The 144,179-nt window shown below is 41.3% G+C and overlaps 2 protein-coding genes across 2 annotated transcripts; both read right to left on the bottom strand.

Annotated features, from left to right (window-relative positions):
• Nucleotides 1-31,883: 31,883 nt before the first annotated feature.
• Nucleotides 31,884-120,721, bottom strand: MSH2 (mutS homolog 2). The gene is made up of 16 exons (XM_054986090.1): nucleotides 120,473-120,721; nucleotides 118,452-118,606; nucleotides 116,662-116,940; nucleotides 113,597-113,743; nucleotides 107,340-107,489; nucleotides 103,891-104,024; nucleotides 81,050-81,249; nucleotides 67,033-67,142; nucleotides 52,693-52,816; nucleotides 49,947-50,097; nucleotides 49,472-49,569; nucleotides 43,542-43,787; nucleotides 41,145-41,349; nucleotides 38,877-39,124; nucleotides 37,916-38,088; nucleotides 31,884-32,848 (listed from the first exon to the last, which is right to left on the bottom strand). Exons 1-16 carry the CDS (start codon nucleotides 120,678-120,680, stop codon nucleotides 32,678-32,680), a joined length of 2,799 nt encoding a protein of 932 aa, XP_054842065.1. The 5' UTR covers nucleotides 120,681-120,721; the 3' UTR covers nucleotides 31,884-32,677.
• Nucleotides 120,722-132,252: 11,531 nt separating this feature from the next.
• Nucleotides 132,253-142,708, bottom strand: EPCAM (epithelial cell adhesion molecule). The gene is made up of 9 exons (XM_054985564.1): nucleotides 142,379-142,708; nucleotides 138,231-138,335; nucleotides 137,859-138,096; nucleotides 136,951-137,010; nucleotides 136,311-136,371; nucleotides 134,766-134,867; nucleotides 134,318-134,512; nucleotides 133,328-133,369; nucleotides 132,253-132,709 (listed from the first exon to the last, which is right to left on the bottom strand). Exons 1-9 carry the CDS (start codon nucleotides 142,446-142,448, stop codon nucleotides 132,668-132,670), a joined length of 915 nt encoding a protein of 304 aa, XP_054841539.1. The 5' UTR covers nucleotides 142,449-142,708; the 3' UTR covers nucleotides 132,253-132,667.
• Between the last annotated feature and the right edge of the window lie 1,471 nt (nucleotides 142,709-144,179).

Below are 144,179 nucleotides of genomic sequence, written 5' to 3'. Positions count from 1 at the left end.
CTCGTGACAGGGGTGCCACCTGCCAGGAATCGTCCCAGGTGCCTGCAGATCACGCTACGCTGCTGGAATACCAGTCTGGAGACAAGACAATGATACTCGTTAGAAGGAAATGTGCTGTCCTCATATTCCTATTCAGGGGGTGCTGCCCCCTGAAGGGTCCTTTTTTCTTCTTTTGTACACCAGACATTGCTTCTGCCATCAGGCACAGTGGGGGTGGCAGTAATTCTAGGCCCTCATCCTGGATTTTTGCCCACAGGCTCAGAATCACTAAGGGGTTTTCCACACCATTATTTCCTTTCATTTTTTCCTTTCATTCTTCGACTTGTTCTCTGATTTTTGCAAGCTTTTTTTTTTTTGCTTTGGGTTTTCCTTTTGGGTTTTTTGTTTTGTTACTCAGTTTTTTTCTGGTTCTTTGAAACCACTTTTACCCAGATCTTTTTCTACAAGTCAATTTTGAGTTGATTTTTCTTCATGTATAATATCTCTTTCAATTTTGTTTGTCCACCCACCTTGAACCCACTTTTCAGTTATTGGACCTACATCATCGTTTATCATTGCCAAACCAATCCCTCTACCCGCCTTCCTCCCCCTCATTTTGTTTTTTTTTGTCAATTTTGTATCGCTATAGCAACCTATTATTGTGATATGTGCAACAGATCCTTTGAATTCTCAGCTTTCTTTTTAAAAAAACAACAGTAAGTTTCTTGCTTATTCCATTGCAGAGATATGCCTTATTCCTTATATCTCTGTAAGGGAAAGGGATAGAGACTATTGTTTCTGGTTTCATACTGCTTCGATTTATCCCCTGATTTCTACGTGCATTTTTTTTTTGCCTTAAGTTTTCACTTCAGGATTTTTTGCTTTTTGCCCATGTTTTTTCTGTTCTTTCAAACCACTTTCACCCCAATCTTTTTCTGGAAGCAGATTTTGAGTAGTTTTTCCCTTCGTGCTTGATGTTTCTTTTGGTTTTGTTTGTCACACCCACTCCCAGCCATGTCCAACCCACTTTTAAATGATTGGATGTTTGTCATCATCAAACCATCAAAAAAAGCAAATTTCTAACTCTTTCCATTGCAGAGATATTTTCACAAGGGGATAGAGATTTACTTTTTAAAAAATTGAAAGCTGGGAATTAAGATAAACTGCTGCACCTATTATTACAACAGTAGGTTGATATAGCAATATGACAATGGTTTTTAAAAAAATTGCAAAAGCCCTGATGACCTGGTGGGAGGTGGCCATTTATAGTGCCAGAGAAAGCAGCGCAGTTTGAAAAGCGCATAGCCACTGCTCCTCCTGGCTCCATCCCAACAGAGGTCAGTTTGCCACCAGGTGCCTCCTGGCTGTAGGCCAGTCCAGGAAGGGCTGTCCATTTTGGACTGTGGTGGGGGGAGGCTTCGGTATGGGTGGCAGAGCTGCTCCCCTTTTAGCCTTCCCCATGCAAAAACTTTCCCATGTGTTCATTTTCAATCTTTTTAAATATCAATATGGCAATATAAGCATGCACAAAACATTTTTAAAGAGGAGGTGCTGTGACATTACAAATGATGCCACTGATGACAACAGCATCCTCACTTGAAAAGCCTGATTATTTAAATCACATGCAGAACAAAATATACCAGCTCCACAACTAAAAATGCCAAAGGAAGGTAGACATGCAGAGGAACTGTACACAAACCAATTCCAATGTTTAGAGTTTGGCTACTAAGAAAATCAGGAGTAAGTTGAGTGTGTGGGAAAGCTTTAATACTGCCATACTGGGAGCCACTAAGCAGTAGACACCATGACCAAGTCTGCCACTTATACCCCACACGTGTTCTCCATCTACATCAACTGTCAGTGCTGCCACATCCAATAGCATTAATTATGTCTTTGGCAGAACCCAAACAGAGCCAAACTATCTCTTGAATTCTGGTTACAATAGGAGGAAGAGCCCTATGGCACCTTTTTGCATGGGTAAAAGGACAGATCCACGCATTAAAGCCTTACTCCATTTGCAAATTAATGTTGCTGAACCACTGGGGTGGTCATAGCAGCACAACTGATCCCCTGCAACCGAAACTGTGACTACAAATCCAGTGTGAATCCTCTGTGAATCAACAACCCAACAGTTCTAAATGGCAGAGCTGAACTTCTGCTGGTCCAGTTGCGCCATGTCACATTGCTTGATCCTGTACCAATGACTGATGGAGCACTACTAATGAGTCATTCTGTCCTTCATTGTTCCCAGTTAGCAAGAAGGGAATTTCTTGGCAGTCCCACTTTTTGCTTTATGCTGTTTCATGTGGTGATAACAGATGGCAATTTACCATGGTGGGAGGTATTTGCCAAAATGGGCAGATAATCATTTGGTGAGTCAACCATCTCTATTGTCTTCTTGAACAGTGAGGAAAGTCCTAATACAGTGCCCAAAAACCGGGGAAGCTGGGGAATGGTAACATTACCAACTTATATTTTGATGACATCCAAGTGTTGGCAACTTATTATCTGTAGCCAACTAGAGAAGAAAGAAGAAGAAATTAAACATTTATATTTGGCTTTCATATCTCCCATCTAAAGGTTGTGGAAATTTTTCTCTTTTTACCACTAGCTCATCTTCTACCTGCAATATCTGTCTGCAAGCCAGACGCCTCAAGGGGCATGTCAAAATTCTTCATATTCATAAAATATTCACAGTGCAATTTGCTCAGCCACTTTTTTGCAAGTTATTTATTTAATTTATACCCTGCCTTTCTCTCCAGTGGGGACTCACTGTTTATATCATTCCCTCTCCTCCATCAAAAAGAGTCCAGTAGCACCTTTAAGACTAACCAATTTTATTGTAGCATAAGCTTTCGAGAATCAAGTTCTCTTCGTCAGATGCATGGGACAGAAACTGGTCAAATATAGAAGAGGAGGGGGGAGGAGGGGAGGAGAGAGAAGATGCAGTTAGGGGGGGAGAGAGAGGGATGGAACCAAAACATTCCTCTGCATCTATGACCATGGAAAGCCTCTCCTCCATTTTATCCTCACAACAACCCTGTGAGGTAGGTTAGGCTGAGCGTACATGATTGGCTCAAGCCCACCCAGCAAGCTTCCATGGCAGAGTCGGGATTCAAACCTGGGTCTCCCAGATCCTACTCTGACACTCTAACAACCGACACCATACTGGTTCATACAAGCTGAGATAAAGAATCTGGAGATGTGTGTTGCTCTTCTTCAAGGGACGCTTTGTAAACTGATGTCAATACTTGGGTTGGAAATGCAACCTAAAGAGTGTTAGGTGAAGATACGGCCTGTGCGCTACTGGCCAGCAATGGCCAAAGAAAGCTAAGACAAGCCACAGCAGGAAAGGAGCCTCTTTGCACCAATCAGCCAGAGGGCAACTTATCAGTCTCTATAAAGGCTTCACATGTGTGCTAGTCTGAGCAATGAGAAAATTCTGTTCTTGATAGTGATGGATCGTTTTCACATCAGTAGGAGCCAGTTCTGATCCATTTAACTCACTTCTCAACACAATACTTTTCAGCTCTTTCATGCCCTAAGATTCACTTAGTAAGTTCCAGCAGCCAAGAGGGGCAAAGTCTGGGCTCCACTGAAGCCAACTTCTATAAAATTTAAGCCAGAATCAATCTTTCACTGTAGGAAATGTGCCCATTGATTTAAATTAGAGCAGATGGATGCATTGTGTATCCATGAAAGTCAGGCCGGATTTGGTCTTCAGAGGGATATATCCTGTGTTCTGCGCTATAAACCTACTACAATAACCTCAAGCAGCAGCTGCTGCTATTTTATTTGACTGAACATTAAGCTTTGCAAACAGGGCACCCAGCAACAGCACTGAAAACAGGCAAGTGATAACAGGCAAGCGGAAAAGATGAAAGCTGAGGCTGGCAGCACAGATAGCCGATAGGTATAAACAGACATTGTGCGACATAAGAGAAGCAGGTGGGGAGGCTGAATACAGTTTTTACAAAGTATTGATTGAAAATCACATCAACACTTGGATTTCAAAAAACAGCAACTTTGTACAAATGATCACAACTCAACAGGAAAAGGCTGAACGCTCAAGGGATGAGGGGGGTGAAATGGGCCAACACAATTTCAGTAGTGCAAGAGATTCTCAGCAACTGTTTCAAGCAGTTCTACACTAAATTTTTGCCTTTGTAAATTGGAGGGAAGCAAAAAGAAGGGTCTTGGGAGGCTTTTCATGTGCATCAGAGCTGTTCAAAGCTTCTTCCCCTTCTCTTCTGCTCCTCTGCTGCATGTCCTCCTCCTTCATGACATGATTCCCACCAATCAGGATTCATAGAATGAGATGATGTCAGATTGCTATGTGGCCAATCAGATTTGAGTAAATAGTGCCACCCCCTGAGGGGTGACACATTACCCTTGTGCAGGGAGGAAGGGGACTATGATCCTGTAATGACAGGGCAACCAGGTATGCACACACTTTTTCCCACACCACACTGTTCTTACAGCGCAGCAAGATAAGAAGCTTCGCCCTTTGGCTCAGCAATGTAGAGGCATGTTCCCTGTCTTGCTGTGCTGCAATAGGACAGCAGGCTACAAATCACCGTGACAGCATGGGAAGATAGGGGGCAATCACCTAGTTGCCTCAATCAGGACATGCTCCCTGTGCTCCTGGGCCAGCAATGAACCTGCCCTTGCTGTGCAAAAAGACAGAACATTGCTTGGCTGCCTTGACAATGCTCTGTCCCCACACCCCTACGCAATGAACACTTTCACCCCTGTTCACATGTCCCCTCACCAAATGATCCAAAGGAAATCTTTTTCATGATAGGTTGGTACGTTAAAAGTTTCATGAAAAACACCCTCCACTTGAGTTCATTTTAGGACTTTTACATTAAAAAATACTTAAGAACATTCACTGCGACTATATTGTTTATAATATGAGACAGCAATTTTATCACTGCAGGATAGGCATCTCTGATTTTTTTCTCCAGCAATGCTCGTCTCCCACTACCACTAACTTCCTGTAGTGACAGGGCACTAACGTTGCCACAGGAGGTGGTGGCAGCTACAAGCATTGCCAGCTTCAAGAGGGGACTGGACAAATATATGGAGCAGAGGTCCATCAGTGGCTATTAGCCACAGGAGATAGATGGTATTCTCTTTGTGGGGAGGTGGTGCTCTGTTGTCTTGGTGCTGGAAGGAAGGCAGTGGGAGGGCTTCTGGTGTCCTGGCCTCACTGACAGTCCTTTAGATGGCACTGGATTTCTAGCCACTGTGTGTGACAGAATGTTGGACTGGATGGGCCACTGGCCTGATCCAACATGGCTTTGCTTATGTTCTTATGTTCTTATGTTCCCTTAAGGAACCCCTCATATAGCCTCCTTTAGACTTTGACAGAAAGCCCCAGCTGATTCCTTTATACATTTCCACTTAAATTCGTAGGTATATACCTCAGAAACACAATGGGTTATACAGCCCTGGGAGACAGTAGTCACTAAGCAACTGACTGGCTTCTGTTTCCTCTGGGCCATTGCTGCTAACAAAATTATGATCATTTTGAGTTGCAGGCCAGAGAGCTAGGGGACTCAGGCTTACCTCAGAGCACACCTCTGTTCCCGAACCCGGTGTTCTCATTCTTTGTGGCAAACAAGCTTCAGATGAAAAGTTGTTGAAAGCCCTAACTGGTCACTGCTAGAATGACATGCTAAAAGTGGCTGAAGAAAAGATTAAATCCTGGAGACAGAACACTTCAGTCATTCACTGTTGACCTGTGAATATTGCTGGAAAAATGAAGAGTGGTAGAAGTGGGCTGGGTAGCACCATCCCTGACCCAAAAAGACCTGCACATTTTGTTCTGTCCTTGGAGGAGATCTGTAAAATCTGGTTTTCTGTTGTTCAGGCTGAACTGGAGAAGAGTTGGCAGTAGCTGGTGATGAGTGATTATATCATGAGCTTGGATCCTGCCTAAAATTTCCACATTCTGAAGGATTTCCATCCATGGGCTGAGACTTTCCTGCCTCCTCCTTGCCCCTTTGCACTGCAACCCAAAATGACCCCTGAAATGCTGCTCCCAGGGAATGGTGAATCCCCAGGAATAGTTTGGGGGGAATCAGAGTTCTGCTGCTGGAAGAAGAATCAGCAAAATACTCCCTCCTCCATCTCTAGAAACTTTAGGTGGGACCCAAGCTATTATAAATTAGTTTTCAAATACCCTTCCATTGTTCAGAGCAGTTATGCAACTTGTTTTTAAATGTTTTTATGTTATTTCATTTTAGTTTAGTTTAGTTTTTGGTAAGGAAAGGATATACATACATATACGCATGCCTCTTAAAACAACAACAACAAAAAACCTGGATTGCCTGACTGATGCATGAAGGATGACCAAGACTGAGTGCCAATATGTCTCTTTGACAAAGGAAGCAATTAACTAATCTAGCATTTAGCTGTGGGGAGAGGGGTACAGGGGGTGTGCCTTTGTAACCTCGGTTGTAAAGCTGGATTTGCATTATAAGTAAAGAACCCACTGTGACTGTGCTTAAAACATTACACCTGCTTCTACCTTTAGGTAATCAGAACTGTGACAGCCTTTGAAATCATTTCAAGCCTGCTGAAATGGCAAAAGTTTATCTTGAGGATCAAAAACAGAAAATGTGGGGAGGGGGGAAACAAACAAGATGGACCTGTAAGCTTGATGCCAGCCAGGCCATTTGCTATCACCACTCCCAATGGTCATTTTCCAGTTATCGGATGCAACCCTCTCTGTGCATAATCTGGAAGATTTCAGTGGAAGATTTACTAGCCGAATCTACACGTCTCAAGTTTTCCGCTTTTTTCCTGTCCATTATTTGCTTCTCAGAGGGCTGTTCACATACTCTTACCTCAATCCCTCCATTCTCTTGCGTCTTTCGCGTTGCACCTCAGAAGAATTTGTCATGCGTTCAAACGCTTCTCTTGCGCGGTTCTCACCGTGGATGTGGACAAATAGAAGCTTTTCACAAGGAGACCGCCCCATGTTTGCAGCCTTTCCGGAATACCATCCTTCTTTGCCGTGAAATTATCAAGCTTTTCCACTCTCTCTGCAGCATGCCTTCCTGCCCCGCCCTTTCCTTTTTTTAAAAAAAGGGGACTTTCCCAGCATTGTTGCACAATCCCGACCATAAATCTTAATCGGAGTGCTCCAAAATCCCTGCGGAGACATCAAGAGGTGGCATCATTTCCATTTCCGTGTCATTTTTTGGATGCCGAACAGTTGGAAATATCGGTGGCTGTTAAAATTAATTTTTTTTAACTGTTGAAATTACCGTGATAGCGGAAATCCGTCATTCTAACATTACATTCAAGCATCAAATAATTAGTCTGCCCATTTGGAGAGTTTGGATAACTCCCACCTTAAATATAAGTTTAAATTAGCCCACCAGAATAATGGCCCAATGGATTTCAAAGAAGAAGGCATAGAATAACATTGACCAATCACAGGCATTATAGGGGTGTGGCCTCGCCAAAGCAATTTAGCAAAAAAATGATATAGCGGAAATCTGATGAAAAAATGAAAAAAAAAAGGAACGTGATGTTGCCATCGGCGACGTCGGATCTAAACCCACCCCGTATTGCGCGATTCTACCAGGGATGTGGACGAAGTATAGCGCGAGGCAGCAGCAGTAAGAGAAGGGATGTGAACACAGACTGGGACACTGTGGGATAGAATCCAACGCAATTAATGCACATGAAAAGCTGAAGGTAGGGAAGTGTGGATTCGTCCACCGTGTAATCCCAAGCAAATTTATACTCTTTTAAATCAGTTGACTTCAATGGCTGTAGAAGGATGAAACTCTGCTGAGGACTGGTCCATTCATGTTTTCCACTACTGTGTCTTACCACATTTTCCAATATTATGCTTTAATGGCAACTTTACAGCCCGAAGAATCAGTGAGACAGCCTGATTTCCATTGTAATCAGTTTGCTGTTTTCATAAAACGGTCATGGGAGGAGGAAGAGACAAAAAGGACAAGCTAGAAAGAGAAAATATATATATACAGATCTTCCAGATAGTTTTTGTTAAACAGCTCCTAGTTAAACACAGCTGCATCTTAGTTTTTGTAATGCTCACATTATCCACCTTGGTTTCCTTCCACTTAAAGCAATAGGTAGGTATGGAAGATGCACAGTAGTTCCTCTACTTTCTTAGCATCAGGCAACGAATTTATTCAGTGAGTACTGAGTTTTATAGTCCCATGTTTGGAGGCTGAGTTCATGGGACTAAGCCCAGGAATTGGGGTGTGTGTGAGAGTCACATGTGTATATTTTGCGGTGCATATAACTTTGTGACTTGCGTTGCCTTGCCCAATGCTGTCAGCCACGTGTGGGAGCCCACCAGGGTACAACAAACTCATTTTTCCTGCAACCCAAAAGTTGCAAGGATGGGGCAAGCTAATACACTGTTAGTAGGATGCCATTCAGAATTGGTGAGCTGAGTTTGGGTTAATAAATCGTCAGCAGGGCAGGCCTGGAATTCATTCACTGACTGTAAACCTGCCCTGTCGATTCCATGCAAGACTTGTAAAGCATCTTATATACCAAAGAAGCTCTTTATAAATTATTCATATTCATAATAATTTCATGATATCCCTGTGTAGTTCAAATATTCTGAACAAAACTCAAATCTTCCCTGAAATATAGAATGACCTTGACTGGTCAAGAGCTTCTCTGCTCTCATTAATGCCAAAAACATATATCTGTTCCATGAGAAAGATTAAGAATTTGATTAAAGATCTTAGCAAAAATTGTACTTTTGGGATGAGGCAACACCATAATGGACAAAGAGCAATGACCTTCAAGATATCAGTAAAGCAGATAATTGTTTTATTAATCAGCCTTCTGCCAAGAAAATTGGGAGCCAGTTATTTAATATTTGTTTAATCTTTTATTGATTTAATTTTTTCCTGCCCCTTGTTTCCTCCACTTTGGTTCACAGAGCCCATAGGTGCCAGTTCATTGAGAACAAGCATCTGTAAGCCCCCTTGCATTAAGTAAGGAGAAGTACCACACATGTAATTCTACTACTGAAATAAATTAGTCTTGAAAGGGTAGAATTTTGGCAAAGCAATGTTCAGTCTCTTGGTGGGGGCGGTGGTAAAAAAGAAACAGAAGCAACTAGAAAAAACATATTTTCAATGGAATTGAAGGAGAATAAAGGTAGTCACCCACTTTGCTGAACAGGCTTACAGGAGGAATTTTAGAATAATTTTGATTAGATTAGACTAAGGGTACATACAGTCCTATACTGTTATCTACAGTAGCCAATCAAATGGAGGAGAGGGGGAACAGTATCGTAAGCTGCTTTGTGTCCCCACTGGGGCGAAAAGCAGGGTATAAGTAAATAAATGCTTCCTGGAAACTCACAAACTGAGCTTGAAGTCAATAGATTGTTTCTGACTCTGGACATTTTGAATCATACGCTGTAGCATAGTGGTTAAGTGGCTGAGCTGTGAATCAGCACTCTGCTAGTTTGACTCTCACTACTGCCATGAACTCTGCAGGTGGCCTTGGGTAATTCATTCCTCTTAGCCCCAGCTCCCCAGCAGTACGGTGAGAACAATAACACTAACTCTGTTCACCCCTCTGAGTGGGCACTAATCTGTCCACATGAACAGTATATAAGCACACTGTTGTTATTATTATTATCTTATATACGAATAGCCGAGTGTCCCTGATCTAAGGATACTTACATCTGGAGACTAGAGCCATGAATGGACAAGACAAGACAAGATATGTACAGGAGGGGGGTTAAAAACACCAAAGTGACAAAAGGAGCGCCTGTAGCTTTAACCAGATGCCCTCAGTGGCTGTTGCTAGGCAACCATTCCAAGCTTGGTTTCTGTCAGTAGAAGGCCTTTCCAGAGCTGTTTGGGCCTTTGAGAGAGGACTCATTGGGACCAAGCCCAGCAGCAAACACCTGACCACTTGATACCACATGACCTGCATGACTCACCCATGCCTTGCTGCTTGCTACTGTTCAACATCAAAAAGAAACAAGAGTTTCAATTTGTAGTTTTATTTGTTGCCAATAAGGGTCCCCCGGCCAAAATTCAACAAGACTTATTGCAAAAGGGAGTTTATTGGATTCATACTTGGATTGTTTACAAGTTTGAATAATGAAATTAACATGACATGTTTTTTGTAATGACTGCTTTTTGTAATGACTGTATATTGACATTATCTGTATTGGCATGCAGTTGTCCTCTAAAACCTTTAAACCTTGTCATTCACATCGAGCTATGTCTCTTTAATTTTTTGCAACTTGGAGCAGTGCATTTTGTTTAAATTGATTGTAGTGGGGTGCGCCATCTGCATACGGCCATTCTTCTGCAGTGCGCCAAGAGAGAATGCATTTGAATTTTGATTGTTCAGTAATTTGGTAAGCTTATATCCTTTTGAAAATGTGTATTTCTGATATGAGAAATGTATTGACAGAGGTTATTATGTTTTATTCTTAGAATTTTTATTCATTTTGGTGGACCGATCCATCTGGCCCCTGATGAAGTGTTTACAATGAAACAAGCGTAAACGTACAGCTTACCACTTGTTGCACAGGGGGGATCCTTCGGGTCCTTTACCCGTCCTTGCAGCTCCAGCTATGGGTAAATAAAAGAAATTATTAATGACTTTGGATGCCGGAGTACTTACCTGCTGACTTGAGGTCTTCTTCTGAGCATCCTTCTTCTGCATCACCATCTACAAAAAAAAGAAAAAACACATTTTGAGATTGTTATACCTGATGATTTAGTGATTTACTTCTATAGGCAGCCGACCCTATTCGCATCTGTATTTATCATTGATGTTTGTTATTTATTGTCCTCCTTTTATGAAATTTAGATTTGTATATATTTATAGATATTTATAAGTATTTATTCAGAGCACTAGTCACTTTGCACTTTGAAATATGTTTACAAGATATTCATAAAATATTTATTATAGTGATTATTGTATTGGATTATTACTCCTAACTCCAATTGTGGTTGTTCCACCCAGTTGTCTAGGTCTGCTACTGTTCAACAGCAGTTCTCCTTGACAGAAGTTAATATAGTGTAGTTGTTAGAGTTTCAGAGCAGGATATGGGAGATCCAGGTTGGAATCACTACTCTGTTATAGAAGCTTACTGAGAGACTTCGATCCAGTCACACAGCCTAATAAGGTTGCCATTCCCCCAGTGGGGCAGGGATTACCCGCTCCCACTCTGTGCCCCTTACCATCACTCACCTGGCCAATGGGAGGGAAAGGCAGGGGAACAGGCCTTCCGGATGTACTCCTGGAGTGGCATGATGACATCACTCCTGGGAATTACATCGTCACACTGTCCCAGGAGTGCTCCCATGCTTTGCACTGAGCTGATTTGGGCTCAAAATTGGCCCACTACAAAGCGCATGCATGCTCCCAAGCCTGCATGATGATGTCATTTCCCATAAGTGACATCATCACACAGGCCCAGGAGCATGCATTCACGTGAAGAAAAAACAAAAATGTGAGTGCTGGGTCCCCCCCCGCCTCCTCCCAGGATAGTAAGGGGACCTGGCAACTCTAAAGCCTAACATACCTCTCAGGGTTGCTGTAAGGATAATACAGAGGCAAGGAAAATGATGTCAGCTGCTTTGGGTCACCATTGTGGAGAAAGGCAGTATATAAATGAAGAAAATTAAAACTATAGATTATGATGGGGCAGATAAGAGTTAAGTTGTTTAATGGGTTTGAAGGAGAGAAGGACGTAGGGAAAGGTGAACATATGGAGGTTGCCAGGAGGGGATACAGGGGAAAGTGAAGTAACACCCCCCCCCAAAAAAATCCTTGCAGGTGCCTTACTATGCATCTGGGCCTGGCTTGGCCACCACCATGTAACTGGGCCACAGGGGAGAGGTTGTTGGGGAGGGGAAAGGTGAAGACAGAGGAGCAGACACAGGTGGGTGGGAAGGAGAGAAGGAAGCAGGAAAGGGGAAAGAGGCTATGAGAGACAAAGAAGAGAAAGAAAACATGGTGGGTGGGGAATGAGATGTCCCCTGCAAGTCCTTGTGTGTCCCCACTTGTTATATGTAATTCTGAACATGGTTACATCTGTGGATACTTAAATCCAGAGACTGGTGCCATGAACAAACAAGATATATCTTTCTACAACCCTGAGAAATCCCCCCATAGGGCTGCCAGTTCCCTGGTGGGAATAAACAAAAACTAACAAGCCGTGACATCTAACTAACAAAATAAACAAAGATGGTTGTTGTGGGTTTTCCGGGCTACACCTCTGAAGATGCCAGCCACAGCTGCTGGCGAAACGTCAGGAACTACAATGCCAAGACCACGGCAATACAGCCCGGAAAACCCACAACAACCATGGTTCTCTGGCCGTGAAAGCCTTCGACAATACAAAATAAACAAAAACTAACTAAATAAACAAAAACTAACAAGCCGGTGGGGACAGGGAATCCCTCACTCCCATCCTCTGCCCCCCCACTCTTGGCTGGCAGAGGGAAAAGGCCCAGGGAACAGGCCCAGGAGGCAAAAAAAACCTCCCAGGCCAGTGCACAGTGGGTGCACTCCCACTGGGCTCAATGACATCACTCCAGAAGTGACAACATCATGCCTGGCAGTGAACGTGCTTTGAACATGTGCAACAAGGACATCCCTAGTAAGTGCCAGAAGGGGATCTGGCAATCATAGGGCATTGGGCCAGTTACACACACTCAGCCATACCTAAAGAGTTGTTGTGAGGATAAAATTAAGAAAAAGAGAATTATGTAAACTGAGTTGGGTCCCCATTGTGGAGAAAGGCAGTTTTCCCTAGGAGAGACTACCAAGGGGTGGGGAGGAGGAACACCTGAAGACAGAGGGGCAGATAGAAGTAGATTGGCTGGTGATTGAGAAGGAGAGAAGGAAGCAGGGAAAGAGGAGAAGGTATAGGAGCTTGCATGGAATGGAAAGAGGAAATAGTGGGATAGGGGAAATGAGATGCTCCCTGCAAGCCCTTGTGAGTAGCACAAATTTTCATATCTAATAGTAATTGATAAATCTATTATCCATGAAATTGTTTAACTCTAGAATTATGAGAGAAGAAAAAGGAAATAAAACTAATGAAATGTAACTGGCCATGTTTCCATCCTAACTTTTTACTTGTTCCATACAAGCACAACACTATCATCATGGAATTTTTTTTTTTATTTCTATCAAAACTCAGCATTTTAAATATTTTAGTTTAATATATCAAAAATTAGCACAAAAATACATGCTTCTACCATCCCAAGTTTACTGATTTGCGGAATGGGTATATTCAGATACTTGCACATGATACTGATTTCTCTTTTTCTCAGCATTCTGGGTAGGATCTTACTAGCTTTCCCACTTTATCATAACTAATTTCCCTCTTTACTTCAGGCCCCAAACACACATGCCTTTTGTTTATGTAGGTCCCACGATCCTCAGTGTAACCATTTTGGTGATCAAAGAGAACCCCTGTCCTCCATTTTTCTACAGCAGAAAAAATGATTGGATCCAATCATCTGTGCTTCACATAAATTTACTATAACAATTTAAATTTCCAATGCAATGAATTAATTTATTACAAAACCCACTATGACTCTCACTTGCTTTTAATATTTGCACCCCTCCCCCCCAAAAAATGTTCAAAATGTGTGCCTGGTTTTCACTCATTTATATAAAGCAATTTATTGGCCCCATTTTTTTTTTGCACAGAACATACAATTTGCCCTGCTGATTGTGCTCAATAATTTCCATTACAGAGGTATTGTACGGCCTACCTGTAGTATTTCTTATTTATTGGATAACCAATCATGTTTGAGGTTCCTAATTACATCCTTGCTTACAACAATATCTGCCTTGTTTTAGGTACATACTTTTCCTGTATTTAAAACTGTAAATAGAAAAATGAAAGATAAGTCTAGCTGAAGAGAATCCTAATGCATAGTATAGTCTTTTCAAACAGAGCTCAATACAGATGAAAGTGCTTTAAAAAAATCTTCTTTTCATTACAGTTAAACATTGCCATGTGGGAACACTACTTTCAACCCCCACCCCCAGGAGAATCAGGTGACAGATCCTAGCATGAATTTTCTTCCCCCTGCTGTTCCGTGAATACAGTCATTGAAAGCGTAATATATTATTGATGGATACTTGGATTTGGAAAGTGGAAGGCGATGCAGGCTAGTCAAAATATAGATTAAAATAGCTGGTGCTTTACATAGAGAAGGGAGGGGGGATGGTGCACTAACTAGTTTTATTTAAGAATAAAATCTGAAAAAGTCATCTCTTCCAAGCAGTACACTTCCGTGAATGAATGTCCAATTAAGGACAAAAAAATAAACACAGAGAAAGCAATCAGTGATAATCATACCCCGAGCTTCTATGGCAACATCCTGCAAAGCTTCTTATGGTCCAATTATACAAAATTGGAAGTCTGATGCTACACAGGTTTACTTAGAAATAAGTTCCATTGATGGAAATGGGGCTTTTTCAGAGATACATGTAATGGATTTCAGCCTCAGGACCAACATGTTCGACATTTTTTTAATGACTCGGATCTGGGTTCCCCCCACCTAACGTGTGATCCCCATAGCCTGACAACAACCGTGGGGAATTAATTGCCCAAGCAGCACAGAGCAATATCATGTGCTAGAGTGACAAAGGGAAACAGGAAAGCTTTTGCCTTCATGTCCTGCTTCTGGACTTCTTTAAAGTAACAAGCGCCACTGGAAACAGAACACTAGGCTAAATGAACCCATGATCTGACCCAGCAGGATGCTTCTTTGATCTGAACCAGCTGATATTTGCTGCAGCAGATGTGGCTAGAACCACTGTACAGAAGCATTTTCAGATAGGATTGCTTCCCATTTTTCTTCAACGGACAGATGCTTTCAGTATGACAAGTGAAAATCGTCCTAACAGATTTCTTAGTCCATGGTGGGGAAAGCATCTGGGTAATTTCCACCTGTTTTGCAACTGCTGAAGGCCTAGAGAGCACCTCCCCATAAATAAGGTGGTTCTTTGGTAACAAAGTCTTCTGAGGACAATGTCGGGCATCCTTTGGGTACAGCCCATGGGTCATTCCTTTGAGATGACTACAGAGATGACAATCCACACTGTAAATGTGTGTTATTTTTTAATACCTAAAAGTGCAGTGCTGCATGATGGGATGAGAACAAGAGGGGGGAAAGTCAGTCAGAGAAGGCACTGAAGAGAGGACAAGACAGCGACTAGACATCAAACTGGAAAAACTGGCACATAACAGAAATCCCAGACTGAAGGTACTGTTTCACAATTACCATTCGACAGCTGATACTGAGATTAGGGATGTTTGGGGAATTGGGATTCATTTGCATTTTTGTTTCTACGTGGTTATAATTGTTAATTTGGCTTTATCTATTTAAATCCATAGTAAAAATTAGCATAGTTAGCATGCATAAGAGTGGTTGCCAAGTTGCCTCCCTTCCTTTGTAATCAACAGAGAACCTCAATCATTATATGTTTGTGTTTATTTGGCACCACCGCTAAATTCACTGGGGCTTATTTCCAAGCAACCATACACAGGACTGCAGCCTTAAACTGGGTTCACTGTCATATCTTCCCCCAAGGAACTCTGGGAATTATACTGTGATGATATCAGGGTTCACTAACAGAGATCTATCAACAACTTCAGGACAATTTCAAAAAGTCTTTGGGGGAGTCTTTCTCACATTTCATGGCCTCAATGCCTCCCCCTTTTAGGATGGTCTTAGCCATGGAGCAGTCAGGACAGCAGCCTTGGGGCCTGCACTGGGGGGAGAGAGGCATGCTGGATGGCTCCTAACTGCACAGCTGCGATGGAACACCACTGTCGGCCACTCTACTATCTCTAGAGTCCTGATGGGTGCTGGTGACTTCAGGGGCAGCAGCTGGCACGAACAGTAGAACAGTGCCTCCTAACATCCCTACAGCTGATTGCCATCCCATGCCATGATGCTGTCCTTCCCCCGTGATTGGTGCAGACTAGGAGGCAAAAATAGCCCTTGAAAGGGCTCCAGTTCCAACAGAGTGGGGAAGGAGGAATAGTAGGCTTCTGTGTGGCTGGGGCCACCGGATGGCAGTGGCAATTCCCCACACCCACCTGATTGTGATAGCTGGCTTGCTCTGTCTGGGGCTCAGGCCTCCTTTAAATGGCTGTGGCTGTTTGCACCCACCATGTCCCAAGCTTTGGTTGTCTGTGTGTGGTGGTAGCTGCTTGAGCCTGGCCCATGGGACTTGGGCTGCCTTGCTTGGGGTCAGGGTGGCCCTGGGAGGAGCAGTGATTCTGGGGCCCCATCCTGGATTTTTGCCCAGAGTTCCATAATCACAAAGACTGCCCCCGCCCCTTCTCTAACCATTATAGGCTGTACTGTTAAGGAACCTACCCCAGGTACAACATGGGAATCTGATACCATGAAATTAACTACCAAATTATGGTTTCTTTTTAGTGTGGAATGATCAAGCATGATTTCAGCAAGGCAGAAGAAAGGTCCAATAGCAGACGGTGCAGAGGCTTAGTGAAGACAAGTGGCAGAATGAAACTGCTGAAGCTCCCCATGTCTGTAGCCTAACAGAGTAAAGCACATTTAGTAAATATTAAATGTATTGAAAGACTAGAAGAATCACACACATGGTATTAGAGAGCAGGAGCAAGTAAACTGTTCTCTACAGCAGCTGAAACATGAGCAAGAAGAGTATCTTTAAAAAACATGCATTTTAAATGTATGCACTGTGTTTATTTTGGTAGTGGACTGTTATATTGTTTTGTCTGCTTTAGACATGGGCATGAATCAAAACATGAATCAAATTTCGTGACAAATTGGGCCAATTCATGTATTGCGAAAATGTGTTTTGTGGGGCTGTGTTTTTCATGAAATCCACAACTTTTGGGGCCAATCCGTTCAATTTGTGACTCCTTTGTGATGCCAGACAGGCTGGTGCCAATTCATTGATTCCCTAGGCAACATAGGCCCGGAATGTCTGCAGACCTTTTGTTGCCCTGGAAACCCCAAATCTTAGCTCACATAATTTTGATAGGCAGCTCTCCCTGCCAACCTAAGATCTCCCATTCTGTTCTATGAGAATAACGAGCTGGTGGCATATGAGTCTTCTGTAGCCATGGGAACACCAATCTCATCCCTCCAAACTCTGTTAGGCAGGTCTGTCTGCCAACCAGAGAGCTTCTGTTATGCTCTATATGAGCGTTTCTTATATAAGGCACACCTCTGTGCCTCCCTGCTTTCAGTTCCAGTAGACAGAGGGAGAGGGAGAAGCTGTCGCTGGGATTTGGAGCGAGAGCCAAGCTACAAGTGACTTTTTTCACGTGAAGAACACTTGATCGTTGACATGTCATGAACACTTGACATGTCATGAACACTTGACATGTCGGCTTTCTCCAGAGCAGCTCCCCGGGAGCAAGATGCCCAGGGGAAAAGTTGCAGCTGCCTGCCCCCAAAGATCGTTGAGAGCAGGCTTGTGACTGTAGGAAAGATTTGCAAAAGCTGCTCCTGCCGCCGGCTTTCTCTGGCTCTTCAAGCAGTGATTCTAACAGTGAGGGGAAGGACACTAGGACTTCAGTTCCCAGAAAAACTTGCGAAAACAATCAAGTGTTCTTCACATGAAAAAAGTCACTTGTAGCTTGGCTCTGAGAGAAAGTGGTTTTGGGAGCTTTTTGCTGGATTTGCTGCTGCTTCAAAAGAGACGGAGAAGACTCTTATTTTCTGCTCTTGTCCTTGCTGGGAAGGTTGTTGGGTGAGGGTGCCTTTGAAGTCTCCCTGCGAGTTTGGCATCTCTGGGTATGAACAGGGCCGTTGTAGGGCCCCGGGATCTGACGAATCACAAACCTAATGAATCGTTTCGAGAAACAGGACAATTTCGTGAAAGTTCAGGGTTCATGGAATGTGACGAACCATGAAACTCAGGGTTCATTTTTTTCCCCATTTCATGCCCATCTCTAGTCTGCTTGCAACCTGTAAGTCTAAGGAAGAGTGGGATATTGGGTCAGAGGGCAACAATGCAGCAAATGAAGTTTAAGGTAGGCACATGTAAGTTGATGCACACTGAAACATAAAAATCCAACTTCAAGTATATGCTAATAGGGTCTGAACTTGCTGAGACTAAGGGTCTCTCTAGACATGCAGGTTTTTAGAGTTTCGGCGTCCTGTAGCCAGGATACCCAACGCTGGTGTCCTGGCTGCAAAAGCTAAAAAGTAAATGGCTGTTAAAACATCACGGGGAGCCCAAACAGCCTCAGAATGCTCCTTCCTCAAGCTATTTCCCCATGTCACAATAGCACAGGGGAAGTTTTCCCCAATGTTTACTGCTCCACTTGTACAAAATACTCTAGAATACTCCCTCCCCTGCTATTTTGACATGGGGGAAACTGCCTGAAGGGGGGAGGGGCCCCCTCCTCCCCCTGCGGAGGCGTTCTGAGGCCATTTGGGCTCTATTTTCAGTTATTCCCCAAAGCTGCTGTGTAGCTGCAGGGTCCTCAGACCCAACCCTCTAAAGACCTGCATGTCTAGCTTGGCCCTAAGAGGGAAAGAGACCTTGGGGTCTTAGTGGCTAGCTCAATGAAAGTGTCAAAGCAGCAGTGAAAAAGGCAAACTCTATGCCGGAGATAATTAGGAAAGCCCTTGGGCCACCACGGCTTTTGCCATTAAAGTTCTACATCAAGGCTTGGACTTGAATGTTTAGTAAGGATAGACAAGCTGTCCAAGGCCAAAGTTCCTTCATGAGATGTGGCTTTGACTGCTACTTTTAACATCAGTAGCATATGGTAAAGCATATGCTTTGCACAAAAGTTCCCATCAGCACCTGTGGCTAAAGTATCTGAGGGAAGTGCAAATGCAAAGAGCAAATGCTTGAGACCCAGAAGAGTCACTACCAGACAAGCAATACTGAGCTACATGGAACAAAGAACCAAGTCTATATTAGATAGCTTCATGTATCTGTGAGCATTCTTGATCACTGAGGCCCAGTCTTCAGCCTCTATTGCAGCTAGTGTCACCTTCACCAAAGCTCAAAAGCTGAAGCACTTAACAGAGAGGTTTTTTAAAATTTAACCAAGTGTTTCACCTTTTAATATTAGAGAGCTTTCATTTATCTTTGCTCATAACAAAAAAAGCTGATTCAGTTACTGCAACCATTTTATTGCAGTTTTAAATTGCACTTTGGGGGGATTTCATTATTCTCAGCTTTGGGGTGGAGTATTTTTGAATTTGAAAGCAGATACAATTTCAAGTAAAAACAAACAAGAAAAATGACTCAATGGCCTGGCAGCCCTCGGCCAAATTCCTGCATGAAACAACCTGAATTAATTGGAGCCCAACAGGACAATCATATTTATAAGCTAGTATAATTTTTTGTAATAAAGTGGATAATAAATGCAACACTGTGCAAAAAAAATACTCTATCCTGTTCAGCATGCATGCAGGGTGACCTCAGAAGGCATCAATAGAGCATCTTTATCTCTGGTAGGCTGCGTAAGAGATACCATTCTCACCCAACCTTAAAAATAACACTATGCATTATATATGAGAGAAAAGGGTAAGAAGGATCAATTTATAATTGAATTAAGACCAAACCTCCAGGCTCCTTCCTTACAAGGTTAAAGCACAACTTAATTTGAGACTCTCCCGGCACACTCCCTGCCTCTGATTTCAATCCATAATAAAATAAATATTTGTGGTGTTACTTGAGGGACGCTAATTTTTCACCTGCCTCAGCAAGGTGCAAGAAAGTAAGTTTGAGATGAAAACTGCTGAATGGTGCGTTTCCATTACTTAGAAAAAATATAACTTCTTCAGTGTTCCTGGTAGCAGTCCAACTTTTCTCCTCTGGGGAAGACAAGGGTGTACAAAAAGGCTGGCAATTTGAAATAGATTGATACCAACTAAGCAGCAGGGTGAAGAAAGGCTGAACCGTTCATTGGCATAGCACACTTGTTGAAGCTTTTAATTAAATCCAAAGTCCTTGGGAACTGACGTGACGATATCTTTGTAGAAGCTAGAGTCTGAACAGCAGACATTAATGGTACTCTACCATCACTTCTGTTCCCACATCATTTTAGACTGTATGTATGCTAAAAACTGCACCCATGATGACTATTAAACCAAAACCAGCATGGCGTGAGCTCCCACTTCTTCAGTAAAACATCATCACTTCACACTGCTTGCATGGAAATGGACTTTCTCCCCATCCATTCTACCCATTTGCCAATCGCTAACTTCTGGCCTGTCCAATTAAGATAAGTTACAGGTCTTTTGAACAAGGGCATCACTTGTACACAGCACCTAACACTGTGGTGGTGCTTTTAAAAAGGCAAAAAGAATGATAGGAATGGTAGTAGGTGCAAGAAGAGCAACCTGGCAGTCTGGGTCCAATCATTGTCAGGATTTTAAAAAAAACTCCTGGGAACTTTATGTATGCTGAGTTCCACAACAGAACTATAAATATAATAGATTAAATATAATAGATTAAAATAAAATAGGCCAGACAGCATATACTCAGCACATTAAAAAGTTACATTTATGTAGCCAGGATAACCCAAATTCTGCACCTGAAAAGAGATGGATTCTGTAAAATTATGATTTCCGCCCCTGCTGGTTATGAGAAAGCAAAGAACTATGAGGGCTTCATTCTGGAGATACCGCTTAGCCTCTCCCTATTTGGCTTCTGAGACTTCACCAGCCATTGGCCCTATGCTTTTCAGCTTACCTTTATAACCTCAGTGAATAGAAAATAAGAGATCAAACCAAATTTTGTGAATACTTGATTTAAAAACCGTACTCCCCACAAGGATACCCTTCTCAAACACCTTCTCTCTGTTCCTGCCTGCAGAGATCAGTAGTGGGGAGTAACTGGTCTTTTTCACCTATGGATTCCCACCCCCCACCCCCAGGCTTGCCTGCTGCCTACTTTCCTTTCCTTTCGGTGCCAGGCCAAAGCATTTCTCTCTACCCAGACTCTTAATGGAGGGAATTGTACCGTTGTGCTGCTTTTACTTTGTGAGCATCCTAGAGCAGGTCTTTGGAGAGACAGCATATAAATAGATCTGAATACATAAATCCACGGCTTTATTTTCTCCTTGACCAGGCACTACTGAAGTTTGATAAAATGTTACCATTAAAATTATGCCTATGTTTGCATCAATGGCCAAAACCCATACATTCAGAATACCAGGAAAGACAATGAATTAAACAAAAAAAAAGCTTGTAATGACAAGTTGAAAACAAAAACAAACAAAATAGGAGGGTTCATAGATTTTTTTTTTATGTGAACAAAGACATTCAGTTTGTGCTCAATTTGTTACTGAGGGTAGAATAACCACAGACTGAGGACTATTTTAAATGCTATACTATCACGGACTTATCAGACAGAAAGCTGCCAAAGCTGGAGGGGGGGGGCGGAATTCAGCTGGGAAAAGATCGCCCCCCCAAAAAAAACTATTACACCACACAATGCTTATTAAAATTTGAATCAAACACCACCAAGCATTGGAAGCAGTTTGGATATGTTTCTTCCTCACGTATGCCCTCTCAGCATTTTTACAGTTGTGGAGTCCATATATTTTGTTCTGCACAGGCCTTAAATAATCAGCATTTTCAAGCAAGGGTGCTATTGTCATCAGTGGTATGATCCATGATGTAACGGCACACACATCCCACACATTTATTTTTTGCACATACTTATAGATCAGGGTTGCAGAGGCAGACAATGGCAAACCACTGTGCATCTCTTGCCTTGAAAACCTTCACCAGGGGTTGCCATAAGTTAGCTATGACTTGGTGGCACTTTCTACCATTACACATATTGCTATTTCAACATAAGGGCTAATTTTTTAAAAAAAGATTGAAAATGAGAAAGTCTTTGCATGGAGAAGCCTAAAAGGGAGCTGCTCCACCACCCATGCCTAAGCTCCCCCCCCCAGCCCAAACCAGAAAGCCCTACCCGGGCTGACCCAAAGCCTAGACGTGGAAGCTGACACCAGAGGGGCAAGGAGGGGCAGAGCAGCAGCTCCTATGTGATTTCCAAACAGCACTGCTTTTTTTGGCTCCAGAAGTGGCCATTCTCTGTCCCTTGGGCCGCCAAGGCTTTTGCCATTTAAAAAAAAAATCATTTTCATATAATTGTATCAACCTTCCTTTATAGTAATAGATGCAGCAGATTTGAATTCCCAGCTTTCATTTTTTTAAAAAGCAAGTCTCTAGCCTTTTCCTTTGTGGAAATATAATATCTCTGCAATGGAAAGAGCTAGAGACTTGCTTTTTAAAAAAATACAAGCTGAGAATTCAGAGAATCTACTGCATTTATTAGTACAACAGTAGGTTGGTACAGTGATATGAAAATGATTTAAAAAGACAAAACAAAACCAGGTTGCGGGAAGGTGGAGGAGGAGTGGTTTGAGGATGACAAACATCCAATCATTTAAAAGTGGGTTGGACATAGCTGGGAGTGGGTGGGACAAACAAAACCAAAAGGAACATCAAGCACGAATTAAAAAACTACTCAAAATCTGCTTCCAGAAAAAGTTTGGAGTGAAAGTGATTTGAAAGAACCAGAAAATTAAAAAAAAAACAGGGCAAAACCCCAAAAAACCTGAAGTGAAAATCAGGGGATAAACCGAAGTAGTATGGGACCGGAAACAATAGAAACAGCCATGCAGAAAACCCTTGGTAAGCTGCATCATTTAAACTTGGCCTAAGGTGGAAAGAAGAGGAGGAGGTGGTGGCATCAATGGAACTGGGGAAATAAGCAATAGTGAAGATTTGCTGGTGCTGGTTGTTAGAGACCTCCATCAAGGACAGAACCAAGGACAAATGTCACACTTGCCCAATTGATTGAATTGTTGTGCTCTCTGAAATAACTACATGGTTAGGAGATCCAAGCCTGAATGTAGAAAAAAGCTTCTTGCATCCAGAACTAAGGGGATTTTAATCACTTTTAAGAGCTAAATGCATTATTTGATGAGCATTATTCTTTCCCCAAGGATAAATTGTATGAGGCCTGATGACAACATTTTAATTTTCCTTCCTACATTATGCCAAAGGCTGGCCACATTTTATGTGTGGGAGACTACACATTTGCTGCGTTTGGGCACACTGCCTTATTAGTGACAAAATTATTTTTGTTTAGTTTTCCTTTGTAGAGCCGCCAAGAGGCATTCGTGCATGAGGGCCTCCCCACTCTATTTGTTATTGTAATTACTACCTTTGCCATTTTAAAAATTAAGTGAATAATAGGCAAGATTGGTGCATGGCATAATAGGGATTGGAACAATAGAATAGAGAGTCAGAAGATTTGGGAACATTACTTCCAGATCACCTGCTAGAACTGGAACAGAATATGGATAATCAAGCAAGAATAAAGATTGCACTTAAAGTGAGGAAAACAAGGATTTATTTCATCCTATAACTATTACAGGCTGCTGCTTCTAGCTGTTGATTTAGGACCAAACGACATGTGGCAGTTTGTGACTGGAACTCCAGGTGTATTATTTGGCTCTATAAAACAAGAGGAAAGCATAGGTAGGGATGGAGCAGCAGCACTGGGGAGAGGAGAGGGTTTAACTTTCTTCCCTCATGTCATTCCCTGATCAAAAATGGATTCCTGGCAGGCTTTAAGTCCTGACAGGGAGAAAGGACAAAACACAGGTACTTGACTTCCCCCCACTCCCAGGGCTTAAAGTAGTGCAGGGGGCCATTTCTGATCACATAAATGGTGCAGATGGAAGCTAATCTATCTTCTGTGGCCCAACATCCCCAATCCATATACCCTCTTCCTGAGCAGCTGCTTTACAAAAATAAAGAGTACATCTAAATGGGACTCCAAGCCACATGAAATTTAACCTTAGCTGAAAATATTCCAAGCAAATACGGCATATGGCACTATGCCAAGTCTTCCCATTTTTATGGATACCTCTCATTATGTTATGTATTTTGCCTCTGTTAACTCTTTACCATTGTCAAAATCAAACTTGGCACCTTCACCTGGAAATGTATTCAGAACCTCGAATCGTGCTACAAGAACAGAACATCCTCTTCAAAGCAAATTTCATCTCCAGAAGAAAATGATTTAAATGGTTTACATTGAAGAAGCATCCGGTGCTGATGAGTGAATGGGGGGATCATAACACAAATCCATGGCTTATTTCAGATGGCAAAATGCTGCCATTTCAGAGTCGTGGCAGTTCATGGTGATGGTAGATAAAAGCTACAACATTAAACTTTTTCTTCATTTTAAAGAAAATAAGAATATATTAACTGAGGGAAAGGGCTCCAATGAACACAGTGCGGAGGAAGGAGCTCCAAGTATGTGCAGAGATGTACATATAGATGTGTTCCCTCCACTGATTCCAATGGGGAAAGCACTGTGTGCCTCCTGAGCAACAGGCCAGAGAGTCAGGTGTATCCAATCATCTGTGAAATTTATGGGATGAGACTTTCCTAGTTCCACTGCCTGCTGCAGCCCAATGAATCCCCCACAATTTTCTAGGGGGGGAGGTCAGAGGACCCTCAAAAGAGCATAGGTGGGGGGTGCTGGAGGAAATCACTGCCATCTCTTCTGCACATGGAAATACTCTTCCGTCAGAAAAACTGCATGGGTTGGATACACACCCAGTGCCTTGACTTTAGGGCTGATCTACCCATTTAGTAAAATAAAACAGGAGAATCATTCCTAGATTGTACTTCAATCCTTTTATATAAAGATTTCCTACACAGTGAAAATTAGTACCAAAGCAGCAAGCATTCTCACAGTCTGAAGCAGCACAGTACAGGAAATGTTTACCATGTGATATTGCTGAACATATCTTAATTCTAGATCACTAACTCAGATATTGAGAGGAGTTAGCCGTGTTAGTCTGTAGTAGCAAAATAGTAAAAGTGCAGTAGCACCTTTAAGACTAACCAACTTTACTGTAGCATAAGCTTTCGAGAACCACCGTTCTCTTCGTCAGATGCATCAGATATTGAAATTCATCCAACTTTTCCCCATTGCTAGAAAGAACAGGAAGTCTAAAACAATGTGGGAGAAAGTCAATTCTGTGAAGCTGACAAGGAAATGTTAAATTCTAATGTTAGAAAGTTTGTTCCAGTTTTCTGAGATATTTGCTATGTTCCCTTTAATAAGCTCTTTTTTGTTGAGCATGAACGAATGAGGATTTTTCCTGTAAATGTCATTTATTTTCATCAGTGCGATGACTTGTCAGAACACACTTCTAAAACATCACACCATTCCAGAAATTGAAGATAAATGCCATTTTGAAACACCCAGATAGGAGAATAGATTTAGAAATCTGACGTTGAGCAATATAGTAAAAAGAAATGCTGTGCTGGGCGTAGGGAGGAATACACAAGAAAACCTAAGAGTGGGTTCTTTTATTGTTGTTTTTCAGAAGCAAAAATATGTTGTGGCTGTAGCATCCGGACTTGATCCAGAGGCTCCCCTGCAGGAGATATGCTGCTATGCTTCTAGAAAAAAATCTCCCACTCTGTTTATCAAATATTATTCAACAATGTACAAAGTGCAATCTGCATCTAATAAATAGTACAAAATACAAATAATAAATAGCAGAGCGTAATAAACATCAATGAACTATCGAACCATACACAATTTTTCAATTGCATAATAGCATGAGGTAGATAGTCAGTACAATCTGTGTAAATTTCAATAGTCATCCCTGGCTACTTCCTCCCGTGGCTCCCATATATTGGACCTAGTCCTTCAATAATCCAGGTCTTTCAACAATCACTGTCTGTAGTAGCAAATCCTTGTATCCTCGGGTTTCCAGATGGAAGTCAAGCCATGCGATGTCCCCCGGGGAAGGCTCTGCCCAACAAACTGCTAATCGCGTGTGTTTCGCTCGTGGAGCTTTTTTAAGGACAATTATCTACAAGCAAAATACCAGACTGACCTGATAACAATATTGTCTCTCATACCAAAATACAACAAACAATACACACAGTTTTACTTACATCACTGTCACATTCAATCACACACCGGATGTACCTCCTACTTCCAATGACGGATGCAGTTTCCATAACATGAAAGGCACATACTGGGTTATATACAATTACCATGTAACTTAAAGGGCCACACGCTAAGTTAAACCAACGCTCATCCTAAACAAAGCAGGACAAATCCCAGTCCTGATTTAGTCCACTAGGTGCTCTCAACCCTAACTCAAAAATCCACAACTCTTGTCGGAGCAGCTGACGTTGTGGGATCCTTCCTTCCCTATCACGAACCACTTCTAACACAGCAAATCTTAATTCTCGCTCACTGCAATGACACTGTAAATAATGTGAGGTTGAAGGTGCCTCTTCCACTTTCCTCCAGATTTTAGACTGGTGTTCCTGTATTCTTATCCTTACAGCCCGACTTGTACTACCTACGTAAATTTTCCTGCACAGGCATTCTATGAGATACACAGCTCCTTGTGTGTTACACGTTGAAAAAATCCCTGAGTTGGATCACTTTATTGGACTCCTCAACTGGCACAATCCAGACCACTGTGGGCTGTACTGAAAGAGGGTATCACCAAAGGCTGCAAATGATTCATATACACCATCAAAGCTACATGCTGCCAAGGAAGGCAAACATTAACTCACAGCCAAATTCATGTCACTAAACCAATCAGACCAAGACAAAACTTTGACTCAATCCCAGCAAGTCAGAACCAGAAATGTGAAGCCCCTCCTCAAATAGAGAAATTGATTCCCCCCCGCCCCCAATTTTATAAAAACTGAGTGGAGCAAAGGTGGTGAGCTTGCAATCTGTTTTCCTTGCTTCTCTAGCCTTCCCAGGGCCTTTATATTTTTAGTCAGAACCTGACTGAAACTCAATCAACTTTTAGATACAGAAACAAGCAAGGATTAAAAAAAAATACACCTACTGAAATACACAAGTGGGAGAGAAAAGCCAGATGTAATTCTCAATTGTTTTTTCCAGATCCAAAGCCATGCCATTAACTTTGCTCAAGACCTCTTCCCCCTCATACCACTCTACCAAAACGTAATGATTGCCAATACTAGATTGCATCTTTGTTTTACATACTGTCCGGTTTGCCAAACGTCTTGCCCATGTCAAAATTCTTGTTTCCCTTTCACTGATTTCCCTTCCTCTTTTATGGAAAACATAAAAGTTGCCCTTGTTCCATCTCATTACCTTCTTTTAGCCATACTTACTCAACACCAGTGATCCCCAACATAGTGCTGGTGGGTGCCAGGGTATCCACCGATGTGTAGCTTGGTGCCCATTTGCTTCTACCGCAAATCATTTCTCCTTCAAAGCAACTTTTCTCCAGTTCACTGAAAAATTAAAAGCCCTGGATGCATTATTCTTGTGTCTGCAGGAACAGTCCATTTGGAAAGTTGCTTTAATCACAGGAGAATGCATATCTTGGAACTTCACAACTTTTTGTAATTGAACCACACTCCCACAGCAGACATTATGTTATGGTGCCCACTACCACAGGGTTGGTATTCCAGACGTGCCCCCAAGGTTCAACAAGACTGAGGACTGCTGCAGTTTAGACTGTCACTCATATTCTCCAGAGCTCTCCTGCTGAACCTCTCCTGGTTGAGAAACGTCTGCAGAATACATTTCCTTTAGGTCACTTGTGTACATAGCTCTCAGCCAAGATACTCTGGCAGCAATTATGGACCAAGGAACCAGTGTGGTGTAGTGTTTAATGCGTTGGATCTGAGAGGCCCAAGTTTGAATCCCACTTTGGCATGGAAGCTAGTCTACTTACCTTGGGCCAGTCACACCCTCTCAGCCTAAACCTACCTCACAGGGTTGTTGTGAAAATAAAGTGGAGAACAGGAGAATAATGTAAGCTGCCTATAGTCCCGAATGGAGAGAAAGGCAGGGTATAAAAACAGTAAATAAACTTCCAAGTAAGGTAAGTCAACCAGTTAAATAAATTAATCAAGCCACAGTATTCAAGTTTGCATATAAATAAAATAGCTTGAAGAATAACTAAGATTGTTTAAAAGTTCACTAGCCAATTAACATTAACCAAGAAAGCTTTCTGCTCACTCCGCTAATCAATTCAAGTTCATAGTGTACTTCCACAGATAAGCCCAACATAGTATTTTTTTAAACTCTGTCCTAGCAAGCTAAGGAGTCAAGCAAGTAGTTTGAGAGTCCTTCTAGTTCAAGTAAAACAAACCCCAAATGACCTTGCTGGCAAATTGAAGGACATTGCTGGATATGCTTGCAACGAGCCAAGCCTCAACCATGCATCTCAAGTATTTGCCTTGGACTCAGGTGGCGGCTATGCAGATCTTGGAGGCAATGATTCGCAGAAGCCATGCCCACTCTCTCCTTTTGCAATGGAGTCAATCCTGATTGCTTGGGAAGAGATCTGGTCCTGGGTGCTAAGCAAAATTGACCGGTGCGCTGCTGTTGGTGTGCATGCTGGGTAGGTTTGCCAACTCCAGGTTGGGAAATTCCTGGAGATTTGAAGGCAGAGACTGAGAAGGGCAGTTTGAGAAGGGGAGGGAGCTCAGCAGCCATGTGATGCCATAGAGTCAACTCTCTAAAGCTGCCATTTTTTCCAGGGGAACTGAACTCTGTCCTTTGGAGATCAGCAACCCTAATGTTGGGGGTTGCCTACCCCTGGAGGAGCCAGTGCTGGGTTAAGATGATCTGTCTTCAAAGCTTATTATGATTTAGGGCTTTGGGACTTTCCCAATGACTGAAAGGGAAGGAGAAAACAAATGTGTAAGCCCAGGATGTGCTATAAAGTACTCAAACGGAGAAAGAAAAAAGGTGTTGAGGAGGGTTTTTTTTCCAAAACAGAAATACGGAATATTCATTTTCTTTCATATTATGCTCAACTCTAATATATAATATCTTCATTTCTTGTGCTGATTGAAAGTGGAAGTCACCATTCCCAAGGGTAACAGCAAAAGAAACTGAGATCATAAGAGTCTTCCTTTCTATTCTCTTTCCACTCCTAGTTGAAGAGACATTGTGCACATTACCAATACTGCATATACCATAAAGCACTCAATACATTCTTAGGATGAACACCAGTGCAAATAAGCAAAGAAAAAAGATTTCATCTCTTGCCAGAAGTGACAGTTAAGTGGCCCTCAATGCTCTCCCAACAGCAGCAGTTTAAAGCTCTTCAGTTTTCATAATCTTTGCATTCTTTCTGCAGCTCCTTTATCACTGAAAATTTGCACTCAAAAAGAGGGGGGAATTTAATTTTAAAGTCTAATTAAAATAGTGCTCTCTCTGCATCTACCCAGTGGAGGAAACATGACAAGATACAGCTTATAGAGTTTCATTTATCCTGTAGAAGGGGGTACTTTTTCCATTGTAGAAGAAATAATTTTATTTCTGAATAACAGACTGAAGCCAAACTCCTATAAACACTTCCTTCAGAATAAATCCCATGGAGTTCAGTGGGGCACAATTCCAGCAAACATAAGCAGAAACATTTCTGGCATGCAAAAATGAGACGAAGAAAGGAGAGAAAAGGGACTTACCTCCTTTCTACTAAAATTCTGGGTCACTCAGTTTAATTGACTGGCAATATGCCCCAACCAGTACTATTTCAAAATACTGCATAATTAACTCACGGAATTCACCACAAGATGAGACGATAGCCATATAACATATTGACTATAGCCAATTATTAAATACACTCAGTACAGACAGAGCTATAAAAGATGATTAGCTATGATAGCTATAAGGACCACAGCATTCATCAGCAGTAAACCAGATGAGCGGGGCACACGAGAGGGGGCTTTGCCTTCATCTCCCACTCAAAGGCCTCATTCAGGAGCGCTCTTATGTTCTTAAGACAATCCTTATGCACATTACAACCATTAAAAAGGTATGCTGGGATGTTATAATGTGCACATTTTTTCAGAGTGAGTCTGTATTTGAGTGACAAGTTATGATAGATGGTGATGATTAATAATTATTTTTTAAAAAATATGACAAACCTTATAGATAGTTAACAATCAGACTCTGACAGACATCATGATATTCTGCCCACAGTGGCTTCCGCTCATATGTACTGTGGAAAACATTAGGGCCTGTTTGGACCATGTAATCCATTCAATTTAATCCACAACATTAGCAGGGAATCAAGTCAGCAGACCAGGGAAACATCCCATGCTTCTAGCTTAGAAGGTGACAGTCAGTGTGGTATAGTGGTTAGAGAGGAACTGGGCAACTCAGATTCAAATCCCCATTCTGCCTTGAAGCTGGCCTCCCAGGTAGGTAACTCTGGGGGCCCGGGGCAAAAGTTAAGGATGCCCCCCCCGACACACACCACTATCACAATACTGCCTTTATTCCTGGCCTAACCCACTAATTTTAACCTACTTTACAGGGTTGTTTTGAGGATAAAATGGTTTAGGGAGAAATTTATAAGCCACTCTGAGTTCCCTCTAAGAAAACTGGGATAGAAATGAAGTAAATAAATATTTAAATCTTTAAAGACACAGACACCAAAGCAATCCCTCCCCCACCTCCATTCTTCACCCTCTTTGCCTCTGGAGTCACTGCAATGGAGGCATCAGGAAAGAGGCTGCTGCCACTGAGGAGAAAAGCAGTGGGAGAAATGTTAAAGACTAGGTTCTTGGGCGGGGTGTGTGTGTGTGTCTTCTGAAGTGATTTTAGGAACTACTGCACTGATTCTGGAGCACTGGCAACACCCTCTCTCCTGTCAACAAGGAGTATCACCATGGTTATAAGGCATATTAGGCATATTCATCATATCTTCTCCCAGCATTGTCTAGGACAGTGTTCTTATTACATATTTACTTTATTTATACCCCAGCCCTAGTTCCCAATGAGGACCCAAAGTGACATCATTCTTCTCACCGAGACTCAAGACAAAACAGTGTAAAAAGTAGTTTTTAGATTTTTCAGGGGGCCAACATGGTGATCTACAATCTTCTTAGCTACAGAATTTCTGTATTTAATAACCATTTTTAATCCATAGAATTTGTTTTTATTAATAATTATTTTGAATCAGTTGGCCAGTGTGATGCAGTAGGACCCTCATATTTCACCAAAGGGTTAATGTGAATATTAATTCCTAAGCTTCCTTGACTAAATGCACCTGGCCTGAGGCACTCTTGTTCCCTGTTATCTCCCAAGGCCTAACATCCAAGGGAGGGGGAGAGAGTTTGGAGGGGATGGGTGAAGTGGGGCAGACACTGCAGCTTCTGAGTAAGAAAGGGGAAGAAGAAAAAATAAGAAAAAGTTAACTCCCTCCCTTGCAACGCAGGGGAGGGCCAGGAAAACCATCCAGTCCTCCTCAGCACATGTACTATAAAAATCTAGCAGCTCTGCTTTTGTTTGTGCAGGTTGTGAGGGAAGAGGAGAAACCACTCTGTTGCTTGAAAAGGGGGAGATTTGTGTTCTCCTCCCATACCACTGCTAGCCTTGGCTGCAGCCTGCCTTCCACCAGCACCCCCCTTCCACTGGCACTCCTTTATTTTGTTTGCTTTCTATTTTAAAACCTTGATTCCCCACCCCACCACCCCACATTAACGTTGTCCCTTCAGAACTGTTTCCATCTTAGAACTCCCTGCTTCCCTGCCAAGCCCTTCCAGCCTCAGTACCTCTCATTATCTGCTTAATATCCCAGTGATGGCACTGGAATGGCAGCACTGGGATGCCCCTCAGCTTTCCCTCACCTAGCATGGTCCCAGGGCAGTTGCCTCAGATGCCCCACGGATAAGACTGGCCCTGCTCACAGGGTTGTTATGAGGATAAACTGGAGGAGAAAAATGATGCTCACATTATGCTGTGCTGCACCGGAATGAAGGAACACAAATATTTTAAACAAACAAAACACAAACCAAGAGTTCAGGGAAGAAAGTAGCATCCAAAGATTTTTTTCCCTTTAAATTCTGACTAAAGTTTTTTATTCACTTGAAGGTAACAATTTCAGAAATGGAACCATGTGTAGTAAGTTCAAAAATGATGTGAAGTCACAGTCATTGAATGAAGTTCAGACCTCTGAGAAATCAAAAAATTTTGTTGTGACCATCACGACAAATGAACTGCTTTACCACTGTGTTATGCACGAAGTGCCAAATCAGAGGCAATACTGGGAGATCTGTATCCAGAACTTTTCAACATTTCTAAAATGCACATAGCTCCAAACCCTAAGAACTTCTAACCACAGATGATGAAAATCCATTGCTGTTCTTGTTGTTGTGAAATTAGCATATTTCTGATGAGAAAAATAGCCCACAATTTTATTCAAAGTCATAAAACAGAAAACATTTTAATTGTGGAACAAATACCTCCATTTCAAAACTAAATGGAAGGGGAAAGTTATTTTAATAGTCAGAACAACACTTTACACTTTATCAGGGTGCCCACATCCTCTAGTCCAGGAAAAAAGACACCTGTTTCCATTGAGACAAGAACTACTGTTGGTACCTCTGTACCATCTCCTAACCTACTTGCGTTTCCTCTTCCCTCACACCTGTTCCACCATCAGCTGTTGCTGGAGAAGCAAGGAAATACACAACATGATGTTCCATCAGCATTTTTTCTTTCTGAGCGTAACAGGGGAAAGAAGCAGAGACGACGTGGGGGCGGGGGTTGCAACTTGTAGCATTGGCTATGTCAGTCTCCTGTGCCATGCATTTGGGGCCTGAAAGGCATGTTCGGTGTCATTTTGTCCAGCTCTCTTATCTCATGAACTAACTTTAGCTCGCGAAATGATTTCATTCACAAAGCTGTTGTTCTTTGCTATGACTTCATCTTTGAGCTGCTTCAGCTTGGCTCTGAAGTGTTCTTCAGAAATGTCTGTCAGTGGCATTGCATTCACTTTCGAAAGAAAATCCTGGATTATTTTTTCACCTTCCTGAAAGGATTAAAAGAAAACTCAGTCTTTGATTTGCTCCTCCCCACAATTTCCCTGATACTTTTACAGGATACCTCAACCACTTTTTAACACGTACAGGAAATATTTTATTGGAAGACGATACCACCTGAGGCAGCCCTGCCAAGCAGAGGAAATTTAGTTTATCGAATAAATGAGGACTTTTCATTCTGTGACCCATTCTGCTTTATGACAAAATCTCAGTCAATAAACGAAAGCTGTTAAATTAGCAACTGCCCAGGTAATGTCTTCCTCCTATTCAAGCAGTATTGGCTTCCAAGGCTCATCGCCAAAATGCATTTAATGTTTAATATTTTTCAGCCTGTTAACATGGTTTTTAAATTGTGCAATTAGGCTAAAAGCCCACTTCATCATTAGCTTCTAAAGTGAACTGGCCACACCATGCAGATTTTAAACACAGACAGAGAACACAATTAGACTACCCCATAGCCATAACTGAAATCTCCAGCATACAGAAAAACATAGGATATCGTATTAAGCCTACAAAATGGAGGAAAGGGGGTGCTCACAAAAGAGAGAGCATTCCCTGACATACAATCTTACAACACAGCAACTCCAGTCGAGATTCTGCCTGGTAGCAGTGAAGCTACAGGGAAGCAAGCTGTTTGTTTCTCTTCAGCCGTGTGAAGCCCATAGAATTAAGGTCATCCAGCCCTCCTCCTGCTTCCAAGGAAAAATGCTGACCAGCCCTCATCAAAATGCTGAACAGTGAAGAGAGAGAGGTTTGCAGAAGAAGCACAGCTCCCTGCCTAGATAGTCTCCCCACTGCTCTGCACAGTGTCAAACATGTTTCTTGACAATTCTCCTGCACAAGGAGAGACATAGAGAGGTAAATTTTGTGTTTAGCAGTTTTCTCCCAGTCTGCACAGATGTGCTGAAAATAGGTATAACATCCTCCAAATACAATTGATGATACTGTCAAATGACCAACACGAAACCAGACCATATGCATTTTGGCCCCAGGGTCTTCCTCAGTAGCCAATCATATAATTTTTGTAATAAGCAATCAAACCCACACATCCAGAAACCAATATGTAAAAAAATGCTCATGATGTTCTTATCTCTTATAACATGTGGTATGATACAGATTATTGCAGCAGGCCATGGTGGTGTAGTGGATAAGAGCATGGAACTCTAATCTGGAGAACCGGGTTTGAATCCCCACTCCCCCACTTGAAGCCAGCTGGGTGACCTTGGGTTAGTCACAGGTTCTAGGAACTGTCTCAGCCCCACCCACCTCACAGGGTGATTATTGTTGTGGGGATAATAATGGCACACTTTATAAACTGCTCTGAGTGGGCATTAAGACCTGAAGGGTGGTATATAAATCGAGTGTCATCATCATCATCATCATCATCATCACCACCATAACTTCACATGCTGACTGCACTCATACAGAGCTCTTCCTTTGGTGTTATAATCTGGTACTTGGTTTCCAATGTTTCTGGATGCGTATCATCAATCTATTGCAACTACATCCATGGCTGTATTTGGATGTTATACATGTTTTAAGCACAGCCTGCTATTCAGGGCCTATGTTTTTGAGTACTGTGAACACTGTATAATAAACACTTATTTTGAATATATTTTAAAGGTTTTTAACCTGACTTTCGTAATATCTACTGTTTGTTTGGGTTGAGTTTGTGGGGTTCCCCATCCCCCACCCCTTTCTTTCTTTGTTCAGAATGCAGCGACCCAATAACTGGCTGATCAACAGGAACACATCTCATTATATAAAACAGCCATACTAGCTGCCAGTGTTTTTCAAGTTCAATTCAGGGAGCTTTAAAGCCTAACATACACTTATCTGAAGGACCGTTTCTCTGCATATGTCTCTACGCATCTTCCACAGTCTTCTGACTGCTACATTCTAGCTGTCCCACTGGGCTTCTACTAAAGCCTGTTCCCTGTCTATATTGGTTCTCTTCTTGTGGACCAACATCTCTGGGGACAACAAAGAGATGCTGTCTTTAGACTATTTGTAACCAGTTTTATTAGGGAGGAGGGTTAACGTAGTTTTATTGTACTTTGGTATATATATTTAATTTTAGGATTATAAGTCTGAGCCATAAGGGAACGACAGAATATTTTTATATATAAAGTTTTATCAATTAACTTGCTTGCTTCTGCAATTTCTAATACCTTGACTAACTGCTGGAATTGACTGGAATTGCTGTTGACTTCCTTTTTTGCAAGTTTAATCTCTGCAGCTACTAAAATATTCAATCAAAGCCATCTACAAGCCTCTTGATCATTCTTGTCTAAATAACCCGGCAACAGTTATTGGATCAAGCTGCAAGATTATAACAGTTATTTGGGTGACAATACGTAATATACAAAACCAAGAGGTTTGTGCTATAGACGGAAGAAAATCTGCTTGATCTGCACCACATTCCCATCTGTTGATATTTTTAAAAATTCATTTAAATTTGTCTAGGGATAATTATGGAGCAGTACACTAATTTATATTATGTTTCTCTCAAGGACAAACATAATGAACAGCTCTATTAATTGAATCGTCAACCATGTTTTATCCATAATTAAGGTCTCCCATATGCATTTAAATAAGGAACAGAATGGAGGGACTTCACAGCACCTCAAGGAAAAGAGAAGTTTACCCTTTAAACAAACAAACACACACACACACACACACCACACGGGTATACAGTTAGATAAGCCAGTTCATTTATAAGAATGTTTCCCCTCCCCTTTGCTTTTGGACTACTAATGCTAACATATATGCCAGCATATATATATGTTAGCATATATACAGCATATAGCACCAGCATCAATTAACTAGGATATTCTATAATGTTTCATACTGTTACTGAATCCCTTCCTTCCCTATTTTCCCACCCTCTCCCACTAAAGAGGTTGTAAAGTCCAACAAATAAAATTCAGTTAAAACGTGTTATATTTAAATCTCCTCCTTTAAACCCCCCCCCCCACACACAGTTACTAACTAGAATTTTTCAATTGGATTCAACAATATACACAACCCTCCCACCCACTCCGCTATATTAAACACAAAGATATCATCTGTTACTTCCTTAGGTATATAGTATGCCCATTAGGTATATTGTACGCCCATGAGAAAAAAAAAGGGGGGGGGGTTCTAATGAAGTAATCTGATTAAACAGCCTTCTGGACCGTTGTGAGGTTTTATGTCTCACACAGGTCATTGGAACTAGTTCCAATACGGAAAGGCTGTTAATATTCTAGGAGGCAAGAGAAAATAAGCCTTCCCCTCCTTTCTCCTCCAACCTCAATCAGCTAGATGCATTGTATTTTAAAAGTCTAAGCCATAACTTCTTCGAGGAAATTCAAAAAGATCTTGTCGTAGGTAATAGTAGGTTTTTTACCATATACATAAGCAATAGCACAGCCAAGCATGTTGGACTGGTATTTTGCTGCCCTTTGGTGGAGTCTAGGCCTGCATCTTCTTTCTTTTCTGTGACGATTTATTAGGGTCTGTGAGTAGAGAAATGTGAATGTCTTGCAACAAGACTAGACCCGATTCTTGATCTTCTGCATAATAAACTTATCTTTATATCTTACTTGTAATTTTGTTAAGTTTGTCCATTTATAACTCACGTTTGCTTGCCTTAGTGCTTCCGTGATTGTTTTGAGATCTTGGTGTTTATTCAGTATTTCAGATGGAATATCAGAAAATATTAAGATCGTTTCACCCTGAAAGGAGAACGAGCCTCAGGATCTGGCTGTCTCTAATATTATCTTTCTTGTTCTTGGGTCAGGGAAAACTGCCAGAATGTCTCAGGGGCCCTTTTGTTTAGGGTGATTAAGTGATCCTAGACAAAATGCTCTAGAGACGAAAGAAGCCACTCCGTCTTCTAACTGTAGTTTTCTATTATTCTCTGTTCCATATTCGCAAGTAGAGAAGTTAACACAGAGTCATAGGGGGAGGGGCAGTCTGCAAGCTCACCCTGCTTCCCTCGGTTGCCATTTTGTCTGTGCTGTTGATTTGGAACGCTGTTGCTTTAAAAGCTGAAAAGGTTGTTTTGAAGCTTTTGTTTTTGTCGAGCCCTTGTTTACCCATAGTTTTCTGCTTTTAAAAGTAGCTATGGCATTGATTAAAGAGGTTTAGGGATCAAAGAGGGATGGAGCTCACTCCTCAGGCATCCTCCTTCTCCCCCTGCTGACGGCATGCCCCCCCTGGCCTGCCTATCTGAAGGATTAGCTTATAGTTGCTGTTTCTTGTAACTGGATTGTTTTATGGTTTTAATGTCTGTTGCTTATTTGGCTGACTTCTGTAAACCACCAAAATGGTGGGAAAGGCAGGATATAAGTGAAATAAAATGAATTTATTTACTTCATTAATAAACTACCTTCCTCATTAAGATGCAAGGCAAATTACAGAATCAGAAAACAATGCAATAATAAAATGCAATGGAGTTAATCTCTTTCTGGCTCAAGCCCGGCTTTCACTCTGAGGCTAGTAGCTCTAGAAGATCAGCAAGATGTGGGTGCAGAGTAGAATGATTATTGGAGATACACCAGAGCTTTGATGCTGTTGCAAAAGACAGCTATCAAGCTTTGTCTCTCAGCCCCAGAAAGCACACACTGGATGAAAGATTTCATTGCTGCAGTTTTACTTTCTTGGGTTATTTTAATTGCTATTTTTTTACATTAGCTGCCTCAGGCAGATTCTGGAGAGTCTGAGATATAAATCCATTAAGTAAATAAATAAGAGTATCAACCAGTGGAAAAGCAGCAGCAAAGCCAAACACAGAAGGAGCTTAGAGTGTTTTCCTGTCTCCACCACCACAACACTACACTGCAGTGGCCTGGCACAGCTTCCATGGCACATTCTAAAGAAGAACAAAGATGGCAGGGACTGAGGGAAGGTGAGGGGCAGAATAGCGGGAGTGAGGGTGGAAGAGACAAAGGAAGGATACATTTCAGGTAGTGAAGTAAGGGGGTGGGCAACCATCTTACAATCTTAGTGGCAACACTGATCCAAGCAACCTTTGTTCCCTTTTTCATTCATAAAGATGTTTGTTAACAAACCTGCTTTTCTCTGTAGCATTTCTTGGCTGCTGGTTCTTCATCCTCCTCCTGGGGCTTTCCAATATGCTGGAACTCCACTAATTCCACAGCTTTTACCTTTGCGTTCTCAATCACATGTTTTGGAAAGGCAGCAAGCTCTGCTACGTGGATTCCAAAACTCTGGTCACACGCCCCTGGGAAAAGCATCATTGGTTTTAATTCTCAAAAGGATGCATCTGAAAGGGATGTCAGTCAAATTTAGCGTCTCCTGAAGGACATTCCTTCTAATAGCCAAATGTAATTCCAGGGAGGCTGGAGACTGGCAAATTTGAAACTCAGATCTTATTCAGTGATTTTCAGGACACATCACATAACTTAAAAATAGTAATAAATTAGGAAATTGTGACTATAGCACACAAGGAAAATGGACCTTTGTTTGGCATGAACAAAAATATCCTATGTTATTCCTCAAAGGGAAGGATTTTGAAGGCAACTATCTATGACAACCAGTGCAGGCTAACTTGCTAAACCATAGTCAGTAAGCCTCCTCAATCCACTATGACACATTCTGGTTTGTGGCTGCCCCCAAATCATGCTGATAAAGCTCAGACTTAATGCATAACCATGGTTATGTTTTTCTTAACCATAAGATAGCATCACATCTATACCAAGAGGTGGAAGGAAAGAGTGGTCAGGGCATGGTTAAGCTAAGAGGGCTAAAATTTTGAAATATATAAAAAGCTGTCTTTGAGACAACTGGCTGTTGAACATTATGGAGAATCAAGGAATCACAAAGTTGGAAGGGGCCACACAGACCTTCTAGTCCAACCCCCTGCCCAACGCAGGATAAGCCTAAAACATCCTTGACAAATATTCATCCAGTCTCTTCTTGAAAACTGCCAGTGAAGGGGAAATCCTGTATCCTTGTAGTACAATAATCAAGATGGCTTTTTCTTCATTCTGTATCTGTGACATCTCTCACCTTTTTTCACACGGTACAACATTGTCAGGGTGTCCTCAGTGGTCAGTGCTGTGACATGCAAGTTATTTACAGAGGGAACCTGGTCAGCAAGGGCTGTCAACTCATGAAAATGAGATGCAAACATACAGAACGCTCCAATTTTGGTGGCAATATATTCTGAAATAGCCCACGCCAACCCAAAACCATCATATGTAGATGTTCCTCTCCCCAGTTCATCAATGATTATCAGCGAGTTTTCTGTAGCAGATCTGAAATTAAAAAGCAGTATACTATAAGGGGTATTATAAATTGGATAACTGCAACAGCAAATAGAATAGGAAACCCCAACCATGTAAAACATCAATTCAATTAAGTATGTTTTCACATTCAATATTTTTTCAATCAATGCTCCACTTTAAAGGAATCTCTGGATATTTAGCTGTACCTCCTTCTCTCTTACACAGGTCCCCCTTTTTCAGAAGGACAATGCCTAAAAGAGTCTGACAAGTGGGCAACTGAAGAGGATTTCTGCTCATTTGAATTCTGCAACTAACTCAAAGGAATGCCACCCCCAAGACTTTTATATGCGCAGAAATGGAAGACACAAGAAATACCAACTGTAGAAGACTGGATTTACAAATTGCTGTACATGGCAGAAATGGACAAAATGACAAGGAAACTTAAAGAGCTTGACCTAGGGCAATATATTGTTGATTGGGGGAAACTGAAACAATTTCTGGAAAAAAAATGGGATGTAAAAGGAGAACTGTGGCAGTTTGAAAATTTTTAAAGAATAGTGTTGTAATGACAAGAGAGAAGGGATTTTACCATTTAGGGGGAATGTAATTATAATCTAAGCTTATATAATGTTAAAGGGGATTTTACATTGAATATATGGGATAATGAGAAGGGGTAAACAGATATCTCGATGAGGTATACTATACATGATATATGACATAAAACAACGGGTTAGTAGATCAGACTCTATATATAATATGATATGTGGCTGTGTTGTGTGGTGATGTGTGCTGTGCTACATTGGTGGCATAGCATACAACATACATATAATATATTACTGTGATATATACTATATTGATAGTGTATTTGATGGAGTATATGTTGAAAAGAAAAGAAATAGAATAAGTTTAAAGTAAGAGATAGGGTGATCTTTGTTATATATTATATTATATTAGTATGTTATATTGAGTTGAGATATACTATATTGATAGTAGGTTTGATAGAGGTTATGTAAAAATAAGAATGTGCTTAGAATAAGAGATATTGAATTAGAGTTGGTAGGGAAATATAAATGAAATAGATTTAAGTAATAAGAAGGGTTAGGAGTTGGAAAGCTGTTGGAAGTCAATAGGGAGGGGGGAGGAAAAGGGTGGGGGTTAGAGCAGGGGGCAAAATGGGATAATTTGTGTCAAATTTGCAAAATTTTCTTTGTTTTACCACTCACTAATAAAAAATTTTATTAAAAAAAAAAGGAATGCCACCCCAAAGATGATTTTCCCTTAAAGAGCAGCCTGACATTTAAGTAATATAGTAACTGTTGAAGACAAAAGTTTGCATGTACCAGCAAAAGTCAGGAACAAGATGTCAGAACAGGCAAGATATCAATATAACATAGAAACTTACAATAACTGGGGAGGGGTAGTAGCCATGTTAGTTACTTAAAATGACATTACATTAAGTTCCCTCAGCAGGTACTTAGCAAAAACAGCAAGAGTGGAATAATGTGAGGTAACTGTGCATGAGCAATGGCAGAGCAGAAATCAGTGCTAAAAATATTATCTTCCTCCCTCAAAATAGTATCTATCTTGGAGGAATTGACTAGACCTCCACCAAATATCCTGTAATACTATAATTTGGCAGCACCAAATTGAATTGCTGGGGATTGGTTCAGGAGAGTCAAAATGAAATACTTCTTTAGTCAATTAGTAATTCAACTGAGGAATTCAGTCAGTGGAGGTAGTGATGGCCATGAGCATAGATAGCTTTAAAGGGGGGGGGGATAGACAGATTCAAGGAGAGGAGGTCCATCAATGGCTACTCGCCAAGGAGACTGAGGGAGCCTCCATTTACAGAGGCAGCCAACCTCTGAATACCAATGTTGAATACAAACCTCTATGCCCTGATGTTGGCCCTCCAGGGCTATTGGTTGGCCACTGTGAGACAAGATGTTGGACTAGATGGACCACTGGTCTGAACCAGCAGGCTCTTATGTTTTTAAATGCTTGCAAGACCTTACAGGACACATTCTATAAAGCCAAACACTGCTCTCACCTAAGGATGGATGACGTTTCCAGCATTTCTGCCATGAAGGTAGACACTCCTTTCAGTTGACTGTCTCCAGCTCCTACTCGAGCCAGTATAGAATCAACAATAGACACTTCTGCAGAGACGCAGGGCACAAAACACCCAATTTGAGCCATGAGAACTATCACTCCAGTCTGACGAATGTAGGTAGATTTTCCTCCCATGTTTGGTCCTGTGGAGATACTACCATTAGTATTAGCTTGAAGGAAATTTGTTATTAAGCATTAACTGGAAGGTCACAATTCTAAAAACTGCTGTTGAAAACACTCTCGTGTTTCGTGCACCCTCTTTAAAAATGTATTTCAACCATTATCATACTCTACACAGAAGGACTGTTGACAGCATTTTGCAACTCTTTCTGTGGCATTTATTTTGTCAGCATGACTTTATCAAGTTACATATTTTTTAAAAATGAAAATTCCTAATACCTTTTCACAAAATGAAAACCCTAGTTGGAACAGCAGTGATTCACAACAATTAGAAACTAGCCAACAACTAATTTTTAAACACAGTCTATGTTGTAAGAGCCAGTTTGGTGTGGTGGTTAAGAGTACGGGACTCTAACCTGGAGAACCGGGTTTGATTCCCTACTCCTCCACTTGAAGCCAGCTGGGAGACCTTGGGTCAGTCACAGCTTCGAGATGCTCTCTCAGTCCCACTCACCTCACAGTTTAAGCGGTCAGCCCTGGCCTTCGCCATATTTGATACACCTTTAATACAGGCCTGTGATACAAAAGGTCACAGGGCCCCATGGCGCAGAGTGGTAAGATGCAGTACTGCAGCCCAAGCTCTGCTCACAAACTAAGTTTGATCCTGGCGGAAGCCAGGTTCAGGTAACTGGCTCAAGGTTGACTCACCCTTCCATCCTTCCAAGGTCAGTAAAATGAGATTCCTGGGGGTAAAGTGTAGATGACTGGGGAAGGCAATGGCAAACCACCCTGTAAAAAAGTTGTGATGCGACATCCCCCATGGGTCAGTAATGACTTTGTGCTTGCACAGGGGACTACCTTTACCTTTTTAACCTAATACAGGCCTGTGATATAAAAGGTTACAGGGCCCCTGGATTAATGCAGCTTGGTCTGCATCAGGGGAATTCCAAGCTGGCTAGGCAGAATGTTGCTGGATCCAGCCCAAGAGAATCAGGTATGCCTGGAATGTGCATGCAAATGCAAAGGACCAAATGATTGGATTTACTATCTTCCCAGCAACTGGTATGAGACCACGACAATAGTGGGCTGCGCTGTGTCACCCATTAGCACATTCCAATGCCCTCTTCCCGTGATTACATTTCCTACCCCAAGCTTGGGAGCCATCAATCAGCAACAGAAAGTTAATTTCTTTCTCAGGGAACCTATATTTCTTCGTATCTAAATTCACCAACTCAGCTCCAGTAGATTCATTAGCTAATGAGTTAGAAACCATAAATTTCACCATTATGTTGCCTTATCAGTTGCTTTAAATATGTACTCCTATATCCCCTACCTGTGCTTTATGATGTTCAGTGTAAGTCCTAGAATTGATTATGTTCTGTTTCAGCAATTCCTCAACTGGATCCTTGCTAATACTATATCTTCGTAAACTTATATTCTTTTACCTCATGACACTGTTTATGGAAATGTTCTTGAAACTGTATTCATTTACCTCATGACACTGTTTATGGAAATGTTCTTGACACTGTATGGAAATGCCTGCCCTGGTCCTCACCACTAATTGTACTAATCTCACACTCTGAAATCCGCCTTGAGTCTCAGTGAGAAAGGCCGAATATAAATAACATAAATAAAATAAAATAAATTATAAACTCAAGCACTTTTTAAGCTATTTAAGTTGCAATCCTCCCTAACTGCAGCAATATTTTTCAACTGTGACATTAAAAAAAGCTGAAGATCTCCATAGTCAATGAAATTAAAAAGTGAAGGATCTTGAAAGTTTAAAAGGCACCCACAATTAGCCTGTGGGATGTTCTGTGCTGGGAAAAAAAGTCTGGGTCCCTGAAAGATATTATGAAGATGAATGAAAAAAGTAAGTAACAAGCTAGAGGAGCGGGTTTGCTCCCGCACAGCCACTCATGCAAGCACCAGCTACCCTGTATTTTGTTATTCTTCTGTGTGTCATGAAAATGACCTCCACAACTTTACATCCTAGATGAGTTGCACAGTGGACATCACATCTGGAACAGGTTTGAGTTATGAGCTCAAACCAAATACCCATTAAATGAAAATATTGATCTACAGAAATTATTTAAACTCCTCTATTCTTTTTTGAAGTTTGTAAACAGGTGTTTTGAAACCATCTTTTCCACCCACCCACCCACCACGCAAAAGACAGAGGAAAGAAAAATAAGTTGGCATAAAAGCACTTTACCAGTAATGATGTGGAACATCTCCTTGCCCTTCTCAAAAGTCACATCATTTGGAATGAAGGCAACATCATCTTGAACTTCAATACAGGGGTGCCTTGAGCCATTTAGTATAATCTTCCCTGCTCCCATTTCCAGAATCTCTGGACGTACGTAGGGCATAGGAGCAGCATTTGACGCATGAGCAAAACTGACAACTGCATCCAGTTGGGCTATAACTTCACTGAGAAACTGTATAGGGTCCTTGTATCCTGATGAACAGAGAATACATTTTATTGGGTTTTTCATCCACATAGAAATCCAAAATCTATTCCACATTGTTAATTCAGAAAACTCTTCTATGATCTTCCATATTTCAGGTGATAACTGGATAGGTTTATATGGGAACAGAGGCCACCTTTTGCCTAAAAGATTATCATTTGCAATGAAGCCCTGGGAGGAAGCAATTAGATTCTAAAAGCAGGTTCTAAGTGTGTTGAGTTCCTATTACATCTTCCACAATATGCTCTGAGAATAACTGTCAGTCCAACATGGAATTAGCCATACTTAAACTAATTGATTTTAATGAATTTAAGCATATGTCTCTTGGTGCTGGCTTAAAGAAAAGGCCTGATCTTTGCTGTTCTGCAGAACAGGCTGAAGCCTTAATGGAACACTTTCCCAGGGTTCCTGGCTAAGTACAACACAGTTCTCCATCCCCAGTAGGGCCATTCCGACATTCAGCAGGGAGAGGTTCTTCCTTGAGGGGTAAGTCCACGCTGACGCCATTTATAGGTAGTAGATCTGGCCTACAGATGCCAAATGCCAGGTTTACTTCCCCTAAAGGGCATGGGACTTTTACATTTTAAAAAGGCCATTATTTTCTATGGGACAGACCAAGCCTATGGTGTTTTGAGGTCAGGTCTACCCCACAGGAAATAATAAGCACACATTAGAGGAGGGAAGGGAGCTGTTCCTGTTGGCAACAGAGGACAAGACTCAAAACAATAGGTTTCAACTACAGGACAGAAGATGCCAACTGGACATCAGGAAAAACTTCTTCACGTTAAGAGTAATCAAGCAGTAAAATCACCTGCCTAGGGCTGCGGTAGGTTCCCGCAGTTCCCCCTTATTGGCGGTCTTCAAGGAGCAGCTGGATGAATTCTTACCTGTAGTGGAAACTTTAGGCTGTTTCTGCATGGGACAGAGGCTTGGACTCGATAAGACTATAAGGTCTCTTCCAACTCTATGATTCGATGAAATAATGGAAACAATTTTAAGGGTCCAAGCACTCTGAACCAGCTGGGGCTCTTCCTTATTCTCCCCCCCCCCCATTTTAATTCCACATGGGAGTCAGGAAGGGCATGCTTATCCTTAAACACTGGGAGTATTTGTGTCATTTCAGATATATCAGAATACTCCTGATATTTAAGGATAAGGATAAGCATGCTCTTCCCAATTTCCTGATATCGAATTAAAATGATAATTTTTCTAGGGCAAGCCCTTTTCACCACTTGTTAACTAGGAAAGAATCTAAACTGTAGCTGTTTGAATCTAGCTGTGATAATTCTTCTGCTATTCCGCTTGTCTTTTATGGATTAGCAGTCTTATTGACTGATTGAAAGTAGGATACAAATTTTAAAATGTATTTCTTGCTTTGTGTATTTTTCCCCCTAGTAGAAAGTGTGGTTTTCTATCTATTTTAAATAAAAAAGATACAACATAACTTGTTAATAAGATGTTCTAGGAAGGCTATGCTAATGAAACTGTTTTTTTGGAGGCTACCTATTGCCAATTACTGAAAACATAATTAATTTGGAGAACAGAAAGTATCTGTCTTGACAAGAGCAACTTATGGCTGCACCTTCCAAGCTCTTATTAAAAACTAAGAACTTGACTACATCTGACACTTTGGAGTACCGTGAATAGAACGACTAGCGTTTCATTTTCCTGAAAAATCAGGCAACCGTGGGCCCAATTCAGACTGTGACTGCAGTACTGGGAGCAGGTTAAGCCTTCTCACTGTGCTGTTCTGATTTGAAATGGTCCTAGCAAGCTACTATTTGCCCTTCTGGGGAAACATATAGGTCCTGATACAGGTATCTGTATGTTTACCCCAATGGGACAACAGGAATTTCCAGGGTCATTTTGAGGTAGGAAAAATGGCTCAAGTGGACAATTCAAATCTTTCCTCTTCTCAAGCCTCAGTTCTCATCTGAATCAGGGGGCTCATGTGCCTGACTTTTCTATTGATAAGAACTCCTAGTTTCATGAGCAATTGAACCTTCTAAGATGGCAGCTATAAAGAAGAAATGTATGCATCTTCTTTCTCCTTAGGAAGACCCAGATCACACTCCTAGATCCACAGACCTTAAGCAAATAAAGGAGTGCATAACAAAATAACACACAGTGCAATCCTATGGAGAGTTGTTCCAGTCTAAGGCCATTGATTTCAATGGCCTTAGACTGGAGTAACTCTGCATAGGATTGCACTGTTAGTCTACCTTTACCTGGCCTTTTCACCACAATGGCCCTCCAGGGAGCTAACAGTAATAGAGGATCCGTTAAAACCAGTAAAACCATTAAATGTAGAATGAAATATAGCCATTAAAGTACATTAAGCAGCACAGAGACAGAAATAAAGCTGATCTGCCTTCTGCAACGACAAATCCATGTAGAACCTTACTGAGTGCAGATTCCAAAGGGATATCCCAGATATTTCTATACATACAAATGGTACATGCAGAAATGCGCATTGTGGCAATACACTGTGAACAGGCAGCCTGCCTACCCAAACTGGTTACTTACATTGGGTACTGTAAGTGATTCCAGCTGTGCACAGCACTCTTTTGTATTAGATTGATCCAAATATTATTAAGCATGCTAAATCTATCATGGTGCTCAGGTTTCAGTGGTTTATTTGCAGAGACCCAAAAGTATGTAAGCTTGTTTGTTCATTCATTAAATACATTTAAAATAGGGACTTTATACAAGGTTTTCGATTAGAGTTGTCATCTGTGAAATTGCTTCTGTGCTGACTCAATTTTCTACATAGCTTGATTCATGGTCGCCATGGACGATTTTTCCCCACCACAAATAACTGGCCTACTCTGATTCATCATGCAGATCAGGGAATTCCCCACACCACTGCAAGCCTTCATGTGATCCACATGTGAAGTTGCAACGTGTGAAATGTCTTCCTGGAAGATGGCAGATGCCGCAAGGAAAAAAAAATAAGCTACTTCAGAATGGTGGCTGGGTCAAGAGTAACAGCTCTTAAACTGCATAATTTGCTCTTGTAAACTTTGGGATAAGTACATTTCCCCCTCACATAATACCTCCCTATTGATGTAAAAGGCTAATAACTGGGTCAAACTGATCCCAAGTAAGTTACACCTGTTTTTCAAGTAAGACCCCAATTTTCATCTAAAAAACTAAAATTATGAAAAGAAGATTAATAGATGAGCAAAAGCAGTGCTTTTTTGGTTTCAAAAAGGTGCCCGTACTCATATATAAGGCTGCACTGATTCCCACTGATTCCCCCTTCAGAACTTGGGAAAGCCTCCCAAAAAGATGCCCATACTCAGTACCAGTTGAGTACCACCATTAAAAGGTCCTAGGCAAAAGTATATAGATTTATTTATTTTATTTGGCTTATAACCCACCCTTCCCACAAGTGGGATATCCAGTATCTATTGTTCACTAGTGTTCTCCAGTGCAGATTTTTATGAGGTCTGTGAGATCCCAGATACCTTATACATGCACTTCTTCATCTCAAAACTGTCCAGCTGTGGAATTAAAAAAAAACCCTGAACAGCTAACACCTTATCTTAACAGCTGCATGAAGACAAAAAGAGCTGTGTAATAACTGAGATTTATCACCAGGTTGAGGGTCATTTGAATTTCCTACAATACCCTTGGGCATCCAGTACATAATTTCTTTCTATGTTGGCAGTTGACACAGCTGCCCTTACAATGAAACCCTTGAGTTAAATAACATTAATAATAATGGCACGGTGGGATTGTGAACAATCAATCTGCTTAAACTATAGACAAATACATGAAAAATATGGCTGAACGAGGGGCAGGGAATTTTTAAAATATTTATAGGTCCTTTGGGGTTTCTTATGAACCCAAATGCAGATGCCATAGCCCTGATATCCCTCTGGATCTAGCCTTAGAATTCTTACCTGCATACTAGACTGAAGTTGGGACACAGTAGCTTGCCTCAGCCATCCAGAAAATTCATAATTCGGTATTAGGTGACCTAAAGGGGCGGGAAGGCTTTTCCTACCTTATCACCTGGAAAGCAGCTCTTGCTCATCAGAGGCAACTAAGTGAAAGGCTATTTACAAGCCCCTTAAAATTCTTTTAATATTTTAAATCAAGAAACAAAGTCATTTAACCAGGACCATCTTATGCCCTATTTGTATCTGAAAAATGGAACTTTGACTCTCAAAGGCTTATACTCTACAAATCTTGTTAGTCCCTAAGATGCCACTAGACCCAAACCCTGCAGTTCCATGCTCTATGCCTGTCTTGATTTTTTTCTGAACAGCTGGAATCAAAAGGAATCAGGCTGATTGAAGGGGTCCAGGACTCATAGGACAAGCTGTGAAAATCCAGTATTGGCTGCCAAGACCATCACGAACAGAAGTGCTTCAGGGTCAGCCTACTTCCACCTGATCAAGCCAATAAAGAGGAGGAATTATGGCAAAACACAAGTGAAGAGGGGATGCAAGGTTGTACTTTTTTTAAAAAAAGCTGACAACATCTCTCAGTGGCTTAAGAAAATACAGATGGCAGGCAAAAAAAGAAGCACTCTTTTCATTTCATTCAAAGCAGTTGTATCTTCATGGATCATGCTTGCATTTACACAAGCCCATTCTATTGCATACTAGCCATGTTGCATTGCTTGAAATGTGTTCCAGAAGCTACAAGGCCCAAGTGTTTGGACAGCCACTAGATCTGAACACTTATGCTTATGCAATCTGGAACAGCATACACCAAGAGAACGCCAGGAAACATTTCTATTTGTTTATATTGCTGCCTTATTCATGCTTATGTTGCTTAGACTGAAATTTCTTGGATTAGTTTTTTGTGAACAAAAGGTCTCTGTGCGAACACTCTTTTAGGATAGTTATGGTTCCAGAGATGTGAATTGTCAAATTTGATTAAAAGTGTTTAATTATGCCAATGACAACAGCACAAGAACATACTAAAAGATACAAGATGTAGCGTAAGCACAAGTTGCTAATTCCTGTGTAATTAAAACCCTCTTCTTCAGTTACTGTTGAGCTGCTAGAATCTCACAAATGCCTGGAGGCCACAGCTGCAAGAACATTCACTTCAATATCCACCAATGAGACCTGCCATCTGCCTGAACTGCTATGTCACAGACAGTCTTCATCAATGGCATAGGGATATATGGCAAAGTGTGCTGTTGAGGTGATAGGGGCCGCAAAGGAATAAGGAAGGCAGAGTTCCTCCTGTGACCTCTACTGACATGTATGTCAACTTCTATAACCTCCAGTTTTATGAAGTTAACTTTGAGCTAGGTGTTGTGCACTCAGGAGGAAATCGATCTGGGAGTTTTCCTAAAGCTAATTCTCTGCTTGGGAGCATCTCTTAAAATCTCTGTTTGAGCTCCTTATGGAAGGAAGGCATTTAGGAGAAAACATAGCTTTCATAAATGTGTACAAAGGTCCACTAAAGACATTTAGACTATGCTTTTGTAGCCTATTATTTCCAACTAAGACGGTGTAAGACAAGCCTGTATCTGCAAAGGGCTTTTCAGTCTTTACTTTGTTTGGCTTCAAGACAGCCTTCTGACAGCTGATTACTTCCTTACTCCTCCGCTCCCAGCCCCACCTCCTCCACTGATGTGCATCAGCTTTACAAGGATGTTATTACATTCTAAGAACCTACCTTGTGATTTTGTGTACTAAACCCTTACCTGATGCAATGTTTATAATTTCTTTAACAATGACTTCCTGAGCTTCTTCATATTCTTGTCTGCTCTTTGTGTATTCTTCGTTGAGCTCTTTCAATTTACTGTACATAAACAACAAAAAGAGTTTGCAAGCTACCACAGCCTTGCTCCTCTCCCCTTTGATTTTCAAGGAATCAAAAAGATGGTAACAACAACAACATTCTTGACTTAACACCTACTCAGAGCGGTTTACAAAGTATGTTATCATTATCCCCACAACAACAATCACCATGTGAGGTGGGTGGGGCTGAGAGAGCTCCTAGAAGCTGAGACTGACCCAAGGTTGGCTTCAAGTGGCTTCAAGTGGAAGAATGGGGAATCAAACTCGGTTCTCCAGATTACAGTCCCACGCTCTTAACCACTATACTAAACAGGCTCCAGGAATCAAAAAGAGCCACTATTCTGAGGTAAAGGCCGGGCTGGTGCAAATTTTACAGACCTGTCGGAGAACTTTACCCCATTCTTCTGGGTATCCAAGACATTGTATTTCAGATTGTTCCGCAGAACTTTTTCCTCCCTGTAGGTAATTCGGAAAAAATGCCCGTATTGTGCATTACTTTCCAATTTGATGCTCTTGCCAGCTTCCAAGCCTGTTCCACAGAAAGAAATTGGGGAAGGGGGGCGGGGAGGAGGATAAAACACATGACTGATAACAGCATTATAAACAGACAAATCAGATTTTCATTATCCCCACTCAATGACTCAAATTTCTGTCTTGGCTGGGTTTTGATGCTTGATATTGTACCAGGCCACCTGCTGAGAAGTTGTCATAATCACAGGGTTTGGAATGAGTCCTAACACCTAGCTGGCTAGACAAGAGACAGAGAGTAGTGGTTTTCTTTATCACTGAGATTTCTAAAATAAAATGTTATACCAATTTCAGATTATCCAGCTGGGAAGGGAGAGAGGAGATACCTAAATAGCAAAACTGACAGGACCATTAGAGTGGATAAGTGAGTGAAGGTACCTACTATTCAATAGGCAACACGTGCTAGACAAGATTCACTGAACTGCTTCCCCTGCCTTCTCTCCCCCACCTCATGACTGCTAACTTACTTCCAGGTTTGCAGCAAACCATAGTTTGCCATTATGTCCAGCCCAGCAAGCTATAATTTGCACTTGTCCTGTGAATCAGGATTCTAAAACCAAGAGCAAACACTGTTTGGAATCTTGCTTCACAAGGCAAGCATAAATTGCTGGTTCGAATATAGTAGCCAACTATGATGTATCATAAGCCTGGAAATAACCAATTATTTCACCATGCACAAGTGGAGGAGGGAGCATACAATTCAGAGGAACTGCCAAGCTTGCTACTTAGCAGCAAATCATGGTTTGCAGTTACATTGGAAACAAGCCTAAGAGTCTTCTAACACTTTTAAGACTAACAGATGTATCGTGGCATAAACTTTCATGGACTAAAAAATTTAATCTGATGTATGAAATTTTACCCTCATTTGGCAGATAGACACCTACCTCCATATGAACAAACATGGATACAGGAGGAGGGAACTAAACAGTAGGGTCAAAACACCATGAAATATAAAATTCAGACATTTCTAAACAATGCAAAAATTGTATAGACAATTGTATAGACTGCTGTGGATTACTGCAATATGGTCTATTCTGGGATGCCTTTGGATACTGCCATTAGTGCAAAATGCTGCAGCTAGAGTGTTGATCAGAGTGGGTCATAGCGTCCATATCACTCCAGCCTTGTTCCCTACACTGGCTCTCAATTTGCTTCTCAACTCAATTCAAGGTGCTGGTATTGACCATTAAACTCTATAAAGCTTTAGGCCAATGTATCTTAAGGACCGCCTTCTTCTATATGAACCTACTCATTATCTTATGTTCAGGGGCCCTGCTTCAGGCACCCCTGTCATGTGAGGCTGGATTGGTTGCAATCTTCGAAAGGGCCTTCTCACTTGTGGCACCAAAACTTTGGAACTTCCTCCTAGGGAGACTTATCTTGTCTCCCGCTATTGGTGTCTTCCAACAGCAAGTGAAGATGTTTTTGTTTCATTTAGCCCCCTCCCCATGGTTCTTGTATGCTTTTATTGAATTATATTATGTATTATTTTAAATGTTGTTTTAATGTTCAAATGTACACTGCCTTGGGGACACTATTTTGGGTGGAAAGGTGACATAAAAATGTTTTAAATAAATAAACAAACTACTAATTGGGATTACACAAGGTCCTGGTTTTGTTGTGCTGATTTAACACCTCTACTAGGAAAAAAATGCTGGTCTTGATCAAGCCATAAATGCAAAGAATTAAGCCTGGTGATAAATTACAGCTCAACAAGAAAGTGCACAAGACTCTTGGTTGTTTCAGTCAAATAAAAGCATGGAACATCTCTCCCTTTCTTACTTTTTCAAATATTATGGTCAGTTTTGACCACATCTCAGCTGGAGTTTATCAGACTGATAGAGGTCACATAAAATGAATTCCCATCTGGTGTCTTGTTGGGGAGAGGGACAAGCTAAAAACCCCACAATATATGCAGATTTATGGTAATGCTGTATTCAAAATAGAAAAGAGTCCAGTAGCACTTTTAAGACTAACCAACTTTATTGTAGCATAAGCTTTCGAGAACCACAGTTCTCTTTACCAGATGCAAAAGAGAACTGTGGTTCTTGAAAGCTTATGCTACAATAAAGTTGGTTAGTCTTAAAGGTGCTACTGGACTCTTTTCTATTTTGCGACTACACACTAACACGGCTAATTCCTCTGGATCTATGGCTATAGTTTTCAAGTGTTCACTCTTCAGGGAACTTGTTCCACATTGACCTTTTTGCCAAAGAACCCCTGCCAAGGAACCTTTGCATTGCAGAGGATCTCAAGGAATATCATAATGTATTCAAGCAAGGTGTTGTCCAGGTCCACCAGGTCCCTTGTACTGCATTCATGAACCAAGAGTGGACCCTAGCACATAGCATGTTCTCCTGCAGCAATGCATTTCAGGAGAAGATCAGAAGAGATAAATAACTCTCTTTCAGAGAAGCCATTACTCATCTTTTCACTGAGGGAGGAACCTGATAAGCTCCTGAAGACTCATTTAAAAATTGCAGCATTATATTTTAAGTTACGGAGAACCATGAACACTGAATAAAATGACTTTCAAAGAGCCAACTCTACAATACTCCTCCATCGAAAAAACAATTTTGCCCCAATATCAACATACTTAGCTCTCTGGCTGCCACCTTCAGTGCATCTTGCATTTTTTCCTCTAGTTTATTCATCTTCTCTCTCAATTCTGTCAGGTTGGGATCAAAGGAAGCTTTCACAAGGTATTCGTGGCTTTCCACCTAGAATACAAGGTAGAGAAATGTCCACTAAAAAGCGATCTTCAAGATTCCATGGTCATATTTGCAAAAATTAAGCATTCAAAATTAGTCACAATCAGCTCCTCTTTATCAACTTCTGGAAATATATATGACTAGTAGATCCACAGATTAATTCATTAAGTATAAGTAAACAAATATTTGTGAAAGATTTACAAAATGTTCCAGTTTGAGGCCTTAAAGATGATTGAGGGGTTTAGCCAAAGTCAAAGGCTGGTGAAGGATGAGGACATGTTTGAATGCACCTTCACAAAGTCTCCCTGTAGATCAGAAATTGCAGTATCAAGGAGGGAGCTGCACCTACACTTCTCTTCCTCAATGTGCTAGTCAAAGCTGCAAGAGCCACACCAAATTTTAGGGACTCTAATCTGGAGAGCCGGGTTTGATTCCCCACTCCTCCACGAAGCCAGCTGGGTGACCTTGGGCGAGTCACAGTTCTCTGGAGCTCTCTCAGCCCCACCCACCTCACAGGGTGATTGTTGTGGGGTAATAATAACACTTTGTAAACCGCTCTGAGTGGGCATTAAGTTGTCCTGAAGGGCGGTATATAAATCGAATGTTATTATATGTTATTATGTGTATATAATAAATGTACTCATTAATAGTCTGTATATCCTGCTTTTTTCATTCCTAGCAGAAAGAGAACCAGTGTGAAGAGTTGGGAGACAGAGTCCTGATGGAGAGCAGTTTTAACACTGGCAGAAGAAGTGGGAAAAGTTGGCAAGGAGGTTTGGGAAGGGAGTGCAGACTCCCGAACGGGCCATAAAAAGGGGATAGATCATCTAAGGGAGATTTTCCCTACCCAGACAAACAGGGAGGCAGCTCTGGAGAATGAAGAGATCCCAGGTCGAGTGTGGTTGGAAACTGCCTGCGGAAACCTTCAGATTCAGTTAACGACTGAAGGAAAGTACTGGTGTGTGAAGAGAAGGGGGCTGGGGTACTAGAAAGTGGGTACCAGAATTCCTAACTCCAAAAGAAAAAGAGAATATTAAAAGAAAGTATACTGGCGTGCTTGGGAAAAAACAAGAGAACTAAAGCCTCAAAACATAAGCCTTTAAAGTATCTGTGAAGAGCATAAGAACTGAAGTCTGTGCATGTTCTGATTTTACCTCAGAGAAAGAGAGATGTGTGTGTGTGTTTATATACACATATGTATTATATATATATCATACACACGTACGTACGTACGTGTGCTGAATTACGTCAGAAATGTTCAACCCCTGATTTCACCTGACCGTTACCCTCTAAAGTAAATAAACAAATTAGTTATTTTGTTAAAAAAGTTAAAAATGCATCTGGTGCCATTCCTGTTGTTTAAGGACAATGGAACATCATAGCATCATTTCCACTCACTGATGTATCCTTGTTGCCATTTCTCTCCTTCTGAAAAAAAAAAACCTCTCTCATAATACATGCTCTGGTTTAGTCACCTCCATACTTCACTCTCCTTCTGAAAAAAATCCTCTCACAATGCATACTCTGGTCCAGTCACCTCCATACTTCAGCTCCAGGGCTACAAGTACATAACTAAAGTGTGTGTAGGAAGGTAATAAAACCCCAGCACTCCCCCACTCATGTTTTGAAGAGAAACATTTGGTTCTTAAAATAGGTTTTATGGAAGGCAGGGGCCAAGGTCTACTGGAGGGAGGAGCCACAGCTGGTAGAAGATGAAGTGGTAACAAGTGGCCACACACTCCTTCCTTGTTTCACAAGGAAGTTGGTTCTAAATGTTAATCCCGAGTAATAACAACTGTGAAGCTTCTTTGTGGAAACTGAGTTCACGCTCTTTTTACTAACATGCCGAAACAGATTGAAAACTAGATGGGCACCCTCCTGGGGGTTCCCTTCCAGCTGGAAGAATATTTGCAAAAAGATTCAACTGCTATTGTGACCACTTAAGAGTTTTGTTCTTACAATTTACTCATTAGGGACACCCTAAAAAATAGGAGGCTGAGATGGCAGCAATGATTTAACACATTTCCCAAATAGACGCAGACCCCTCCAGATAAAATACATAAGAGATATCAGCCAATTAAAAAGTGAACCAGCCTTCCTGGCTTTGCTAGAGGGCCGTACAAGATAGCACGAACAACAGCAGAGACAGGTTCCCTGACAGGAAAGAACTGTTGGTCTCCTCAGGTAGATGGCTGTCTATAGGCTATGCCAGATCTAATGGTGGAAAGACTAATGGAAGCAGAAGCAATAACCCCTTCCCTCTCCTCAGTGCAGACTTTTTGTCCACATGGGTCCACAAATCAAGGAAGAATCATCTTTCCAGGGGCTGAAAGGGGCTGGAAGGAGGACAGATACATGAGGAAAAAATGCAGGCCTTCATGTACTGATGGTCAAAATTCCCAATTCTTGTGATTGCCATGTTCGTATGACTTGCTGGAAGAGTCCAGGAATGGCTGGAAGATTCCAGTAAATCACAGAACATGTGTCAGGTTTAAAAAGAACATAAGAAAAACCCTGCTAGATAGACAAAAAGTCTACCTGGTTTCCTAATCAGATGTCCCTGGAAACTAATAAGCAATGTATAAAAGCTCTCTCTGTGTGTTGCACTTCAGCTACCAGCATTAGTAGCACTCTACCTCTGAATGATGTTCATTATAGCCACTGTAGCTAACAGCTGTTAATAGGCAGACCAGAAATTTGTCTAATCTCCTTCTAAAGCCATCTAAGCCAGAAGCTCTCATCACATTCTGTAGCACTGAATTCCATAAATGGATTAATCAGGCTTTCCAGCCTGAATTGCTCCTCAAATGTAGGTAGAGACGCAATTCACCTAGTGTATCATTCAGCACAGAGTATGAATTGCTGAACATCTTTCATGTTTCTTTTTTAAAAGTTTCTAGTTCTCAAAGGTGCCTCCCCCTCCTTTTCACAACCACCATTGTGAAGTCCAACTGTATGCTTGCTTTGGTTTCCGTGCGTTGGCTACCAAATAAGTTGGACTTCAACATCTGGTGATTGATCCCTGCTTCCTCCATTCTTATACAGTAACTCAGCTAAATATGTAAAAGGGCATTAACTAAAGGGGCTCCAAGTTAGAAAGAACAGCAGTGAACTTTAGGGAAGGCCACAGAATTATTTCTGAAAGAGTTCCAAAACCATCTTTGTTTTCTTTTCCTATCATTTCCCTTATTCTGACTTCATCCAAGTCAGTCCTTCTCTTGCTGACAAGTTCTGCGTCAAGGCAGTAACGTAAGGAGAACTGGGTTTCTTACATGTGAAATAATCTTATATTTCATTAAACATTTGCCCAGCACCACCAGTTACTTTCTTTTACTCTGAAGCCAAAGATTATAAATTATTATAACCTTTTCAGGATTTATGTGCTTTCTACACCTAGAATATATTGTTCCAAACCTATATGGCAGCAAAGAAAAGCATTCTCTAGAGCCCGCAGGAAAGGAATGAGGGATGAAACTGTAGGAATGCACTGCACTATCAATTCGTACACAGAAGTGCTTTGCTTGCTTGGGGACAGGAACATCTGAACACCATCATTCACATGTGAACATCATTCACATGTGAACATCATTCTTCTTGAAATAAACTGCAAAAAGCAAGAAATCTTTAAAAAGCACAAGGCAGACTTTCCTAAGGAGAAGGAACTGCCAAGGAAGGCAAAAGATCACCCCCCCAAACACACACACACACACACCAGAAAAGTTGGAAAGCTTATCCAAATAACCCGGGCATATCAAAAGCATGCCAAATCTCACAATTACAACTGGAGTGCAGATTAGGACTTTTCTGCTTTACACAGCCACATTAACCCATACTGTGGGGCATAAATGGTCACGCTTCCTTTCTCTCCCTGCTTCTGCTTGCCGCTACCCTGAAAATCACAGGACATAGTGTCAACTTAACTACCTGTTAAACTAGGGACTATATAAACCGAATGTTGTTATTATTATTACATGTCACAGTTCACAACTGGAGATGACTGTCACCCTGTTGAATATGTATGATTATTTAACATGTACATAGACCACCTCTCTACCACCAGCATTCAAGATGCTTCACAAAAACACAATCAATAACACAACCCCATCTAAAACCATAATCTAAAAGTAAACTAACACTAACCAAAAGGTAATCTAGAAAAGTAGCTACAATAAAACAGCAACAACAAAACACAAAGAACAATCATTTAAAATACTAAAAACAATCAAGGCACAAACATAAAGCTGAAAACAAGCTGAAATTAATATGTTTACTCGTCTATTTTTAAAACACACAAAGACATCAAACAAAGTCCCTATATCTCACAGCCAAACTTCACACGACAGAAGACAAGAGACATGAAGGAAAGCCAAAGAGTATGATTACACTCTGCAGGTAAAGCTACACTGACGCAGACAGCTCTTTAATTACCCCAGTCATAAGGCCTAGGGCTCTATAGGTCAACATCATCATCTTGAATTGGAGCCAGAAGTGAACAGGCAGCCTGTTAAGATCTTTCAAGGCAGAATTAACATGCTGCCTGTAGTCCACTCCAGCTAGCATTCTTAATTCTGCATTCTGGACTAATTAAAAATCCTGGATAGTCTTCAAGGTCTTCCCTACGTACAGCTTATGACAGTAATCAAGCCTGGAGGTAACAGCATGGAACCATACCACCTTCAACTTTCCAGGAAAAGCATCATCTAGTAGCACAGATTAGTGCATAAGAAACCGGGCAAAGAACCATGAAGCACCCCCTTTTCAGTCTCATATCTGCCATGAATTCATTAGGTGGCTTTAGTCAAGACAGTCTGTCAGGTTCAACATCATCATGAATGGGTAGTAAAACAAAGCAACTTTACAGTTTCATTAAAATGAGAAAGTACTTAGAACACCCTCAAAAGTGCTAGTTTTACTGCATTTATGATACATTAGGGTGTGATCTTCCATATGCTTGGTTAGGAAATTAGTTCCACTGAATTCAAATGAGCTAAGTATACTCATTTGGGGTTTCAAGATTTAAAATCAGTGCAAACTTCAACTAATTTATCAATGGGGGCTAATTTTAATCAATGAGAGAATTGCATACACATTTATTTTTGTGACTGTTTTGGCTTTGGTATGTTATAATAAAGAATGGAAAAACAGTAGTAAAGATAGTATTTCCTTGTAGCATTACTTACGAGCTTTGATTAATTTGATCTCATATCACCTATAATGAAGCTCTTATTATGCAAATGTATTTAAATGCAATCAGTTAAAATGTAACTAAATATTTTGCAATTGGTTGACAGACACAGCATTCAGGAATGAAGCATATGCCTTTTATTAGATTTTATTTCAAGTATGTAGGAATTGACTGTACGTAACTTAATTTCATAGGGGCAGCCATCAGTAAAATTAAACAGATTTTAGGTGCACCTTAAATTTAGAGCAACAAAATTAAAGGCCAAAAAGCTCTGACTTACAAAAATGTAAGCTGGAATAAATGTTGTGGATCTTTAAGGAACCACTGGGATAGGCAAATGAAATATGAGCTTGCAACAACAGTACTCTGAGTTCATATTGGTCATGAGGTAAAATGACCTTGCAAACCTTTGAAGTAATGAGGGGTTTACTCTGCTGACCTGGATCTCAAGGTGCTAGACAACAATATGGAGATCACCAGCTTTACCCTACTCACTCCTTTTAACAAATAGGGTTTACTTTCCACTGCTACTACTAGCAGGCCACTAACAGAAATACAGTCTGATGATCTGTAGTCAGACTATGTAAAAAAAGAAAAACAGAATTTCCTCCTTAATTCAGCCGCCCTGGAGACAGAGGGAAATTTGGGAAATCTCACTTGAAAGCAATATTCTCAACTAGGCAAGCTCTGCCTATTTCTCTGTTATTCTTTGATAAACACTAACCAAAATATGAGTCCATGCTGTAAAGACAGTAACTCCAATTTCAGGGGGGGAAATGGATACATGTAAAAGTATATAGTTGAGCAGCAAAAGACTACAAGCATATGAGCATGGGAAAATCAAATGAGTATAAATACAATCCTCTTCCCCCAAGTCTATAATGTTAAAGAGATAATGGTTTGCTGTTCAGGCTCTATCCGTCACAGTTTACCTTCTTCTCCATCTGGCCGGTCACCAACCATAGGCATGTATGTGTCATCTTCAGAGGCCCCAAAAATCCCTAGAATGTCTGTCTCCTTCTCCCCAAGACACTACCATGTATCCGTCTACTTCTCTCTTCAAGCGAGAACTTCTACCAACTACTCCCTACAGCAAATTCTCAAGGGAGGAAAGAGATAGCACCATTTGATTACTTTGAGGCTTCCCGCTGCCTACCAGTCATCACACACACTAATACCAAAGTTCACAGTAAAGGACTTAACAGCAGGGCTGCACAGTGAGGCCACCCACAGACACTTGGGGAACTCCTTGGTATGCAACAAACGATTACTCTGAACATTAAAAAGAGAAAAACCCAAATCCAGCCTCATGAGGACTGGATGCTCTTCATGTAGAGACCCAAATGAGAGTCAGTTTAAAGAAGAGGAAAACAAAAACAGAGAGAGGAAAATCAGCTTCCTTCAAGCCCTAAGACCTCTTAGGGCCAAACTACATAAGATGCCCAACACGTGTTGTGTACTCACAAGATTACCTGGGTATTGTACTTGGGCCAGCAGCAGAATGGGAGGGGAAGAGTCAGCAAGGGGAGCCTGAAGCTGCCAGGTGGCTAGCAGTCACAACAGAGAATCTCCCGTGTGGTATTATGTCTTCACAATTGTTTTAATAAAGGATATATTAATTGAGTACTGTTTCACAAATTTGTTTATACAGAGTAAGGGATGTAATAAACAATTTGTATATTCTTTTGTTTCTCTTGACACAACCATATACTACACCATATATTGCAACCTCCCTAGACCTCAATTATACAGGCATCTTATGCGTTCTAAAAACAATTCATTAAAGTGTCCCGTGCTCAAAGTGCTATCAATAAAAATATCAGATTTTTCCTAGTAGATGTGACTGTCTGATCCTCCCAGAGTCCTAGCAGGATTACTTCAGGGCACTTGGGAATTGCATAGTTTGTTATTGTTTTAATTTTTTGTATGGTTCGATCCCAGAACAACTGAATTTTAGGGCAAGACCACCATAGATGAATATAGTCTCCATTTTGTCCACATTGTTTCCAACATAGTGGCTTCGTTTCATGATTAATGTGGTGGAGAAGAGTGGGAGACAGGTACCACCTCGCCATTATTTTAAAGGATGTCATTCTGATGCTCACTGCTTTAGATTGCAAGCAGTTTCCTGACTAGATGGAAGACCACTGAGCATCAGATAAGATTGTATTACAGTCTCTGCTCCAGTTTGCTTGGTATTTCAATGTGAGCTGATCATTCCTTGAGTTTAAAATAGCATATATTTTAGCTATTAGATCTTTCCTATGAGATTGTGTTAATATAAGTAAATATTCAAAGTCAGTTAGTTCACGCTTTAATGAGGTTACAAGTGGCTGACTTTCTAGTAGGTGCCTGATTTGAAGGTATTGAAACCATGGGATTGTAGCATTGGTATCCTTTTCTATTTGAGCCTTGTTCAGGATAATCCCATGTTTGGTTATATCAATAATCCCGTTTTGTTTAATTACTTTCCATAATTTAAAAGAATTTAAGTCCATGCCAGGTGGGAACCAATTCTGATCTATAAAAGATGATAATGGCGAGATGGTTGGAGCAAGATGTTGCCTTAACTTGTCCCATATGTCTAAGGTGGTTCTTAGAAAGGGGTTAGTATAAATTTGAGGTGGTCTATTCTTAGGTTCAGCCCGTATCACATCCTGTAAGTCGTGTGGGTAGATGTGTGATGATTCAATTTGTGGCCAACCTGAACCTTCTACAGTATTTAATAGTATTACGATGTTTGCTAGTTGGGCAGCTATGTAGTATTGTTTTAAGTCTGGGACTGATAATCCACCTTTCTTAGCAGACCGTTTCATGGTTAAATAGTTTATCCTAGGGCGTTTGCCATCCCATATAAAACTGTTTATAATTTTTTGCCAATGTTGGAAATCTTGATCTGTAAGTTTAATTGGTAGCATGCGGAAATTAAATAAAAATTGTGGGAGAATCATAGATTTTACCAGATTAATCTTTTCTGCCCACGACTTCATTTCCGCCCACTCTTTAATTTTGTCTTTAATCTTTTTTTGTAACGGTTTAAAGTTAGCTTCTTTTATATCCAGCAAATCAACTGGTATCTTAATGCCTAAATAAGTCCATTGCTTATGGGTCCATTGATATGTAAAATTAGAAGCTATCTCTGACCTAATGATTGGAGTTAGGTGAATAGGGTAAATTTCTGATTTGGTTTTATTAATTTTAAGACCTGAAATGTAACCAAAATAGGCAGGGTTTTTTCCAGGGCTGGTAATGAGGTGCATGGATGTGCAAGGTAAAGGACCATGTCGTCTGCAAACAGGGAAATTTTATAAACATGTTTTCCAATAGTGATGCCACTAATGGCGTTGTTTTGCCGTATAGCCTCAGCCAGAGGTTCTATGGATAAGGCAAATAATAGGCATCCCTGTCTGGTTCCTCTTGTGAGCTCAAAGTCTTTTGATTTCAATCCATTGAGTTTTATTTGGGCCTTAGGAGAAGCATATAATAGTTTGATAATTTGAATAAAAGAATGGCCAAATCCCATCCTAGAGAGAAATCTTATTAAATAATTTGTTTCTAAGCTGTCAAAGGCTTTTTCAGAATCTAATGAGAGCAGGATTGACTCTATTTGATTGGTTTTACAGTGATTGATAATGTTTAGAGTCTTTCTTACATTATCTGTAATACTCCTGTTTGGTATGAAGCCAGTTTGATCAGATTGTATGTAATGACTTATGATTTTATTCAGACGATTAGCCAGTACTGCTGTAAATATCTTTGCATCCTGATTTAGTAATGATATGGGATGGTAAGAAGATGGGAGGGTGGCATCCTTACCTGGCTTAGGGATTACAATAATTGTAGCTTCATACCATGTTTTTGGGAAGTTGCCTTTTAAAAGGATTGTATTGCAAGTCTGGCGAAGGGGTTCTGACAGAATGTGTATAAACTTTTTATAAAATTCGGCAGGGAAGCCATCTCTGCCAGGAGTTTTATTTAGTTTGAGATTTTTGATGACTTCAGTGATTTCCTGAGAGGAGATCGGTAGATCTAGGAAAGCTTTATGCTCTGGAGTAATTTGTTTCCAGGTTGTAAGAGAGCTTAGGAAGTCCTCAATACCAGATGGTGTTGGATTCTTTGATTTATATAAAGTAGAATAAAAGTCACGAAATATATCTAGGATTTCCTTATTATTGGAAGTGTGAGACTTACCATTTCTTTTAATTAAAGAAATTTGGTTGGAAGAGGATTTCTTTTTAACTTTCCGAGCTAGGAGGCGTAACGTTTTAGGGGTTTTGTGCCAGTACCTCTGTTTTAAAAACAGTAGATTCTTTTGTATGGAAGATGTCTCAAGTGCCTCTAGCTTTTTCCTTTCTAAAGTCAATTGATTATAGTCTTTCTTATTGCAGTATTTTTTGTGTTTCTTTTCAAGAGCATGAATTTTGGATATAATTTCTGATCTAGTCCTCTCTCTCTTTTTAATAGAATGAGGCTAATGAGATGATTTTACCTCTGACTACAGCCTTCATGGCTTCCCAAATTATTGCTTGAGAGACTTCACCTTCTGTATTCTCTTTGAAATAATTTTCCAGTTCTAATTCAATTTCTTTTTTAATTGTTGGGTGTAATAAAAGAGATTTGTTCAGTATCCAGTGAGTGTCTTGTTTTATTTTTTCCGGAAAGGTCAAAGAACAGTCTACCCAGGCATGGTCCGTCCAGATTTTACTACCTATGGTGGAAGAGATTATATTATGATAAATTTTGGGGGAAGTCAATATGTAATCTATACTAGTATGGATTTGATGACGGGCGGAAAAATAGGTAAAGTCTTTCTCTAGGCCGTGCTGTGAACGCCACACATCCTTAAACTCAAATTTGTCATACCCCAGATTTTTCAAGGACAAAAGTCTTTTTAAGGACGGAAATTTAACCATCCCTTCTCATAGACTCCTTCCCCTCTCTGTGAGGAAGGTTGAGTCTAGTAGCGGCGGCAGCAGCGAGGGCCTCAGCAGCTCCTTCTGCCTCTGCCAGCCGCCTGGCAGCTTCAGTCTCCCCTTGCTGACTCTTTCCCTCCCATCCTGCTGCTCCTGCTGGCCCAACTGCACTACCCAGGTAAACTTGCGAGAACTTGACATGAGTTGGGTGTCTCATGTAGTTTAGCCCTCAGTCTCCTAGAAGGAGGCTTTGGTCTGGCCAGCAGATTTCCCAACAATTTATCCTCCCCCCTTGCAATCATGATTCCCCCCCACCTTGTAAATAGTAAACAAAGGCATTACAGAAGACAACATATTTGTGACCTTATAAGCCTCAGTCCTTAAGCAGGAAGTTTACTCAGCACAAGCAACCAAAACAATCCAGTTGCTATGACAACTTATAGATTTACCACACTAGTCTCAGTTAAAGAGAATGATTCTTACAGTTTTAACACAACTGAACGGGGACCTGTAAAAATCTCCAGTGCAAGATTCTAATTTTTTCCACTGTAGAAAGTTGACAGTGTGTTCCAGGACCCACAGCTGTAGCTCCATCACCAACTTTAATTAACTTTTATGGATTTGCAAATACTAACAAAATCTGGCACAGCATGTTTTATGAGGCTTCATTAAGGATGCCCACTTCAAAAAAAGAAACATTTACCTGAAGTAGGAAAGCGACTGGAAGGTTTGGAGTGACAAAAGAGAAAGGGGCCAGCTAGTAGATACAATAGTGGTCATGTCTTACAGCAAAGAACAGATGGGCCCTGGCTAGACGAAATTTATTACGCTTTTCATTAGTATCACACATTAAATTCTGGTGTTTCTCCTTTCAAGGTGTTTGCTTTTCTTTTTAAAAAGCAAGATGGGAAATTATGCAAGCAAACAGATAAATATTAATATTTACAACTAGGGGTGTGCACGGGGGGGGGGGAATTGGTTTTACCGCTTCAGGTTTTCCCAAAGCAGGAAAATGATTTGTAATATGTAAATTTAAATTGCTTCGGTATGCTCCGTAAAGATTCAGAGAATATCAAAGTGAGGGGGGAAGCTGTCTCCCAGCCCCTCCCACCCCCCAATTACTCCCCCCATCCTCCCCACCCCCACCCCACTTATCAGGCCGTGGAGCCAGCAAGAAGACCAGCTGGGCGGTGGGGAATGCCAGAGCTGACGCTTCCACAGGCCACACCTCCTCCTCTGCCGCTGCAGCAGCCAGCTGGACAGTGGGGAAGGCCAGAGGCAGCACTTCCACCACCCGAGCCACCTCCTCTGCCACTGCCAAGGCCAGCTGGGTGGCAGGGAAGGCCAGAACCGGCACTTCTGCAGCTTGCGCCACTTCCTCCACCACTGCAGTGGCCAGCTGTGCCTCCTCCATCGCCACCGGGAAGGCACAGGTAAGTGGGGTGGTGGGAGGAAGCCCTTTAAACTTCAACTGGCCCATGGGGGGCATTCCCCCACAGGCCAGTTGAAGCTCGGGAAAGGCCCTGAAGCTTCCCGAAGTGCCCCGAATTGCTTCAGGAACCTTTGATACGGAACCCCCAAATCTTTATGGATCGAGTCCAATTAGGGCATTTTCCCCAAATCAGATACCCGAAGCGCATGCCCCTATTTACAACTTCATGTGCACATTTTGGCTTGTCTCCCTTCCTTCTTTCTTACACAAACCTTCACTCTCTTACACAAACCTTCTATGAAACAAAGCAGTGCACATCCAACAGCTTGCCCTTCTACTTTTATTTATTTGAATTTTACACCACTTCTCTTCAATTAAGATTTTGAAGTGGTAGTGACAGGGGAAGCCTGAACTGCAAAAGTTCCATGGACACAGTGGACCATATATGAGCAAAATTCTCACAGCCTGGGTATTGCTGTTGGGGGGGGGAGGTGTCTCTATGCAGTTTCTGCATAGAATCTGCCCCTCATAAAATATATAGTGTCCAAAGAAGAGGCAACAATGGATTCTCTTTGCTACAGAGTTGGGACTGTACTTGGCCTGGCCCCTAAATAGAGAACAAAAGAATGGGTCTCAGCAACCATCAGCAGCCATTCACTAAAGAGGAATGGAAGAAAGGTGGGACAAAAGGCAAGGGAGATAAAGGGATCTCTTCTGTCCCTAGAGTTCAGCCCCTTTGTCCCTTAGCACAAGGATCAGCCTATTAGTCAGGGCTGTGTATATATCATTATTCTGTGTAAGGTCAGAATTTAGCAACCAGAAAATTTCAGATTTTTTTTAGAAAACAGGTTTCTATTTCACATGGTTTGAGATTATGCTGGTAGTATCTGAGGGAATGCCTCAGTCTTCAGTGCTCTGTATAGCTTACTATCCCCTTCCCAATACTAGGACAAGGACAACAAATGATGCAAAATCAGCAAGTGCTGGTTTTCTAAACTTGCATAACGGAAGCCACAAACTACTTGTGTTTGTAGCTCCCACCTAACCAGCTGGGACATGCTTAGTAAGGGTTGTTGTTCTCCGTTGGCTTTCACTGGAAGACTGCTGACACACGCAAGGATATGGAACACTGCAGAGCTGGCCAGACTCAAAATTATCTACAGGTCCACAAGAGAGCAAAGCAGTATGAAGGGGATGTCAACCCTAGACATAGTGAAGTGTCTGGAGAAAGTCAGTTCAAAGTATCAGATGTTGGACCTATGTTACACTAAACAAGTGTTCAGGTTTTCCATTAATATTCAAAGTGCTTTTTGCGGAACATTTATTTAAACACTTCATATAGCTCTTTGACACTGTTTATTCAAAAGGACAGAGGAGGGGTACACAATTCAAACGTTGCAAGGCCATAACACATCTTGATTGGTGCTAAGCAAGCTTCCCTGTGATGGCACCTGGCACCCTGGAGGGGTCCAGAAGGCCAGCTTTTTCCTCTGGGACTCCCACCTCCGGGAAATTTCTCCCTTGTATCTCAAAGGCTACTCATACTGCTTTTCTCTCAGTGAGATGAAGCTTTCTGAAACCCACCCACCACGCCCAGGAAGCTTCAATTGCTTCTCACAGCAGGGATGCAGCAGAAGCTTCCCAAGCCGTTTCTCTCAGAGAGAAGCAGAGTACTGATCCCCACACCCAGGAATGCACGAAAACTCCATGTGCTTTCTAAGCATGGACGTTGGGTACAAGTGATTCTTATTTCATCTAGCTTAAGGTACTAACTAAATGAATAAATTGCATGCCTTACTCTACCTATTGTATTTTTATCCCACCATTTCTTCAAGAGGCTCAGGTAATACACACAAAGTACTTTCTGCCCATTTCATCCTCATAACCAGGGCTCATTTCGAGGGGGAATGCGCAGGAACACAGTTCTGGCAGTTCCCCAAAGAGGTCACATGTCAGGTGGCCCCGCCCACCTGACTCTCTGCCATTTTGGGCCCGTTTCGTCCTGGATTGGGGCTGAAATGGCCCATATCGGGCCTCTGATGGGTGGTGGATCACTCTCCTGCTCAGCAGCAGCCTGATCCTGACCATTTTGAGTTCCTGTTCAGCCATTTACAGCCCCTTTTTGCCATTTTGGGCCCAATTCCAGCCTTGAATGGACAGGATTGGGTCCAAAACAGCCAAGATAGGTGATGTCTGAGGGTGTGGTATATGCCAATCAGTTACACCAATGACACATTTCCAGTGATGTCAAGGGCATTGCACATGCTAATGAGTTATGCTAATGAGTTATGCTAATGAGTTCCTCCAATTCTTTTTCTGCGAAATGACCCCTGCTCATAACTACCCTGAGATGCAGACTCAGATTGACCCAAGTTTGCCCAGTGATTCTCATGGCTGAACAAATATCTGAACTCATATCTCTACAACCAAGTACCATTCAAAGCACGACAGCATACTGGCTTATTCTGACTTTTCCATGGTTGCCTGTTTTTAAATTGTCTAAGTGGTTTGATTTTATTATGTAGTGTATATGACCATTTTCAGTATTTGTGGCTATGAACAGCCTTGAAAAATAGGTTCTTAGCATGCAGGTCAAAATTTTTAATTGCACATAGTAGAAACACAGTGATAAAACCTACCAGATACTTGACAGAAACAGGCCATTTCAGGTAATCATTATGTTTTTAAAGGTTACCTTATCCATGTCTAAAGTTGTTTCGATCATCTCTTGGAACTTGGAGAAATCAGAGAACAACTCATTAAGAGGAGATGTGAACACTGCTTGCAATAGAGTATCATGCTTTCCTGTCAAAAAACAAAGCACACACAAATGTAAGACATGCTGAGTATAGAACAAAGATGCACCTAACCTAGCATTCTCTCTAGTGGTCCACCACTCAGATGACTCAGGAAATTTGCAAGCAAATTAGCATTTATATAGCTTTTTTGAGTGTCATCCCTCCTCACTGGAGACTCCTAACACCTTCCTCCCGATATCCATTCCTGAGGGTCAAGGGACCCCTGGGAAAGCTTTTGGATATGGCATAAGAACACAACACTGGGTGGAGGATTTCAGATCTTCCTATTCAGTTGCAGCACCCAACAATGTATACTGTCTAGTTCATAAGGGTCCTATGACCCTCAGGAACGACTTTTATGGGAGCTCAGGATACTAGTGTGAAATGGAAAAGCAGCAAAGATCCCTATCAGGAACTTTGCATGAACACACAGAAACTCTCCAGGAACTCTGATCTGCTACACAAAGTTTGACTGTGATCATCATCCTATGAATGGCCACAGCAGCTGGAAAACAGAGGCAAACATCCTCCAAGTATAGAGATGAAGTTTTAAATTATGTGTATTAAGCTACTGGTAGGCTCCATGAATTTACCTTTCTGTATATGGACAAACACAAATGACAATTTACCAACTGGTAAATTGGAGTAATGTGTTCAAGTGACCATTTGGTAGGTCATCTGTAATCCTGCCAAGTCATGGAGCGAATTTAACCACTACCATGCTTGCTCAGTGTCCCAATTAGTTGTGGCATTTTTGCTTCTATCTAAATCATGATGTAATCACAGTTACAAATTAGCATGATGCAAGTCAAAAACCCATGCTAAATATATAATTATAGCTTGCATCACCAAAACACTTCAGATTACATTTTGTATTACTGAAAATAACAACCCTATCTCTAGTGTGCATATTTGCAGTTACATACAGCAAATTAAAATGCATTTACATGAACAAACAGAAATTACTGTTAACAGCTTCTCTGTTATTCAGGATTTCAGGAACAAGTACCTCACGTCTGGATATTCTTTACGCATCCCTTCTCTCTTTACATAGACAGCTATATATTCCCTATTTCTCACTCAAAAGGTAGGCAGGTTAAGTCACATCATGCAAAGCTAATCTAGAGCTATTCTATCATGCTTTCTAGGTTAGTAGTAATGAACACAGTAGGAACCCTAAAAACAGTTAATGGTGGAGGCTAGTAAATGTCTCATGAATAATTTGGCAGTAGGTTCATGACATCCTCCTGTAAGACCACAATATAGTCCTGGTCCCCTGCCACTTTTCTTTTTAAAGATTTCCATCGTTTTTAAATTTTAAAAAAATTCTGCCCAACTGCCAGAGAACATCACAAAATGTGCATATTCTATTGATATTCAAAGATACAAGCACAGACACAGATCCATAAAACCCTAAGAAATAGGTAATTAAGGAAACCCTTCATGCTGTACAGCAGAATTAGCCATTCAGTGGACTGACCATGCAAAATAATAATACACAAATATTAGCTAATTTAACTCACACCTACTTCAACCATTCTCTTCCATGACGTTAATTCTTTTAAAAATTCTTCTTCCTGAGTAGAAAATGTGTATGATCTCACCCTTGAGTCCTTGGAGAAAGGCATGCTAAAAGTGCCATAAATAAAGACAAAGGGCATGATCCTCTTTTCTACCTATGGGGATCCCAACAGCTGTTCTACTGAGCAATCACAGGGTTAAAGCTTTCCCTTTACTGAAAAACTCCCATTACCTGGAAAACCAGCGAATCAGGGAGCGACAGAACAAACCTAACCATCTCCCTGATAATCAGCTTCTCTTTCTGAAGGAAGGAAAGTGGGCAGGTGAGTTGGGAGAGTAGTCAAGCGTGCAACATACACAAACCCTCCACAGTGGTACAAGTGTAGGGAAGTTTACTGCTTGTCTTCCCAGTTACACCCATTTGGCTTCTGAAGCCTGTGGTAAAACCAAACCATTTGTTGAGGCGGACCAAAAATAAATTTGCTGTCGTGCACACAGAAGATCCTGCTCTAGTTTTTTTCAGGGACAGAAGCAGAAGGGGATGGGGTGGTGGTAGAGAGACAGACAGAACCTTCCTGAACACAATGGGCATAAACTAAGCCTAAGGGACCAATTGAAAAAAATAAGTGTTAGTTTTTAGATTATCAGACCAACGAGGCTCTTTGCTTCTTCAAAATAAATGTGTGCACGAGCATGCATGCGCACACACGTCTAGATCTTTAGCTCCAAAACTTTGTGTTTATTTTGTTTTAAGAAACTCCTCCTTAAAGTTTAATATGAATGTTCTGCTCTGCACTATCAAGGGGGATGAGGCGTATCCAGTCTTCAGGCAAGCATTGCAAACACTGTCTGTACAAATGATATAAAACACCAATGGATGTCTCAGTCTTTTCAAATTAAATATGGATTTTTAATAAAAGTCCCCAGTTTAATTTTCTCAACTAGTGGCAGATTTAGTTCAGAAGCGTGCATTTGCAGAGGGCAGTAAAGTTTGCCCTTTTTGTTAGCTTAATGAGCAAGGCAGATCTTGATGCTTAGCATTTGGTGGGAAATGACAGTCTTAAATGGCCCAGCCAGCAAAGACAGTCTTATTATTTTTAAAGGGGAGGGGAGATGTCCATTTTGCTCATGCCACCAGAGAAAAGGCTTCAAAAAATTGAAGAAGTTTAACAAGTGTGCCTCACAAATTAGTACTGCAAAAGCAACAATGCCTGTTTTTTAAAAAAATGTTAAAAAGTCATAGGAAATAAATCAGCCACTACCCACCCATCAAGACTAGACAGGCACAGCGAAAGAAAGCAGGGGGCATCAGGGCCATAGTAAGGACTTTGGGCATGATTTAGACACATCTTAACTAGGCTCATTATATTTCCAGAAGATGGCTACTAATTAGCAACAGGATAAATATATCCCTAATAGGAATCCAGCAACTGAGCAAACCCAGATGGACCACACAAGAAAGGAGATTTTGCTGACAGTCACCGTGTTGGTAGACAGATTTTAACCACAGTTCACTCAAGTTCAAATCCCTGCTCAGCCATGGAGCTCACGGGGAGGTTCTCCCCCCAGCCTCACCTACCTCGCAAGACTGTTGCAAGGGAAACAAGTTCCTCAGCAAGGGATGGAAGCACACTGGAAGAACTGACTTTTTGAACTGGGCATTCCTTGCTCTGTGTGGGGCCTGCCCAATCAACACAATTAAGGCCACAATTCCTTTCCAGGGCCATCCAGTTGTGGAGAATTTAATCAAATTGTAGTGGCAACTGAGATGAAGAAGGATGATTAGGGGAGAAACCAGGGGGGAAACAGAGAAACCATTCACGGGAATGCTGTGGCACCCTTAACACAGAAATACTGATATCATGATTCACTGTATCCTGGAATACTATATAAGGGGTCTACAAGTTACAGTTGATGGCTGCAACCAGAACAAGGGCAGAATGTCCACAGCAATCAACTGGTCTATCTCCAGATGACCAGATCCATCCCAGCTGTCTTGCCTGTCCCTACCTTTCACTCTACCCACACAACCTCTATTTTGAACTGCTTGAAACAGCCTCCTGTTGACTGCTTGGAAAACCCATCCCTGTAGCAAGCAACAAGTGAGGTAAGAGCAGCCACATGGATCACACACAACCTCCCCTAAATGTTTCCATTCTCAGAGTACAGGCACTGGAGAAGCTTTCCCCACCCTCTTACAGTTTCCCTTCCGCATGTTTTTACGGTGCTCTACATGCAGCCCTCATTTTGAACACATAAAGCTGCCTTATACGGAGTTAGACCGATACTTCCTACTCCGACTGGCAGAAGCTCTTTAGGATCTCAGGCAGAGGTCTTTTATGTCATCTACACGGTTTGATCCTTTTACCTGGAGTTGCTGGGATCTTCTGCACGCAAAGAACATGATCTATTAACAGAGTCATGACTCCTACCCATTGATAATCCACCCTGAGCCTGCTATAGCGGGGAGGGCGGAATATAAACCGAATTAAATAAATAATAAATAATAATAAAGCAACCTAAGCTCTGTCGGTTCTTCTTGCTCTTGTGTATACTTGTCTGGCAAGATCCAGGAGATCTCTGGGCTCATCCTTGATGGTGACGGAACACAGTATCCTCCAATCCGGATGCTGCCCATTCAACTCTTTCCCCACCACTTTCTCTGCCACTGTGATACCTAGCCATTGTTCAACTATTCTTCTTCTCCGCTCTATGATACTAAAAATAATGACAGAACTGCTACTGGGATGAGGGAGGGGAGAAGAGCAGCCCTGGTATAAGACTACTTCTCCCTACTTGTTTTCCTACTTGCTACTCTTGGTTTTGTTTTTTTATGTCTCTTTCAACTTTCCCAATTTTTCTTCTTTCATACAAACTTTCTCATTCCTCACTTTTTGAAATCACTCTGCTTTTTTTAAAAAAAACTTTCAAAATATATATAAATTCTCCCTCAAATAAAAATAAGAAACCTTTGGGGGGGAAATCTCTCTCTTAAAAACACTTCTCTTTCTCTCCGAAAATCCAAGGGTTTCAGAGCTCCCGAAAGCCTTAGGTGTTTCAGAATGTTAGGCTGTAATTCTATGTATGCTTTTCTTAGAGTACTTCTAAGTAAGCCAGCACAGGACTGCATTAAGTCTGAAGGTGTGTGAGAATCTTCCTCAAGTCCTATATTCAGCCTCAAGTGGTCCAATATAGATTTTAGCCACCCAGACCTTGGTGAGACCATCAGGCAGCTAAAATAATCACGTCACTAAGCCAAAAAGAGAAAGGAGGTAGAGAGTAGCCTCAGAATTGGGTTCACATGCACATGATTTGCAAGACATTGGCTCTGCTTAAAATTAAATATAGCAGAGTCTCATTTTTGAAACTTACTTGAGAGTAAGGCTCACTGAACTGACTGTCTTGTTTTTCAGTAACTATGCACAGAACTGGGCTCTAAATCTAATGGGCAAGAATCTTATTCCAGTTCTACATTCAGCCATAGTTTCCAGTATGAACCCAGATCTTCGTGAGACGCTCAGACAGCAAAAATAACGTAACTAAGTAAGTAAAGAAGAAAGAAGAAAAATAACTTCAAAACAAAAATCAAACATCTCCACAATCAGGAACTGCTGTAAAGTGCCATTGCTGGATCTGAGAGCTGTTCAAATCATACACTTTTGGAAATACTGATGTGGAAGGTACTGCATCCAAGACCGCATCTTTATTCTCAACAGACTTGTCTATTATTGAAAATTGCATTTTAGCTCTTTGGAATGACCTGAAATTAGTCTACATCATCTGAAGACACTTTCTAAAATTTAATGAATGACACTACAGGACTGAGAAAGTTGCTTTTTATTTAACATCTTTTTTTGGTTCAGCACATCTTTGTGAATCTGCATCTTCAGTAATGAACATCATCACACCCAAGTATCACAATTTTTTATTGGTTAGGTCAACATATATATACATTAATACATTCGAATTTTTTCGTTCCCTTAAATATTTGTTATCTGTCCCCACCCCCCTCCCCTTTCTTATATCGACTTCCAACAGCGCTAGAACCATTCTATTTCTTATCATTAACTCTAATTTTACTTCTCATCACTATCATCAAAGGTAAAGTCTCTACATATCTATCTTTTTTAACAATTATCAAAAATCAACAATTTTCCTTTTACATACAATTTATTTTCTAGATAATCTTTCAATTTCTGCCAGTCTTCTTGAAATTCTTTTAAGTTTTGCTCTCTCAATTTCACACCCAAGTATCATAGATAAACACTTGGATTCATGTTTGGGATTAGCTGGATTTTTTTTTTACAGCAAATCACGCAACCCTTGTACATGTAAACAGTGCAAGAGTTCTGTATCTACATTAATTTTGTTTACAACTTTCATTTTTAAAAGATTTTGAACTTTTTCACTCTTCTCTTTTCCTGAACTATAGGACTAGCATGGTGCAATAGGAAGAGAGGCAGGTACCTGAGTGGGACTGATAGGCACTGAAGTTATAACGTTCACATTGTTTTAAAATTCAAACATTTTAACATAATCCTATGTACATTTGTATAACACTAAGCCCTACTAACTACAATCTGACTTTCTTCCATGTAAAGCTGCTCAAATATATACTCTTAATCACAATTAACTGCTTCTCTGTGTAGTGTTTGTGATCTGATCTGCAGTACCTTAGATATACATTCATAAATCATCCCAATGCATGGCTCCTTGGATACAGCAAATGACTGTGACTGGCTGGCCTGCCATTTAGTGGCTGGCTCCACCTATCAGGGATGCCAAGGCTGTGGCAAAAAAAGAGTAGATACTGGTTTTGGTCGCATCTCAGTAGTGACTAGAACATAAGAGCTCTGCTGGCTCAGACCAATGGTCCACCCAGTCCACCATTCATCTCACACAGTGGCCAATCAGTTGCTACTGAGGGCCAACAACAGGGCATGGAGGCCGAGGTCATTCCCTGATGTTGCCTCCTGGCATTGGTATTGACAGGTCTACTGCCTCTGAATGTGGAGATTCCCCTATGAACCACTGATAGACCTATCCTCCATGAATCTGTCTAATTTCCTTTTAAAGCTGGCTATGCCTGTGACCATCACTACATCCTCTGGCAGTAAATTCCGCATCTTAATCACTCATTGTGTAAAGAAGTATTTCCTTTTGTCTGCCCTGAATCTGCTCCCCATCAGCTTCACTGGATGCCCTCAAACTCTAGTATTATAACTAACATGCCAAGCCCCTAGTTTGGCAAGCCCGCTTGACTCACATTTCTGTGTATAAAACCAGAACGAGATTCCAGAACAAGCCTGGTGCAAGGGTAAACAACTAGGTATTCGGATTTTTTTTTTATCTGAACAATAACCACCCACATTTTTCAAACTCTCCCTCTGCAACCATGAGATCTAAAAACTTGCGTTTACATTTTTGTTGTATTTCTAAAGCAAGCTGAGATTCTCAGGCTTCTGCAGAAACAATGAGATTGCAAATTACAGTACGAGCCATGGCTACTAATCACCAAAGCAGCTGTTTTTTAGATCTATCAAGTTCAAAAGCAAGTTATAAATAGCTTGAACAAAAACAAACAAATCAGAGTCCTGTACCTCCATGCACAGGCACTAATTAAATGCAATGTTTTGATCTACAGTTGGGAATTACAGAAAGACAAAACCCGAATTATTACTGATAGTTTCTGAAGCGCTTTACTGGACACAAAATATTTCTTAGAAAATTTGTTTCATACATCTCCTGAAGCCTGGACCCAAGGAATCACAGAAGGAATTATGTTTCCACAGTGGTGCTTTTCTGCCTCCCAAAGAGCCATTTTCAAGTGTTATGCAATGAATGACTATCATGGCAGCGGCGGGGGAGATAAGCCCTTGTAGATTATCAGACACTCCCCTATGTTTCTCTGCCACTTGCTAAAAGATCTTTGGATCCAAGTCACAATCTCATGAGACAGATCAGGCTGTGAAAGGACTGTATGACTTCAGTGAGGACTATATGACTTTAAGACACCCAGCTTCAAAGCATACATTCTGTCTACTGGACCACTCACATTTAATGTATGTTTTCCAGTTAATGCTGCAAAGTTCAGATTTCCTATTTTCTGAGTTTTAATTCTCGATCGCTGGTAAAAAAGTGGTACACCTTGAAATTGTCTTCAACGTGTTTCTACACTGCCTCTCTCGACAGATCACAGGTTCATTATGACAAGCTGCAGATACGTACTGACTGCCGCTGGTTAGGTTAGGAAAGCAAACATCTTGACAACATCAGAACACAGGATAAGCTGAAAACAGGGTTATGCTTACCTGTAACTGTTGTTCATTGAGGTCTTCTGTGCAAGCACAGATGGGACTGCGGGTGTGCAGGCCTGCCAATCAGAGATGTTTTGCAGCTTTTAATCCACTAAGGGGTGCCTCTCCCCCTCCCCCAGAGTGCCTGTTTGGCTGCTTCCTGCTGAAACAGTCCATGTTCTGGGAGAGGTGGTGTCCCCATCCCTCAGCTCCTCCTGAGCTGCTGGACTCTCCAGGTAAGTAATGAAGAACACACACAGAGACAAGAGGGAAGGTGTGTGTGTGCCTGCACAGATGACCTCAATGAACAACATTATCCCTGTTTTTACTGTTGGTCTTCTGTGCAGTCCCACATGGGAGATTAGCAAGATAGTTATGCAAGGAGGAGGGCTGGGCTCTTCACTGGAACAGCAATCGTAGGACTTATTGATTCACTGTTGCCTCTTTCCTGCTGAGCATATCCAGAGCATAATGCCTGATGAAGGTGTCACCAGAAGCCCATGTTGCGACTCTGCATATATCCTAGAAGTGTTGCTGAAGATGCCTGTGACCTGGTGGCATGAGCATGAACTTCCAAAGGACAAGGGAGGTTAGCCTGCTTGTAGCACAGTTTTAAGGCTTGGACTACCCACCTAGCAGTTGTTTGTGAGGTGGCTCTTTTCCCTTTATTCGGATTTGCGTAACAAATGAATAACTGGACAACTGATCTAAAGGAGGTTGTACGGTCCAGATAAAAGAGAATTGCCCTTCATACATCTAACATATGAAGTGTCATTTCAGCCTCAGAGACGAGGGATGGGAAAAAACCACTGGGAGTACGATCTCCTGAGAGATGTGAAGCTTGGAAACCACCTTCAAGAGAAATTCCAGACCATCGTCTCCATGGGGATTTTAAGGAAAGGTGGGCCCATGCATAATGCTGCCAGTTCGCTTACTCTTCTGGCAGAGGTCATTGCCACAAGAAGTGCCACTTTCATAGATAAGACCCTTAGGTGGTGAGTAGCTAAAGGTTTGAAGGGCCTCATTAACAGCTTTGCTAATGCCAGCTGTAATGGCCATTGAGGAATAATCTGGGATATGGGTGGAAACATGTTATGTAACCCTTTAAGGAAAGATTTAGAAATGTAATGGGAAAAAACTGTCTTCTTGTCTACAGAGGGATGAAACGCTGAGATGGCAGCTAAATACACTTTAATAGACAAGATGAACAGACCATCTTGTTTGAACATGAGTAAATAATCTAATCGCTGGACTAACAAACAATAATAAGGGTCCAAACCCTTATTCCTGGCCCAATCAACAAACTTTTCCCATTTGATGGCATAAGACTTTCTGGTGTTAGATTTCCTAGCATCGAGGATAACTTCAGCTACCCTCTCTGAGAGATTCCCTACTGAATAATCAACTAGGCTGACAGTTTGAGTCTGGGTATGTCATGATATTGGACCTCCCTGTAGATGAGTAGGTCTGGAGCTATGGCAAATGTTGAAATTTGCCTCCAGCCAGCTGCAATAGCTGGTGGAACCATGGCTAAAGAGGCCAGAATGGAGTCACTACTACGCCATTCATTTCCTTGGCCTGTATCTTGCTGACTATTCAGGCGATTGGAGGGATGGAAGGAAAAGTGTAAAATAGGTATCCTCATCAATTTACTTGAAATGTGACTCCTAAAGACGTCACATGAAGTCCCCCTCTGGAGCAAAATAAGAGTGTCTTTCGATTTTCCCTTGCGACAAACAGATCTACATCAGAGAAGCCCCACTCTTGGAACAGTGGTAGTATGCACAATTCTTTCAGCGACCACTCATGAATGGAGGAGACTAATTGTCGTGGGTGGGGCCAGGCACTCTTAGCTTTTGCAGAGTAGTCAAGGTACGGTCCAAAGTCTGTGCACAGAGTCCAAACAGCCAATAGCGGGGTTCAAGGGCAAGTCTGTACAACAAGGTCAGGAGGTCCAGACGTCAATTACCAGTAAGTTCCAAGGATCAGGCAAAGTCAACACAGTCCAGAAGTCACAGAAGTCAAGGCAAGGCTCAAGGTAACAACAACAACAACAGAAGATTTATTTACTGCCCTTCAGGACAACTGTCCACTGAGAGCAGTTTACAAAGTATGTTATTATTATCCCCACAACAAACACCCTGTGAAGTGGGTGGGGCCAAGAGAGCTCCTAGACGCTGTGACTGACCCAAGGTCACCCAGCTGGCTTCAAGCAGAGGAGCAGGGAATCAAACCCTGTTCTTCAGATTAGAGTCCTGTGCTCTTAACCACTACACCAAACTCGTCGCGACGCCAGAGATACTGACTCGTTGCTTCCACACCCCACAGTTCTCCTAGGCTCATCAGCCAACTGCTTGGGAGCTATCCTGACACTACTCACCATTGCTATCCGCAAGCAGCCGGCGTCTACCCAGGAGGCAAGGACTGCATCGCCTCTCCTGCAGCTCCATCTTTGCTTCAACTTGCAGCGCTCCCTGGGTGTAGGTGAGCCTGGAGAGTTGGAAGCCCCTGGCTGAGCATCATCTGTGGTGTTAGAGCTGGAGGATGTCAGTGGCTTTACCTCAGGTACTGGCTATAATCCCTGATCAACCAACAGCTGTTCTTCCTGATTACCAGATTCCACTGACTCAGGGCTCTCTGCCTGAGGTGTCCTTCTCCAGCCGAGTCCTCCTGGGCTACACTAGGCTCTTCTTCTCCTGAGGAGTCCTCATGTAGAACTAAGCCCTGGCTGGCCTGACTGGCCTATGACACTAATCTGCTCAATCTGTCTGCAATGAGGTTGGTCACTCCTGGGATGTGAACAGGATGAAGTGATGTGCCCTGTGTTGGCCCATTCCTGTTGTATGCTGCCATCTTGCTCCAGAGGAAACTCTGGTAAGCACCTGTAACTGCTATGTTATTTGCAATCTTTATATTAAGGACTGCCAAGGTATAGATTTCCCTTCCAAGCCTGTCAAGTTTCTTCCCCTCTCGATCAGTGGGTGTGGAATAAGGTCCCTATTTTAGGTTCTGTAGATGACACATAACTGACCCGTGATTTAGGGCATCTGTTCAGCATACAGGCGAAAGTTACTGGTGGATGAGACTGACGTTCCCTCACCCACTGCCTCATCAGGGGAAAGACGCAGATGGTAAGCTGGGGCTCCATTCACCTTGATAAGGTTCAGGGTTCAACTCAGACAACTGAAATGCCATGAAAGATTTAGAGATAGAACATTGGCATCAATGTGACTTAGTTTACTTGAAAACTTCAAAGGCAGATCCAACCGACTCTGCCCTGAATGGTTCTTCCACATCAATGTCATAAGCTAAAGGCATCTCCTGGTGAAACCAGGATGGGCATCTGTGAGTACAGCAAGACTGGTATAAGTCTTGCTTCTGAATCTGATGCCTCGGCACTGAGGTTGCTCTCAGTAGCTCTCCCTCTTCCTCCGAAGAGACCACCAATGGCGACTTAGAATGCACAGAAGATGCACACGGAGACTTAATGACTTCAACTTTGTGTGGTTCCACTGCAATATTAGTCGCCTTGCCAGAAGACTCCTTCCTTTGGGAGGAGTGACAGGATTTAGATTTGGCGTTCTTCTCAGTGGCTCTAAAAACTCCAAAGTCTGGGCCTTTATCCCCTCAGAACTCTGTGTTTAGATTTGAACGAGCAGCTGAAGCTACATGTGTTGCACTAGCTGGCACAATTGAGGATCCCCTCAACTTTGAGGGCTGTCGGATTGTAGGCATTCAAGTCAGATCCAAGTGGTTGAGAGAGCCTAAGGCAGAATGATGTTGTCAGCTCTGAGGATGTTCTGTTCGGCTCCCATTCTCCAGAGTTGAACGGAGTTGTCGGACCCAAAACAACAATGTCGGTTCCGAAGGACTCAGGGCCCTCAATGTTGGAGCAGATGTTGACATCAGGTCTGATCGCTCAGCTAGCTCTGCAAGAGCAGAAGATTTAACAGCTTTTGTGGAGGGACTGGCTGATACTGGCAATACGACTTTGAGCCTAGTGGCTTTTTCCACCTGAACCCTGGGAGTGAAGTTCTGGCAGTGTTTGCAAAAGCTCACACTATATTCCTCTCTCAGGCAGATGGGAGTGCCCATCAGTCATTATTTTGGTATTGCACTGAGCTTTTTCAGCCATTCCTACAAGATGACTGATGTCTCTGCTCAATTTTCTCTCACTCTCACCATTAGATATATCAAAAGAGATAAGGCCCAAGGAGAATGGAAGAGCATACTGCAGAAGAGCCTCTTAAGACTGGTGGTAAAAGAGGAACTGAGGGTCAGGGGTGCCACCTCTCCCAGAGAGCGGGCTGTTTTGGCAGGAAGTGGCTGCACATGTACTCGGGGGGGGGGGACGCCCCTAGTGGATTAAAAGCTGCAAAACATCTCTGATCGGCAGGCCTAGGTGTGCAGTCTTATGTGGGACTGCACAGAAGACCAATGATAAACCCTAAGTTACTAGTGTGGGGGGGGGAGAGGGGGGAGAGTGTTCAATACAGGTCTTGCAGGTTTGAATTCTTTGTAAAGTGTTATTCTGTCTTAAGATCCAACATTATAATGCACTTTAGCCACTGCTAAGGTCAGAATACCTTCTTGAATGCTTTATTTCAAATTAAAGTCAGCCATAAGATATCACAAAGATACTGCCAATGAACACAGCTTACCAAAAAATAAAGCACTTCCAACAGCATGCCCTATATCATCAGTTAAACCAGACTCTTAAAAAGGAAGCTCTCTACCTTTAATTATTGCCAGAGAAAGCTTTGTAGGAACTGTGACAGTTAGAAAGAACCAATCCAGAATGATGGGATGGAAGAGTTAACAGCTTTAGAAAAGATTTAACTGCAGCACTGGCAGAAAGCCTCGTCTTTCCAGCAGAGTTCTGAAGAAACAGCAGCAGGCTTTCCCAGAAGGCAACAGCCAGGGGGGGAAAGGAGGAGGATACAGGAAGCTCAAGCATGGATTGTCGCACTGGAGAGGTCTTGATCCCTGCCCCACCACAGCCCCTATTCTTACCACGCACCGAGGATACAGCCTCTTAGAGGGAGAGAAATAAGATCTGGATATATGCAGATTTTGATCTTTTTTGGCAAAGGAGGCAAGCCAAAACGAGGAGCAAGGCGTAAATGAAAGATTAGTTCCAAAAAGGCAGTCTACACAGGTAATGAGAAAGAAACGAGTAGCAGGACTACCAGGACCAAGGCACCAGGGGTCAGGCATGCAGAGCCTGGATGCGAAACAGGAACAGGGAGGGGCAAAGAAAGGGATGAAGAGCTACACACAGCCGCGCTCTGCTACACAGTCTGCTGCTGTCCACTTGGAGCTGCTGGGAAAAAGGCAGATCCTACAGCTTTCAGCTTTATGAAGGCCTCATACTCAGTTCAGTCAGGAAATTGTCAATTCTTGTTAAGCGTTTTTTTGTGTTGGCTTTTTTGCTGCCTTCATGTAAGAAAGCATATACCACTATTAACCATTTATACATTAACCTAGAATAGATCTATGCTCTACCAAGAAATCTGTTAATATTGAAAGTACTTGTTTCTTGATAAACCCAACTGGCCCGTGAAGACATTTCTCATTCCACAGTGACTGCCTAGGGCTAGTCAAAGTTACTAAGAAGATGGATGAATTTAGCAACAAGCAGGTGTAACCACCCAAGAGATCTTGAGAAAATGCTACTAATCACCACCTCTGGTATTCACCTTCAATTTCAACAAGTGAGGCCCATCAGGACACAAAAGCATCTTCCTGCACCCTCATGACTGTCCCAACCCCATGAGCCCAGGAGATCTGGCAGACATCCCACCGATCCAGAGATGAACTACCAGAACCTTTGTTTCCATATTCTTTAAAAATACAATTTCCTTCTTGTATTAGAAAATAAAAATTTTATATTGGGGAAACACCACACCCTGTTCTTGCCTGCCAAGCCCCACCCTAGGTGCTTAAATTAATAGTTGGGGAGAAGAAGAATCTGCTCTTGGAAGTGCAGAAATGAACCAAGCTACAAGAAGATGGATTCTAATGCATACAGACTCACAGGCTTAAGAAACTGGCCACCACTAGACTTAAAGCAGGGGGGTGGGAATGGTGACATTACCTTCATTTTTGTCCAATGCCTTCACCACGTTCGGAATCTGATTAACGGCCTGGTACATTTTGTAACAGTCCTGCAGAGTGGCTGTTTTCTTTTGAAATTTTTTTGCCAGCCGATTGAAGTCTGGGAAGCGACGGAGGAGGTCTTCTTGAAGAGACTGTCGTAGTTCCGCATCATCCACAAAGGCCTCCACCAAGTTTAGTCTACACAAGTTGAAAAACAGAAAATCAACTCAAGCATACAAGGCTTTAATAGCCTCAAGAAACACACACACACAAACACACACACGTGTGTGTGTGTTTTAAAGCAGCACTGGATTTTTATCTTATACCCACAGCCAACTCTGCAATAATAGCTGGGAAAAATCACAGCAAGAAAAAGCCAACATTACAGATCTTGGTAGATTGCAACCAGTTGCTCATTGGTTTGCTTTTCCATCATCTGTAAAGTTAATGATAATGGCAAGCATTACAGAAATAATCAAAAAGAGAATCACACAATTCAGTTATGCTGCCTTGAATATCAGATTCTAAAACAGGTTACATTCAATTTCCCCTATTAATAATACTTAACAATGAAAGGGGCATTTAGGGTACTCAAGGCACTTTTACTCAGTAATCTTTACATCTACCCTGGAACCTTTTTGCATGCTATGCATGTCTGACCACGGGGTATGACTGTGCTCAGCAACACCACCTCCCCTCTGAGAGACAAAGCATTGTCCTAAGCCCAAACAGCCACAACTTGCCAGTTTATTCTTACAGACTCAGGATTGTTAAAATAAAAAACATTTTCTGGTGCTGCTTTTCCTCAGTTTCTTTCAAAAGTAAGAGCTTTACAGTGCAATCCTATGGCGAGCTACTCCAGTCTAAGCCCATTGAAGTCAATGAGCTTAGATTGGAGTAACTCTCCATAGGATTGCACTGTTAGTCACCACTGAAGCATCCAATGCTGCACAATCAAGAAAAACTCAGGGAGAAAGAGCAGGACACCCTTTCCCTAGTATGGCATTTCATTTATTTATTTATATTTTATTCAAAACATTTATTAGCCACGTTTCCACCTTGCAGGAACTTACGATGACTTACAATATAAATAAAATAATAATAAAATGAATAAAAACCAAGTTTAAAAACAAAGTTTAGGACTGCCAATTAACATAAACACAAAGTTAATTAAAAGCAGTCCTAAAAAAACCCTTCCATTCTTGCTGCCATAAGGCACAATGTGTAGGTTTCATTATTTATTTCATTGGGATATTTCACTGCCTCTTTGCCCCACCTAATCTGTTTTTTAAAAATTGGAACGTCTGACAGCACCATTTAGAAGCTACAGGAGCAAAGGATGAGCTCAGTGACAAAAAGTAGATTTAACGTTCCATAGCATGTAGCATTGCTGATTACAGAACCAGTGTAGTGTAGCGCTTAGTCTGACACGACTAGGGTCCCCACTTTGCCAGGGCAACTCACTTGGTGACCTTGGGTCAATTACTCTCACTGAGCATAACCTACCTCACAGGATGGTTGTTGAGAAGATAAAATGGAGGGGATAATGATGCTGTAAGTGGGTCTGTATCCTCACTGCTGGGGGGGACAGGGACGCAGAGCAGCATATAAACATAAATAAACCATGCAGCATTCCAAACATGCCACCATACTCTGCTTGCTCTTGCAGGCTCCTCCTTTGTTTCTGGCTTTTGAGCTCTGCTGACGCATATGTACAAAGTGGCACCCTGTCTGCTGCATTGCTCAGTAGGTTGGTTCTCTGTGTGGAATCTCTACCTCTTCTCAGGAGTTCTTTCCTCTAGTATTAACAAGTACTTAATTGTAATGTTGATGGTGATAAAGAAGGAAGACACCCAGAGCTTTTCAGATCAAGCGCCAAAATGTGCTTCAGAAAACTGGTTGAATTATGCATCTAACAATCTTCCTTGGAAGCCAAAACCTGTGAAACAAGTACTAGAAGCACTCTTTAACTTTTTTTTACAATGTTTATCATTATGAAGCAATGACACGAAACATTCTTCAAAGGTTCATAAAGCAAGGAGACTTCTACCGCTGTATGACAAATGAATTTTACATGTAGGGGACTATATTTTCTCCAAAATATAATATACTCTCAGAACTTCCTCCAGAGTACGGTTTTGCTTATATTGTTGCAATAATTTCTTAACACTAAAATTCCATTTCTTTCTACTTCTGTAGCAAAGCAGAGCACTCGGTCTTTTATTGCTTCGCTCCTCATAAAGGAAGCAATTCGAACCTTACTCTTCGGTGTGCTTATGCTAGGAAGGGAAACAATTACTATCAGCTTTGATGGTAACCAAGGCACAGAGGGCTGAGATCTGCTGTCAGTTCAGTGCACAGCTGTCTTGTTAAATTATGCTCACATGTAAGCAGTCAGTTTCTAAGGATGGCAGCCTAAGAAACACTTCTAAATATAGACCTTCAAGTGCAGCTTTGTTTATTACAAGCCTGCCCATGATCTACAATCAACTACTGAGGCTGCTCTACATTCCTACATGAACAGAGATGAAACGGAAGGGCGGGGGGACAGGTCTTTTTTGGCCATGGACACAGTCTGTTGTATTTTCTACCATAGGAGGTTCACTGGGTCCCCTCTCCCTACTTTTGGCCTTCTGGGACCTTGTAAACATGATGTTATTCCAGAAGTCATTACATATCTTTACACCCTAAAACTATTTTGTTTTCTGTTCTCAATTGCTGATATCTGATGTTATGAATAACTACTGCTTTATATCTCTGCCACCTTTTGAAGTATTTTTGCTGCTTTTAATTGTTGCCTTTATTCTACTGCTGACTGCTGCTTCCGATTTCAAAGTCCATTTTCTAACATTTTAATTTCATGTGATCAGTCGCTTCTCTGTGCCATATCCTAACTTGTTTCCCCTGCTTTCCCCTCTGCATTTCCCAACACAACTTGGAAAAGGGTAGAGGAAGTAGAAAAACAGACTCTTCTGTCTCTTTGTGTCACTAGGAGATAGCTTAGGACCAGAGTATCTGAAGGCCTACCTCCTGCCAAATGCACCTCCACAAAAACTGAGGTCACCTTCAGAAGCCCTTTTCAGAGCAGCCCAATCATGTGAAGTGTGTTGCCACATAGGAGGGCAGGTGCTAAGACTCCAGGGCTCCCTCTATCAAAGGAGGTCCTCCTTGATCCCTCCTGGTCTGTTTTTCACTACAAGTTAACAAATGGCTCTTTAACAAGGCAATTTGGAGACTGAACTGCAGTTCCTTTGATCTGTATTTGATTTGGAGCACAGTACTGGTTTCTGTATTTGTATTCTGCAGGCTTTTTGATTGCTTGTTTGTTTTTATATTGGAGATTCCTTTAGACAGAAGGGCAGGATATAAATGCTTTTAATAAGAGTGGCCAACGGTCTCTGAATATTTATTTGCAGAGATGTATTTATTGCTAAAAGGGTAAACATCAACAGAGGGAAATTAAGGGCACAAACTAAAATGAGGAAACACCAGACAGCAATGCTGCTGAGAAACAGAGAGAAGATGCAGGAGGTAATTGTGAACCACAACTAAATACAGCATCAGCATGATGATGGTGCTACTAAAAAAGGAAAGTGGCATTTCCAAAGAAGGAACAGAAGCATCTTATTCTAAGACACATTCAGCAGTTGCAGAGTGGTGGTCAGACCTCTGCTGGAATAACATTAGGTTCCATGCACTTATGGAGAATACTAACTAGTGTAGAACATAGGAAGCAAAACAAGGCAGACTGAAGAGTCTGGAATGAGAGGAAGGACAGAGGAGCACCTCTTGGAATGAAATAAATACAGGGCGGGGGTCAATTGTCCTGAAGACAGAAGCACTTATGGCTTATTCACAACAGCAGTTATTGCTACTTACATCTGTCAACTGAAGATACACTTCATGCATTCTATCCATTTTAGCTAAGCTGTCACCTATATTAATTATTTTTACCAGTCGAGGCAGTGCAAGTCTGTTTTCTTACTAAAAACATTGTTGCAGCTGACAGCAGAACAGGTTTTTGGCTCCAGGTGATCATACTGCTGCCCTAGAGCCTTATGCAGATCTGCCAGGAACATGGTTCTCTCACCACTGTCTTTTCACCTTAACAGACTTGAGAAGCACAGTGCTATGAAAAATGCAGGGATACCTCTGCTTTCTCTTTGGAGGTTAAAAAAAAGTCTTCCATAACTACAACAACTTAATATGATCAACAAACTCAAAAGCATTCTGAGGTTGTTTTTAAGTTGCTACCCTGCTCCCAAATTCTGAAGAAAAAGAAACTCAGAAAATGAGTTTGTACAAAGATTTCATTTACGATAATCATGTGCCAATATAGTATTCAAATGAGTTGCAGATTCCTAGTTTCGAAGAAGCATTGAAAACCACTCATGTTTATTTGGGGGGGGGAATCTAGTGCAGGAGTTACTATTGAAGTTATACAGGAGTTGTGGTTGCTGAAAGATGTGAGCAGGGCACCTACCACACTAAGGGCTAGAGCAAGACTAAGTTGTTTACTCACAAAAGGAGTTTTTCAGAGGAGTAGAACATTTCCTCCTTCCTCGAAATGCTGCCCATGGAGAACGGACCTTTGGACACTTACCATGAAGGTCCTTCTCCTCTGAGGAAAGGAGGATATCTTGGGTGATTCCCACCATCCAATCAGGGAGGCAGGAACTAATTTTCTTCCTCTTCCTATCTGGCGTGTGGGACACCCTCTCTTCAATTCAGTTGACTCCCCAAAGCAGTAACATTGAATTTATCATTCAGCAACTACTGAGAGGAAAAAAACATCTGTTGCATTAACATGTACTGTAAATAAAGCATAACCCAGAGGAGGTAGAAGAATGAGCCAGCAGGGTAGAGGAGGACAAAGACCCAGGGAGAGCAAAATGTCCTCCTTTCCTCAGAGGAGAAGGAGCCTTCACGGTAAGTGTCTAAAGGTCAGTTCTCCCTCTGAGGTGGAGGACATCTTGGGTGCTCCCAAAGCAGTTTCCAGTTTCTGCGTGGGATGTGGTCTTCATCCACAATCATGCACTGCAGTACTTTTCTACTACGGTCAGTGTCCGCTGAATCATATAGATTTGATTTGTAGCATCTCATCAAGGTCGAGATCGACAACCATGTTGCTGGCTTGCAGATTTCTTTTACCGAAGTGTTCCTGTGTAATGCTGCATTGGTAGCAGCACTCCTCACAGAGTGAGTTGTTACTCCATTAGGAACCTCTATGATGACAGCTTTGTGAGATTTGATAGTGAATGTTTTGTTATTGGCACCTACGGCTGCTGAAGGTATTTTCTTCCCCAAATTGAGGGGAGATATATTGATGAACAGTAAGTCCAACTTTCTGATTTGCACTGTTTGGGGCAGATAGGTCTTGAGCGTGCTTCAGCCATCTAGGTTGTGTCAGAGCCTCTCCCTAGGATATTTAAGGTACAGGTAGAAATATAGTAGCCTTATCTCTTGCAACCTATGGAATTTGAAATAGACTTTTGGAAGAAAGATGGGGATAGTATGAAGTATCACAGTATCATTGTGAAAGATACAGAGTTCAGGTCTGACTGACGATGCGCTTATGTCTGAGATTCTTCTGGCAGACACGACCACAATGAGGAAGATAGTCTTCATTCTCAGCCTTCTCAAGGGAATGTCCTCGACAGTTTGGTCAGGGCTGTGTAAAATGTCCAGTGATTTCCTCCTGCTCCACTGAGTGAGGGCTTTCCAAGAGGAATTGTAAATTCTGACCGTGAACTGTTTTCTGGATGCTAGGAGAGTGTCGGCTACCTCTCCAGAATATCCCCATCTTAGGAAGGTTTTCCTTTCTATTTCCACACAGGTAAGCAGAGTGAGTCTAAACGAGAGTACCAAATCATGCCCTGCTGTAATATGACCGGAGAGGTGGCCTCTTTTCTGTGTCATTTAACTGAGTTATGTTTGACGAAAAGCTTTTTCCAGTTCCAAGAAGAATTTTTTTGGCAAATCTCTGTTACAGCTATGGGCTGCTAATTTGCACCAGAACTGGCCAATCTATTCATGGATAGATTAGAAAACAAACAATTTCTTAGAGGAGAATGCTTTTAGACAATGTATCATTTTTTACAAAAGATTCCTTGAAATCTTTTTAATTTGGAATGGAACTAAAGAGACGGTGGAATTTGGTTTATTCATGAATAACATCCATAGTACAATAAAGTTTGATATGTCTTGACAACTCTAAAGTGCATTTCTTGGATGTAGAGATCAGAAGGATTGGCAACATTCTGCAGACAGATGTCTATAGAAAACCCACAGATGCCAACTCATATTTAGCAAGAGACAGCTTCTACCCTGGTCATTTAAAAAGGAACCTTCCATATTCTCAGCTGTTAAGATTGAGGAGAAATTGTAGCATGGAGGCAAGTTTCCAAAGACAAGCTAGGATTCTGATGAACCAATTTTCTGATAGAGGCTATTCAGCTAGAATCCTAAAACAAGCATATTTTAGGGCCCAGAATACATCTAGAACTTTGCTACTTACCCCCAAAACCAAGAAAGGGAATCCAGAAAGGATGGTCATCCCTTTAACATACAATAGTATGTACAAACCAGTTCAGGCCATCATTGCTAGACATTGGCATCTTCTGTCCAATATTCCCAGATGCAAAGATCCCCCCTTGTTCACAGCAAAAAGAGTAAAAAACCTCTGGGACTTAGTCAAGAGTAAACTACCAGAAGTGAAGGACAGCAGCTGTGGAAGTGGGAGGATAGCAACAACAGGTTTTTTCCCTTGTCAACACTGTGCTGGATGTGGTGGCTCTGTGCCTAAAAAACCTTTTCACAATTCATCAAATACTAGGACATTTGTAATTAATTCCTTCAGCAACTTTAATTCCAAGGGGGTTATCAATGTTATCCAGTGTCCTTGCAACCTATTGTATGTAGGTATGACTACTAGACCTGTTAAAGTTCGTATTTGTGAGCATAAGAACTGAATCAGATTAAAGAGACTGAATGTCCCACTTGTTAACCACTATCTCACTGCCGGCCATACGGAGAAGCAGCTGCAATTTTGGGTTGTGGAAGTTATACAGAATACATCTTCAGGTTCTCACAAACTCCTGCATAAAAGAGAAGTGTTTTGGATTCACCATCTCCAGACGATGATGCCTTGGGGACTTAATGAAGAAGTGGACTGGACTTGCTGTGTATGAGATGGATTGGATTGGATTTGGACAATGGCCCTAATTGAATGTGTGGTGTGTCTCAGCCACTCCAGTGTTCCCTTCCTTCTCTCTCTCCTCCCCTCCACCTCTTTTGAGAGCACATCTTATCACATGGGAGAGATTGCATCATCCTTATACCTTGTCATATAGCTGAACTTTTTTAGGTTAAAGTGCCATTTTATCTTTACTGCAGATTGATGTAACACACTCCTATACATTGGAAACCAAGCCTCAGGTGGATTTGTGACTGGATTTGGAGAACCTAGGGGGTAATTAAGAGCATGTTAGGGAATAATTTGATAATTTAATACATTTTTTTCTATAGAGTGCAACAATAAATGAAGAGCATTGTGTGAATGCAGTCCACGGTCTACTGCAATATTTGCAGTTTATATCACACAATACTAGAGGTAAATTTTGATCCAGTATTTTACCTAGAATATTTCTAGCACTTTAGAATGGACTATATTATATTTAAAAAATTTCCTCCCCCCCCTTCTTCTTTTGTTACAGCTCTAGATAAAACACCGGGAACATTGCATGATTGGTTTCCATATGTGTGGGTGTGTTTGATCGTAAATTGTTTACAATTGACCACTGAGGAAGGCCTATGGGCCGAAACACGTTTGGTCAATTTTGTACTGTACCTTGGTCTATTTGTGTTGATCATTGCTCTGTACCATCATCTGTATCTTGAGATGTTTTAGCAAGTTTTAGTGTATATATGTAGCCTGCCATTCAGGCCTTATGTTTTAAACTTGTTTTTAGTCACATTGGTGCACATCTATAATAAATACTTTTAAATATTTAATACACACACACACTTTTAGGTTGTTACTTAACCCTTTATGTTCCCCTGTGTTGGGATGCAAACAGGTCCATGAGAAGTGTTGCGATGTTATCCATTAGATGAGATCTTTCTTAAGGGACTTATTCCCCTTGTTGAATGGTCTACCTGCTCAGCCAGTCTGCCTGGACATTGGATATGCCTTTGATGTGTTCAGTTCTGACTGAGACTAAGTGACCTTCCTCCCAGGTAAGTATCCTTGTTGCCTCCTTGTGCTGCCTTGAGGTCTTGGATCCCCCCTGCTTGTTTACATACATCTTGTCTGCGACCTTGTCCATACAGATCAGAATGTGCGAGTTCACTATCTGATCTCTGAACAATAACAGAGCCAGACAAATCGCTCACATTTCCAAGACACCGATAGGAAGGCGTGCCTAACCTGTGATGCTCGCATCTGTAAATATTTGTTGTTCTCGAGGGGTCATGAATCTTTTGATCTGAAGTGGTACCTGAATGGGAAGATCTGTCTTCTCCATGATCTGTTGTTAATAAGATCTGAGAAAGGTCTGAAGCAGTCTTGCATGTCAACAAGGTATCGCATTGTTGTTGGCCACTAGCAAACCTAACAGTTTGGGTCGTGAGAAGTGATTTTGCACTTTGATGACAATCTTTGCCAGCTGTTTGGTCTTCCTGACCTTTTCTTTGGTGAGGGATAGACAACACTCTTTTGATGATCATACCCAGGTGTTCCAGCTTTGAAGGAACTGAATGGTGAACAGAGTGTCATGGTGAGATGTTTCTTTTGAACTTGATCTGATCAGGAGATCGTCTGGGTACAGGTGAACATGAATACCTCTCTCTCAGACATATGATGAGGTTGATCTGGAGCTTTGTGAACATTCTTGGCACAGTGAACAGGCCAAAAGGGATGGCCCAAAACTGCCAATTGATTTTTTTTCCCCCACACAAAATCTTAGGTATTGTTGATGGGCTATCAGAATCTGTGAGATCTGATTCGGTTTCGTTTTCGCAGCCATGTCGGACGCTCCTCTCGGCAGGTCCGAGAAGAAGCGGCCAAGCACCCTGACCGGGCAGCTGATCTGCAAAGGTTAGCCCCCAGGGAGGGAGTTTGGGTCCGGGACGCGACGGGAAGAGCCCTCTGGCAGATTGAGGCAGAGGGTAAATTGCCCGTTTGTCCCTATGGAGGCCAGCAGACGTGCGCAGCACCTTGTGTGCTGCCGGGCTATGGAAAACGGCAAAGAACAGGATTAGGCGGAAGCCTGTAAGTAAGCGAATCCGTTACTACAAGCGCATGTGAAGGAGTGGTGGGATCTGAAGCTTAGAAGATTCGGATTTTTCCCCCCTCGCAGAGTCTCGGAAGATTTGCGGTCCCCCCCCCTAAAATGGCAGCAAAAAAACAGAGTCCTGCTTTGGGCAAGTCTGTTTCGGCTGCCCTGCAGGGAAGAGCCGAGTCGCTCGAGGAACTGGTGAAAAGATCGGTTACTGAGGCCATAAAACCCTTTGTTGACAAGCTGAATGAAACAGATCAAAGGGTGGGCTTAATTGAGAGCGATGTGAAAGCCATTAAGGAAGTAGTGGGGGGGCAGAGAAGTCTGCTCGGGAAAATGCGTCACTTACGAGAGCAACGAACAAGGAGCTAAAGTTGGTGGAAAATCAGCTGATTGGGCTGCAAGTGGAACAAACACAGACCATTTTGCGTCTCCAGAATGTTAAAGAGGAGGAAAACGAGGATTTGTGGGATCTTGCCTCGGAACTTTTAGCATCACCCACGAGGGCAACTAAAGAAGAAGTAAGAAGCGCCATTTTGGGAGTCCGTCGTGCATCTTCAAAATATGCAATGAAGCGGCAGCTGCCTCACGAAATCGTTATTGAGTTCTTATCCAGGAGGGTCCGGGACAATATCCTATATAACTCATATAATGCGGAGCTGGACTTTCTGGAAAATAAAGTCAAAATACTGAAGGACGTTCCATTTTTAGTTCGTAAGAGAAGATTTAAATATAAAAAGCTGGCTGCTCTTTTGAGGGAACGTGACATAAAGTACAAATGGCTACTTCCGGAAGGAATCGGGTTTAGTTACAAAGATCAAGCTTACAAGATTAATTCGGAAGATCAGCTAAGGGATTTTGTGGACAAAAATCCAGAATTTGGGCCAGACATCAAGCAAAAAGAAGAAGATTCGAAGCCTGAAGGGAGGGGGGAGGAAACGAGCAGCTGCGCTGAGGCTGTAGCTGCTCAGAGAGAATTGCGTCCGAGGCCCAGAGGGGGGAAAAAGATTTAATTTGAATTGTAATTTGTATTTTGTAAGATCAACCATTCCATCATTACTTTATTAAGCTATTTTTTTAATTATGGCAGTATGAAGGGAAAGCATTGAAGTGTAGTGTTTAGTGTTTGTAAGTTGCCTTCCCCTTTTTTCCACCCCCTCCTTCCCCCCTTTCTTATTCTCCCTTCTTTCCCTTTCCTTGTATTATTGTAGTTTTTTGTAGTCTATTGTTTTTAGATGTTAAAAAGAATAAATATATATATATATATATATAAAAAAAAGAATCTGTGAGATCTGTAGATGACATGTATTCTTCTGGTTGAATGGCCTCTACGACTGAGCGCAGAGTCTCCATTCAGAAGTGATGCAATCTGATAAACTTGTTCAAAAAGTTGAGGTCTAGTAATGCCCTCCAGTCCCTATTCTTTTTAGGGACTGTGAAGAAGATTGAGTAGACTCCCCCATCCTCTTTCGTTGAGGGGAACATGCTCCACAGCTTGAATGCTCAGAAGGTGTTGGCTTACAGTTTGAGTTAAGATTTTGCATAGGGGAGAGATGACAAAAAGTTCTGGTGGGTAGCTTTTGAATTGTATGGAATAGCCTTGTGAGACTATTTCTAAGGTCCAGGCATGTCGACCCAGGCTTGATGGTAAGTAGTCGGCCTCTCACAAGGATGGCTTGCAAGTCCTGTCTTAGAGAGCCTGGTATCAAGGTCAGATCTCTTTCCACATGTGAAGAACTGTCTGTTCAATCTTGGGACAAAGTAAGCATTATCCCCACAATACAGCTGGGGAGACGGGACTGAGAGGAATGGTTTACCCAAGGCCATGTGGTAAGTTCATGGCAGTAGTGAGATTTGAACCAGCAGAGTACTGCATCACAGTTCAATTACTTAACCACTATACTACAAGTGGGTTCTTGAAAGGAACCCCCTTATTAAAGGGCTGTCTAGATTAACTCCAGGATGGTCGCTTGGAATCCTGTCTGGACTTTAGCAGAGTGTGTTGTGAATAGTTGAGGGCCAAGGGATCGCCTCTTAGATTGTTTGAGTGGTTTTGGCAACACTTTCTTTTTTCCTGGGTCTCAACTCAATTTTTCCCAGGGCAACGCCAAATAGCTTGTCTCTCTGAAAGTGGTAAGCCAGGACGATATTTTTAGAGAGTAAATCTGCTGGCCGTGCTGTTAGTCAAAGATGCCTACTTGTTACTGCTGCTGAGACCATAGTCTTGAAAGAAAAGGTAAGTGCATCCAGGATGGTGCCTGCCTTTAAGGTACTGGCCTTTAAAATTCTGTTTGCCCCTTCAAGGGAAGCATCTATTGTTGTATGGGAGAAGTGGAATCAGTTTTCTGATCCATACTCCTGACACTCTGGAGGCAATAGCTGTAGCCTTAATAGCCATGGCCTCATGACCTCTCCTCAGTGTGGCCTCTCTCTTCTTGTCTAAGATGTCTCTGACTGATCCTTGCTCGTCCTCTGACAGGAGCCCAGATGGCTGAAATGTAGCCACTGGAGCGTCGATCGTAGGTACCTGCAATATCTCATAGCAAAGAAAGGTAGTGAGTACAGGTTTTTTTACCACATTCTTATTGGCTGATGGTTTAGACCACTCAACCTTGAGCTGTCTCCCAAAATATTCTGTAAATGGGAGGACCTTTTCTGAGGAACCTTCTCTAGGAAGAGAATCTTGTTTCCCTGGGTCTAGATTTGGTATTTCCTATCTAAGGGTCCTCCTCCCCTGAGGGTAATTCCTGCAGCTCTAAAGCTGAGAATGTCTTAGGTAGTAAATACTGGTAAACCTCAGCTGGGCTGACTGATTATATATTTCCTCCCTCATGATTAGTCTTATAAAGTTAAAAGGTTCAAAGACATAGGCAAATTTGTGCTCTTCATACATCACCCATCTGACGGAGAGAATCCTGTTGTAAAGGCAGGGCTAGAACCGAAGGGGAAAAGCCTGCTGTGGAATCTCCATCCAGGAGGTTGGCATGGGCTCATTCACTGAGGTGCCCTAGCTGAGGAGATTCCTGGTGTCTTTTCCTGCCAAAAGCCTGGGCTGAGGTAACACACCGACTCCAGCTGCAGAGCTGGAGTCCAGATTCTTCTGGCTCCTGCTCAGTGGGACAGGCTGTTTGAAGCTCTTCTGTGGCGCTGAGCCTGACTTTTAGCTAGGAGATCACACAAGCCATGGAGACATGTCAGTGCCGACTTGTTGCCAGGAGTACATACAAACCAGGAGGCATGTCAGCACTGGATTCATCAATCCCCATCACGTTCGATGTGAATACTGGGGAGCATCCCTCTCTGTCATCTAGGAAACTGTCCTAGGAATCCCTGGTGTCCATCTTGTAGGTGGCTGCCCCAAATGGCTGCTGTGATCCTCTCAGTCAGCCAGGGAGAGTAGTAAGAGACGGGGGAGGACAGCAATAAGATAGGGAGGAACTATGAAAGTTTAAGCCAACAGAGTATGAAAGACAAAGGAAAGATTAGAGGAAGAGAAGAGCAAAGGAGTAGGAGTGGAAAAATGAAAGTGAAACTGAAGTCCTAATAAGAAAGTAGCAGAGCTAGTCTGCTACTAGACTGCTCTCCCTGGAGGCAGGAACAGAACTGAAGAGAAGATGTCCCACACACCAGACAGGAAAAGGAAGAAAATTAGTTCCTGCCTTCCTGACAGTGGGAATCACCAAAGATGTCCTCCACCTCAGAGAGAGAACAGAGGACCTTCAGAAACAATATGAGAGGCAAATAGGGGTCTGCAGCAAGTAAAAGGAATTGGTAGAAGTTCTTTCATTAGCAGAAAATTTAATCCGGATTCAGCCCTAAGTAATCCCACTTCCCTTAAAAGTTCCACTGACTGACAGTCTAATGACTGAGAGTCATTTACTATGTGTGCAATTATGGGGTAGACACAACAGGCTTGGTAAAGGCAAGAGCCACAGCACTTCACGCTCTCAGCTGCTACTTGATTGCGTCTACATATTCAGAAATAGTAATGTCTAGGTCTAACTAATATACACAGGATACCTACAACATATATGCAGGAAAAATGTCATGTATGGTTAGGCCCTGAAACCCATTATTCAGGTACAATATCGCTACATGTTGTGCCATCGCCTCCCACTTTTGGCAGAAATATTACATTACACATAATGTACAGAAGTTTAGTAATTGCATCTATAGTTTCATCTCTAATATCATTAATTCCTCGCCTTGACCTCAAAGCCACAATTCTCCCTTCTACGAGTTTAATTTTAACCCCAGCTCATATCCAAAGCAGACCTTGTAGAGAAATTTGATTCTTTACAACCTCCCTATTAATTTTTTTTAAAAAAGAATCTAATACGTATTAAAGTCTAAACCTTCAGATCAAGCAAAGGTAAAAGACCAGTCAATGCCAACATATCTATTTCAGCTTGTAATTACTGGAAGCCAATGATCTCTGCTCTCAACATAGAACCTTTCACGAATAATTTATAACAGAGTGTAAGTGCAATTCTGAGTTTGGCAAGACAGAAGAACACCTACCCAACTGCCACTGTGACTTCCACAATAGTTTACAATAAGCCAAGTAGGCAGCACTTGCACATAATGGATGGCTATCAAGGCCAGTTCAAATTTGGGGACCTCTGTTCAAAATCCAGAGCATTCTCAGAGCACAGATCTTAATAGGTACTGCATGACACCTCAAGAGCATCCGTATATTCTGCACTTCAAAAGTAAAATGAACAAGCAATGACTGAAGTGGAATGGGGGAGGCGGCGGCGGGGGGGGGGAGAAATAAAAGATTCTACAGCTGCCCTCCCAACTGAAAGTTATCCATCAGGATTCTGTAAGCTCTCGCGGTCTTGAACATTTCTATTTTAATGTAATTGTTAATTTACTTCATTTATACACCATCTTTCTCCTCTGTGGGGACTCAAAGTGACTTACATCGCTCTCCCTACAACCCTGTGAGGTAGGTTAGGCTGAGAGTACATGATCGGCCCAACATCACCCTGTAAGTTTCCATGTATTGATGGAAGACTGAGGGGTAATAAAGCTATACTCTCTGCCCACTAGAAGCTACATGTCAGAGAGAAGCAGCTTCATCTAGCCTGTAAGGTAGGTAGGCTGAGACTGTGTGACTGGCCCAATGTCTCCATGGCAAGCTTCCGTGGCAGAGTGAGGATTCAAACCTGAGCCTCCCAGATCCTACTCCAGCTCTCTAATCACTACACCATACTATTTCCCTACCTACCTCTGCTCCCCACAGAAACTGATGAGAATCAAAATGTTGATGGTTCTTAATATTCAGTACAACCTGAAGCATGTTCTGTTCCCATCAAGGACACTGGCGGGGATTTTTTTCTTATTAATGTACAAAGAAATATTTTCCTGCACACCAAGAGTATTGTCCCCTCCCTCAAGTACATAGAAACTTCTACCATGTCTATGGGGGTGTTCTAGTTTTTCAGGCTTTCATGACTGGCAAAAGCCAGCCATTTTACTATGAGGCAGATTAAATAATTAAAAATGATGGGAAAGCCTCCATTCTTCACCCTAAAACTTAAGTAGAGCTTTAAAAGGAGAGAAAATACTTGAGTAATTAAAAATTTCCTCAATGAGAAGGTATGGGCTAGTTCAGAAGTCACATTTCTTGGCTTTCAAGTGGCTCCCACTTGTCATTCAAGGACAGTAAGAACTCTCAGAGCCATTAAGTATAACATTTGAACCTTTATTCTGAATATGTAGGCTGGCCCCTTGTGGATTTTACAACGGGCTGCCTAGAAGGGAGCACAAATGAACAAGAGGGAGATGGTGCTTTCCCTATCAATTAGAGCTTGGCATGGTAGCCACAGCTGCTTCCAAGGAAAAAGGCAAGAGATGTCATGTGACAGTGAGGTAATGAGGACCTCTGTAAGATCAGCTGTGGTTTTCATGAATGTAGAAACAGGGCCAAGTTCTATCTAGTCCAGCATCTGGTTTTCCTGAGGTAACCAACAAGATATCTTCAGGAAGGCTGCAGCCCTCACTACTGTCACCCCCTTTGTGCACATCTGCACCAGCAACTAGCGTTCAGATTCCTTGCATCTGGCTGGATTTGGGAGGGTGTGAAGGGGTGAACCGGTGTGAGGCTCTCGTGTCCCCTTCTTAGATGCCCAGGGTAATTGAGGTCAAGAAGGAATTTTCTTCCAAAACATATCGGCTGGGGATCCTGGACTTTTTTTCAGAGGAGTTAGCCGTGTTAGTCTGTAGTAGCAAAATCAAAAAGAGTCCAGTAGCACCTTTAAGACTAACCAATTTTAAATAAATAAATTTAAATAAATAAAATTGGTTAGTCTTAAAGGTGCTACTGGACTCTTTTTGATTTTGGACTTTTTTTGCATTCCTCTGGGCGTAGAGCAGGGGTCACTGGGGGAAGTGAGGATTGGAGATAGCTGTGAATTTCCTGCACTGTGCAGGAGATTGGACTAGATGACCCTTGTCTGTTTCTACTGCCTCAGAAGATAATGTAATCAACGTCCATTATTCTCATTTGCCAAAAAAAATATTTTTAGATTTTTTTCCTCTGTGTAAGTTCTGCCAAAATAGCAGCACAACAGGCCCAAGAAGTGGGTTCATACAAGTGGCCAGCAGTTAATTTATCTCTAACCCAGCATCACTTGTTTCTTTACTTAAAGTTGATATGCTTAGTAGTAACAAGTGGGCGGTAAAATGCTATGTAGATATTTCATTTTTATACTGAAACTTCCTGCTGTGAGAAGCACTATACAGCTGCCTAGTGAATTGTTTATTAGCAAACAACTGAGAAATTGAGGCAGAGCTTTATCCTAGAATGTATGTGGCGGAAGCTTTCAGTGAAGTGTTTCATGCGGACAAAAGATGTTTCCTCCCTCGCTGAAACCCTGGTGTCAAAGCTTACCCATCAAACTGGCATACGGCTTTTAAAAGATACCTGTTTTCTTCCAACAGGTTTTACCTGAAGGAAAGTTATATTGATTCTGAAAGCTTGTTTTGCTTTCATATTTCCATACACAAGCTAAAGCAATAAAAATCTCAGTATGTTCCATGAGGCCTAGTCATTATGTTACAACGCAGAGATGAGTTGGAAAGCCTCTGTCTGATCTGTACTACTTCACAGTGCAGGTGAGAGCTCACACGACGGAATACCTTTACCACAAAAGATTGTTAGGGAGATGGCTAGGCTAGACTGTTTCTCTGTGACATGTAGTTTCCTATGGGTAGAGAGTATAGTTTTATTATCTCTCAGATTTCCATCAATACAGGGAAGCTTGCAGGGTGATGCTGAGCCAATCATATACTCTCAACCTAACCTACTTCACAGAGTTATTGTAAGGAAAAAGTAAGGAGAGAACAATGTAAGTTGCTTTAGGTCCCCACAGAGGAGAAAGATGGTGTATAAATGACGTAAATTAACAATTACATTAAAATAAAAATGTTCAAGATCCTGAGAGCTTACAGAATCCTGATGGGTAAATTTCAATTGGGAGGCAAACCTTAGAATTTTTTATTCTTCCCTTCCAACCCCACCTCAATCATTGCTTGTTCATTTCTCAACTGAAGTGCAGAATCTATAGCTGCTGTTGTGGTGAATATAAATCAAGTAAAATCAAAAATACAGAGTCAAACAATAAAAGCCTACATGCTACAGGGAGGAGTCTGGGACTGCAGAGATCCAATTTCAAATCCTTAATTGGCCATGGAGCACTTTGGATGACCCTTAAGCAGAAAGCTGATAACCCTCTCAGAAAGCTGATGAAAATATATATGCCTTATAGCACTGCTTGGAGGAGGAACTTAATACATAAGTTATAAATAAAGAAATAACAGTGGCTGTTGAAGGATTACCAAGATAATGTGAACTGTTTTGAGAGAAAGCATTATTGTTTTTACTACTACTAAGAAAAAATAAAACAGGGTTGTACATACCTGTAACTGTTGTTCATTGAGTTCTTCTGTGCAGGCACACATTGCGTATGCACAGCCCCAATGTGGAACTGCACAATTACCTTTCACAAAAGCCTTGAGAGCTAGGCAAGGCTAAGACATGACTGCTTCCTGAACGACTTCTTCATCCCCATCCCCTGATCTCCACAGCCAAGCAGTGGTTGAATCTACGCTGCCCATTCATAAACTAAACCACTCTACCACTATAACAAACGTTCTTCTATTAGGCTCTGGCCAAGGTTATGCTTCCATTACCACAAAGCCTCTAAAAACACAGTCATCAGATTGGATGTGTTCAAACAGAAGTCGATGTACTTTTACTTTCGGCTTTTGGAGACATTCATAGATCTTCCTACGCAAAGTCTACTTGTAAACCCACACACTGTCTGCAAAAGGCTTTGGTACTCACTGACACGAGGGGGGGCTACTCTGAGTATGAACTCTTTAGCTTTTAGCAAGTTGTCACAACTGCCTTTCCACCTCTCAATTCTGTTAACATTTCCTAGAGTTTTGCCTTATGTTGAAGGGAGAGATGGCAAGAAACACCTCCTTTTAGTAGTATGCCTCTGCTTAATTTTTCAAGACTGTCTAATCACAATCTTCTATTTACACCAGTGAAAGACAGGAGCAATACTGGATGAGGCCATGCCTATTCCATGTAATTCCACCCTTTTTTATATTAATGGTCAATTACAGACAACCATTTACATCATTTTACCACAACTAGTAATTCAGCCAACTACAACTGCCACATGCACGAGGAGAATGTTACCACTTCTCCAGTTTCCACAGTTGGATGTGACTATTTGGTACAACATTCCTTATCTCGCTTCAGTTTTTATCTGCCACTAAAGGCAGATTACAAAATAAAGACTAGCATAATTAAAAACTGGATTACATTATTAGAGAACAATGAAATAAAGGCATTAATACATCCAATGCATAATGCGGGGGGGGGGGCTGCTTAAATGCCACCCTCTGCCATTATGTTTTACACATTCTGTGAAATTATACTAGTGAAGGAGTCTTCTTGACTTCATCACAATATTGTAAATGTCCCATTTGATTAAATACGATCAGTAACTGGTGGCAGTCAGCAGGCGGCAGGGTAGATAAAATGAATTCCCATGTTAAATACTCCATTTCTAAGCCCTTCCTTAAAAAAATTGGTTTGCAAAACTGAAAGCACTACAACATACCATAAGGCTAGCCTAACAGCCAACCCAAATTACAGAATCCATCTACTTGCTAGCAGCAAAAAAATTGCATTGCTGTTACTTGTTTACTAAAATGCCCCCTAGAGTCATTCTGCTACACAGGGACCATTTTCCCCCTCACAGAGCATTTCCTTTTATTTTGTCAACACATTCCCTGTGTTTTGGCCTGGCAAAGATCCTAAGAGCAGCTTACAGTATAAAAGCTGTAAACTATATTAATTAAAATACAAGAACTCTAACAAAGAGACCATAAAATTAGATCAGAAGCAGAATTCATACAGTCAGAATTCCATTTCCTAGGATTCCAGAGGAGTAAACTGGGTTAGTACTTGGATGGGAAACCACCAAGGAATACCAGGGTTGCCATGAGAGGCAACCAAAAGCAAAACCACTTCTGTTCACCTTTTGCCTTGAAAACCCTATGGGATAGCCGTAAGTCAACCATGGTTTGACAGAACCATATACACACAAGCTGGGTTAGTCTGTTTGCAATATACTGTGGCTCCTTTATTGCTGCATAAAAGCTTTTTTGTTTATTTCACCCTTCCTCCAAGGAGCTCAAGGCAGCGCACATTGTTCTTTCAGCCTCTACGTCACCCTAACCACCCCGCAAGTTAGAGCAGGCTGAGAGTGTGTGACTGGACCAACACTTTCCTGGGAGAGAACCCCGCTGAGTAAATTGGGGCATATTTCTAAGCAGACCTGCTTAAGTTTGCTCCCTTGGGGTCTCCCAGATACTAGTCTGATACTAACCATACATAAAATAAATCCACCTTTCAGAAAAGTCACTAGTAAATTTAGCTACCTGTTAGAGGTACTTCTGTAATAGCAAGCTGAAGGGTCTTTGCTACACAAAGAAATGTGTATAAGTGTCATGAAACAATCCTCTGCTTACTTTTTCACCCAGCTTTAAGCTGAACTGGAGTTTTGTCATTTGAAGGACTAAAGCTGTAAGCCAACATTAGTATTTTAAAACCAAACACACCGCTGAACTGAAGCCTTTCATTTCCACTTACTATGCTCAATACACTATCAAATTTGGTGTCATAAAGCAAAGCTTCATTTCAAGATATATAAAGGACAATGAGTATCTAGAACAGTCTTGGTCCTAACAGTGGAGGCAGTAACAATTAAATGCCTCATACTGAGAAAACAAGTATCTTTTTTTGCCCAATAGAAGAGAAAGAAGGTACAACTATTAGCAGAGGGAACCCCAACGAAAGAAGGCTAGATGAACCATCCGCTCCACAACTGCCCTTCAGGCTAACTTAACACCCAAAACATTTTCCAGCTTTCTTAGCATTTTGGCACCAGTTCCCTAAGCACGATAATGGAGAAGGCAACCACACAGGTGAAACTGAAAGTTTTTTTTGATACTGAATAACATATTTATTGCCTTACACTGCTTGAAACAACTCAAGTAATCTTCCTCTGTAGTACATGACATAATGGCTGAGGAATGGCAAAGCCTCTCTCTGGCCTGGGTCACATAGTACAAGCAGACAGGGCAGCCGTACATGAAAAGTGCATTATGCATTATTGCCAATGACATGATTTTAAAAGCCACTGGTTAGAATGTCAAACTAGAATTTGGAAGCAGCAGAAAACACAAACACAGGGAAAACCAACTGGAATTCAAAGAAAACCATTTGGGGAGTGCCAATTTGAAAAGCAAACCTCAAGTATGATTTGGAATAATACCAGCGCAGACAGATTCGCCACCAGGAAGAAGAAATGCAAGATACTACTGGTGTGTATAGACATTGCTCACTGATTGAGTGGAGAAAAAAAATTCAGACATGATAAAGGCCCCCCCTTATTTAAATGAATAACAGGTTTAGCTCTTGCAGATTCTGTAATACAGCCCTTGAAACACGTGTGACATGACAGCCTCTATTTTTATACAAGATGCTAAGGTGCTTTTAAACTGAAGACGGGCAAAGTGATGTCCCAGAGAAACAAATACCCCCAGGGGATAGCCCTGCTTACGCAGTCACTGGTTCATAGGGTGACAGAGCTTGTTCACTGTCACCCCCTAATCCAGTAGTTTCCACGTATAGGGTTGCAGGATCCTCCCAAATGGACTCAACAACTGCAGTGTTATGAATTCTCAGTGTTCTAGAGGCAAAGAGCAGGGAATTTCCACCCCCATCCCACATATGCAAAGGGAAGAAGGCTTTCTGGCTTGCGAACAAAGGATGTGGTCATTCGTTCACACACACTTCCCACCTTATACATCAATTCTTCCTGCTTCTGAGCACAGAAATTAATACTTTAGGAATAGATAGTTAACACAGATAGTTAATATGGTTGTTTTTTTATAAGACTTAATGATTTCCTTGCCAAATTCCTAAAATAAATGGGTGTCTCCACCTTAATCTAGAGACACCACGGTTCTTTATACTTTGCAAATACATTAGTAAGATAGGTCATCAAGTGCTTTGAGGTTACTGGGAAAGGAAATGTCTCTGCATTCAGAGTCTCTGCTCTTAACAAGCACACCACATGGAGAAGTATCAGCATAAACATAACATCATAGTTCCTGTTAATCTGTATTAGTGCACACGGTATTGCTCTGATTTATCTTCTGCATCAAAGCCACCATGGTGTGGACTTTTCCCCCTTTGTTTCCTTGAGGCTTGCCTTTGAGAAAGCCTGACCTGCTCCTTCAGAGTTCCCGTGGAGAGCATCCCATCCACTCCCACTTCAGGAAAGATCATGATTTCTCTGTTGCACCCACAATGAAATATATAATAGGAAACACACAGCTCACAGCCTCAACTAGACTTAACACCACTGGTGTACAGTGGAACTCCACCTCTAAAGCTTATGGAATGTGAACAGGTCAACATTCCTCTTTTTGCCCGTTTTCTTCATGGTAGTCTTCTTGGTTTTCACTCTGGTTTCCATTCCTCTGTTTTTGTATGTACTTTTGACAAAGCCCTGCATTAGTTCTTAAGGCTTGTATTTACATGATTTGTGTTATGGGAAGTTGCTGTAGCTCTGTAATTGTTGTACTTCTTGTTTTGGTTTTCCATTTATTGCTATCCCTCTGTTAATTTATCCTTCCATCCTCATTTTACCCATTCAGTGACTTGGCTTATTAATTTCTAGGTGGTTGGTATGATGTTAATTCCCTATTAACACTGGTTGAACACAGAGTTGAGAGAGCTCCTTCTCTTCATAAGCTGTTCTCTCCTGGTAGTGAGAAACAGCGCCCCATGAGACCCCAGTATAGATAGGAATAAAAATCCCTGTGCAAATGTTAACCTCTGTGTTGCCAATTTGCACTCTGGACTTATTCAGAGGGACACCTCAAGGCCAGGGGACAAACATGGGTGGTCATTTGGGTAACTCATGAGGCAAACATCTAAGGTAACAGTTACCTTGTGGGTGTTTCTCCCCCATTTGCACAATGTCATGAAAGCTTCCTTCAAGCTATGGGTTAGTTGCCTTACCCACTTAAAAAAAAAGAGGAAGAGCAAGATAGGAAAAGCTTTCCCAAATATTCTTGGCACATCAGTGCCAGAAAAAAAACACTTATACTACTACCACTTTACCCAGCAGTTTTAACAGTTTAAAAAAGCATTTTCATTGAACACTACACCAATAATTTTTTATGATAAAAGCCAGCCTGTGACTGCTTTTCTGGATGAATATTTTTTCCTATTTCTGCTATGGCCAATGACTGATGGATATAAACTAAGCAACACTGTCTTGCGTACCCATGCAACCCTGAGAAAGTGCAGTGGCCTAATGACTAGGATCTGGAAGACCCAGATTCAGATCCCCACATTGCTATGGAAGCTTGCTGGGTAACCTGTTTAGGCCACTCGCACACACAGCCTGACCTACTTTAAAGGTTTGTTGTGAGGGTAAGATGGAGGCGAGGAGAATGAGGTAAGTCATTCTAGGCACCCATTTGGGAGAATAGTGGGGAATAAACGAAGCAATTAATTAAGAAAATTAAATAATTGAGAAAATTAAGGATACTTAAATCAGGATTAAGCTTACTTTACTAAGAAATCACCAGTGTTCACAACAAGTAAATAAAAATAATTAATTTCATTTGGTCTTAAGCAGAGGTGGGAAAATGGCAAAAGAGCTTGAGGATTAAAAACTGATTTTAAATAAAACCAGTAAAATTCATGTATAAATTCCCCCGGGCTGCCTTAAATTGTTAAATTATCCAAGTGCAATTCCTCCACTGGTAATAGCATGAGTTTTTTCTCCTTATAACAAGGGTTTGCAAATGAATCACACACCACTATATATTCATCTATGTCCCAGGGATAGCATATTTCCAAAGGGACAGCAGCTAAGCTGCTGCTTTCCAAGACAAAGTCTAAACATTAGCAAAAGAAGAACAAAAATGTTTCTACGTATTTTTACTTGTTTACCTTTCCTCAATTCTGTTCTTGTCCATCAGAGGCTGTTTGATCCACTGGTTCACAAGCCTTTGTCCTTGAGGGGTTTTGCACTTATTTAACAGCCCTTCCAGAGATTGAGTGCCCTGGGCATTTTCTGAAGAACTCTGAGGAAAGAAAAAATGTGACACTTAATGAAAATTCTGAAATGAAAATTTTTCTTTTTAACCTGTTTAGAGGCAAGTAGTGAAGAAAAGAATGGTGGCTAGAGAGAGCACGAGTTTTGCTCTTCAGTACCACGTATTCTTTTATTTTGCTATACAAATTAGTACATGGTAGGCAGGCATGAGACAGAGTGTGTAGTGGTTAGAACATCAAGCTAGGATGTAGGAAACTCAAGTTTGAATCCTCACTCTGCCATGGAAGCTTGTTGAGGGATCTTGGACCAGTCATACGCACTCAGATTAACTTACCTCACAGGGTTGTTGTGAGAATAAAATGAAAGAGTGAAGAATGACTTAAGCTACTTTGTGTCCTGAGTGACTGGGGAGAAAGGTGGCATATAAATGAAGTAAAAATGTAAATAAATGTTGAGCCTAGCTCATCAGAAGCAAATAAAGGAAGAAGGCATCTCAAAAAGACAACAGACCAATAGAAAGGAGGGATGTGATGGAGGAGGGAGATGAGAATAGGGGGTGGGATCTCCTCGTACACAGCTAGGAAATTCAAGATTTCCTGGTTCAGAGCTGACCATTCTTTGTACTCAATATGGTTGTCACAACAAGCTGCAGTTTGTTCTCTTACCTATAAATCAGGCAAGAGAACAAACCACAGTTTGTCATTTTGCCCAGTCTGGATGTCCCACTATGCTGCAGGTAGCTGTAACCAAGGAAGTTGTCAATTTTCCAGCCACTTACAAATGGGGGGGGGGGGGAATGTGTCCCAAGGATTTTTAGTCCATTCTTGTCATGAACAAACAGAGGGCATCTGTTTACAGCCTAGGGCTGAGATGTTCCATTGATTACTTAATAATAATAATATAATAACATTCGATTTATATACCGCCCTTCAGAACAACTTAACGACCAGTCAGAGTGGTTTACAAAGTATATTGTTGTTATCCCCACAACAAAACACCCTGTGAGGTGGGACTTGATTAGATCGGAAGTTTTAAAATCACTCATTAAGGCTGTCAAAACATTTTCTGTTTGCAACAACTCCCCACCCCCCACCCGACTTCTGGAAAGGGACGGTGTGGGGGAAGACCTGTAGAATAACGCTGCCCTCCCCAAATTCTGACATTCACTTAGTGACAAAGAATCCCTTCTGTGGCTGTGCCATTTCTTTTATTCAAGTAGCCCTTTTTCCTAGCAGCAGTAAACAAGTCCCATAGTCTAACTGGACTGTTACTTTAAAGAAGTCATTTTTAATTAAAATACTGCAGCCAATCAGTACTACAAAAGGCTATGCTTTGGATTTTCTTCCAGGATACATTCCAGAACCCTCAAAAGCCCTTTTGCACACTGAAAATGCTCACAGGAAAAAATCTGGTTCAGCCTTAATTACATAAGTGCTCTGACTATCTTCTTAATAGGCTTTTTAAAAGTAGCATTATTTTTAATATTAAAGGCCACATGTGGCATACTCTTCAAAAAGCCATTCTCCCTTCCCTCTCACCCAGGAGAGAATTTCTCTTCTGAAATGTATGCATATATCTTGGTTGATATTATCATCCAGAAACATACTGTAGGACTTCTGACTTCAGAAGTACACTTTCAGTCATATATTAAAACACATGACTGACTGTGTTTTATCAAGGGACAGCTCTAATCAAAATATGTTCTCATCCTGTAATTCTTAACAATGGATATGAAATACCTGAGCCATCAAGAATATCAGTCATAGAACACACAAGCCAAAAATAATAACAATCCCATTATTCTAATATTTGGTTCTAGTTCCAGAACTTTGGTAGTCACATATTCAAGTGCATCTCTGCAGTTATGAATGAAGGAACCGTCTCCTTGAGTGTTCAGAACTAAGAAGATTACTTTTTTCAGGATGCTAACAAGATACCCTCCTGTCCAAACCTTTTTTTTTAATTTTATTGGTGAGTATAACATTCAATTTTGATACATACAATCACTTAATAACTAATTAACCCTATCCCCCACCCTTTTCCTCCCCCCTCCCTATCGACTTCCAACAGCTTTCCAACCCATAACCGCTCTTATTGCTTAATAAATTCCCTTACTCTAAGCACATTCTAAAAATTTTTCCAGATATTCTATCATTTATATCAATTATACTGTCAATATAGTACACATCTATCAATTATACTATCAATACAGTATACATCTTATAACCCTTATAACCCTTAATATAGCAGACCAGTATAATATAGCATAGCATATAACAAAAATCTTAATTTAAACATATTCTATTTCTTTTAAACATATTCTATCAAATATACTACTATCAATATAATATGTATTATAAAACCCTTACTGTGTGCCATGCCACCAATGTGGCACAACACACAACACCATTTTAGGTAATCATTATATATTATACAACCTGATCCACTAACATTATATATCACTTGTAATATATATAGTATACCCCATTAATATATTCATTTGACTATACTCTTATTCATATACTCTGAAAGGAAATTCCCCTAACCCTTTTACTAGCTTAGAACCTGTCCAAACCTTTTGATTTATCTAAATCCACAAGATGGCTAACAATTTTTTTAAAAAACTTATAAATGAATACATACAGAAAGCTAAAACCACAGCAAAGCTGGACAGCAGAACCACCAAACAAACAGGGCAGAAGTTAATACAAGAAGCAGAAAACGGCAAATACAGCTAATTTAGGGGGAAACAGTAATGATGACTCCTTCCCTACTGCAGAGAAGTGCTCTTAATGAGGGTAAATATGCAGGGAGGGTGAAGCTTGCTTCCCATGTGATCAGGGTAAGCTTTAGCCTGGCTCTAAATCAGGAGTTCTCTCACTACAGAAGACATTACACAAGTTGAAATCGGCAAACCCAGAGGGGAAACAGGCAATGTCTATGCATGATTTCCATTCATCAGCATTTTTTAAATTTTTTACTTCATCTAAACCTTGCTTTTTTCCCTCAATAAGGACCCAAAGCAGCTTACATCATTCATTCATTCATTCGACTTATACCCTGCTCTTCCCGAGAGCAGGCTCAGGGCAGCTTCTAACAATCTTCCAATAAAAATACAATAAAATATTAAAACCACTTAATCCAGATAACATAAGAAAATTCTTCTCTCCTCCATTTTTTCCTAACAAATGTGTGAGGTGGGTTAGGCTGAGACTATGTGACTGGTCCAGGGTCACCCAGCAAGCTTCCACAACGGAGCAAGGGGAGAAATATGATGCAAGCTTGAAGTTGAAAGTTCAGTTTTGATCCTAAAGACTCAGAAAGTAGAAGTAGAACTACTTACCTGGAAAAGATTAAGCGCTCTGACAGCAGAATGATCCAGTATCATGTACTGACTGAGATCGAAGGTACCCAGTTCAAACTGTCCAAAATTAGACTCATCAGTTAAAAGTTCTAAATACTTGACCACTGCAGACAAGGAAGAGATGGCAACCTGCAAAATTTCAAGAAAAGATCTGAAAGCATTAATTTACATAGAGCTGGCACCAGAATATGATATGCCCCATATCAGGTTTATTCTTTATTTGATTTGATCATTAATCGTTTAGAGTTCAATCACCACTGAAATATTTGTGAGTAGTTCAGTACTGTCTCTCTGGAGATGCTATTTGGGTTGAAAATTAGGTACCCCTCTAGAAAAAAGAACAATTGAGTACACTAGCCTACTGACTTATACTACGTTATCTGACTTGAATCTCAGGGAGAAAGTGGAGAATAAAGTAAATTTTAAAACATCAAAGGAAAGATTCCCCACAGTTTAATGAAGAGGTTCCTCTGTACATAAAGGCTTCCCTGTTCATTTTTGTGTGTGTGTGTGTGTGTGTGTGTGTGCATTTATTAAACTGTTTTTAAGTACTACTTTAAATTTAAATTCTTTAATATATTGTTTTAAATTGTTTTAATGTTTGCTGCCTTGCAGACCCTATTTTGGGTAGAAACCTGGCATAAAAATGTTTTAAATAAACAAATATACAGCAAATAGAGGAGTGGAGGCAGAGGCAATGATGCATCAGCCACAACGCTACATCAGCTCTTCTCTTTCATACACAGCGAGGTCATTATCAATGGCAACAGAAAACACAACCACAGGAAAAACTAAGCAAAATTCAAGGAAAGCCATTTGGCGAATGCCATTTTTAAAATGGCAAAATGGCAAAACTCAAGCATGGATTAGGATTAATATGAAAGTAGAGAGACTCTCCACCAGGAAGGGGAAACGGAACCCACTGCCATACATGTCCAGATGGTCTGTGAACTGAGTTGGTTGTAGCGGCTCTTGAGTACAGGGAGACAGGAAATGAAGGAACCTGCCTGAATTCAACACTTAGCTCTTGCAAATTCTACACTACAAACCCTTGAAACTTGAGCCAAGCATCTAAGGTAAGTTACTTCTGAATATTCCTTCCCATTTAATTACCCATTTATAACAGTATACTATAAAAGTTTCCTTCAAGGCCTGGGTTAATCACTTTACTCACTTTTTAAAAAAGAGAAAGACAGGAAAACCCTCTCAAACATTCCTGACACAGTGACAGATGAACACTTTTACTACTATTACATTATAAAGTGATTTTAACACTTAAAATATGTTTTTCAATCCTACCCTGAGGCTGCAGCTCCTTTCTTTAAATTCTGCAACATTCATCGTTTGTGATTGTTTTGACAAAAGCCAGCCTGTGATTGCTTCTCTGTTTGCCTCTTTTTCTCCTATTTATTCCTTTTTCTGTAATGGCCAATGGCTGATGGATATAAACTTAAACTGAGCACCCCTCCCTTGCCTAGCCATGCGACCCTGTGAAGGATGCCATGTCCATTGTGCAGATGAATACGAAGACAGTGGCTTACTCAGGACCACCCAATAAGAACTCCCTTACACATGCATAGAATACATTCCACATACACATGTATACCTTCCATTTGTCAAAGCTGCTACTTCTTTGATACACCTAAACATGTTAGTAAACTATTCCAGTAAATGTATACACCCATTTTAAACATTAAGTAATGGCATGAGAAAACGACACCATACTAGCACCCAATCGACACCCAATCACAAGCCACCCCACTACCAGAATCATCCAGCACAGTCAACTCACACACACAGTCAACACACCCTTAACTAGGGTGGCCTCTGGTGGCCACTATGCATTACAACAACCAGCAAAAGGCTGCTGATCCTAGCTACCAAGCAATAGATTAAATCCTACAAAATGCAAATCAAAGGCTCTTGCAGACACACAACATTCATGCCTTCCCTTTATTATTTTATCCATTCATTCATATCCTCCTTTTCTCCTCAATGGGGAGCCAAGAAAACTAAAAAATACAAAGTGTTAAAAATGTACAAAAATACAAGTGAAAGCGGGAAAAGGAGAGGGAAAGGCTTCTAAATGAAGAGCTAGTCTGTTTTTCTCTTGGCAAACACATCTTCCTTTCTCCTTACCTCTAGGCTCACAGCCCTGGCCAAACCTACCTCTATGGTGTGCATTTTTCCTGAAGATGTCTCACCATAAGCAAAGCTGTACCGTTCCCCTTCCCCTTGCAGCCTCTTGTGATTCCCCCAAAAGTTAGTGCAGCTGGTAGGAGAGAACTGCTGGTAGGTAAGGACTGAACGGGGCTACTTCACCTGATTAATCCTATTCACTGCTCCACCCCCTGCCATTCCATCCAAGAGGCTCCACTGACTGCACATACCAGCTGAGGGGGGGGACTGCTGGGGGAGGATCTGCATCCGTAAGTACCACTGCACTTAAAGAGTTCAGAGGATTCAACACAATGAGTCACTGAACATTCCAATAGGACAAAATTGATAGAGCAGAACAGCCCCCAAATCCCCACCATCACCACAAACTCATAACACTGGATGCCAGAAAGAGAGTCGATACAACAGGATAGGTTTGCAGTCCTGAGGAAAATCGCCCATGCAAGTCTCAATATGGAACATTTTATGAACCAGGTCCTCCAACCTCCTAACACCAAGCACTGATAACAGCCAGCGATCAGGGAGGAGGGAAGTGCCTGACCATTTAATATATGATACTTTTCAGTCACTGGGTTTTTTCTGAGGTGCACTCACATTCAAGCTATGAATTCCAGACACAGGCTTACATAAAACTCGGTTGCAAAGCATAAAGCACTCAAACACACATGCATAAAACAAACCTTACTGCTGTTAGCTAAAAATCTGCCTTACTAAAACATACAGAGATAGCTACCTAGCTTCTCTGGCTGACATCTTCAGCTGTTTCTCACCTGTTTACAGAATGCAAGACCTCTCCCAGGCCATGCAACACAGGGCATGTTGAAATGACAAGGTTGCATGGAGCTTCCAACTTCTCTCTCACATCATGGAATGGAGTAGAATGGAATAGAAGAGAATTGGGTGGTCTGAGAAGCCATCTTTTCAGGGCTCAACTCATCGTGCCACAACTCAAGAGCCCATGAGGGCAAAGCTGTTTTATTTTTATTTTAGTTTCGGTTGCAAAACCATCCATCATTAACAATCAATTCAGTTATTCTTTTTCCAATACACAACAGCTAGTTTTACCTACGTTATCAACTGATACTGTCTATTATTGTAGTAATAGTTTTCTGACATTTTTTTCATGTTATGACTACATAAACTATAATATTTGATATACTATGACATTTCAGAAATAAGCTAATAAATTATAGGTAGGTAAAGGTAGTCCCCTGTGCAAGCACCGAGTCATTACTGACCCATGTGGGGACGTCGCATCACGACGTTTTCTTGGCAGACTTTTTACGGGGGTGGTTTGCCATTGCCTTCCCCAGTCATCTACACTTTACCCCCAGGAAACTGGGCACTCATTTTACCGACCTCAGAAGGATGGAAGGCTAAGTCAACCTTGAGATGGCTACCTGAACCCGGCTTCTGCCAGGATCAAATTCGGGTCATGAGCAAAGCTTGGGCTGCCGTACTTCAGCTTACCACTAGTTTCCCTCACTATATTGTTCTTTGGCAAAAATTCTAAAACTGGAAACCATTGCTCTAGAAGATAAGATTTGTAATTGTGTGATTCCGATTGTGTAATCTGATCTGTAAGTTTTTCCATGTCAAAGTGGTCCCATACTCTAACATGACCGTTTTGAATAGATGGGGGACGGTTTTCTTTCCAGTTTGAAGCAATTGTAGATTTTAGGGCAAAGCTGTTAATTGGCATTTCAGCTGTATGGAAAAACTGGGAGTGTAGACAGAACTCTGTGAGACAGTCTCCCAAGGTCAAATCTCTAGAGAACAGAGACTGCTCTGCAGGTGCCACCAATTAGCTTAGCCAGCACATTTTTGCACTAAGCCAGAATCCCAACAACACTTCGAGGCTCTGAGCCTGAGTTCAGCCATTTTACCATAAATTGGACTCTAAATTAGTAAGTTCCTTAAGCACCCAACCTCACACATGACAAAATATTCACAGTGAAACACTGCAAAACTAGCCCAGTGCACGTGAACTGGGCCACAGGATAGTTAACTTGTATTTGGAAAATAAGTAGTATGGCAACATTGCCTACTAGGCGGTCTAAGAATAACTGCCTAATGGGTTTGACCACCACTCTGAAGATGCTGAGGTTATGCGAGTCTAAGAAATGCAAGTCATCTGCTGAGGCTATTCTCTGACTGCCTCCACCTTCAGAAGTGAGACACCTCACTACCAAAAAGGCAGCCTTTTCTGAACCAGTTCTTCATTTATGGAACACCTTCCCCAGGGGCCTGATCTTCATGTCTAGCTCCAGTCATTTTTATGTACTCAAGCATTTGACTGATTGTAATGGTATGTTTATACCTGATTTTAGTGGGTTTTCACCTCTTCTTAGTTCTTTTACACAGAGGTAACAGTTTCATGAATTTTCATCTGAGTTTTACAGATTCTTTATGATGCTATGTTTTGAAATCATTTGCATTTCAGTTGACTTTGAATTTCTTGCTCACTACCACTGGAACTTGCTGGCTGAGAGGCTGCACATAACATCTCTTATGCAACCAAGGGGAAAAAACACTGGCCACCATCTACACAGAGCAGACTATACAGTCAGCTAGAATTCTGCACCGTAGTAGTCCAGATGAACAATTAGCAGGTTGGCACAGGTACCTATTGATTGTCCCCAACTAGCCAGACATACCCTCTAGCCAAAGCAACCAGGAAGTCACTTTTAAAAACAAAAAGCATCTACTGGGTGTGCCTTAGTTCAGCACAGAAACATCAACTCTATCTGACAAAGCTTAGCCAGTAGCTTCCTGTCAGAAGCCTCCAACAAAGCCTTTTCAAAGAGCGCTACTATTCATATAGCCTTTTGGAATCTAATCAGGGCCCAGTAAAGACTCAGGTAATGACTAAGTCAGTGAATTTTTTGTACCGTATGAGAGATCTTTGTCATTGGAAAGAAGCTGGTATCTGCTTCTATTCATCTTTCCTTGCCCTGAGGCAGAAAGGTGTAATCTAACAGCTTGTGTTTTGTTGCAGAAGCAGCAGTTTCCTTAAAAGGAAACAATCTAGAAACTGCTTTGTTACAGAATTGTATGTTCCAGGTTATACAAAACTACCTGGCGAGTAGACCGAAACACTGTGGTACTGTTTAGAGATTATTGAGTCACATATGCTGAATCTTAGCTGTAAAATTCAAGAGCCAACGAATCTTGGCTCAAATTAAAAGGGGGAGAAAAAAAAAGAAGAGATATGAATATTCAACACTATGCAGTTCAGTTCTGTGATATTTAAGTGCCAGCTAGGTCAGCAAGGATGCAGTAGCAAAAAAGGTCCATTGCAATGGTGGCCATATTTTCCTATATGTTTCTCTGTGCTCTTTTAAAGTTGCATCAAGATAAATTATGAATACATATTATCTTCCTTTTTAATTCTGCAGTGCCAGAGAAGTTTTTTAAAACCTGTGTTTCTTTAAAGTCTGAGATTGAGAAAATTTATATGCTGCCTCTCTGGAAACCTGCTCAAGAGATTTACAGTGCAATCCTAAGAAGAGCTACTCCAGTCTAAACCCATTGATTTCAATGAGTTTAGACTGGAGTAACTCTACTTTAGAATGCACTGTTAGAGAAGTTAAGAATTTCCCACGCTCCCAAAAAGCAGTTATTAAATTTGTGTTTGCATTGGTAAGTGTTACTGTTTAATATTCCTCATGCAGTCTGTTTCTCAATTAATACATTTAGGGGATTATCATTATTATAAATAAGAATTGTATTAATTCCTCTACAGTCAAGAGCCAATAAAATGCTAAAGTGCTCCTCCTTCAAGCACAAAGCATCACTTTTCACTGTGCAGCTCTGAACACATCCCTGGTCAACAGGTTCTAAGAAGTATTCCAAAACTACAGAAAGGACAAATCTATCAAAGATTCCAGAAACAGGCATTCTGGACCTGTTTCAGCAATTCTACCTCCCGTTTCTCCTTTCCAAAAACAAGTTATCAATTGAAATTACAAAGAAAAATGCTAAAGAGAAAAAGCTGTTAAATCCAAATGATGACACTCGGTTCTATTCACATAAACCTCCCTCAGTCCACTACTCACCTGTTTGTCCATTTCTGGTAATGCTGCACTGGATACCCGCTGTTTCTTTTTTGACTTGAGCAAGCGGTTGAGATCTTGTACAATATCTTTTGTTGAAAATTCACTCCTTTTCCTGTCTGTGATCAGAATTCCTCCTCTTTGAACAACCTGTTATGTATTAAATCATCAGTAGTAACCTGTCTCCAATTAAAGTCAGTCTCTTTCAAAGCAAAGACGGTACATTAGAGTATTTTTCCCCAAAGCAGTCTTTTTATTATTTCTAAGCATTCAAGTTAGCACATACATGTGTTTCTTTCTACTGATCTATACTGAAAGGGGCAAACACTTGCCCGATGAAGCTCACCGGTAATTCAGATGCTACTCCCAAGCAATTAATGTAACAGCACAAGAACCCACTACTCTTATTCAGACACAGAGGACACCACAAATAACGTTTTGGTTAGTACTAGTACAGAGTCCAGAACATTTCAGAGAGATGGAAAAGAAATTCAGCTATGCAAAAGATGGGGTGAATTCTCAGTATATGCAAAGGTGTTTCTAAAAACTCAAATCCTGATTGGAGAGAAGGAGGAGAGCCCTATGGGGTAACCTACAGAGAAGGAAAAGGTTTTACGTTTTTGCTCCCTTCCCAGAATACCAAGGTTGCAAACTGACATCAGGCACATCCTGCTCCCACTGAAGATAGCATTCTACACAGGACACTAATAAAGGAGACTTAAGTTCATGGCCTGAAAGTCCCACTTACATACCTTTTTTAAACATCCAGCCTGATGAACAGCTCTGGAAAAACTGAAAACTTGCAGTGCGTTCTGTTATTTTTATCGGTTTTTATAAAAGCTATTATATTTTTTTTGCTTTTGAATTTTGTTATGGACCAATACATTAACCTACTTTTTTGCCCTTAGAACAGTTTACAACATTTTAAAAATATATAATTAACTTCTCCTTATCCTATCTTACCCATTAGGGAGTATAGTTGTACTGTATCCTGACCTCCGACCTATGGCAACCCTATGAATGAAAGACCTCCACAACGGTCTATCTTTAACAGACTTGCTCAGATCCTGCAAACTGGAGGACGTGGCTTCTTTTATTGACCCAAGCCATCTCGTTTTAGGTCTTCCTCTTTTCCTGATGCCTTCTACTTTTCCTAGCATTATTGACTTTTCCAGATAATCTGTCTTCTCATGATGTGACCAAAGTACGATAGCTTTAGTATTGTCATTTTAGCTTCTAAGGAGAATTCAGGATTGATTTGATCTAGTACCTACTTATTTGTCTTTTGGCTGTCCATGGTATCTGCAAAACTCTCCTTCAGCACCACATTCTAAATGAATCAATTTTCTTCCTGTCAGCTTTCTTAACCCTTCAACTTTCATATCCGTACATGGCAATGGGGAATACCATAGTTTGGATTATCTTAATCTTGGTTCCCAGAGAGACATCTTTAAGGATTTTATCTAGCTCCCTCACAGCTGCTCTTCCAAGTCTCAATCTTCTTCTGATTTCTTATTGCAGTCCCTGTTGGTGGATGACTGACCCAAGGAACAAACAATCTTAAACAACTTCAATTTCCTCATTGTCAACTTTAAAATTGTGTAATTCCTCGGTAGTCATTACTTTTGTCTTCTTGATGTTCAGTTGTAATCCTGCTTTTAGCACTTTCTCCTTTAACCTTCATCAGTAATCATTTCAAGTCTTCACTATTTTCTGCTAGTAATGTGGTCATCTGCATATCTCAAATTGTTAATGTTCCTCCCATCAATTTCCACTCCACCTTCTTCTAGATCTAATCCAGCTTTCCTTATGATATACTCTGCATAGAGGTTGAACAGGTAGGGAGATAATATGCATCCTAGTCTGACACCCTTGCCAATTGAAAACCATTCTGTTTCCCCATATTCTGTCCTGACAGTAGCCTCTTGTCCAGAGTACAGGTTGCGCATCAAAACAATCAGATGTTGTGGCACCCCTATTTCTTTTAACCCTCTCCATAGCTTTTCATGATCCACACAGTCAAAAGCTTTGCTGTAATCTATAAAACACAGGCTGATTTTCTTCTGAAATTCCCTGGTATGTTCCATTAGCCATCGTAAATGTGCAATGTGATCTCTGGTGCCTCCTCCTTTTCTGAATCCAGCTTGAACATCTGGCATTTCTCGTTCCATATATGGTAAGAGTCTTTGCAGACTGTTTAAAAAAAAACTCAAACATAATTCTCATCCAGGCAGAGATACACTGGCTACATGCTCTGACCTAGAGAACACATGGTTGATTGTACAATCTGATTAACAATGTTTGGGCTAAAGGTTATGGGGCATTTCTGCTACTCCATCAGAATTTGCATCCCCACGCCCCCCAACACACCATTCTGCACTGACTGAGACATTATGCAGTACCTGAGAAAAGCAGGAAGAATCATACTGAATCACATCCATAATAAAAATTATTTTTGTGCTTGCAGATCCAGCAAACTTAATGGGCCTGAACTGAAAGCAGCTGCACTTGTCCAACCAACTATGCAACTAATTAGCACCTATTGCTTGAGCCCTTTAAAGCTTTTGAGCCTATTCAGAAATAATCTAACAAGCTAGATCAAGAAGTGGAGAGAAGAGAGAAGGCCACTTTAGATATTTAACTCTTTCAAAATATCCCCCTTCAGGATTTCTCCCCACCTCTTATTTCTTTTAACTGACTCTCACAGTGCAAAACCTAAACAAAGTTACACCATTCTAAGAAGTCATTGGGCATAGAAGGGTATAACTATGCATTGGACTGTACTGTCAATTGCTTTCAACACTGTGTGCTCCTGGAGTCTATTTAGACTTTAATCTTCATCAGGCTCTGTGAGTGGGGAGGGTCCTTTTTTTTTTTTGGTTACATAGTCATATTTTCTGCATACTTGGGAAATCTCATGAGGATGCAGAGACCCCTAGCCAATTCTGAAACTCACATCATTCACACAGAGACACCCAGTTTGCTGTTACATATATGATGAAGAGCTTCCCTTTAGTGTCTGAATTTTATACTTTTGTAAACAAAATTTATAGTCCAAAAAGTCTTACCTGTCTCAGTTTCCCCATATCTCCAGCAGTCTCTCCAACAGGGAGAACACATTCTTTGGGTCCCCTCTGAACCAGCAGAGCTTCAAGGTTTGAGAACTGATCATTATCAGCAAACTCACACACTTCCAGTTTCCTTTCCAAAGAATCTACAAATCCAACTCCAACAACTTTTTGTCCATCAACTGAGACGAGCTTAATACCCACAACACCAACAGAAGACGACATGTCATGGTTACCGAAAAGGACATCCTCAAACTGGGCAAGGTTTCCTGGAGAACCCTATTTGAGAAAGGAAATCAAACCACTGGTTCAGAATGATTACAAAAGGCAGCAAAGGCTAAGCCACGTCAGATGGTCTCCAAATTGCTACCTAAATTAGATCAAAAGACAATATCCTACATCTATCTAGAGGTATGCAGGCCTGAAAAAACCTGGAAACAACTTTTTTTTCCCAAATGGAAAAACTGGGAAATGCGGGAGGGCGCTTTATATTAAACACACTCTTTTGAAATGAGTGAAATGCTTTTAAAGACATGATGTACTTGCTCAAAACGTGCAGCACAAATTTTATGTAAGACAATCAACAGCTAAAGATCATAACTCCTATGTAAACTGTAGACATACCCTTGAAAATATTTTGTGCATGCTTATTACTTAATGAGAATAATTTTACAATGAATATACTATAAAGTGTTTGATGGCAATATATATTTCCCCAAAATATTATCCCCATCATGTGTATCATGACCCATACACATTTTGCCTATGGCTTAAAAATTTCCTATTTTACATCTCAAAGGCTGTTGATATACTACAATCATAGTAGAAATTGGAAAAAAATCAAGATCTAGAGTATTAGAATTTACAAACCAGGAAATAATTGTGACCAGCATCTTACAGACACATGGGTGGAAGGAAGCAGATCATCATCAGTTTAGCTGAGCCCCACAGAAGGACTTTTTATTTTCCAATGCAGGCAACATAACCCAAGTACTGTCTCTGGCATAGTAAATAAGGCCAGCAACTCAGAAAAGAAAATCAAGCCTTTTAGTACAATATAGGGTAGGTGTGGAAAGAGAAGCACAATGATTATATATGTATATTGATAAGTGTACAAGATCTCAGGGACTGATGAAGGAGCATCTTTCTAACCCATCCACTCCAATCACCACCACTTCTCATTTAGGCCAAGCCTAACCAGGACCACCCCAACAGTTCAAGTTGTGCTGGTTATATTTTTCCTTTGTCTATATTTCTATTTTTTTTCCATTTTTAGTAAGATGCTCTGAATTTCCAGTGGGACATAAACACCTAAATAAACAAATCAGTACCTCTTTGAGCTGCCATATCCTTAAATTCTCATTCATGCAAAAATATCCATAGACATAAAAATCTAGCAGTGCAGGCTAGAATCCTTCTTCTTGACATCTTGTTTTCTTTTTAGAAGAATGAATGAGCGGCCATGTGAAGCTCCATTTGCAGTCTGGTACAGCACACACACTAATTCATCATTTAAGTGAGAATCAAGTCCCAGTTTCCCAGAATTATATATTTATTCAGGCTTCAACACAGGTGCTGCCCACAAACATTAATTCTGAGTTCTAGAACTCTTTAAAAATTCAGTCTTGCATTTAGTAAAGAATAAAGCAGCACTGGGATGCTCTTAAATATGCATTATTCCATCTAATTGTCAGATAGAAAAATATTAAATTATAACCTGCAATTAAGACAAAAGAACAAGCACTTCCTAAAATACTTATCCATTCTAACTCTGTATGATGAAGAAATACCTTGTATGCCAAGCACCACTCATTTTCTTTGGTGGATTTACTTCCTGCTTTGTTCTTGTACACCTCTACCCTGTACTGACGAACTAGAAGTAGATCCCTCAAAAAAGACTCAAAGTTCATCTTGCTAAGTGAAACACTTTCAAGTTTCTGGGCTCCTAAGAGAAGGGAAAAGGTGATTTAAGAAGGACAATTTGTACATGAAAAGAGAGCAGATGTCCAAGTAAAGCACTTTTTATCAAGATATTTAGTACTCCTATTGAAGACGATTAAATTTGATTAGACAAAGCCAAATTTATTTATTTAAAACATTTATATGCTACTTTTTCACCCAAAATAGTATCCTCAAGATGGCAAGCAACAAATATTAAAATATTTAAAACATGAAAAAGCATAAACATAACACCATATAGACATATAAACACACAGACACATAGACACAAACAACAAAGGACACCAGTAAGAGTTTACTAGGGATTTGCCAAACAAAGCAAAAAAGTCTTCACCTGCTGGTGGAAGATAATGACACAGGAAGACAAGTGAATCTCCTTGGGCAGAGAGTTCCCAAGTTTTGGTGCCATGACCAAGAAGGCTCTTTCTTAGGTTGCCATCCATTTAGTTTTTGGTGGCAGCAGTATGCGAGGCAAGGCCTCCAAAGATGACAGAAGTGGACAGGTAGGTTCATATGAGAGAAGGTTGTCCTTAAGGTTTGCAGGTTCCAAGCTGCGTAGGACTTTAAAGATCAATACCAGCACCTTGAATTGGGCCTGGAAGCAAATTAGGAGCCAGTACAGATGGAACAAGACTGCAGTGATACAGTCCCTATGACCCACCCAGTGAACACTCTAGCCACAGTATCCTGTACCAGCTGTGGCCTCCAAATATCACAAAATCAGAAAAATGTTTACAACCATACTGTTCCAAAGCCAAGACAACAATCCATCATGGGACCAGTACAGTTTTAAACACCTTTCCACTTTCATGATACAGCTAAAGAAAATGAAGTAAATGAAGTGCATGACAAATGGAGCAGCAAGCAACCCTGAGTACATGAATGCAACAAAGTAAAACAATCCAGTTTGGCCTCCATTGCCTTTACACCTCATGTAACACCTTCAATTTATTGCCAGAGTCAGTACAATGACTACTAAATTATTTCTGTATTTTCTACCTTAAAAAGATTTTGACTCTCACCTGTTTTTTTTAAAAAAAATAGAGACATTTGTTTATCCTAAGTCCATTCCTCTGGGTCAGAAAAAGACTTAAGAACAATCTGCTACTAGCATCATTTTGAACCTGCATGCCTAATGGTTAACACACAACTCAATTATAAACAAATTCTTTCTACTTTTAGGGTACTTATGGGAATATTTTAACATTCCTGAGGTAAACCACTTCACTAATAACCTTAGGCAACAGCTCTACCCACACTTGCCTGGCAGTACGCACCATCAAATTCACTGGCGTTTGCTTCCGAGCAAACATAATTATGGATCACATCAGCCATGTTTTTCTAGATTCTTCTCTTTGGTTTATTGTTGATTTATACTTGAGTTATTATTTTGAGCATCTAAAATTTTAGATGCCTCTTTTCCAAAGTAGCTTACAGTAAGTAACGATAGCACAACATAATCAGTTTACACAAATTATCAAGAACCTTAAACAAAATACACAACATTTATTCTTCCAAACAGCTGAACACAGGGTGTGGGGTGGAGAAAATTATTACTTTTGTGTTTTTAAATCCTAATTCTATTACTTATATTTTTAATTAGAGCGATACCCTTAATTAATGAATAAGTAAAATTCTGGGGATCGTATAAAGAATTTAGGGGGGAGTTCTAAACCAAAGAAAAAAGCAACCAAAGGCCCACAGGGCTTCTCACCTACAACAGCTCCACAGACCCAGGCGGACAAGAGCCGCCGCCGCCGCCGCCGCCGCCGCCCTCCAGTTCACAATCGCCAGCCTCTTCTCTTCACCCACCAACCCCTCTCCCGCCCCCGACCAGAGATTCCGCTCACACCTGTTCCCAACATTCGAATAACTTCCCGCGTCCGGAAAAGCTCCTTGGCCGCCAGCGCCGCATCCTCGCCATGCACCGCGTAGTGATCACCTCGCTCGAAGAAACGCACAGTCGTGTCGGGCTTAGCGGGCAACGCCAACACCGCGCGGACGAAGCCGTTGTCTGAGGCCGACCCCTCACGCTGAGATGCGTCTGTGGAAGCCGCCATGCCGAAATCTCCCGCCAGCACCAGCAACACTAGGAGCGCGATCTCCGCCCCACCACGTCTACCGCATCCAATAGGAATGCACCGCCGGTCGTTTAATTTGTTTTTTTAATGGATAGTTCCTTCTCAGCCACCGTAGAAATTTTACGTCCTTTATACTCATTCCGAGGGACATGTGCTCTTTCGGGCACCGTCTGAGACTATGGCAACTGGCGCATGCGTAGGGCTACGAAAGGTTCGCGCCCGTGAGTGCCTGCCGACACTGTACTGAAAATGGCTGCCTTTGGGAGTAGCGATTGGGATTTCCGGTATTTAAGCCTGTTCCTTAGGTCCCCACAGCTGCTGCTTTCTTCTGTCATGCAAAAAAGGGCTTGGTATTCTCCCGGGGGAGGGTCTTTGTTTTGTTTTTTTTAAATTCGGGTCCCGTCTCGGCCGCCGTAGAAATTGCGAGTCCGTCAGACCCAAATGGGTGGCGTAGACTCTAGTACCTTCTCATACAATGGCAGCCGGTGCACGCCTGGGGCTACGATAGGCCGTGGCCTTGAAATGGTTGATTGAGGAGATTGGCGGTTGCTGTATTGAAGTCTCTCCTTTCTTTAGACTTCTAGAACGGCTGCCTTCTTGGTTTAATACCTTCCCGACAAAGACACGCTTTCCTTTGCTGCGCCTCTCCAGAATTTCTCCTCAGCAGCCGTACAATACTCAGGCGCGGGTCCCTCTTTAATAGGTTTTTTTTTTAAAAAAAACGCTGTAGCTTTACAGCTTAAATGTTTTTACTGGTGTTGACTCAAAAATAAATCCCATTGAGTTCAGTTGGTCAACGTGGCTCAGTCACATGCATATATACTTAGAAGTTCTGAGAACCTTGTTTAAGCAAGTCAGGCCATCCTTTGGTGGACTGAACCTGGAAACAGCCACACTGATCCTTACTACCAGAAAAGCTTTTATTTTTTTTTAACATGCACAGGCTCTGGGAGTTTCCAACCACAGCAGCAAGGAGCAAACTGCAACACAGCCTTTTATGTACATAGGCAACAAAAGTGAGGGAACAGAGAACCAATAGAGAACAAAGGTAGGAACAGAGGTCCATGAGAAACTTACAACACAATTTATCTCTAAATATGGAGAGTGGGGTGAGTGAACATTACCCATAATATTGCTACTTTACCTGAGAGCCCGGCACATCTTGTGGGATTAACAAATTTTAGTAGAGACCTTGGATCAATCATGTAATCATGAATTTACACTAGTAAGAGACATAAAATGTATTCTCTATGCATGTCTTAAATAATTAGTCCCCACAGGGTCTCTCTGCCTACATACCAAAGAAGAGGGGAGAAGTTTAGTCTTCAGGAGATAGATAACTGGACATTCCTGAAACGCAGAGGCAGAGACAAAGGAAGAATTATGAGTCCCCCCTCTCCCTTTGGAGAAGAGTGTGTGTGTGTGTGTAAAAAGTAACAAGTTATGGAATGGAGAGAGATGCTACCATGAAGACAAGGAGGGTAATAAAGCTGGTGGTCCCTCACCAAGGCCATGGGTCCATGTATCTTAATTTCAAACACAAGTTCAAAAGGAGAAAAGCCTGTGGATTTCTGTGGCAAAAAGGACATGTTGCAAAGAATCACTCCAATTATTAGGGAGCATATCCACAAAATCCACGATTGTCAGAATAAACCTTTCCTCTATGTGGCTCTTGGGAATGACTTATTCTTTCCCACAAGCTATTGGAGGGGGAAACAATTTGAACATTCTATTTGGAGTTTTATGAAAGCAAGAATCCAAATTATTTTTCAAGGAGCTCTCACTAAAACAGGTTACACATACTTTTTCTGATCAATTACAATTTTAGAAATAGTTAAAGAATATTGATGTCAGGTTTTTAAAAATACTTCATTCTCTTTTTCACATACTTCTGTAGCACTGATGTAGGGTAGAAGGAAGGCCAGTAAAGCATGTTTTAGTACCCTACTTAGATACTAACCAGGAAGAGCTACCAGCTCAAGGAAACGTCAGTAACATGCTTAGGTGTGTAGCCTGAACTCCATTTGTAATACAAATTTCTTAGTGTGGGATTCATCTCCAGTATAGAATATGGATTGTGCCTTTAATGAATCAGAATTTTGCAAACCCTCCTCTCCAAAGTGTGTGTGTGGGGGGGGGAACACATTCACAACTTCCCTCTTTAACGGCAAAAGGCTTAGCTGTGGATATGGGTTGTTTATATCATATAGCCAAGTTGCCCTGGTCTTTGGATACTTAAACCCAGAGACAGGAGCCATGAACAGACACACACCTAAAAAAATGCCCCAGGTTAGCAGAAATATCTGAAGTCTAAGAAAAAATACATTGTGGGATTAAAAGTACCAAAATGTAGCTTTAACCAGATGCCCCCCAGTGGTTGTTTCTAGGCAACTATAACTGTTCAGCCAGTAGTCCAGGCTTGGTTTCTGTCAGTAAAAGGCACAGGGAGGGAGCAGAGGCTGTTTTGGCCTTTGATGGAGGACTCATTTGGGACCAGGCCCAGAAGCAAACACTGGGTAACTTGATACCACATGACTTGTATGACACACACAGGCCTAGCTGCATGCACATACCACTCCACACAAGAAAAGCCAGTGTAGCGGTTAGTTTCAGAGAAAGATGTGGGAGACCCAGGTCGGAATCGCCACTCTGCTGTGGAAGCTCACTGGCTGACTGATTCAGTCACAAACTCTAACCTACCTCTTGAGTTGTTGTGAGGATAATATGGAGGTAAGGAGAATGATGTAAGTTACTTTAGGCAGTATATAAATGAAGTAAGAAATATAGATGAAGATGGGGGGCAGATAGATGGTAAGTTGTGTAGTGGGTTTGAAGCAGAGAAGAATGTAGGGAAAGATGAGCTTATGGAGGCTTCCAGGAAGGAAAAAGGAAATAGTGTGGGGGAGGGGATACAGAGGAAAGTATCCCCCACAGGTCTTTGCAGATTCACCACCATGCAACTGGGCTATAGGGGAACAACTGCTGTGGGGAGGGGGAAAGGAGAACATGGGGCAGAAGATGGGGTGGGAGAGTTGGAAACATGAAAAGGGAGAGAGGCTATGGGGGGCAGGGAAGGGAAAGAGGACATGGTGGGGGAGGGGAAATGATGTGCCCTGCAAGTCTATGCATCCCTCCCACTTGTAGCCTTCCTATTTTGTATCACTATCCCCACAACTGTTCATTATCTTACAGACAAAAGCTAATATATTCATATTTGACAGGGAAGGGGCAGGGAAATGTCAGTGAAAGTGATCGTTGCCTTTGTCAGTCTACTTTAGTTGCATCTGATTTCAGAGGACTTCTTCTCTTCCTCCCCTAGAAATGTGAAGATCTTGAAAGAAACAGTAAAATATCAGAAAGATTTTTCCCTGAAGGAAATTTGGTGAAACTCCTTTTTAAAAAGCCAATCAAATGTTTTCTTTTTTTTAGAATTAATGAAAGGCTTTTTAAGACAAGGTTTTACTCACTCGTATAGTATGAAGATTTTTATGTAAGAATCTACATCATTGAGAGTACTTATATATACCACAGATACATACAAGATACTGTCAAGATATATTTAAATATCACTTAATTTGACCACAGTTAACATGCTGTAATATGTATAAATAGTGTTGAAAAGTTCAGGGCTATAAAGTGAATTACATCCAAATATGCTGCTAGTCCTGTTGTGATTATGAGACTTTCTGTCCAAATCATACTTTGTTTTATAGTGTCAGCTTTTTTGATACTTTGAAAGGTGGCAAAAGCTTAAAAGACACAGCAGTTTGCAGCTCTCGTCTCTTTCACAATTTTGCTTGTATAGATCTCTCAGGCATCTTTTAATGTCATAAATGCGACAAAGCACAATTTTGAATAAATAATAAAGCCAGTTTGGTGTAGTGGTTAAGAGCACAGGACTCTAATCCAGAGAACCGGGTTTGATTCCTCACTTCTCCACTTGAAGCCAGCTGGGTGACCTTGGGTCAGTCACAGCTTCTAGCTCTCTCAGCCCCACCCACCTCACAGGGTGTTTTGTTCTGGGGATAATGGCATACTTTGTAAACCACTCTGAGTGGGTGTTAAGTCATCTTGAAGGGCGGTATATAAATCGAATGTTATTGTTGTTATTAAATGTATTTTATTAAAGCTGTCAATCACTGCAGGATACTGCACTTTTTATTTCATTCAGGAAAACCCCGTTTGTGATTTTAAAACTTTTTAGAAATTTTCTCTCTACCTATCTTCATTATTTCTGCAGGTTTTTTTCCTTTCCTCCTTCCACTTCTACTTTTCCATTCCCATCATGTTTCTTATTTCTTCTGCTCTAGTTTTATTGGTTTTTCTGCAGTAACTCTACCAGCCAAGACAGGTTTAACCACATGGATCAATGAATGTTTTAGCTGGCTGGCATTCCACAAACTATGCCAAACTCAATTGTTCAGGAGGGCATTTTTATAAGCGCAATAGGGCTAATTATAATGGAATGATTCAAGAAGATGCTTCAGTAAGTGGAATAGGACTGTGGCCTATACGTCTCTGTGTATATCTGTTGCTGTATTATATAGCTTACTGTCACTCCATTGTATTTCTACTTAAACAATGCAGAAAATATTATATAACATCCTATTTCAGGTTTCTGCTGTCTTAGTTACATCGCTTATTAGATGTCTAATTCTATTGATTTACTTTAAGTAATCTACTTTCAGTAACTGGGAGAAAGTCATACTATAAATAGCACAGACAAATGGTTGTTGGGGGTTTTCCGGGCTGTCTTGCCGTGGTCTTGGCATTGTAGTTCCTGACGTTTCGCCAGCAGCTGTGGCTGGCATCTTCAGAGGTGTAGCACCAAAAGACAGAGATCTCTCAGTGTCACAGTGTGGAAAAGATGTAGGTCATTTGTATCTACTCAGGAGGGGTGGGGTTGAGCTGAGTCATTCTGTAAGAGTTTCCCAGGGTGTGGAATGCTAATGGCGGGAGGCTTCACTGTATCCTGAGGCGGTTCTTTTGCATATGGATTGGTGCTTGATGTGCTAATCTTCTCTGCAGGGCTATTGTCGGGTGTGGAGTGTTTTGTTGGCCTGGTGTTTTTCAGAACTGGAGCCCATGCTCTGTTCATTCTTAAGGTTTCTTCTTTCCTGTTGAAGTTTTGCTTATGCTTGTGAATTTCAATGGCTTCCCTGTGCAATCTGACAAAGTAGTTGGAAGTGTTGTCCAGTATTTTGGTGTCCTGGAAGATGGATGGGGTGGCCATGGGGAGCCCACTCAGCCCAGTTATAGCAAACTTCTACATGGAACATTTTGAAAAAACAGCTCTAGAATCAGCACCCCACAAACCCAGTGTATGGTTCCGGTTTGTGGATGATACATTCATCATTTGGAGCCATGAGGAGGAAGAATTGATGGAGTTTTTGAATCATCTCAACAACATCCACCTGAACATACAATTCACAATGGAGAAAGAAAGTGAGGGAAAACTCTCATTCCTGGATACCTTGGTCATCCGCAAAGCAAACTTTCAGTTAGGTCACAAGGTCTACAGGAAACCAACTCACACTGATCGGTACTTACACAAAAACTCCAATCACCACCCCCGACAGAAAAGAGGCATAATGAAAACATTAGTGGATCGTGCAAGACGGATATGTGAGCCGCGCTTTCTCAATGAGGAAATTAATCATCTAAACCACGCACTTCAGGCAAATGGCTACTCCAGAAATGAAATCCGAAGAGCAATCAAACCCAGGATGAATCAAACAACCAAAGAAAAACAGTCTCCCACAGGAAAAGTGTTTTTGCCATATATCAAAGGAATTACTGATCAGATGGGAAAGCTTATGAAAAAGCATAACCTTCAAGCAGTATTCAGACCCACCCGAAAAATACAACAGATGCTACGATCAGCAAAAGACAGCAGAGATCCCCTCACCTCTGCAGGAGTATACCGTATACCCTGCAGCTGTGGACAAGTTTACATCGGGACCACAAAGCGTAGCATCCAGACAAGAATAAAAGAACATGAAAGACACTGCAGACTTGGACAGCCTGAAAAATCAGCAGTGGCTGAACATAGCCTAACTCAAACAGGGCACAGTATCTTATTCCAGGACACCAAAATACTGGACAACACTTCCAACTACTTTGTCAGATTGCACAGGGAAGCCATTGAAATTCACAAGCATAAGCAAAACTTCAACAGGAAAGAAGAAACCTTAAGAATGAACAGAGCATGGGCTCCAGTTCTGAAAAACACCAGGCCAACAAAACACTCCACACCCGACAATAGCCCTGCAGAGAAGATTAGCACATCAAGCACCAATCCATATGCAAAAGAACCGCCTCAGGATACAGTGAAGCCTCCCGCCATTAGCATTCCACACCCTGGGAAACTCTTACAGAATGACTCAGCTCAACCCCACCCCTCCTGAGTAGATACAAATGACCTACATCTTTTCCACACTGTGACACTGAGAGATCTCTGTCTTTTGGTGCTACACCTCTGAAGATGCCAGCCACAGCTGCTGGCGAAACGTCAGGAACTACAATGCCAAGACCACGGCAAGACAGCCCGGAAAACCCCCAACAACCATCGTTCTCCGGCCGTGAAAGCCTTCGACAATACATAGCACAGACAAAGTTTAAAAACTTTGTAAACCCTTTTAGATTTTCAATTTCTGGGAGGAATGTTGTCCAGATACTCCCGCTTTGCGGGAGAGACAAGCAGCTGAGTTTTTTATGGCTGGAGAGCTCTTCTCCAGCCATTTATCATTCTTGATAAGAGAATGATCCAAGATACCCATTTGTGCCTCATTTGGTGAGTTCGACAAAAGATTTACTGCCTGGTCCATGTGGGGCAGTTTCAGATGTTGAAGAGCCGAGGACCAGGAATGCAATTCCATCAAAAGCTGTGTTGGACCAAAAGGATGATCTACTCCTAACCCTATCTACGAATCACTTTCTTTGACGTCTTAACTACAGTTTGAAACATGCGACACAGAATGGTTTATTCAGCTTGGCGAGAAAATTTCTCTTACCTCTCACCTAATTTGGAGGTGTTTTACATGTTGAAAAACAAGAATTAAAAGAAATGAATAAATTTACAGGAGCTTGCTTTATTTATATTGGGAAAAGAAAGTTTCAAACAGACTTAGAATAACTTTTTGCTATGTTGGAAGCCTGTGTGTTTTTGTTTTGTTTTTTACAACATGACAAGATAAACAGTCTGACACGTGAAGTTGGAAAGTACTGCAGAGGAACAGCCTCGAAGATGAGCCGACCGAATAACAATGCGTCTTCCTGAGAAGTTTTTGTCTCTAGTTTGTTTTTTCCCTTTTGAAATTATTCTATGCTTTTGGCTTTAGAACTCTGGCTAAATAATATTAATTTCTGGATTTATGAGAGAACACCATGAAAAAATTAGGAAATTGGACTATACATCTAAATAATTGGACTTTATATTTAAATAATTGGATTTTAATGGAGCTAGACAGAAGGAACCTAATCTATGGGACTAAGTAAAAAGAAGACTGGGATATATACCTAAAGAGTTAAATAGGCTGGCTTGTGCTGTTCCAAGTTTACATCAGACAGTTAACCCAATTTGTGAAGTTGGAATATACAAAGCTCATTCTAGATTGGCAACCTAAATGTGGTAATGAAATATACAAATATAAAATATGAAAAAGTTATAAGAGAAGCCACAATTTAGAGCTGTAAGAATGGGAAGAAAGAAGAGTATTCTGGACCAGAAGGGGGATTAAGATTAGAAGTTATGAAGATGGGAATAAAGAACTTGGGGAATAAATAAGGGATGAAGGGGAAGTAAAGGGGTCCCAAGTTCACTTTATAAAAAAGAATTTCCAATAGAAACATGATGTATGCCTTAGGAAGAGGAATAGAAGTATTATTCTATTTGTGGGGATTGATGGGTATTTGAAAGATAAATTTTTTAGTTCAGACCAGAGTTCTATGTGTGGGGAAATATGATTGGGGTGGCGGGGAGGAAGAGAGTATGGCTTTTTTCTTCCATGTCATGTGGGGAAATATTAAAATGGCTTGTCTGACGACAGTAGAGGAATTGGATTTGAATGATGTAGGCTTTAATATGAGCTAAATTTATTTCGTAGGTTACTTTGTGTAGGCCACCCTAGGCCTCTTTTAGTTATATGTATCTTTTTCCCCCGTTTTCTCTCTTAATTTTTCTATAATAAAATAAAAACTTCAATGTATTGTCAAAGGCTTTCACGGCTGGAGAACGATGGTTGTTGTGGGTTTTCCAGGCTGTATTGCCGTGGTCTTGGCATTGTAGTTCCTGACGTTTCGCCAGCAGCTGTGGCTGGCATCTTCAGAGGTGTAGCACCAAAAGACAGAGATCTCTCAGTGTCACAGTGTGGAAAAGGTGTTGGCAGGTCATTTATATCTACTCAGGAGGGGTGAGGTTGAGCTGAGTCATCCTGTAAGAGTTTCCCAGGGTGTGGAATGCTAATGGCGGGAGGCTTCACTGTATCCTGAGGAGGTTCTTTTGCATATGGATTGGTGCTTGATGTGCTAATCTTCTCTGCAGGGCTATTGTCGGGTGTAGAGTGTTTTGTTAGCCTGGTGTTTTTCAGAACTGGAAACCATGCTCTGTTCATTCTTAAGGTTTCTTCTTTCCTGTTGAAGTTTTGCTTATGCTTGTGAATTTCAATGGCTGCCCTGTGCCGTCTGACAAAGTAGTTGGAAGTGTTGTCCAGTATTTTGGTGTCCTGGAATAAGATACTGTGCCGTTTGAGTTAGGCTATGTTCAGCCATTTTTCAGATTGTCCAAGTCTGCAGTGTCTTGGACACTGCAGACTTGGACATCTAAACCACGCACTTCAGGTAAGTGGCTACTCCAGAAATGAAATCCGAAGAGCAATCAAACCCAGGATGAATCAAACAACCAAGGAAAAACAGTCTCCTACAGGAAAAGTGTTTTTGCCATATATCAAAGGAATTTTGGTTGTTGTGGGTTTTCCGGGCTGTATTGCCGTGGTCTTGGCATTGTAGTTCCTGACGTTTCGCCAGCAGAAGATTAGCACATCAAGTACCAATCCATATGCAAAAGAACCTCCTCAGGATACAGTGAAGCCTCCCGCCATTAGCATTTCACACCCTGGGAAACTCTCACAGGATGACTCAGCTCAACCCCACCCTTCCTGAGTAGATACAAATGACCTACATCTTTTCCACACTGTGACACTGAGAGATCTCTGTCTTTTGGTGCTACACCTCTGAAGATGCCAGCCACAGCTGCTGGCGAAACGTCAGGAACTACAACGCCAAGACCACGGCAATACAGCCCGGAAAACCCACAACAACCATCGTTCTCCGGCCGTGAAAGCCTTCAACAATACATATCAAAGGAATTACTGATCAGATGGGAAAGCTTATGAAAAAGCATAACCTTCAAGCAGTATTCAGACCCACCCGAAAAATACAACAGATGCTACGATCAGCAAAAGACAGTAGAGACCCCCTCACCTCTGCAGGAGTATACCGTATACCCTGCAGCTGTGGACAAGTTTACATCGGGGCCACAAAGCGTAGCATCCAGACAAGAATAAAAGAACATGAAAGACACTGCAGACTTGGACAACCTGAAAAATCAGCAGTGGCTGAACATAGCCTAACTCAAACAGGGCACAGTATCTTATTCCAGGACACCAAAATACTGGACAACACTTCCAACTACTTTGTCAGACTGCACAGGGAAGCCATTGAAATTCACAAGCATAAGCAAAACTTCAACAGGAAAGAAGAAACCTTAAGAATGAACAGAGCATGGTTTCCAGTGCTGAAAAACACCAGGCTAACAAAACACTCTATACTCGACAATAGCCCTGCAGAGAAGATTAGCACATCAAGCACCAATCCATATGCAAAAGAACCTCCTCAGGATACAGTGAAGCCTCCCGCCATTAGCATTCCACACCCTGGGAAACTCTTTACAGGACGACTCAGCTCAACCTCACCCCTCCTGAGTAGATATAAACGACCTGCCAACACTTTTTCCACACTGTGACACTGAGAGATCTCTGTCTTTTGGTGCTACACCTCTGAAGATGCCAGCCACAGCTGCTGGCGAAACATCAGGAACTACAATGCCAAGACCACGGCAATACAACCCGGAAAACCCACAAGAACCAAAAACTTAAACTTGAAAAAAATTTTGTAGATTCTTTTATTAGAACATACCTAAACACAACAAAATAGTATGCAAGTTTTTGAAGACTCATCAAGTTGGACTTTAAGAGGGAGAGAGAAGGAAAAGTCAGGCCCCAATTTTAAGGCCTCTAGACTGCATCCTATGTAGAATTCTTACATATTTGGATTAGACAGAGGCGGAGCTGGTATCAAGTTGCAGCTTTAGCCTTTGAAGACCTGAAAGTCTAAAATCTATTGTGTGATCTTTCTTTTAAGCACTAACTGGAACAAAAGGCTGAAAAGCAGAAGAAAAACATGCTAGACCTATTAACAAAACTAGACAATCCCCCTATGAATGCAAGTTGAATTAAGTAATACTATAGTGTCAGAAGACAACAAGTCCTGTGAAGCTCTCAGTCTAGATATTCTTCCTTTTGGACAAAGAATCCTCTAAGAATAGTATAAAAAGTAGCAACTGGTAAACATTTGCTTCACTTTTTAACTAGGACCATGCTTACTGTTTCATCCAAAAGCTATATAAAATACTACAGGCTCACAAACTGAACACATTCTTTGCAGCAAAGGATTGAGTTAGCCTCAGGTGTCAAAGCACACCAATAAGTATCAACAAAGAAAGGGATAGTTGCTTCTTTTACTGTAACCTAATGAAAAGGAACATATTAGATATTTAAATAAGCTAACATGCAAGATTAACTTATTAACTTGTTCATTTTTCCCTTCATGGGTCTCAGTTTGACTTTTGGTATTATATTGCTATTCAACTTTCCTGTAAAATAGCCTGTAAGCATGAAAAAGGGGTATTCTGAACACAGTATAAAGGCACATTAGGCTGAGGGACTGACATTACAACCTATAATGGTGATTGGGGATTTAAATCTCAAGTCTCCCCATGAAGTACACTCAAGTTTCTAAAACATAAATTTGTTTGATGTAGGAGAAAGCTACATTTTTAGGTTATGACACAGTTTTAGTTGAAGCAGTGCATCAGTAATTCTTTAGACAAGAGAAATGTGCAAATGTAGTAAGTTCATTGCACCAGTTGGATATTTTCATGCGGTGCTTTAAGTTGGGTTGCTTTATTGGCATTGATTTTTGCTGTCCTGAGAACATGACCGCTTAACCCTTTAAAAAAATGTTTTAGTCACATGCAAGAATTCTATATACACAGACATCATGCTAGGAAGAGAGAGCCTCAAGTTTCAGAAGCATATCTTGTTAGCAGCACAGATCCTGACAAGAGGGATTTAAAATCAGTTGATATCCTGATGTCTGTTTGGAACTTGTTCTTTTCTCTTAAACATAATGCAACAGCCTTGTTGACTACTTTCAAGTCATGCATACCTTTATCTCAGTTGAAGAACTCTAATAATAAAGAATTGGCAACACATTGGTTCCAAGATTTATTAAATTCACCTCTTGTAAAAAAAATCCAGCAAATCTGAATAAAAATATTTACAGACTTTTTAAAAAGCGCACCACACTGTACTGTATGCAAGAAACATGTCTGATAGCAAAAGCAGGTCACACATCCTCTAGAACTTTCATATAACATGCTTCTCATTTAGTATACACTTGACAATAAGGCATCATTAAAATGTTCACTAATTATGACAAAAGAAGATTCATCTGAACATGCTAGGTCTTAGCCCTGAAAATGCAACATGCCTGTATACATTTCAAGTTTGAGACAATCGTCTTTACTAAGCTACAGGTACACACTGTACAAAAATGATGAATCCACATAGCTAATCTTCAGTTTTAATGTTTTCATCGAGTTTATCATGTGATCCTTGTTACAGCAGTTAAGATTTTAGTTCTCTGTGCATTTCATTCATTTCCTTTACCTGAGAAAAAGACAGTAAAGCTTAGCTGTTTACCAGTAGTGCTAGTCAAGACCATGGCATAAATTTTATCTGCCCCTCAAAAGCAGATGATGTGAATATTTATAGCAGAGATGCACTTGCATTTAAAGTAAACAGTTACGAGTAGACTCTTGACTAGTTCTTTGGGTTAGGGAACTCGACTATTGATAAGAAAATATATTCAATGCTGTTGTGAGAAGCCATTTGATATGGGAAAGAATTTAGTTGTTTTTGTACTTTTTCCATTTGGCCCACAGAAGAGTCTGTTCATTATCAATTTTATCTCAAGCTATAGCAAAAAGTACATCTGTACTTAAGACCTTGAAAGAGAGTACAAGTACATAAGTTAGTCCCCAAGCTGATAGGTGTCAAAGGCGCACACTCCTACAGAGTTGCTGGCCATTCTGTTAAATTACTGGCACACTCACAGCCATCTTCATTGCATGGCAATTAGACCCCGTTCACTAAGACTTGAACTACAGATTCATTCTACTGAAGCCATTGTTCACACAACATATTGTTGAACGCTTTAAAAACAAACTCTTCAAAAAGTGATCAGCTTTTTTAAAGACCCCAGTTCTTCTTGAAATTAGCACTTACCTCAGCCTTCTCATATTTCCCCGTCTTTCTTCTAGTAAAAATCTGCAATGGAAACAGCATGTTATATCAAGTCTTCTCATACCCTTAAGACAAGTCAGTGTTTCTAGAATGACAGAACATTAATTTACCTCAAAGACTGCTGCTCCTGTCTTAGAAATCATCTACTAGTAAATCTGCAGTGGTATAAAGGTCTGAGTCCCCCTTTTAATTTATGTATTCTTAACTAGATTTTTACCCCGCCTTTCCGCCCTCAAAGGCAGCTAACAAATTTAACTTTCTTTAAGTGCCTTGTTCAAACCAGCACAAGCAAGATTGCTGCAACTTCACCCTCCTTCACTTTCCTCATTCCTCAACCCATGTAGCCATCCCATGCATTCAAACTTTCCCAGGGTTGGGACTGCCGGAGGAAGGGAAAGCAGGGAAGAGCTTGTGTGATCCATGTGTGAGCAAATTGCTGGATCCAGCCTGTGTGCTTGGCGTTTCATTACTTTATTGTCACTGCCTGACTGGAATCAGGACTTCATGAAGAAAAGGCTTAAGCATTCCCTTCACATTGTTTTCCTGACATGAAATGGCTCCAGGAAGCCACTGTGTGCTCCACTGGGAAAATGCAGTTTCCCTACAGTAGTACTAATAAGTTTTCCCAACAGCACCAATAAAAGGATCCCAGGAGCTGTTTCACATCAGGAAAACCATGTGAATGGAAGACTTAAGCTCTTCTCCTCATAGTCCTGATCCAAGTCAGAGCCCTATGTGCTTGAAAACAAAGTTCTTTCAAAGACTGCCAAGAGACTTCCATGTTGAATATCTGGTTTGACAGGATCCAGGGCAAACCCGGAAGCATTATTACATGTAGTTAAGCCCTCACTCTCCCCCATAGCCATATCCCAGTCAAGACTGGAAAAGTATTTCTTCAGAAATTAGGGCCACCTCATGGCTTTAACTATAATCTATAAGCAACTCTAAAGTTGATCATAGGACAAAACATACCAGTACAAGAATGCCAGCAACTATTGCCAATGCTACAACAACAATAACGGCAATTACTCCAGCAGTCAAACGTTTCATTGAGAACTCTGGTGGCTTTTCATCAACATAGTAGATTAGAGTGTCTTGAAGCTGCAGAGGTTCCCCTTGAACTGTAATATTCCAGCGTGATTGACTATATATGGGGTCCCCTTTGACCTGAAGGAGAATAAGAGTGTTACTCTTTTTGTAGGACCCTAAGAAATGTATTTATAGTCCACCTCTCTCACTAAAACCCAAGGTGGATTATACAGTTCAAGTCAAATACAATATAATCAACAGCTAAGACATTAACCAAGTAAAACACAATAATGAACAACAGTTGGGACATTCAGCGGCATGAATCCAGTTGAATGTGTCAAAATAGAAAGATCTTTTGTATATACTTAAGGTAACAGACTGGCATACGTACATCTTTTTCAAAGTAGTATGCTACATCAGCTATATCCACATCCCTTGCAGATTTCTCGGAAGCATTTTGTTTCAGCTCAACAGTGATGTAAGAGTTTTCATACTGGAAGAAAAGACAGATTAATATAAACAGCCAAATCACATTGTTCCTTTGAATACTAGTAAGTGATTTAACTAACTACTTCAGGGGCTTGTACTTTAACCACTTAAATATCAGTTTCAGTGCTCACTGGCAAGAATAGCAAGTATATCAATGATCAGCACAGGTACAGTAAACAACTTAAGCTGGGAACTTCCAATTCAACAGATGCAGCAAGAAACTATAACTGGGAATACATCCAACAGGTAAGCTTCCACAGTACAACATGATCAGAAACAAGGTAAGTACTATATTCTTATATTTGTATGTATATGTCCTTTACAATAAGTTTCCTAGGATGCCGTGTTTGAGTCATTGTCTCAAGTGCTGTAAAATTTCTTTCCTGTAATGTTTGCATGGTGGATCAAGGTTTTGCCTCTGAGGTTACATTAACAAAACATCAGGTATCCTGCCGGCCCTGTTTGCTGGGCAACAAGGGAGCATCTTCTGACATCCTGACACCACTTGTACCACCTTAAGAGGAAAAAGAAACTAAAGGACATATACATACAAATATAAGAATATAGTACTTACCTTGTTTCTGATTGTGTTAGACTGTGGAAGCTTACCTGTTGGATGTCTTCCCAACTCGAGTTGTTTACTGTACCTGTTGAACTTTCTTGTTAATAATTAATGATCACACAAAGATTTTTCAGTGAATTGTTTATAATGGTCTATGTAGTGTAAGTGTATGTATAGAAGGTGATGTGAATTCTATACCCTTAATATATTCAATATACACTTCACTTTGACCTTCATTGCTTTTTCATTTATTTCATTTATTTTTGCCTTCCTACACGTGTGGTTTTCCACCTTCTAACAGGCTGTTATTTGTTGGTAGGAGCCTCTTTGTATTTTTGTCTTTGCCAGCTCTGATAGTGTGGCAATAGCAAAAAGGCTCAGAACACTGAAATGGGATTTAACGAAAAATGCAAACAGAGAAATAGCAAGCTATGAAACTGATAACCAAGCAGAATGGATTATAACCCCCTTTTCCAACCCCCTACCCAGGACGCTCCTAAGAAGCTGGTACAGAATGGCAACATAAGTCCTACTGTTCTAGCCTTTCAGTCATTTGATATTCCATCTTGCAAATGAAATTAATGTATTCTACAAGAGAATTACAAAGGCCAAGTTTTAAAACTCTAACCAGTCCTCAGATCAGTAGCTTACTACTAAGTGACCTAAATTTTGACAAGATAGCAGAGAAGTAGAAGCATCTTCTATAAATAAAGGTATCAAAATAAGCAGGCCCCATGTTGAGGACCAAGGTGGATCTGATACTTGCACAGGTTAAATACCACTATTCTAAATAAAGTCTCTTTGATACTGGTGTGGAACAGCCTGGAGGAGAATCCAGGAAGACTGAGCAATCTTTCTACTAGAATTTTAATTTCATTATCATACCATAACATTTATGTGCTTTTGATTCAAGAGGTAACGCTGAACAAGTGCATCTGTGATGGCCCTGCAAATTAAAGGTAAGAATTAAAGGCTGCATAGATTTTAAAAAGACACTTTAAACATGGGTATCAGTATCAGATTACAAGTAAATACTTTAACCATATTTGTATTTACACCGTTTTTCTTCTCCATACACCACAGGTGGTCACCAGTCTTCCTACCCAGTTATTTTCTGCTAGTGACAGCTACTTAACGTGTGGAATTGTAAATGAAGTGGAGAAGCAATATGAAAGCACAATGTAATCTGTGAGGCTGCATGTGTAAACTAATTTTTTCCTTTAAATGCATCCCATTCTATAACAATTTCTCACTATCCTGAAGGTTTCCAACATACAAAGGAACTATGAAAAGTCAAATATTAGGAAGACATGCCCTGACCTAGATGGCCTAGGGTAGCTCAATCTCAGAAGCTAAACAGGTTTGGCCCTGGCAAGTATCTGGATGGAAGACCAAAACTGCTACGCAGAGGCAGGCAACGACAAATTATCTCTAAACATCTCTTGCCTTGAAAACCCTACGGGGTCATCATAAGTTAGCTACAATGTGACGGACAGGAGTTCCCACCACCACCAGGAAGACATACCTTTCAACAGTGTGTGTATCCAAAGCACTATTAACAGGTTTTGTTTCAATAATAATCCAGCTGAAAAAAATTGAAAGTATTTTTACCCTCAAGACATTAACTGGATGTTTCTGCACATTGAGAAGGGATAGTATGCCGAATATCTATAAGGATGAGCCTTAAGTTTCGTTTCAGGTGGGGAACTGAGTTGGTCTGCAGTGGAACAGCAGGATTTGAGTTGGAGATCAACAAGATTTTAAGAGTATGAGCTTTTGCGCAAAAGCTCCCTTCTTCAGAGCTTTGACACTGAAAAGCTCATACCCTGAAAATGTTGTTGGAATCTTTTGTTAGAACAAGGGTCATTGGGTGTGGGGGGGTTGGCAGTCGTGAGTTTCCTGCACTGTGCAGGGGGTTGGACTAGATGACCCTGGAAGCCCCTTCCAACCCTATGATTCTAAGGTGCCACTGGACTGAAATCCTACTTTAAATTTTTGTAGAGCCTATTTGTAGACATAAACTGCAAGTCTTACATTTTTACATTTTATGCCTTGGCTATTGTAGCACCCAAGTTACAGGACTCCCTTTTCTCAAAAGTTTAGCTGGAGTCTTGCTTGTTGAGGTTAATTAAGGCCTTTTCTTGTTATCTTCTGAACCGAGTTGTGTATGGGTACCCACCCCACCCTCTCTAGTTCCAGTTTTGATGACCTGGTTTGTTTTCTGTTTTAATGATATACTACTGGTCCTAATTTTTTTTAAATCCCTTTCAAATTACTACATTAAATGAGTATTGTTTGCATGCTTTTTATCGATATGACATTTTACTTGCTGATAGCTGCCATAAAAGCACTGCTGATGAAGTTTACATCTTCTCTCAAGACAGTCTGGTACAAAATACAGGTTATAAAATCAATTTTCACATTAAGGCTTACCTTGTCCTTACTACTTCATTGCATGTAATGTTTGCATCACTCTTTTCAGTTCTTCGTACTCCAGCAGAGTTCACACACCAGCAAGTGCTTGTACCATTACACTGTTTAGCTTGGAAGTTGCCTTTGTTGTCACACTCCGGATTATAAATGCCATCATTGTCTACAAAAGCATGACGTGGTATACTTCTACCCTGTAAGCCAGTAAATTCTGCCTTCATCAGTAGGCATTTTGAGGTCACTAAAAAAGGGGAAATGTAACAACCCATCTTTAAAATTCCTCGTTGCTTTAAGTTTGTATCTATCCAAAAAGGTTGAAAATTAACAAAATATTTCTACCTTACAGTTTACTAAACAAGCTATTCTTGTACTTACATGTTAGACACGACACTGTAACATCAGATCCCCAAGAGACACACTTGCATTCACCATTATTTAATGTGCAGTCTTTTACTCGTTTGTTCTTTTCACATATGCAGTCTGTAACAATTGAAACACACCAGTTAGAAACCTTTGAGTACCATGCAAAAAAGCAAGCAATTAACTTTACTTTGGGGAGAGGATATAAAAAACTGTAGGAACACTGCAGGACTCCAATTTCTCAAGATAATATGAATCCAAGGAACTTTATTATCTGTTATTCACAAGTCATGGTGTGGTCTGCCTGAGTTGCCTCTCCATCACATATCTAAAATAACATCTGCTTGTTCCTCTATCCTGCCTGGATAAGTGTCTGACCCAGGGCTATATGTGTTATGTTAAAGATCTGTTTGGACTTCTGTAACTGCTTTTTTGAGCAGAAAACCAGTGGGGTTTGTAAATCTCTGTGGACACTGAAGTGGATTCATCTGAGCTGAGCCAGTTATACCTCTTCTGAAAGTAGAGGTATGAAACATGGTTCATATCAGTGTTCTTGGTTTTGCAGCATTTATACGTATCTCTATAGAAGGCATTAAGGAAAACCAGACTCTGCACCAAATTTTCTTGTGATGAAAGTATCAAGCTTTTAACTGAACCATTATGTCAAGATTTCTTCTGGCATAACGTATGAACCCTGTAGGACTCCAGTTTCTCAAGATAATATGAATCCAAGGAACTTTATTATCTGTTATTCACAAGTCAACTCAGCTCACTTTTCCAACTCAGGTAGCTCATTCAAATCTAGCTCAGCCTCTCATTCCAAAAGAACCGGTTTACAGGACTATGATAATACAAAACTATGTTGATTTTTGAAACGATTTCTCATTATGTGTAGGTATGCTGTATCAAAAATACATCCCATCAAGCAGCCTGATCAAAGTTGAGTCTAATAGGAAGCAGGGATTCAGTTTACAAGATTATCTTTTACTAATTGTGGAAGACACATTGACATTAAATATCTACATTGCTCTTTTTCTATCCATAACTATGTTAATTCCAAAAGCCATCCTGTGGGTGCATACATTATGCCAGAACAAATCTTGACATAATATTTCAGTTAAAAGCTTGATACTTTCATCACAAGAAAATTTGGTGCAAAGTATGGTTGTTCCTTAATGTGTTCTATAGAGATACATATAAATGCTGCAAAACCAAGAACACCGATATGAACCATGTTTCATACCTCTACTTTCAGAAGAGGTATAACCGGCTCAGCTCAGATGAATCCACTTCAGTGTCCATAGAGAATTACAAACCCCACTGGTTTTCTGCTCAAAAAAGCAGTTACAGAAGTCCAAACAGATCTAACATAACACACATAGCCCTGGGTCAGACACTTATCCAGGCAGGATAGAGGAACAAGCAGATGTTATTTTAGATATGTGATGGAGAGGCAACTCAGGCAGACCACACCAAGGCATAGTTGGACATTAGCTTCGCTCAAGTTCTGATGGGAAATGTAGGCGTCCTGGTTTTACAGCTTGGCTCTCCATTACAGCTGCAAGACCAGGATGCCTACATTTCCCATCAAAACTTGAGGGAAGCTGACAAGTGTCCAACCTGTGTCAGGCATCATTTGTAGCTTGGCTCTCAGGAACTACTGCCATTTTCTGCTCCCCTTTTGAGGGCAAAGGGCAACTGGATGTATGCACCATCTCCATGCCAAAACTGCTGCTGCCTAGGAAAAACATGTATGAACTAAGCTCATTGAAAATGTTTTCAGGGCCAAACTGCACATGAAAAAAGTAGTCAAGAGTTATATAATCATGTTCTTAGAAACTAGATCGGAGCACAAGACATGCCTTCCTTAATCCCACAAAGTAACACCTTCCAGAAAAGTAGCCAGATGAAATTATATGTAATTTTGAATCTGAATGAGAAAGTTTAGAGATGATAGTAACACCTAAAAACTTGAAATTTTAAAAGCTTAGTGCTGTAAATGTGTTTTCATTTGTAAATGCCTATGGCCTTTTAAAATAAACATATTACCTTACCACAAAGTAACATAGGTGGTTCGTTTACATGTGTTATAATTATGGCTGTCAGCGAATTAAAAAAATCTTGTTTTGTCAGTTAATATTAGTTTGTCAGTTAAAGCTACATCCATTTGAATTTAGAAAAAAATCATCAAAATGTAAAGGAAAGATGCATCAACGTATCTTTCAAAACTGTATTCTCATGCAAGAGGAACAGTCCTTCTAAAGAGAACCATACATATAAGTTCTTGCATTAAACTTTTTTTAAAAATCTGCTGCTTAATTGTTCAGGCAGGAGAACAAGACAACGAAAAATACTAAGGCAAATCCAATAGGACTCAATAGTGTAATAGAGAAATAGTCACATTTTCAGATTACATTGTTTCTTACTTTTAGAAACTAGTGTACTAAACAAGTTTCTCTTAAAGGTCTTCAAAACATAGTGGGGGTTTCCTATTAAAACCATTACTGTAGCCTACTGGCTTAGCCCACGGGCTGTCTTAGTGATTATGTGGCTCTAGACATAAGTCCAAGACGCAGCCAAAAATCAGACCCTCCCCACCACCAGCGCAAAGCAAGGGGTGGCCCTCACCTTGTGAAGGTGGGTTGGGAGTCACCACAGCTGCTGGAAGCCCCAGATTGGACAGATGCAAGCAGTGGCAGGTGCCTGCTCTTCTCCCTCCCCCCCCCGCCCGTTCATGGGGTGGAGACATGAGCCCACCCCCAAATGTAGGGTGGCATCTGCCCATTGCTCATTGGTTAAGAGCTTCCCTGGCTTAGCCTTTAGTGTATTTTTATTTTATACTTAGAAATCAACTGTTCAGGTAGAACTACTCCACCCATAAACACCTTCTGAACAGTCACACCAGTTTTGACTACAAGATGTACCAGAACAAGTTATTAGTGCATACTCAAAATCCAGCCATTCCCAACCCATATCCCTAAAGTTGCCAGAGACAAACATCCAAGAACTGTAACTCTTCAGTCTCATGTAAAAGATCCTCTCAAAATCTGGGATGGGGGGAGATTTTCCTAAAATGTTGTAAAGATCTCATACAACCCTCTGTTTCAGAATGTTCCAGGAGCACATTAGTGAAGAAATTCAAACAACAAGAAAAAGATCTTGCAGCATCTTAAAGCCTAACATATTCATTGTGGCACAATCTTTCATAATAGCACAAAACTCTCCTGTTAAAGCAGATTAACGTGGCTAATAAAATATGGTTTAAAAAAAATTGAAGGGGGGGGTTCCCCACAGTCCACCTCTCTCTCCGTCAAGCTTCAGGTAGGTAGCCCTGTTGGTATTAACCGGGTCAGGAAGAAGAAAGGCTCCTCTAAAAATATCCTGGAGGGAATAGCGTGGGAGGAAAACCTTCTTCCATACTAGATAGGGTACTTGTTGGGTAGGAAAAAGGAACGTTCAAGCAGCAAGCAAGTAGAGCCTGGTTCTTAAAAGTTTTAACGTATACTTCCAAAATGTTTGTTTGGAATGGGGGGGGGGGAGATCCTATAGACAAGATCCCCTCCTTTTCATTTCGCTAGGGACAGCACTTTTAAGGCTATTGGCGCCTAACAATCAAGATTTCGTCCCACAATAGCTACGTGCCACTCGCCTGTGATTAATGGACGCCTCTACTAGGAAGGCGGGCAGGTGTGCCTAATTGTCTACCTCCGAGGAAGGCTACACCCGCAGACGCACGGGGGGGGGAGGGGCTGCTGATTGAAACCGCTGTAAAAACGAGAGGCTTCGAACCCGCCTTTCAGCTCGGGCGTTTCGCCAGCCGCTCCCTCGAGGCCTGGGCTCATCAGGGCGTTGCCGTGTCCGGACCTCGCGGCTCCGAAGCCTCGACGGGCACCCCCCCCTCCAGGTGCGAGCGTCGGCCAAGTGGCAGCAGAAGCCATGTTGTCCAACTTGTCGTGCGCACCAAGTGCTCCTCCCCGAGCCACTCGAAGTCCGACGGCGGCGCGACACCATTTTGTGGCGAATTGGACTCTTTGCCCTGCCTATGGGGGCGCTTCACTCACGGCGCCATTAAATCTGCCCTCACACAAACGTCCATGGAGGAGGGTTTAAAGTACAGAGAAGAGAAGCGGCGGGGAAAGTATCCCCCCCCCCGTCCCACTTACCGCCATACACGGTGGCGCCGAGAGCAAGCAACGCCACCAGCAGTGCCGCGACCCCATGGGCCAATGCCATCGCCAGGCAAGAGCGGAGAGAGTTTTTCTCGGCGCCGCCTCGCACAACTCTCCTCCTCGGTCACTCGCCGCGCCTTCCCTGCTGCTTCCCCTTTCTCGAGCCGCCCGGCAAGTTCCGCAGGTAAACCAAGACCCTTTCACCGGGCCGCGCCCGCCGTCTCGGATTGCGCTCGGGCCTCCTGTGCCTTCCCTTAGCACCCGCGTAGGCCAGTTGCGCTCCTTCTTCCCTTTCACGCGAAGAACAAATGAGTCTCCCCAGATCCCTCCTCCAAGCGCTTATAGCCCGCGGCGCCACCTGAGCGAAACCGGGCGCGGCCAAGGGGCGGGACGAAAGGGACTCACCTGTGAGTCTGGCCGGCCATGTATAGATTTCCGGCCAAGGTGTCAGTAGGTACTTTCTAATAAAGCATCCAGAAATTCATTCAATCCGTTTTGAATACTCTGAGGTGGTTTATATAGTTTGGAATCTTGGATCTAAAACTCATGGTTAGGATCGCTTGGTTCATTTTTTATTTTGATTTCTCTCGCAATTGTAATAAGGACATGTATTTTCCATCTTTGCATCCAGCTTTGTAGTTCATTTATGAGCTGCTTTATGATGCTGTTCACATTGTATATTTGGGGGGGAGGGGAGAACCAACCACGATGCTACTCTACTGTAACAAACACAGAAATTAGTGGTACAGTTTTAGAGACTTCCCCTAGGAATTATGATGTTGTATAATAAACTGCTTTGAGTGCCACTGAAATGGAACACATGTTAATGAAACCAGAAATAGGGAAGAAAACTTCACCCATAACAATCAAAAGGCTGAGTAATCAAAAGGTTGAGACAAAGGGTGGGAAATACTGATTGGGGAATATATAATTCTAATAAAATCTCATCAAAAGCCTGGAAGATATGCAGCATATAATCTTTCTAGACCAGCCCAGAAAATTTTGTGAATTATAAATTCATATTTAAAGTGTACCAATATATTTAAATCACAAAGGAGTGTTTTGTCAAAAAAATTCTTAATAATCTTCTGCACAAGGCAAAAATGGGTTTGTGGGCTCCTGTGTAAGTTTGTTGTTAGCTGGACTGGAGTAAGTGGTTAAAGACAGCATTTGGAAGAAATATTACTTAATGCGACAACAATATGAATAAGGAAAATTGGTAAGAAACTAAGGTTTTACCACCCGCAAATAAAACTTTCCCCCCGCCCCGGAACCTACATCCATTATGTATGGGGCGGGGGTATTTCTTATGAACTTCTCTTGACTGCAGAGCTAAAGCTTGAGGAATGATCATACTTCAGTAAGACACCCCAGGAATTTTATGCATAATATCCCAGATCCAAGCCCAAGCACCTTTATTTAAAAAGATTTCAGATACTAGAATTGGGAAAGACATCTCTTTGAGACCTCAAAGAACTGAGTAAGAGACAATATTGGGCCACAGAGCTGCACCCAAACAGAACTCCCCACCACCTTTCTCTCAATGAGGGATTCATGTCTCCTTTTCATGAATTACATATTTTTCACAGCAAAAAGCTAGTTAACCGTGGCAAATACAATTTCCATGTACAGTGGCTTTCGGATATTATCCCCAGAGAGCCAGGAAGTAGGCGTGAAATCCATGGAACAAAAATATATATCCACTTAATCAAAATCCCATGGAGTCTCAAGGAACAACCATTCCAGCTTTTTCCTCTGTCACTAGTGTTAAGGGGTCCCCAATAGAATAACTGTA

The sequence above is a fragment of the Eublepharis macularius genome, chromosome 1, assembly GCF_028583425.1.
Source record: "Eublepharis macularius isolate TG4126 chromosome 1, MPM_Emac_v1.0, whole genome shotgun sequence".
Classification (NCBI taxonomy): domain Eukaryota; kingdom Metazoa; phylum Chordata; class Lepidosauria; order Squamata; family Eublepharidae; genus Eublepharis; species Eublepharis macularius.
The sequence above is the reverse complement of the archived record's forward strand: the minus strand, read 5'-3'. Positions and strand labels throughout refer to the sequence as shown.

Excerpts from the sequence above, each read along its gene's own strand:
- MSH2 (XM_054986090.1), bottom strand. The coding sequence starts at position 120,680 with ATGGCGGCTTCCACAGACGCATCTCAGCGTGAGGGGTCGGCCTCAGAC. Across the intron at positions 67,143-81,049 it reads GGCATTGGACAAAAATGAAG|GAAAGCATGATACTCTATTG; the intron begins GTAATGTCACCA and ends GTTTTTTGACAG. Across the intron at positions 43,788-49,471 it reads AATTATAAACATTGCATCAG|GATACAAGGACCCTATACAG; the intron begins GTAAGGGTTTAG and ends TCTGTTCATCAG.
- EPCAM (XM_054985564.1), bottom strand. The coding sequence starts at position 142,448 with ATGGCATTGGCCCATGGGGTCGCGGCACTGCTGGTGGCGTTGCTTGCT. Across the intron at positions 136,372-136,950 it reads GATACACACACTGTTGAAAG|GGCCATCACAGATGCACTTG; the intron begins GTATGTCTTCCT and ends TTTAATTTGCAG. Across the intron at positions 133,370-134,317 it reads TTGCTGGCATTCTTGTACTG|ATTTTTACTAGAAGAAAGAC; the intron begins GTATGTTTTGTC and ends TTTCCATTGCAG.